Below are 144179 nucleotides of genomic sequence, written 5' to 3'. Positions count from 1 at the left end.
TTTTTATTCTTTTACATAAGACTGAATTTTTTTTCACTTTTGTAATTATTTGACATTTCTGTACATAATAAATAACACTACACATGGTTATATTGCATTTTTTAAAAAAAATATTGACTATTGAAGAATTGTTTCTCTTTCATTTGGTTTTGTGTGTATGACACATTCACAGAGTCTAGTTGGACATTTTCCGAATTTTTGACATACCAAGCCCAAAAAGTTTATCATCAATGGCTTAGCAGATGTTCTGACCGAGGCTTCCTGAGCAAACTCCTTGTCCCGACAAAAAACCTATTTTATTAATTTACTGTGAATTCTACTCATTCACATCCAGCAAAGTCTTTCAAGGGAGGATTTACAGTCACCTTATCTGGCTTGGAGAGCTGATAGGCTGAGATCTGCAAAACTTGGCAAGGAATCTCGAAGGAAAATAATTGTCTCCTGCAAACTCCTCTCCCCTTTCGCTCCTCTTTATTTCCTGTGGGAGGGGCCATTCATCATCCACTTGTGGCTTTACTCCCAAATCGGCCCTTGTTCCTTAGCTGTTCCCTTCATCTGGCAATTCTGTGCATGCACACACTGGGAACAGACTCCAGCTGTTCATCTGCCTCACTGATATCTGAAACTGAAGGCAGCTGATAACTGGCATATGGCTCTGGCCCCCTATCTGCCTCCGACACAGAGCCCTCATCATAGCCTTCCCCAGACTCCAGGACTGGCCCATGTTCCTCCCCAACCTCCTCACTGTCCGAATCTACTGCCAGCTCTGCTGGCCGCTGGTGGGCCACAACCACAGGACTTTGGACTTTATAATCATAAAGGAATCTTCAGCAAACCAAGCTATTTGTTTCTGTAGCTGAATCCAGACAAAACAAGTATGAATCTTGCATTCTGAGACAGACCACTTGGTTGGGGGGTTCAGGAGATGCATCACACTTCCATTTCACGGGACCCTGTCTGTTACAGCAAGTTGCAGCTCCAATAGCAATAATGTATTACTGTTGGCAAATCAATATAGAATGCTTCGAAGTTCATTGTATTCTTTCTTAGGACTCACGTTTTGAAACAGTGGCAAATGGGAAGATATGTTGTTGGCATTATTCGTATCCGTCTCAACCCAAATGCTATTTTATTCGGTCCCTTAATCACTGTGAAGACATCGGGGCCAGGCTAGAAGTAGTCGCTTTCCACAAGGCAAAATATCTATAATTGCTGGCACAACTGATAAGGTAATGAGGTTTTGAAAGATTACCAAACTCCTCAGTCGAGTGCCTTAATGTCCAATATAAATCAGGCCCTTGCTGAGAAGACTTAGCCATCCTTAAAGGGGAGAGAATGAACAGCCGCGGGCTTCACTGGGGATTTAAAGGAACCTGGAAAGGCTGAAGTCTTACATTGAGCTAATTGTCTCTGATCTCTTTCTTCTTCACCTGAACCCTGGAAACCTCAACTGTTTTGGCTTTCTCAATATATTTTAGATGATATTCACAACCACAATGCAGATTGTGTTCCGTATGTTGGTTGCACTTCTAAGCTATTTTTAAAAAATGTAATATGAGTTATATTATTACATTTCTGCATTTTATCTGCAGTTCCTCCCACCATGGGGTTTTCACTTACCTTCCCTACCTGTTTGCAAATGTGTGTGTGTGCGTGCACTCGCTTCACTCACGCATGCCCCATCCATGCATTTGCCTGGCCTTCCATGTGTGCGCTTTGCTCAGAAAAAATATATCCCTAAATAGGACAAAATAGAGCCAGGGCAGGTGGGTGGTGGGGGGGGGGCTCACCAACAATTTCCATTACTGGTTCAGGCAATCTGGTCCAAACCAGCTGAACACCCCCTCTGCTTCCTACGGTGTGGGATGGCATTTTGTTTCAACCTCAAGTAGTCAAGAAGAAGAGACGAGGGAGAAGAAAAAGACAACAAGGGCTGGAAGGAAGAAATAAGAATAAAGAGACATAGAAGGACAGGAGAGAGAAAGATGACAAATGGATGAGAGATAAAAGTTGGGCTCCACCCTTGACTCCATTCTTATGTAGCTTGTGGGTGACCACTCCTTAAGGAACTGAGGCTTAAGAGTCCCCTTTCCTGAAAAGATTTGTGAAAGTGATGGGATGGGTGTCCAAGGAAACTTTGAAGAGCCAAGTTCTGGGGAAGACAAAAAGGGCAAATTAGATTTTTTTTTAAGAAGAGAAAGAGGTGAGGTTGAAGCACCAAGCAAAAGACAGAATAGAATGGAACAGAATAGAATACACAATACAAAATGACAGAGTTGAAAGGGACCCCGGAAGTCTTCTATGCCAACCATCTGCCCAAGCAGAAGACTCTACCAGGGGTATCAAACTGGCGGCCTGCGGGCCAGATGCATCATTTGCAGATCACACCCACTCCAGCTCCCTGGATGAGAAAAATGTCAGGAAACATCATGTGTTGGCAACATGGCGCTGTAGTTTGGCACCTGTGCCCTATACCATTCTGGTCAAATGGCTACCCAATCTCTTCTTGGAAACCTCCACCCACAGCTTCTAAAGGCAAGCCTTTCCACTGATTCTCTGTGTTGGGAAATTTCTCCTTAACTCCATAGCCACCGCTGCTGAACTGGGAAAAAAGAAATGTAATAGCAAGAAGTATCATGTACAGAAAAAAAAATGGGAGGAATTTTATGTTTGGCTTAACTTTGTTTCATTTGAATGTCTGCAAAATGGAGATTTTTCACATTTATGTTTTCTTTCAATTAACCTAAGAGTTTGGTGAGATAAGTTGAACATTGTTCCTGTACTTAGTTCTCATCAAAATTCCCCTTTTGAAAGCTTTTCTTTGCATTTTAAAGAAACATTCACTTTTTTTCCTCTTCCCAATTTAGCCTTTGGTTCTGGGCAGTGTTTCTACACTGTGGCAACTTTAAGACGTGTGGACTTCAACTCCCAGAATTTCCCAGTCAGCTGACTGGGGAATTCTGGGAGTTGAAGTCCACACGTCTTAAAGTTGCCACAGTGTAGAAACACTGCTCTGAACCCTCAGGTGATTTCTTATCTGAATCATACCAGGCCTTTTCCCCACTTATCATTGGAGCGGACAAGGTCAACCATCTGCCAATGTGACAATCATTGAAATGGGGACAATATTTTATTCTTTCCATTAACATCGTCTGTAGCTGGACCCTTGATAAGCAATTTGAGGAAGGTCTTTGACTGAAATCTCTTCCCGTTCCCCCCTGGAAACATTCCTTTTACTCCAGGCCAATATTTCAACGTATTTTCTATTCCTAGACCTATTTTTTCTGCCAATTACACTTTATGGCTGTAATTTGGAAACAAGTCCCTTAATATTTCATGTTCTATATAGTGCGATGCTGTCCTGATGCCATAATTTGCAGAGAGGGAAAAGAATGGAGTGCTAGGGGCATCATATATATCTGCTACATTTGGATCAAATCCAGCAGCTGCTACGTGTCAGATGAAAGTTGGCTAAGCACCTGTAACAGAGGACTGCAGGTTTTGTTAAAAAAAAAAATAATCACAGCATAATACTTTTGTATTATATTTGCTGCCACTATTTGGCTTCTGCAGGTAACATGAAATCAATACAAACTATTCAAAAGGATGAAAAGGATGATTTCCAAATCTGGCAAAATGCAATGTTTATGGAAAAGAGTACTTGCCTGCTGTGGGACATCAATAGTACCTTGTAGGATTTGAACATGAGCATATTGAACGGACTCTGTTGGACTGTACAAGCATCTGCTTTGACACTGAGACAAAATGCTGAATTTATAATAGAAATTAGTCTAGTTACTCTTTCCTTGAATGCTTTAATGCTGAGGGACTGTCACCCAACTTTTTCTTTTCTTCATTCAATTGTGTCTGATTCTCAGAGACTGCTTGGACAAGTCCCTTTAGTTTTCTTGGTAAAGATTTTCAGAATGATTTGCTTCTGCCTCCTTCCTAGACACAGAGAGAGTGATTGGTGTTAGGAATATAATCTAATGGTTGGGTTAGCAATATATAAATCAATGCTGTAACTGCTTCTTTAAATCATGCTGTAAATGTGATTGGTTGCTGTTTCCTCAATGGCCATAAGATGGAGCCAGAATCACTGTTAGATGCCGATCTGATCTGAGTGTTTGGAAGCTGGCTGTTAGAAGTGCCGTAAAGTGATCAGCGTGAGCTATTGTAAGTTTTGCAACTGCTAGCAAACTTTGTGTACCAGACTGTTTGTATGATTATGGACTATGTTATTTGGATTATCCCTTAACTGAAAGACGTTGAGACTGTCTGTCTTAACCGTATGACTTGGACTGTTTGATGGACTCTGATACCTCTATTTCCACGAAAGTAAAAGCCTATTTAAACTGCAGTGGCTCTGTATGCTGGTTTGTGTGTTCTCCAACCACCACTCTCACACCACTTCTCTGAACGCAACTCATTCTCCTAATGGGGAGCTTACCTAACAATTGGCCCAAGGCAACCCAGCTGGCTTTGTGCCAAAGGCAGGATCAAAATTCATGGTCTTCTGATTTGCAGTCTGATGTCTTAACCACTACATCAAACTGGCTCTCCACCCAAACATTAAAAGTGCTGTAAAAGTGGAAGTCAGAAATGGGTAGCACTAGGATTACTTGTCCCAAAGCACTACATTCTTTCGATGAATATTGTCTCTGTGGGTCCCTAATTCATACTGAATTTATACTAAAGTGCTACTTTATTTGAAGCATACTATCATGTCTTCTAGAGCGATGCGATGGTCAGTGGCTAAGATGCTGAGCTTGTCGATCAGAAAGGTTGGCAAGTTTGGCAGTTCGAATCCCTAGGGCCGGGTAACAGAGTGAGCTCCCATTATTTGTCCCAACTTCTGCCAACTTAACAGTTCAAAAGCACATAAAATGCAAGTAGAAAAATAGGGACCACCTTGGTGGAAGGTAACAGCATTCTGTGCACCTTTGGTGTTTATTCATGCCGGCCACATAACCACGGAGACGTCTTCAGATAATGCTGGCTCTTCAGCTTTGAAACGGAGATGAGCATTGCCCCCTAGAGTTGGGAACGACTAGCACATATGTCCGAGAGGAACCTTTACCTTTATTTTTTTATCATGTCTTCCCCCAACTCTGTTATCTTTTCTGTGGACTAACTATACCTAGATACTTTTATTTTTTTCTAGGACTTGATTTTGAGATCCCTCCCCATCTTCATAGACCTTCTATGAATCTGTTCCAAATTTGCCATTATCCTATATGAACACACAGAACTTGACACAATATTCTGAATAGTGTCTGACCCAGATAGAGTAGAGAACAATTACTTCCTGTGATCTGGACTTTATATACCAATGAAAGCACCCCAACGCTTCATTTAACTTTCTAACAGCTACTGGCTTGTATTTAACTTATGAGCTAAATGTGAGTCCTTTCAGAAATAGTATCATCTAGACCAGGGATTTCCCATCCTTGATCCATGGACCTGTGGCACTGGGCCACAGCATACCAAAAATCAGTCAATGCAAACAAGTGAAGCCCCATCTGTGGGATGCAGGCAGCATGCAAAACCACATCCCTTCCAGTCTGTGGAAAAAAACTCTCTCTACATAACTGGCCCTTGGTACCCAAAGGTTCTAGACCCATATTTATATTTTATGAAACAAATATCATCACAGACTCTGCCCTGGTCAGATACTCTGCATCTTTTGACATGCTTCTGGTGTACTAAGATAGCCATTTTATCAAGTAAATATACCCTATTTTTCGGAGTATAAGACGAACCGGAGTATAAGATGCACTAAGGTTTTGAAGAGGCAATTTTTTAAAAAAAATCAGGTAGGTAGATAGAGGGATAGAGAGGAAGAGAAAGAGAGAGAAATACGGTAGGTAGGTAGATAGGTAGAGAGAGAGAGAGAAAGAGTAGTTGCATAGGTAGGTAGGTAAGTAGGTAGGTAGATAGGTAGGTAGGTAGGTAAAGATATTAGTTACATAGGTAGGTAAGTAGGTAGAGGGATAAAGAGAGAGAAAGAGAGAGAGAGAGAGAGAAAGAGAAATACAGTAGATAGGTAGGGAGAGCGAGAGCGAGTCGGTAGGTTGGTAGGTAGAGGGATAGAGAGAGACAAATAGAGAGAGAGAGAAATACAGTAGTTGGAGAGAGAGAGAGAAAGAGAGAGAGAAGGTAGGTACGTATGTAGATGCGGGGGAGAAATACAATAGATAGGTAGGGGGAGAGAGGGAGTAGGTAGGTAGGTAGATGTTTCCAGGTGTATTTATCCATGTGCTGCTCATCAATCAGTTAAAGAGCTTTCCAAAAGGAAAAAAAAAGTTTTTGCACTCTATTGTATTTCTCTCTTCCCCTTTCTATCTACATATGTACCTCCCCAAAAATGGCCCATTTTTCGTGAAAACGGGCCCATTTTTTAAAAGGCATGAATAGCCTTGGGGCTTGCAGAGTGCTTCTGGGGTGGGGTGGGGGCAAAAATGAGCAAAAATTACTCATTTTTTGTGAAAACGGGGCTGTTTTTCATCAAAAAAATTGCATGCATAGACTTATGGAGGCTTATAGAGCGCTGCTGGGGGGGGGCAAAAATGGCCCATTTTTTGCTCATTTCTGCCCTCCTCAGCCCCCAGGAGCTCTCTGAAAGCCTCCATAAGGGTATGCATGGCCATTTTGGTAAAGGGGCGGGGCTTCAAGAGGCAAAAATGCTGTATTCAGTGTATAAGATGCACCTAGATTTTCAGCCTCTTTTTTGAAGAAAAAGGTGCATCTTATAATCCAAAAAATGTGGTAATCCTTTGACATTCCTTTCAAGATATCTTCTGGTTGCATAATTTGTTCCCATATCAATCAAGAGGAAGGGATAATATTAGGGAAGGGTGATTTGAAAAGTCTCTTGTTCCATATAAAAATCTTTCTAGTTCTGCTGGCATTTAAGACAACCTTAATTTGGAGTTGCATATGCCTACCCATCTCCAAGTCATTTTCTTTCCTAAGTTGTCTTTTGTTCTTGGAGTAACAACATTTTTAGTCCTTTTCTTCAAGAACAATAGCATATTTTTTACCAGATGCAAAGATAGAAATGCACAGAACAAAGGTAAAATTACAGGTTAAAGAGATGGAACTAAATGACTTAGAATAAAACTGGAAAGGAGAGCTATAACATATTTTGTGGAAGATGTGAGTAGAGTGAAATTACTTTTCTCCCTGTTACAGCAGGAAAATAGAAATGGGGATATTCAAAACTGATGAAAACAATTACTGCTCTACACACTGAATTATTAAATGATGGAATTAGGCACCATCCCATATTAGCAGTTCACTAAATTGAGGATTATCAAATGTTTCAGTATTTATGGCTGTATGCTGTCTCATGAATCCTTCTTAAAGTTTTTTTTATTTTTCCCTTTCAAATTCATTCATAGATATACATTCTTATAATTGCTATTTAACATTTGTCTATTCATCATTAGTCTCTATACTCATTTTTACACACATATATAATATAGTTTGGGTCACTTTCTTGCCACCCCGTGCCTCCATCTTATTTTGCAACAACCTTACTCCTTCTCATGAATCATATGCAGCAAATCTTAAATCCCAACTGCTGGGAAATAGGACTATCATTTGCCTATCCTGTTTGTAACACCAGGTGAGCCACTGTAGGATCCAGAATGTTGTAATAGATAGATTTTATTTAATTTTAAGTTTTACTATTATTTAAATTGAAATGAATAAATAAAAGTTAAAATGCCCGGCAGAGCACATTGCCAATTCCTATTTTATTCCTTTTGGGTGTAATGATTTCACCTGAAAAAAAAATACTTTCTACTCCTTCCTCTTTCAGATATTCAGAGTATATTTCATTGGGATGTGGAATCTGTGAGAGTCAGTTTGGTGTAGTGGTTGAAGATATCAGGCTACAACACCAGAGACTATGACTAGTCCCACTTTAAGCATGAAGCCATATAGGTGACATTGGGCCAATCGCTCCTTCTCAGTCCTAGGAAGTTGGCAAGAGCAAATCACTTCTGAAATAGTGCCAAGAAAACTGTAGGAAGTAGGCCAATCAACTCCAGGAGTCGACTATTCCTTGCCAAAAAAAATTAAAATAAAATATGGGACAGTAGCAAGTAGGACAAATTGTACCCATTCCTATGCTAGTGTCAGAAACCATTGTGACAATGGCTGACAAATACAAAAATAAAGATACCCTCAAATTAAAAATTATAATTAAAAAAAATGTGTGGATTGCAAAATGTCCTGTCACTATTTCACTGATAGAAGTAAATTGTCCTGTCATTAATTCAGTGACAGAGGTTATTATGTCAATGGGAGGGATTAATTAGAAAGTTATTGTTATTATTATTTTAGCTAAACACAAAAAGAACATATCTGGGTGAATAGGGCATGAAATTGATTCCTTTAAATGTTCCTGATTAAATTCTTCCATCTCTTTGTTCTTTATTTTACTGCAACTTTGATTCCCACTCCCACTGCGTCAAATATTAAGAGAAAGAACATTAGTATTCATGGTTTTAGAAAACTGCATAAATCTTTAATATTTACCCTTGATATTTAATAAAGCAGATAAAAGATAATGATTCTGTTTTCTTGCATTTTGGGTGAAATAATGGGGCTGAGCTATCAATAATCAATTAGAAGCTTTATTTGTTTTGAACATTTAATACATGTGCCGTCACTTCCACTTTGAAAATCAGGTGGTGAGTTTCAGTCTGTCATTTTCATAGACATCTAAACTACTGAGCTCATCACAAATTAAAGTAGGTTGGTGCAAGGCAACTTTGCTGTGTCCCTGGTGCTCTCTGAGTTTGGTTATTTGATTGCAGACGTTTCATTACCCAACCAGGTAACATCTTCAGTCCCAGAAGGCAGTGGGGTTTACTTTCTGTTTATATACAACAGCTTTCCTGTCAGTGTTGGTTGCGGCTTTCTCCATGGCAGTTACTTGATTAGGCTGTTGTTTATTGCTTGATTAGAGTATTGTTTACCTGGTGTTAGTCCCTGCTTATTTGGATGTTGATTGCTGGAGTGAATGTGTGTGGTTTTTTTGTTCCCTTTTTAGCTTTTTTTATTGTCTCTTTTGAATGGTGTGTGAATATGGTTTATTTCCATGCACCTGTTGCCAGGCTTTCAGGAATTCTCTAGAATTTTTGGATTTAGCTTGATCTATGATACTCACAGCATCCCACTTGATTCTATGGTTAAGTATGTCCATGTGTTGTGAAATTAAGGAATTTTCATTGTATCTTCTGACTGCTAATTGGTGTATGTTTATGCGCTCTGCTAGTCTTCTATCTTACATTAGTGGCTGTTGTAGTATTTACACTGTATATTGCAGATGACATATTTGTAGGGCTTTATTTGTTTTATTGCTATATTGATGTCATATGGTTATAATAGTCAGTTTGCTGTTTCTTGTTGTTGTTTTTGATGTGTAGTAGTGTAATCCATGTGTCTGGTTGTGTTATAATGGGTTTGAATGGTCAAACACTTTTTGATAGATGCTTTTTTGTAACCATTTTGGGAGAAGTTATTGTATAGGCAGTCTGTTTCTTGACTGAAGATGTTCTGGGTTGCTGCAGTGCATTTGTGCTCATCTGAATAATATTTCAAACAGCTCTTCTAGTAGGAGATGGGGTTGTTTCTTTGGAAATGGAACACTTAGAGTGGCGTTTTTTGTTTTTTTTTAAAAGACTTGTGTTTCTATTTTGCAGCCATTTTCCTCGGCTGATGAGAATATCCAGGAAGGGTAATGTGTTATTTTCTTCTTCCCTTGTGAATTTATTCCTTTGAAAAAGTTTTTTTTTTTTCATGTGTCTTCTCTAGTTATTCTTTTTATTATGAAAAAGGTGTTGTTTATATAGCACATCTATACTTTGATTATATGTGTGAGAGTAGTTTTTAGACACTGCATTACAGTCTCTGCTAAGAGTACCTGAATGTTCCTCTGACTAGTTGTATATTGTCCATCAAACTGGAAATAGATGGTGATGCGGAGTTCAATGAGGTCCATGATTCAGATATTTCAATCTTTGACTAGGTCTGGGTGTTCTATAGTATATAGCATATGTTATATGCTATATACATATTAAAGAAGATGCCATCTTCACCCTATTGTTTATTGGTCCTCCTTAAATGATTTTTGTTAATTTTAATCTTAATATGTATCATTTTATTATTTAATGTTTTACATGTTTCATGTAGTTGTAAGCCATCCAAAGTTACTTGATAGTGAGATGGGTGGCATATAAATTAATAAATAAATATAAGCATAGCTGCTATGAATTATTTCACTAATTCTACATAAGTGGATGAAAAGAATGCTGTGATATCAAATGGCAACATAATCTCATCTTTTTCTATTATTAAGTCTTCGATTTTCTGCAGACATGATAGTGGGGAGTTGATAGAATATTCACTCTGCTCTATGAGATGTCCACACTTTGAAGATAGACTTCACTCTCCATACTTCCTTCTGATAGAACATGAATAGTTTCCCTTGACTCTAGTTTGACTAAAGCAAGTTTCTCCTGTATTTGATTTGAAATAGCGATTTAAATTCAATGTTGGCAACATAACCTGAATTGTGCTCAAGGTGGTAAGAGAGGAGATAGGATAACAGAATTTGGAAGGAAAAGGAAGGAGTTGGAAGCTGCAGAATAATGCAATATGAAGAAGTGGAGCTCTACGTTGTAATTTAATGCCTATTAGATCATTTCCTTGATAACTATTTGAGCAGATCTCCAGCTTGTCTAATTTTAGCTTTTAGATTATACAAAATTGCAACCCTCAATTCCAAAATAATAAAATCAATACAATTATACCTTGGCTAAGAGAAAAACAAGATTATCGTGAGGAGAGGTAACATCTATTTGAAACTCACCTGACCCAAAAACCTCAGTCTATGTAATTAAAATAATGCACTGCAGGATATAATAACCAAGCAAAATGTTGATTTTAGACAACCCCATGACCTGTTGGGTCATCCTTTGAGAGGAAGGTAGTGCAGGATGATGTGACCAGAATGCATATTAAATTTTAGGGAGATCGTATTTTTCTATCCCAATGCTGGATAAATTTTGTGAATAAAATTGGCTGAACATTGTGGAAATTTCATTTCTAGAGGAGTAGGTCCCAGATTTTTCATGCATTCTTTAAGCAAACCAATTTTAAAAATTGTTGTGGTATAATGCGCTGCCTGGAATAACTTGAAGATATGAACAGAAAGAATGAGAGTTTTAATAGCATATAGATACTTGCACCAAGAGACTGGCAGACAATATCAAATATTGCAGCAAAAGATCTATGATGAAAGACATCAAAAGACTCACTATTCTTCAGAAAAAAATGTGCAACACTCAATCCAATGAGTTTATGTTACTTGCAAGGTGCAATACTTCTATCTAATTCATATTGGCTAATGTAGGCAGGCTTTAGCTTAAAAATGAATCACTATGGCATTTTCTAAGCAACTTCCTTGCTGCTAGCTACACTAGATGAGTATTACATAATTAACACGTTTTATATGCATCATATTTTGAAAATTACAATGAATTTAGAAGGGATGGAATGGAGGTGATCTGACTTTCCATTCAATTTTCTGGATTGTGTTGAATGATCCTGACTTTTCATGAAAATCTTTTTTATGGATGCTGCTGAAAGCCTTTAGGAAAAGTAAGGTGTGAGATCATTATATTCTTCAAGAAATATATAGGTAGATCAGTGGTGGGACACGACCAGTACGCCCCGGTATGGGCGTACTGGTGCCTGCTGGGAGCACCAGTATGGTGCTCTGGAGGGTCCACCTGCCCATGCTCCTTACCTGTATTTGAGCTGTTCGGGGCTTCCATGCACACACACGGAGCATACAGCACCTGCGCAATGCTCTGCCGAGCAGCTGGAGCATCGTGGAGGCATTGCGGATCATCATGGGTGGTAAGTATGCATGCGTGCACTGCACATGTGTGCGTGCATGCTGCGTGCTTTCATGTGGTGGACGCCCAGCCCATCCGGAACCCACCACTGAGGTAGGCCTTAGGGAGCCCAGGGAGCCCAAAATTTCCATTGCTAGTAAGGTAGTTCTTAAGTGAGTTGTGCCTCATTTTATGACACAGTGGTCTAGTGAATCACTGCAGTTGTTAAGTGAATTCTATAGTTGTTAAGTAAATTTGTCTCTCCCCATTGACTTGGCTGGGATGGTTACAAATGGCGATCACATGAACCCAGGACAGGACAAATGTCATAAATACATGCCAGTGGCCAAGTGCCCCCGCTACCATGGGGAAGCTACAACAGCTGTAAGTGTGAAGAACCAGTCATAAGTTACCCTTTTCAGTGCTGTTGTAACTTTAAACAGCCACTAAACAAATGATTGCAGGTGAAGGACTACTTGTATAGACTTTCTTTCTATGCTTGTAAAAACAAGAGTGGATTAATGCGTATCTTCTTGAAATCAGTAATATTATGCTATTTGACTGAGAATTATAGGGCATTGAAGACTTCAACTGAAACTATGTTCTTCTGGGAAACAGAACATTTCACAGCTGCTCAAGTGAAGAGGACACCATGTCACTTCACAGCTCTTGTTAATGTGGTTTAATATTCCAAAAAGTGTTAATGGCGAAACGTTGCACTTTGGACTATTAGAATGCCACCCGCTCTGCTTGCTATCCTGCTTTCCCACTTTGGCGTGGGTGTACATGAAGTCCCAGTAAATGATCATTAGAATAGCTGGCTGCAAAAGATGAACTCAGTCAAGTGCAGCTGCATTTTAGATAAAAAGAAAAATAAATAAATAAATAAAAAGACCAGATCCACTTGATCTATTCCAGCCACAGGCAAGAAGTTGCTGATGTTACACTTCCTCACTAGAGTAAGATATACTTCTCAATCATTAGCAAGAAGTTGATCAATATCAGGACACCACATTATTATAAAGTGATTGGCTCTAAAGAAATTACGAGGTTTCTGACAATTATGGCCTGTCTGTCAACATTATTCTGGCTTGTGACAGGCAACATGGTGTAGCTTTGGGGAAGTCAGAAATCAGATTTGGGGAGTCAGAGGAATGTTAGCATAAACACCCCAGTAATTACTTTCCCAGTTTGTGTAATAAATTGCCCTGCTGAGTCTCATGGGGGAAATTCAACTTTTCTGAAAGGAACTTTTGGGAGATGATTATCACTGTGCTTGGTTTTGCTGACACAAATTTGAACTTTCATTGTTATGGTGTAACTTATCCAACAATTTACAGTTGTTCTATGCAACTAGAAAAACTAGTTCAAACTCTTGGGTTATTAAAAAGTTGAAACCTCAGAGAAACTTAGGAAGCTGTACTATCTTGGCTTCTGGTTTGGAATCAGTTCTGACAAATGTCAGCTAGTTGTTTATGTCAGAAACCTGTGATACAATAGCCTGGGAAAGTTGAGAAATCAAGTCAGCTCCCAGTCCCTCTCGAAGCAGAATGAAACTTCTCTCTTCAGGAGGGAACCGGTGTCTGCAAAGTGGCACAAACATTTCAGTCCTTTGACAGGAACTGAGGAATCTTTAAAAAATAAGATTTAGGCATGAAAAACCAAGTGCACAGATATAGAATAGATGGTTCCTGGTTTAATAGTAGTAACTGTGAGAGGTATCTTGGAGTCCTAGTGGACAAGCATTTAAATATGAACCAACAGTGTGCTGCAGTTGCCAAAAAACCCAACCCAGTCATAGGTTGCATCACATGAAGTGTTCATACCACTTTATAATGCCTTGGTAAGGCCACGCTTGAATATTGCATTCAGTTTTGATTGCCACAATATAAAAAAGATGTTAAGACAGTAGGAAGAGTGTGGAGAAGAGCAACAAAAATAATCAGGGGACTGGAGACTAAAACGTTTGAAGAACAGTTGCAGAAATTGGGTATGCCTACTTTATTGAAAAGAAGGTATGACATGATAGCAGTGTTCCAATATCCAAGGGGTTACCACAAAAAGAGCAGGTGAACCTATTCTCCAGAGCACTTGAAAACAGAACAAGAAATTAATCAAGGAGAGAATCAACCTAGAAATAAGGAGAAATTTGCTGACAGAACAATTTTGTCCATTGATGGTGCTTCAACACTGAAGGTTTTTAAGAGAAGATTGGACAATCATTTGTCTGAAATTGCATAGAATCTCCTTGAGGGGGGGGGGGGTTGGAGTAGAAGACCTCCAAAGTCCCTTCCAACTCTGTTATTCTATTAAATCTCCTGAACCCACCAAAACAGGGCATTTGTTTTCTATTTTGATGTGATTAAGGCTCAAAATGTCTGTTTAAAATCTGTCCAATGTTCAGGGAACAAGTTTGTCCTTTAAAATTCCCAGAGTAATGAAACAGATTTCTAATAATGTAATAGTGTCACCAGTCATACATTGCTTTAGCTCTCAGAAGCTAAGCAAATAAAACCTGCAGCCTTTTGGCCACTACAAGTTATTTGTTTCTATTTAAAATGTCAGTATTAGAAAATGATCAATATTTGAACTCTTCTGCCAGCAAACAAATACCTGCAGCAGGCTGGCACCATGTCCCATCTTATTTCAATCATATTGCTGTTAATCCAGCATCAGTCTGCAGATGTATTCATCCAGTACCAGCCTAAATCCCTAAAGCACAACTAATGGGGATGATGGGAGTATAGACCTATACTCCCATCATCCCCAGTAGTTGTCCCAATAGACCTAGAAACTATTGGTTGGAGAAGGATGTGAAGATATTGGGCCATCTTTATCTAAAGGAGCCCAATAGAAACCAACATCATTTCTATCACTTAAGATGCTTAAGAATAAATGTTACTTGACAATTAAGAGGAACTACACAATCTTTTAGATCTTGGGGCGAAGGGAAAGGACGCGACAAGAAGTATGAGGAAAGTGACTTTTATTCAGCTCATAGTGGAAACGATTCAACGAGGCGTATTTCGCGCCCTACATTTATACCCCCAGGTTTGAGTGAGGGACCAATGGGGCGTCGAGTAGCTCGACCAATCAGGGCGAGGATTGGACCGGCTCTGCCCGGGAACCAATCAGGAAGAGTCCTTTGTAGCTCGACCAATCAGGGCGAGGATTGAGCCGGCTCTGCCCGGGAGCCAATCAGGAAGAGTCCTTGTTCGCGCGCTTGTATTTCCCGCGCTAGTATTCAAACACCCTCCCCCCCCAGTCATAGAGTTCCTTTAGGAGGGGCAAACATAGTCTTGTAGGTAGGCGGGACGGTGGCGTTCTCGTCCCGATCTCCGTGGTTCCCCGGCTGGTCGTCGACGGGGGGGGGGCCGCTGGCGGAGGCGTGTCCGTGGTGGGGGCTTGAGCCGACGGCGCGGCCCCGCGAGAGGGCACTGGCTCCGGGTCCCGTGCCCGATGTCCGTCCGCCTGGGGTGGCGTCTCTGTGGCCAACGGGGTGTCTGGTAGGGGTGTAGGTTCAGAGTCTCGAGAAGGGCTCCGCGGAAAGGAGTAACCAGCTGGGGTGCGCCTGCCCGGAAGGTTCGCGACGGCTTGACCCCCGTTCGCCGGGTGGAAACGGTCCGTGGGGAAAGGAGTCAATGGGGGTGGCTCCTGTTGAGAGCAGATTTCTGGGAAGCTGGGGCCGTCTCTTTCCGCAGGAAGGCGACGCCTTAACTGGTCCACGTGTCGCCTCCATTGTGTCCCGTCGGCCAGGCCGACCCTGAAGGAACAGGGGCCGGTCAGAGCTATGATGGTTGCGGGAACCCACCGTGGATCCCCGGAAAAGGAACGGGCCCATACAGGATTCCCTAACTTAAACGCGTGGGACGGAAGGGCCCCCAGGTTGCTTGGCGGATCTCCTGCGTAAAGTGGATGGAGCCTGTCTAGGGGGGTTCGCAATCTCCTACCCATCAAGAGCTCCGCGGGACTTTTGTTGGTCGTTGGGCAGGGTATGGAGTGCTGGCTCAAGAGATAGGCCGCTACTCTTTCTTGCCAGTCGCCCTGGTCCATGCGGCCCAAGGCTTCTTTTGCTGAGCGAACTGCGCGCTCCGCCCGGCCGTTGCTAGCTGGGTGATAGGGGGCTGTGGCCGCGTGTCTGATCCCTGTTCGGCCAGGAATTCTTGGAACGTGGTGGAGGTAAACTGGGGCCCGTTATCGGAGACTATCACATCCGGTAACCCATGGGTAGCGAACATCTTACGGAGGGCCCTTACTGTACTCTCTGCTGTGGTGGAGGTCATGATTACTAGCTCCACCCACTTGGAGTAAGCATCGACTACTATCATGAAGTTCCGGCCGTGGAAGGGGCCGGCAAAGTCGATGTGTAAACGGGACCATGGGCCTCTAGGGATCTCCCACTCTCGAGGGGCGGCTATGGGGGGATTCGGCCTAGAGTTTTGGCAGATCCTGCATCGGCCTACGTAGTCTGCGATTTCTGTGTCTAACAAGGGCCACCATACGTAGCTACGGGCTAAGGCTTTCATTCGTGCTATGCCTGGGTGGTTTTTGTGGAGTGCGGGCAGGATTCGTGCTCGTAGGGCTGTAGGGATCACTACCCTATCCCCCCAGACAAGGCAACCCCCGTGAAGGGCGAGTTCAGCCTGTCGCACTTTGAATGGGCGGAAGTGTTCCGCTACCCTTTCCGTGGGCCACCCCTCAAAACCCATGAAGCGACCTGAGATAGGACGGGGTCAGCCTTTGTGCAGGCTGCCACGTCCGTGGCAGAAACGGGGAGGTCGGATTCGGCAATGGACAGAACAGAGAGCGCGGGCACGTGGGCTGTGTCCGTCTCTGGCAGGGGGCAGCGGCTCAGGGCGTCTGCGTGTCCTAGCTGTTTGCCCGGACGGTATAACAGCGTATACGAGTACGCCGTTAGGAACTCTGTCCAGCGTGTCATGCGGGGGGACAAGATGGGGGGAGTCGGCTTGTCACCCGCCAGTAGCCCCAGGAGGGGCTTGTGATCCGTGACTAGGGTGAACTTTCTACCATAAAGGTAGTCATGGAACCGCTTAATGCCGGACACTGCAGCCAGGGCTTCTTTATCGATTTGGCTGTAGTTCCGCTCCGTGGAGGAGAGTGTCCGGGAATAGAAGGCTATGGGGGCTTCTGAGCCGTTTGGGAGGACGTGGCTCAGCACCGCCCCTACGCCATAGGGGGAGGCATCGCAAGTCAGAATTAGAGGCATCCTATCGCTGTACTGGATTAGGACTGCCGATGAAGTTAAAATATCCTTTATAGCCGCGAACGCGTGCGCTTCACGGCTACCCCATTTCCAGGCTGCTGGACCGGTCAAGTAGACGGTGTGTAGCGGCTCAGCTAGTGACGCCTTGTGGGGGATAAAAGGGGCGTAGAAATTTAGAGCCCCAGGAATGCTTGTAACTCCGCCCTAGAGGTGGGTGCGGGTGCATTTTTGATGGCGGCAACTTTGGAAGGAGTGGGGTGGATGCCTTGGGCATCAATGAGGAACCCCAGGAATTCAACTTTGGGAACTGCAATTTCGCATTTGCTGCGCTTTAATTTCAGTCCCGCCTCCCTGAAACGTGTGAGGACCTCCCGCAGCGTTTTCAGGAGCTCCGAGTGGCTGGGGGCTGCGACCAGGACGTCGTCGAAGTAGGGAACGACGCCTGGAGCCCGTGGAGCAACCGCTCCATGAGGCTCTGGAAAATCCCAGGGGCGACCGAGACGCCGAATTGCAGACGGCGGCAACGGAAAGCTCCGCGGTGGGTGACGATAGTCTGGGCTGTAGCCGCATCGTCGTCTACGGGGAGCTGCTGGTAGGCCTGTGCCATGTCTAGCTTAGCGAAAATGCGGCCCTGTCCTAAGGAGTGGAGTAGGTGCTGTACTACGGGAACCGGATACGGGTTTGCCTGTAGGGCCAAATTGATGGTCGACTTGTAGTCGGCACATATTCTCACCGATCCGTCGGGTTTGACCGGGAGGACTATGGGGGTTTCCCAGCGGGCGTGATCTACGGGCTCGAGTACCCCTTGTTCAATTAACTTATCGAGTTCCGCATCTACCTTTGCTCTCAATGCGAAAGGGACCCTGCGTGCCTTTAGCCTAACCGGGGCGACCTGAGGATCGAGGCAGAGAGAAATGGGGGTACCCTTGTAACAACCCAATTTCCCGTCGAACACATCTGAGAACTCGTCTAGGACGCTATCTACGGGGAGGGAAACTACCCTGTGTACCCCTTCTATGGTGAGGCCCAAAGCGGAGAACCATTCTAACCCCAGGAGAGCGGGCAGGTTGTTCCTTACGACTAAAACTGGGAGTTTCCCTTTAAAATTTCCATATTCCACCCGGATGTGGTATAACCAGCTGTGGGAATCCCATTTCCCTGGTAATCTAGGAGGGAGACCCTGGCGGGGCGCAGCTTTCTCTGGGGGACCCCGGGGCAAAGGCGGGAGAACAAAGCCAAGATAGGAGAGAACGGGATGAACCGGAGTCCACCTCCATTTGGCAAAGCTGACCTTCGAGACGGACGGCGGTGCTTATTTTCCGGTGGCCGGCGGGAACGGGGGATGCCTGGTAGACCACGCAGTCGGCGCTGGGGGGCTGGTAGGTTGAGTGGCAGTCCTCCGTGCGCCTCGCGGGACGTGGCTGCTGGCGGCGTGGTGGTGCCGGGCGCTGGTCGCTGGGCTGCATAAACGACGGGGCTGGCAGGGGAGCCCGGCATACTCTGGCGAGGTGTCCTTCTCCTTGGCAACGGCGGCAGACGGCAGAACGGTACGGGCAGGCTGTGCGGCTGTGGCGGCCGCCGCATCCGCGGCAAGGTGCGTTTGAGGCCGGCTGAACGGGTGCCGGTGGTTGCTGGGGTGGCCTCCGTTTGGGCTGCAGCCTCATCTGGCCGACGATTTCCTCCTCCTCCTCCTCCTCGTTTTCGGCAGGGGAGAGGTCGTCGACGAGGTTCGTCTGGGCGAGCGGCCCCGCGACGGTTTGTGCGGGGGGGTTTAGCTGGAGGCGTTCCATGTCGGCCGTGGATTGCTCGGAGAGTTCGGCGGCTCGCGCTATTTCCACGGCTTGCATCAGGGTAATCTTGTGATTCCGGAGCAATCGGCCGCGTAAGTGTGCGTCGCGGACCCCGCACACAAATTGCTCCGCAAGGTTTTCCTCCAGGTCTGCAAAATCGCACTGGGCGGCCACAGTGCGCAAGGCCTCCAGAAATTGGCTAATGGATTCATTAGCCCTTTGTACTCGGCGGCGGAAAGCGAAACGGCGTGCAAATAAAGAGGGTGAGGGAGCGTAGTGGTTCCTCAGCCTGGACATCAGCTCGGCCCACCCAAGTTTGTATGCTGGCCTCGGGGCGGCCAGGGCTCTCGCAGAGGCGAACATGGACGGCTCACAGCAGGACAGGAAGAAGCTGCATTTCTCCTCATCGGTCTGAGCCTGGTTTTTCGAAGCGATCAGGTAACACTCGAACCGCTCCATGAATCCGTCCCATGATTCTCCGGTGGCTCCGCCGAATGGCGCGAAAGGAGGAAGCGATGACGCCATCGTGGTGTGGGGCCGGAGAGGGGAGAGGAAGGACGAAGAAAAATTCGCGTTCGCTGCCGGAGTTCTCGGTCTGACGATAGCGTTCTGGCTGGTTCAGACGCGGTGGCAGCTGGCTGTTCTTCTTCGTGGTCGCGGGAATCGGGATCCCACCCTCGTCGCCAGTTTTAGATCTTGGGGCGAAGGGAAAGGACGCGACAAGAAGTATGAGGAAAGTGACTTTTATTCAGCTCATAGTGGAAACGATTCAACGAGGCGTATTTCGCGCCCTACATTTATACCCCCAGGTTTGAGTGAGGGACCAATGGGGCGTCGAGTAGCTCGACCAATCAGGGCGAGGATTGGACCGGCTCTGCCCGGGAACCAATCAGGAAGAGTCCTTTGTAGCTCGACCAATCAGGGCGAGGATTGAGCCGGCTCTGCCCGGGAGCCAATCAGGAAGAGTCCTTGTTCGCGCGCTTGTATTTCCCGCGCTAGTATTCAACACAATCTAAGTTCAATTTCATGGTGAATTCCATGTTTTGAATACAGAAACTCCAAGTTCCTTGCATTTCCACTTGAAGGTATGATTTAAAAGTTTTCTACAATGAGCCTTTGAAATCCTATAAACATCATAGCAATGTAAATAAAAATGTGCCACATGTGAAGTATCTGATCATCTATATCAGTGATCCCCAACCCCCGGTCCGCGGACCGGTGCCGGGCCGTGGAGTACCTGGCACCGGGCCGCGCAGCGGCCGGGGGCCATGCAACGGCCGATTCTTCACTCATGCAGCGCCGTCGCCGGAGGGGGGGAGCTGCGCAGAAGCACAGGAGCAAGTGAGGCGAGGAGGAACAATCCCCCGCTACTACACCACCTCCGCCCCCTCCCCGAGTCAGCCGTCCCCTCAGTGAACGCCTCCGCCTCTTTCTCCTTTCTCGCCTCAGTCGGCTCGCCTGGAAGCGAGGCGAGGAGGGGGCGGACCATGCGCTGGAAGCGGAGCCCTTGGAGGCCCTGGCGGCTTCCCCGGCGGTCGTTGCTGGCCGCTCTCTTCTTTTTCTCGCTGTCCTCCTCGGCTCAGTCGTCTCCGAGTTGCCCAGGGAGGGGCGGCGCGCCCGGGACGGAGACGGCGCTTCCCCGCCCGGCCTTGGCTTGTGAGAAGGAACGGCGGGAGAGGTAGAGAGAGAGAGAGAGAGAGAGAACGTCGGGCAGCCGAGGGCGGGGGGGTCTTTTGAGGGGAGATGGGGGGTGCGCGATTTTGGCGCGCGGGCGCCCTCCGCGGGCGTGGGTGGGGGGCTGAGAGGAGTCCAACGGTAGCGCAGGAAAGGGGAGGGTATGAGCGCCGCCTGAGGTGGTGAGGGGCAGTCGCCAGATTCAGGCCGCCGCTGCCGCTATTGCAGCGCACGGTGGAAAAGCGGCGGTCTTGCCCACCCCTTCCCTGCCTCCTGCCCGCTCCAGTTGCCGCAGCCAGGGGTGGGGGCTCGGTGCCTGAAGTCTCTTGCCTCTCTTCCAAAATTTCGCCAACGGGCATCGGTGAAGCGCACTCTTTCTCTTCCTCACAAAACACATTTCCTTTCCCCCCACGTGTAGTTATTGGCGATATGGACTCTTGGACTCTTACCCAGCCAGATCAGTATCAAACATTTCCCTGACCTCAGCAGAAGCGAGGTTTTTTCTTCTCCTTTCTCTCCTTAATACTGTATTCTTTTTACATTGCTATCCTCTGGCTTATTTAATTTTGCCCTTGCTCTTTTTATCTTTGACCTTGATTAATTCAGCTGTTTATTCCTTAAAATCTACATACAAAATGGAAGGTGGGATATGATTCAGGTGTTGAATTGGGAAGGTGGATTTAAAACAACGCCCCCCCCCCACCCCTGCGCGCGCTCAGCGGGCCACGGTAAAATTATCAAAGGCTGACTGGTCCGCGGCGATAAAAAGGTTGGGGACCACTGATCTATATGATAGTGTAAGTGTCATGTTTAGATGGTTATTGGTAATTTGTTCCATGCTATTTTTCTCTCTCTATTAAATTCAGAAAAGGATGATAATATTCCAGATTTCTTCATTATCTCAACTCTTTGAGAATCTCAAAAGTACAGAAGAAAAATAAATTTTATCCAATGATTATTTAATCCATCATGCTTTGCCTGAATATTTCTCCTTGTCATTACTGCCTAGAAGGAAACTTCTGATGAGAGGATTTGTTTTTTCCCTCCAAAATGATATACAGGATTAGATCAGCAATGGGAGAAGACCCTAAGATAGACTATTCTGCAAAAGAGAACATAGCTACAAGGAAGAAGAAGATGCTAAGATCCACACCCGCCCTGGAGTAATGCAGAAAGTAGAAGACACAGCGGAGAATGGAGGAATAGGCTGGAGTCAACCTCTGAAGTTAAGAGAAAAATCAGGACTGCTCTGACAGAATAATTAGGCAACTAGTAAGGAAAATGCACTGTTCAATCACATTTAAAGTTATTCTCTGTTCCTCTTTGAGCTGCTTGCAATTGAAATCTTTCCAGTAACTGTGGTGAATCTCGTTATGTACCCCCAATATGAAAAGACTTTTAGACCAATTTGGGACTTTCCTCTTCTAGATTGCTCCTTGTACTCTAGAACTTTGTCAAGAATATGATGTAAATATGAATCCCAGACAACACACTGTGTAAGCAGCTTTAAATTATGAAAGCTCAGAGTCAGCCATATGGCAGCCATAATAAATTTAATTAATAAATAAACAAGAGAGAGAGAGAGAGAGAGAGAGAGAGAGAGAGAGAGAGAGAGAGGGAGGATCTTGGGCCTAATTGTAGGTCTGTCTTTGTCTATCTGTCAGAGAACTCTGTGTACTATATTAAAATCTTTGATTTATCACTATCAACTCTGTAACATCATGTGATTTCAATGGAGTTATTCAGACTTACTTGCTGATTAACAAATTGGGGCAAACTAATGAAAAAGCACTTTTCTATAGAGGTAAAGCCAACCAGGATTACTGCTGTCTCAGATATATTTCTGTAAAAGTATTTCAGCTCAGCAAATGCATTACCTGTGATAGAATAATGAGGTGATGTTCATGTTTTTCTCTGATCCTTGGATAAAACTCTGCACAGTTCCTGATGTGCCTGGGATTTTTTTTGACTGTAGTTTTTTAAATTTCTTACCCTTTACAAATTCCTGGTAAGTAGCTAGAGTCAAAACTCCCATTAATTTCAACATCATTTCCCCCAAGAACTGTGACAGATAAAAATTCTGCTTGTACAGTGATCTATCAAAAATACCAACTCCTTCAAGGGACCAAGATCAAACCCTACGTCTTGTGCAGTTCACTAATCACACAGCTACTCCAGTTAATCTTTTGGGATTTGTCAAAGCTATGCTGTTTGCATCAAATAAACTTTGATTTAGCCCCTATGACTGTTTCCTCCTAGAGTTTTTCCCTCCCTTTGGGCAGCTTAATCAAACCCTGATAATCTCAGAAGTTCTCAATAGTTGTAAACTTTCTAAAGAATCATGTGGCTATCTCAACAGCAATAGCACTTAGACTTATATATCACTTCACGGTGCTTTACAGCAGCTCTGTCTAAATGGTTTACAGAGTCAGCATATTGGCCCCAACAGTGTGGGCCCTCATTTTACTGACTTCAGAAGGATGGAAGGCTGAGTCATCTGTAGTGCTGCATTTTAACCACTGCACCACCGCAAGAAATCAACCAATAGTGTCTTTCCTTTTCAGAGCCATTTGTATAAGCTGGCTGCTTTTCTGGTTGAGTTTTAATTGCCTCCATGTTTTCTGCCTCCTCAATTCATTATTCAGTAAAAAAAAATGTAATTTCAGATCAGGAAGGAGATAAGGAAAATGTTGGTTGCATATTTGCTTTTCTGAATGCATACAGAAAAATCCTAACTTCACCCATCCCATATCTTTCCATCTTCTACACTTTCTGCTCCTAAACATTGCAAAGTTCCCTGTCACAAAACATTGTAAATCCTGATTTGGAGAGAGAAAAAGTATCTCATCCCCTTTTTAATTAATCAGTTCTTTTGATCTAACATTCTAGAATTCATAGGGTTACCATCACTTACTTGTTACATCATGTTTTTTCCCTTTGCAAAAGTATCAACAATTATAGATTGCTAAAATGTTCAATCTATGTCTCCAAATGGACATGTCTAATGTAACTTAGCTAGCTAGCATTGATTTGCGTGGTGTAGTAGTGACAAGCTTGCTACATTCGGATGAAAGAAATATAGGTTCAAATCCCATCTAAATTATGAACCAGAATGTTGAATGTGTTAGCTGGGAATTATGAGAGTTAAAGTAAATCACATTTAGAGGGTATCAAATTGGGAAATGCTGAAGCTCTTAGGCAAGTTGCTATATTGATTTTGTATGTGACTGATTGTTTGCCTGTGAGAGTGGATTAGATGTCCGTATTAGTCCAGCTTTCCTTTGTTTAACTACCTTTCCTTAAATTATTAGAAGTTCCAAGAATGCAGTGGTTATGTGGGATTGATTCCTCTGCAGGTTTGTTGGCAATTATTGCTTGTTATTATTTATTCAATCTGTATTCCACATATCTTTGCATGTATTTACAAATATGCATTTTGAGACACAGCTTAAACAGACTTTACTGATCTCATATCAGATCTCACTTGGCACCTTAGGAAGCTGACATTGGTTTCATATCTCTTTATTTATCTCTCAACAAAAGTACAATCTGTTATTCTTCTCAAAGAGCAATATTCTGCTCCCTGAAATGGCAGGAAACCCACAAGTATTGTAATATCTTCCAGCACCTATTGAGCTTCCTTAGCTCATGTACTATCGTAATTTGAAAAAAGAGCTTTCAGCTAGGTCTGCAATATAAACAGATATAAAGTAAGAGGGGGGGGGGAGGAATCAGAAATATTTCCAAAAACAAAAAAGATTCAAAGAAGTGGCTTCCAATCTCTTTTAAAGCAGTTATAAATACAATGATAAATTTACCTCTTATTCTAAGATTACAACATGAATTTCTTCTCTCTCTAATCTATTCCAGAGGTGTCGAACTCAAGGTCTGCAGGCTGGATCTGGCATGCGGGGTGCTTAGATTTGGCCCGCAGGATCGCCTGGAAATAACGAAGGACTGTCACACAGTGCCTCTGCCAGAGAAAGCAGAGCTCAGGAGAGCAGCATTCAGCTCTCCCGAGTTCCATTTCTCTTGCAGGGGGCTGTTGTGGCCAAAAACAGAGCTTGAGAACCCGTTTTCACTGGCAGAGTGCTTAGGCCACCACAGGCACCCCTGACACGAGTGATGTGAAGGTGCCCACACACACCCAGCCACGCCCCCACCCCCGAGATCAAACACAATCCTTATGTGGTCCTCAATGAAATTGAGTTTGACACCTCGGATCTATTCTGTCTAATCATCAAGACCATAAATCATGAATTCATTTTTTTCCTGCTTTGTACAAGAAGTCCATAAGAGGGGGGATTAAAGAAGTCAATTTGTCCATTTCAGTGAGTTTCATCAACTTCACTAATCATTCCTCCATTGTGGAAATGGCAAATCATTCCACCTTTGGAATGCTTTTGGCTTTATCCACAATGCAAACAATAATCTTGCTGCAGTTATCATATACAAAAACAATGCTTCCTGACTTTTCTCCTTACTCCAACTGTTTGTCCATTGATCTTAAAAGAAAAATCTCTGGTCTCAATTGTATATTAATTTTAAAAATCCTCTAACTCGGTGTATGTATTTGAATCCTAATTTTGGAGAGGGTTTTACACATCTATCAAGCATGAGAAAATGTTCCTTCTTGTTGTTGCCAAAATAAATTTGAAATGCCTTTATACATTCTAGACAATTTCTCTGGTGATATATATTAGTGATACATCATTTTATTACAATTATCTTTAAGATTACAATATAATGTCAATTTCAATTCCTTCAACTGCATATTTTCCCATTGTTTCATGTGTACATTATAACCAAAATTTTAGCCTGCTTTATCATACATTATTTCACTTTTTTAAAATATTTTTTTATTTTTAATTTAAAACAAACACAACATCCTTCTTTACATGCTGTAGAAAGTGTATCAGTTGGTTACAAAAAGACTTTCGTGCATCTCTTCCACAGTCAACAAACATAATTCATATTAAATCAAGCATTTTAACTCAAATATTTATACATGTCACCATCATCATATCTCCATTTTCATTTGACTATAATTGTTTAAGCGTCCTTCATCATAAAATATACCAAAATTTAATACATAACCATATACTGGCCTTTCAATTACTATTTCTAAAATCCTCCACTAACACTAAATCCTTATGTCCTATTCTAGCTAAACATCCATAATATTTAATAACAAAGTTTTCTAATCTTCCTTTCCAAATCACTTTAAAATTTACATCCAGTTTCTTTATGTTATACCCATATCTATATATACATTGTTATTCTTATCCCTCCTTTATTTGACTATATCCTGTATCATAACATTTCCCCCCTAATAATCAAAACTTTAACTGTATCTAACTTGGTTCTTTTTTTATTAACCTTTAAATATAATCCAAAGGGATTTCTAATCTTCCTTACAGGGGTACCATTCAATATTTGTATCCAATTATACTCATCATAACACTACACATTGTATACATTAGTAACATTATCAATTATTTATTTAAACTATATCTATTGTCACTAAATTTCACTAGATTTAGCTAGTTTTAAATTATATTTTTCCATCTATCAACCTGTATCTTTCCATAACTTCTTCTGGTTCAAATTTCAATTAAATATATATACATTTTAGCAATGACATGTTCATCATTTGTAGACAATATCTGTTTTAAACTCAGTCTTGCAAAGTTCAAAATCATAATATCTTTTGTCTATTTTAAATCTTTCTAATAATGATAACTAAGAAGAATATCGGTTATTATATTCCTCTGCCAGCAGTACTTCTCTTGATTTTATTTTGTATTCCCCTTGACAAAATTCTAGTTTCTCACATAGTGTAGGTTTATCTATTATTTCTTGCCTATAAAAATTCTTCTTTTACTAAGAGCCAAAGAATTGTTCAGGTTTATATCTATTCCATATTCTCAATAATGCAAGCCTAACATAATGATTTTTAAAATCAAATTAACCTTGACTTTATTGTACCACATACACATGCTTGCCAACCAAATCTCAGGTCATGACCTTCTAACTTCAAGAGCCTTCTATTTCTCAATAACACCCACTCTTTTTCCCAACCAAACAGCAAAGTACAAAATACAATTTCATATCAGGTAGATCCAAATCTCCACTTTCCTTTGCATCTTCTAACATTTAAGATTTAACTTGTGTTTTTCCTGCCACACAAATATAGATGTATCCTTCTGCCTCTGTTTAAATAGTACATCAGTTGTCAAAAAAGATAATGTCTGGGGGGAAAAATAATTAAAAAAAGGCCTTCATTTTTACCACAGAAATTCTCCCCAGCAATGATAATTATAGTTTCTCCTGTCTTGTGTCTTTTTTCTACTTTTATAATCAATATTTTTGCCATTTGTTTGTATTACCTCAAAATAGCCAATCTTAGTTGTCTTCCTCATAGATATTTGACAGGAAACTTATAACATATTTACAAACTATTCTTAAGATGATGTCCAAAATGGAAATATAAATGAAAATATAATTGTAGAATTATGTGATACAAGTTAATCAAAGTCCAATGGTGTTTTAAGATTAAAATGCTATTTTAAGCTTCTTAAAAGAAATGTACAGATTTATTACCATGTATGGATATTCTTTAGCTATATAAATGCATCACGATTATTTTTTCAATAGCTAAGTCAACTATTTGAGATACTTTCGCCCCCAGCACAAATAGAGAAGTAAATAAAAGCAGTTATAGTTATTATTAAGAAAAGACCTCATGCTGAAATTGCATGCAATTTTGGATTGTTTTATTTATATATTTATCATAATTGTGTGGTTGCCCATCTCCAAGATATTGATTCTAGGTGGTGTACAATAGTTTCAGTACAAGGAGAAACATGTTGAGAAATAGTCCCCTATTTCCATATATACTTCATCTTTTGAGGCACATGGAAAGATCAGAGTTCTATAAAAGGACCTTGAGAAGAGGAGCCTTAGTTTGTGGTATGAAAGAAGTGGAAAGGCTGATAAGGGAATGTTTTCCCCTCATGATGGTGAATTGTGGCATATGAAATTGGCATTAGAATAAATTGGAAGGATGTAAAAGAAGCTGCTATGTTTAAATGTCTCAAAAAATGCTGCTGTAAATATTCATTGAGCTTAAGAAGCCATGGTATTGCAAGCCAGGTTAGGGAATTTTCTAGGTAACCAACCAGGAATGGGGCTGATGGTGGAATAAGGCAGAAGAAAGAGATGAAAAGAGGAAGAAAAGTGAAAGAAGAAAGTGGCAGTGCAGAGAAAAGACTTAAGCTCCATCACTGCAGTAGTGAAAATTGGGAATGGAGTGGATTTGGTTGAATGTTGAAGAACATTCATGGAAGACTAGAAAAGAGAACCTAATGGAGAGAGTTCGAGATGAAAGTATGGGCAAGATGCTTGTGTAACTCCTCAGACATTTGACCCAAGGAGATTACTGACTATTAAAATAATGTAGTAGTCTGGCATACTAATTGCCCAATTGTCAAATTGGTCAAGGAATATACTGAGATTTGGTAGCCCTCAATCTCCTTGATGGCCATCTGAGATAGTGACATCTACCTGGGCTTGGAATTTGTTAGGAGGTAGGTGCAGTAGATGGTCAGCAGAATGGATTATGTGTCATAGGAGAGGCTGAGTAATGCAAAAGGACAAGCTTAACCACAAAACCACTTAACCACAAAAGGACAAGCTCCAAGAGGACAAATTGTAAATCCAATAGGAGCAGGTTTGGGAAGCAAGGAGCATTGATAGGTGGCACTCTTGGAGTGAGAGAACAAGGAGTGATTCACCTAGAAGTCCCACGTAAGAGTGGGGAAACAGGAAGAGAGGAGAAAGAAGAATTGTGAAAGGAATTGAAAAGCTGGATGAAAAAGATTAAGAATGAGTTGGAGACTGGCAAGAGTGGTTGCTAGATATTAGCTTCCACTCAGATTGCCTCAGAGAGAGAATAAATCAGTGGTGGGTTGCAGGCGGTACGCCCCGGTATGGATGTACCAGAGCCTGCCCAGAGCACTAGATACCATTCCGGTATGGTGCTCCACAGGGCCCACCCGCATGCCTGAGCTCATTACCGGTCTTTTAAGTCTTCGGTGCTTCTGCGCACGACGTGTACAGCGCCTGCGCGATGCTCCACTGAGCAGCTGGAGCATCGCAGAGGTTCACAGAAGCGATAAGATGCATGTGTGTGCTGCATGTGTGTGTGTGCATGTTGCACACATCCATGTGGATGAGGTCAGGCCCATTCCAACCATACTGGTTGGAACGGGATCTGGAACCCGCCACTGGAATGAATGTAGGTTGGATGGTTAGGGATTGTGGATTAGCCCTTATATTTCCCAGTTATGTGGGGAGAGTGGGCAATAAGTTCACAATGTATTGGTTCTAAAGATTCATGGGAGTTATTTGTGGGGGCACTGGCTGAGGCATTAAAGGGGAAGGAGACTATCAAAGTAAATTGATCCATACTTTCAACCTGAATGACTCACTCCCAGATCCATGGGGTTGGATTGTTGCTTAACCAGGGCTTGTACTGCTGACAATGAATGCAGATCTATTTAAAACAAGGTCACGTTCATCACAATTTGATTGTGGATGAACAATCAAGCTTGGAGTGCATTGCCAATACCTATTTGGGGAAAGGAGGTGATGAGATCCTTTCTGAGATTTACCCAGTTATGGGATTCAATTTTTTTTTACTACCAGTTTGATGGGCGTGGCATGGGTTGGTGGGCGTGGCATAGTGGCCATGGCTTAGTGGGCATGGTAGGGGAAGGATACTGTAAAATCTCCATTCCCTCCCCACTCCAGGGGAAGGTTACTGCAAAATCCCCATTCCATCCCAATCTGCTGGTCTCGGGAGGCAGAGAATAGATGGGGGGGGGGCAGTCAGAGGTGGAATTTACCAGTTCTCCAGAACAGGTCAGAACCTGCTGAATATCACCTCTGAATTTACTCCTCCAGGTTTTAATACTTCAGCATTCTTGATTGAAAAGGTGGGATAGGTAGGGATGATCTTCACCTTGCATGTTCCAGGTCCAACCTCCATGACAGATATGATTGCCTGTCTATTACTTGAGAGCCTGCTTTCAGAGCAGCTCCAATCGGCCTAGCAGAATACCTTCCTAGGTTCCTGGATCTCAATACGAAGTTGCTGGCAGAGGTCCCCAACTTATTGTGCTGACAAGACATCAATCTTCATGCCTTGGGATGATTCCAGGCAAGCTAATCCAGGACAACCATCAAGTTGTCTTAAGCAATAGCCAACCTGATTATATTTCACTTTGCTCAGCTGTGTTGGGTTAAAGGTTCTGTTGGTTCTTTTGCATTCAGAAGCAACAAACAAACTAATATGAGTACTTAAGGCTTTATTCCAAGGCAGTATTATAATAACATAATCATGTAACATGAAGCAACAATCAATGAATATTAACACCAAATAGCAATTTTAAAATATTGAAGAATACACTAAGAAAAAAGAAAGACCTTACACTTCTTTGTCCAGTCATGGAATCCCAAAGAAATAATGACAAGCAAAGTCACTGCTCCATTATATCTGCACTGAAGCTCCATCCCATAGAGGTTTATGATTAGCTTATACTGTATAAGCTTCAAAATATAAATAAGCAGACCTGATTTACAATTGTCTCATTTCTCTGGATTTTACCAAGGACACAGAGACAACTCTCTTTATCTTGGATTGCTTTGCTCTTCTGCCCAAGAGTGAGACCATCAAAGTTCAAGGTTAGGGAGTCTTGCCAAGAATGAGACCATCAAGGTTTAGGAGTCTTTGTTTATTCCAGGTGGTAGTCAGACCATCTCAAATTTCAAGTATATCTCAAGATTAATTAGATTGAAAATGAAAAAGATAATCCAACTCTACACAGGTGTCTCACCAAGGACAGGGTAAAGCAAAATATGATTCAAGAATGACCCTTTAGCGAGTTAAATAAATACTTGCTTAGTTCTGAACTTCATACTGAACCAATATATGAAAATATAAAACCATATAGAATTCTGTATACCTACACACCACAAAGGGTACACATCACTACTCAATTCCTGGTCACCAATTTTCCGGTGAAACCACTAGCATGACACCAACTCACCAACCAACTGGACATATGCTAGACCTCTTAGGTACAATGGGTAGGAAGAGATGTACAGTATCCTGGTCTCAGTGAGCTATAGGATCAATGGTTTCTGATAAAGTCACTCAGATTTGCTGTAAACTTGCTCGTTCATTGATGGTGCTTCAAGTAATATCTTACAATATTATCTGGGATTCTGTTTATCCTATGAACCTTCCTCCCTGCAGATTTTATCCATGCCCTTTCTGGCTTAAGGTAGAAATGGGGTGTGTGATGAGTTGGGCCTGGGGAACATTGGATGTTTCACTACAAAAGAGAGACCTGGATGGAAGGAATCAGGAGTGGGTTCCTGCCAGTTCTAACCTCTTCTATAGAAGAGGTTCCCACAAATCTACAGTGCCGTTTAGAACCGATTCCAGCTCCCTCCCCCCGCCTATCCGCACATAGATGAAGAATGAGAGGAGGAATTCTGGGAGTTGAAGTCCACAAGTCTTAAAGCTGTCAAGTTTGGACACCCCTGGGTTTTTTTCTAAAGGGTTAGGGGTGCAAGGGTCTTGTAACTTGACAGCTTTAAGACTTGTGTGCTTCAAATGCAAGAGTTTCTGAACCAACATTTTGGTTGCTAAGCAAGAGCGTTGTTAAATGAGTTTCACCATATTTTACAAGTTGGCCACGTCCACCCAGTCACATGGCTGGCAAGCCACTCCCACCCAGTCACATGACTGGAAGGCCACTCCCACAAACCAGGCTACCCTACAGAAGAGGTTCTAAAAAAAATTGAAACCCACCACTGGAAAGAATGCACACTTTCTGGTCTTTTTCAACCTCATTGAACATGGTACCAACTTGACTGCCTGTAAGGATTCGGAGTTAAGGGCACAGTGCTTTATTTTTCCTTCTTCTTCCTAAGCAGGTGATACCATTTGGTGGCAGTCAGAGAGGACCCAGTGGTGAGATCCTGGCAGTTTAGCAACCGGTTCGGTGATAATGCATGCACCACACGCATGCACAGTTTTAAGAATACTTATCTTCTGTGTTACTGCAAATCAGCTGAGAACATATATGTCAGTATAGCACAGGGGCAGGCAGGTGGGCCTGCCTGATCGTCAGAGCAAACTGGTTCACTCCCAGCTGATCGTTGGAGCTACTAGTTCACCCGCACTGGCCCAAACCAGTAAATCCACCCCTGCGGAAGCGGCTTTGTACTTTTCCCTGTGCTACTTCCCTCTTTATGAAACCTCTGAGAAAGGCTGTCCATTGTTTTATAGTAAGTCTGCAGCAATATATTCAGTAGTTGATTTCCATGCTGAGAAAATGAATGGCTGAAGGAAATGAAGATTCACAAACTATGGTTTGCAGTTGAGGTCCCACACCATGCAATAATGTACTTCTTGAAACTATCTCTGTTGACTTTGAATACTGAATTGTTACAGAGGGCATTTGGGAAGTGAATATTGGCACCCTGGCACTCACTTGCACTTGTGCATTTTTACCTTTTTATTTTGATTGTCTGTTGTTACAATGTTTCATATTTTGGGAATGTAAATTGCTGAGGGTCACTTTGGCATCTGATGGCATAAAAGTACAATGAACGAACAAACAAGCAATGTGCATATAAGCCCTTCATTCAGCAGAAGAAAGCCAGATGCTTCAGGTGGCACTTCTATTACCATGAGAGTAGCAAGCAGAAGACCGAAATTGGTCTCTAAAAGCAACATGTTTCCAAATATTTAACATATTGCAGTCTATGAACTGCGTACGTACAGAAACTGAAGAAGTCTTTTATCATTTCTCAGCTATATCTGGAATTGTGCCCTGCATATACCGCATTTTAGTATAAAATGTTCTATTGGCCATCTCCTCAGTCTAGGGAACACAATGTATAAATCAATCTCAAGTAACCACTGGATTTTTAAAATAGTTTTCGCAAGGTAAACTGCTGTAAATAATCAATGTGGTATTTTAGGCATAGATTAAACCTACCCTTTTATCTCAAAATTTCTTTTAAGTGAAGGTTACAAAAGGGAATGTTTCTAGAATAACATTATCTGGGGGTATTATGATGAGGAGAACTGTCATCCCTTTTGTTGTAACTATTTTAAATTCAATTTCTTTTTCACAGCCTCCTTGCAAATGTTTGTGTACATTAAAGAGAGGTCCTACCTAGAACTAAGGAGAAATTTCAATTAATCAGTGGAACGGCTTCCCTTAAATGTTATGGGTGCTCCATCACTGGAGGTTTTCAAGAAGAGACATCCATTTGTCTGGCAAAGTATAGGGCCGTGATGGCGAACCTATGGCACAGGTGCCCGAAGTGGCACATTGAGCCATGTTGCCTGGCATGCACAGTGTTGGCCATTTCTCTTTTGGGTTTCTGGCATGCATGCAGCCGTGATGCTCAGCTAGCCTTCGTGCATGCAGCCGTGTCAGAAACTGGAAGAGCTGGTCTTTCATTTTCCTGCATGAGCAAGTGCGCCGGCTAGCTGATTTCACATGTGCATGCGCGCCAGAAATCTGGAAGACTAGCTGGCCGGCACACATATGTGTACTGGAAACTGGAAGTTCATTTTTGGGGGCACGCATATACCCTGGGCAGCTACTCTTCTGGGTTGCAGCCCAGACGAGTGTGCACACTCCCTTTTCAGCACTCAGTGCTGAAAAGGTTCACCATCACTGGTATAGGGTGTCCTGCTTGAGCAAGGCATTGGACTAGAAGACCCCCAAGCTCCCTCTCAATCCTTTTATTCTATGTTCTATGACCTTGAGGGAAATAAGCAACAATGTCGTATAAGCAAAGGGGACCAAAATATTCCTTAAGATCTGGAAAGCAAGATAGCATTTGGAAACCTTCTACTTTATGTCTTAAATGGGATGCAAGAGGGAAGAAAAATAAATCCTAATTGGGTTTGTCGGTTTTTGTTATTATGGCCTATCACAATAAAGTATGGTTCAATTCTTCCAATGGAGTCTGTTTCCTGATCCAGTACACTGACCTGTTGATACCTTACAATTGTATCTGGAATTCCTTTCAACCTGGTTTGAGTTTTATCTACCATCCCTTTTATCCCTCCATGAAGAAGAAGGAGGTCAAGAGCTCATAAAATGACACAAAAATGACACGGAATGCCAGATTTTAATTGTGGCACACTTTTTTTTTAAAGTGCAAGTCTTTGAAAATGTGCAAAATTGTAATATGCTATATTAAAATTTCACATAGATATACAGAACTGTAGCGACATGGAAAGCAACATAAGTCTCAATATTTCAGTTTAAAAGCAAAGCCAATAGGTTGCCTCTGAGATAATATTATAGGAGTGTGCCCAAAACTTGGTTCTGGAAAAGCAGCTTTTGATGATCATCAAAGCCACTATTTTACATGTACCATTTATTGATATCAATGCAATACTTTAATAGCCAATGCAAAATAATTATACATTACGATAGATCTTTCAAAATGACCTTGATGATTTCCATTTCTGAAATTCTCTATAGCTTTGTTCAAAATTGCTATTCCTAAACCTGATATTAGGCTAAATACATGCTCACATGCTCTCTCTCACACACACTTTCTCTCCCTCCTTCCCTCCCTCTGTCCCTCTCTCTCCCTCTGTTTTAGAATATATTTTCTATCTCATTATTTCAACCTGCAATCGTTCACCTCTGCTCACGGCACTATTTCCACAGTCTCAAAATCCAGCCTACTTCTGCTTTAAACTTGGCAGTTGAGCAACAAAACCTAATATAAAAATACACTGCTTCTGTTAAAATGTTAGTAACTTGACCCTTTGACCCACAACATTACCATTAAATTCAATAATCTTGGGGAAAGAAAAACTGGGCCGATGAGCAAAAGATACCATGTGTTCAGTTTCATGGCCTTTTGCATCCTTTCAGCATTCAATCTGAATTTAACATTGTGTACTCTTGAAAGAAAGGGGTTGTTCACATATTAGAATAAGATTTAATAAAAGTGGATGGTACTTGCATTGGGGTGTGTGTGTGTGTGTGTGTGTGTTCGTTGAATTAAAAAAATAGACACGCAAAAAGAAAAAGAATTTAAAGGTAGGAAAAAGCAAGAAAAAAAGTGCAGAAGGAAAAATGAACGAAAAAGTAAAGAAAATAGAACAAGAATGGTTTCCAACTTTCTTTGATTCAGACATAGATTAAAAAATACATTAAACTCTTACTCTAAAATTAACAATGGTCTACATTATTTCTATAATCCCGCATAATTCTAATCATCAAATTCCAAAATCACAATTTCATTTCTTTCAGTTTCATACAAAATTCCAGGTAGAAAATAAAATTGGTCAATTTTTTTTCTTCAATCAAATCTGTCAATTTCCCTATTTCTACCAATCCTATCACTTAACCATCCATTCTGCCTAGTGATAGTCTTCATGAAAAATCACCTCCATTAATACAATTGTCCACTTAAATGGAGTACCATAGACCAGCCACAGTACGCATGTGTGAGTAGACTTGTGCATGGGTCTGTGTAGTAATAATGGGAGGAAATTTCTGTTCAATTGTGAATCTGATAAAAAATATATTCAAAAACATATCCATGTTCTAATATTAGAAACCTGCCTGGCAATAGAACTGTCCCTGCCACTTTCTTCTAATACTCCTTAACAACATTACTTGACCGAACGTAGTCCTAACTCTTTGACCATACCCAGTGGTGGGATTCAGCCAGTTTGCACCACTTTGGGATAACCAGTTGTTAACTTCTGAGCATTTTGTCAACCTAGTTGTTGGAAGAAATCATTAGGGCAGAGAAGCGGTAATTAAATTACTTGAATCCCACCACTGACCGTACCTCTAGCTTCTGCATGCTGGTCTGCTTGGACCACTGAAAGAACTAGAAAGTAAAATGCTGGATTTGAATGAAGAGATGAAGTGGGTTGAGAAATTATGTACTTATGCTCTTAACACGCACTGACATGCTTTCCTAACTAGCTTGATTATGTTTTCCTGTCCCTAGATACATCATATAGTCATGTTCAACATCCATTTAAAAAGAATACTTCTTGTGTGAATTGCATATTCCAAGCAAAAGTTCTTCTCTTGTGAGAAGAAACTATAATGCAGGAAAACACAACACTTTCTCCTTTTTGATGCTTGCAGCCCATTATTGATTCAGATTCCATTCTGCTGTAGAAACAGACTGCTTCATCTCATCTATCTAATGATCAGAAATCTCCCTGTGTGTCACAGAGCTGTCTCAGAATGGGACCTTCCTGGAGATAAACTGGGATAAATATAGACCTGCTAATCCAAGGGTTAAAAAAAACTGGAAGGTGATTTGTATTGATGTAAATACATTTTAGTGACCAAGTAATAATGGTGGCACTATCGGATTTGAAAATCAACCAGGGTCAGATTTCTGCCTGGGAGACTTCCTGGGAATCCCAGGACTAGATTGAGGCTCAAATGAGAAACTCAGAACCACTTGGGGAGAAGAGAAGACCGTGGAATAAACCACACACATATTGTTGCCCAGATAACAAGAAAAAGCTCATCTATTTACTAAGAATCAAGTTCAATTCAAAGGAGACTTCTTATAGTGTGGATTTTTTTGCTATAATATTTGCAGTCTGGCTCGATTAAATGCTACTTATTTCCATGAGAAAGAAATGCATCAACTTATCTCTAATGCACTAGCAAACATGGCCAAGAGACAAATGGTATTCAGACCTTTTCCCTACCTAATTCTGCAATACCATGATGTTTGACTTATTTATTTAGCAAATTTACACAGCAACCCATCTCACATGTGATGCTGGGTAGTGTACAGTAGGTTGCTATTAAAAACAATTAAGCATAAACATAAGTAAAATTGTAGGCGAATGGATCAACATTCGAGCCAAGTGGCACAGTGGTTAAATGCAGCACTGCAGGCTACTTCAGCTGACTGCAGTTCTGCAGTTCAGCTGTTCAAATCTCACTGGCTCAAGGTTGACTCAGCCTTCCATCCTTCCGAGGTGGGTAAAATGAGGACCCAGATTGTGGGGGGCAATATGCTGACTCTGTAAACCGCTTAGAGAGGGCTGAAAGCCCTATGAAGCGGTATATAAGTCTAACTGCTATTGCTATTGCTAACATGCTAAACCCAATATGATCCTGCAGGCACCCAGTTTCCACGGGATCAGCAAGGCTGCTGAATAAACCATATTTTAAGGGATTTGTGGAAAGCTAACAGGGTCATGGCTAAACTCATCTTTGGAGGGAATTATGTTCCTGTTTGTTTTTCTTCTGCATAAATAGCATTTTGAGAAAAATTGGGCAACTGTTCTTGTTGCTCTTCTGGGCATTTCTGAACAACCCTGCTCTTTCTATATGCCAGGATAAAATATAACTACAAAAAGAATTATTTACTTCTATTGCAAGAAAGGGAAAAAATCAACTTTGAATATACATAGTGTTATGTGTTGAATCCAATTCAAATCTTCCATAGATGAGAGGCTTTTGATTGAGGGCAGAGAACATTATTGGAGAAGGGTGGGCAAAGTGAACTTTGTTGATTTCCCACTACACTTTTCTACCTGCCCAAAAATCTCCACTGGAAGATTTCTGAATCCTTCAGCAAATGAGACAGAGAGCTCTGGACCCTGCAGAGAAAAGTTCAATCATAGAATATTGTTGGTTTTTATTTTTATTTTTCATTCATTCATTCATTCATTCATTCATTCATTCATTCATTCATTCATTCATTATTTATTTATTCCAGCCTTTAGGTGGTCCTCCTTCACTCATGCATTACTCCCACTGCTGGAATAAATCTTATATTTCATTCATGACAGCAATGAATATGAAAAAAAATCATAGTCTTTCAAAGTATATTCTTTGGAAGAAAGAAGCACATCTTCAAATTTTTGTCTTTTGAATGCTTTTAGATGTTGCAGTGGTTTTGTGGAAGTTCAATGCCCTGGAGTACTTTTTCTTATATATTTTTTTCATCTAGAGAAGAGTTGTTCTTCCAAGTTGGAATGCAAACTTTGAACAGCTGTCCTGCAGTGGTTCGCTTTCTTTTCCAACCATCGGTTCCAATTGATATTCAAAGGAGAGATCATGTGCACAGTCCTTCACTTGTAGAATGCCTCAGGGGTTAACAATCTTGTCCCTTCTTATTTTACATGGAAGTGTAGAGTAAATTCAACTGTCAAACCCCGCCCCCTGCCCCAACTCTGAATGGTTTGGGTTTTAGGCCTTCCAAATCTGAAACTGCTCGTCTTTTCTAATGAACAGAGCTGTAACTGCCCCAAACACACCTGATGCATAAGCTGGCGATCTTTTTGAATTCATGATATCTGCTCAAGGAGCAGGTGGCAGTTGTGACTAGGAGGGCCTTTGCACAACTTCATATTGTTTACCAGTTGTGCCTGTTCTTGGATCATGAAGCTCTGCTCACAATTTCTCATATCCTGGTTATCTCCTGAATGGACTATTATAATGTGCTCTATTCAGTGGTGGGATTCAATTTTTTTTTACTACTGGTTCTGTGGGCGTGGCTTGGTGGGCATGGCAGGGGAAGGATACTATAAAATCTCCATTTCCACCCCACTCCATTCTGACTTGCAAGATTTTGTTACAAAATCTTTACTATAAAATTAGTAGTAACCTGCATGGCCTTGGTTTTCTAGTCTGGCTACCTCGAAGGGGTGATAGGATCTATTCTATTCTGTCTTTGTTTGAACACCTATTACCTTTAATCAAGTAATACAGTGGTGGGATTCAAAAAAAAATTACTACTGATTCTGTGGGCGTGGTTTGGTGAGCGTGGCATGGTTTGGTGGGCATGGCAGGGGGAAGGACATTGTAAAATCTCCATTCCCATCCCACTCCAGGGAAAGGTTACTGCAAAATCCCCATTTCCTCCAAATCACATATGTTAACCCTATCACAATCTTGTTTTTACTTAGGTTAATTGTTTAGCTGTTTTTTATATTCCGTTTTAATTGTTGGATTTATTGTACGTCACCTTGTTTGAGATGGGCAGCCATAGAAATTTGATTAAATAAATACTGCAACCTGAAATAAAAGAATCCTGCACTATTATTAAATCGGTCCATATTTTCTGGTTTCGCTTAAACATACCTTCTCCCTCATCTTTTTTTCCCCATCTTATTTTGCTGATCCAATAAGCATATCGGGGTATTTTAGTTTTAAAAAATGCCTTACCCTTTCTGCAGAGCAAGCTACGGTAATATAAATAGATAGCCCTGCCCTGCACAGATCAGCTTAGTTTTGTGCAGATGTCAATCAGTTGGCGAGATGGCAGCAAAAACTACCTGGAGGGGATTATGTTATCATATTCAAAGCCCAAGATTAATAATGACAAGTGATGAGTTTACTCACTGGGCTGACATACAGTCTACTAAGCTAAGCAGGATTCAGACTGTTTAACACTTGAATGGGAAACCCCATTCTAGAATGGTAGGATGGTCTGTAAATATTTTTAAAAACCCAACATGCCTGAAGAAAGCAAAGGCAAACCTTTCTATCTTGATAAGCAGAAAACTGCATGGATGTCTCCTTGAAGTACAAGTCAAATTAACCCTCTTAACTTTTCAATGCTGTCTGAAATCAAACTCCCACACTGGTATACCTCTAGCTTCTCTATAAACAAAGCCTGACTCTATGAAGCCCTACTGAATGAAAGAAAGGTTTAGGATCGCAGCTTGATTAGTGGTTCTAATTGACAACAAGGCAGAAGGCTAGCATTTATTTGGATTTGGAATAATGGAGCAAATTTAGAGTTACCTAGCATGGGGAGTAATAGGGATAAGTGCACGGCCATTCAGGCAGGAAGGAAATGACATCATATTTATCATTATGTCACTGGCAAATCATATGACTTACAGTAAGTCATTGGTTTCATGACACCTAACAGAAATTATGTCATTTATGTAATTTGCATGTTGGTTTTTATTAGATACTATGGGTATATGAGATAGCATTATATGCTCACTGGACTGGCATTATTATATAGTCATCCGCAGTAGATGTACTGTACAACATTGGTTAAGTAGTAGTATTTAATGGTTTATCTACAAAATCTTTATTCTTACTGTTCCTATTTGTCCCACTTCTGAGTTGCACAGCTGTCAATCATCCCATCCAGGATTTCTTGTAAAGTAGCTATGATCATGCAAACCCAGATATGTATAATGCAAACCATTGTTCAGTAAGGACTGATAGATTTATACACTGAGAAAGGTTGCGCATCACAAATATTCCTGCTTCTGAGTCATTTGATGCTATTTGTCCCTACCACAAAATTAAAAAAAATAATCATGTGGACATTTTTGAAAATATGAACATATGCAAATCGGGCATATTTTTAGGTCCACATCTAAAGGTTTTGTTTTATCTCCCTCCCTCCCCGTGTGTGTAGAGAAAAGAAACTGAATAAAGGTAGATGGAAAGTAACACTGAAGTAGTGGTAGAACTCGGAAAACTGCGCAGGTTCAATTCCACTGTCGTGGAAATAACTTTGAGCTAATCTATTTTGCAGTCTGATCTACGTCGCAAAGCTCTGTTTAGGGAAAATATGAAAGGAGGGCGCGTTGTGTGTGAGTTCCCAAAGATCAGGCAAGATATGAATTATTAAAAGGCAAAACATAAATATGTGCCATTTTAGACAAAAAAAAAAGCCCTGCCGTCTGCGTCCGGGGAGTATGCCGCGGTGTGATGATTCCGCCGCTCCCCAGTGGAGCGTGCCTTTTGTCTTACACGCTCTTACACAACCAGAAGTTGAAGGAATCACTCATGCATATTCATGTAGCCTAAATGGTCCCCTTGCTCCCGTTTTATGGAGGAAGAGGAGATAAGTTCGGACTGAGGAGCGCGGGTCCCTGCCGGGACTACTTCTACCCACAGGAGGCCTCGGATTCTGCCCTAAGTCGGCGGAAGGCACTCGTCCAATCTTGCGTTTTGACCAGATAGGGGATCGCGTAACCCGCTCCGGTAGAGGCGCTTCGGAGCCCCTGGACGAATCTGCCTCTTGTGCGATCTTCACGGGGGAAGGCGCGACGCACCTTTGGATTGGATATTCAAGGGGCGCATCCGACGGGAGAGCTCCGACGGCTCCGGCACGTCGAGTCCCCGGTGGTCGTTGAATCGAAAAGGCGCGACGATCTTCGCTTCCTTCGCCCGGACTCAGCGCTGAAGAGGAAGCGAGGTGTGCTGCCTTGTGTGGCGGGTGGGGAGGGAGGGGGGAATGAGCGGGGGAGGGCGGGATCTCCAGGTGCTCAGCACCGTCCTTTGCTTGCCGCTCGTTAGACGCCGCCGAGGCGGAGGCGGAGGGGAAGGCGAGCGAAGCGCCGGCAGTTGTAAAAAGGAGAAGCGGGAAACGAAGCCGGCGCTCCGCCCGCGGACAGAAGCCTGCTTGGAGCTCCCCGATCCCCTCAGCCGCAGCGGACAGGCCAGCAGGGAAGACCCATCCTTCCTTCCCTCCCCACCCCCGGGAAGAGTGTGGGATTTTGCTCGGTGAAGAGGGCCAGGTCGCCCCCCTCCCCCTGCGGCTCGGAAGCCCCGAGGGCCCCGGAGCCATGCAAGCAGCCACCGCCTCCATCCTCGACGTGTCGAGAACGGTGGTGATCCGCGAGGAGGGAACCCAACGGCGAAACGAATCCGCGGGTGAGAAGGCGGGCGAGGGGCGGCGGGCGTGCGGGGAGTCAGCGATTGATCGAAGAGAGTCACGGTGCCGTTAGAAGGCAAAGGGCCCCTCCGGGGTTTGATATGCGGGACAGGGGCAGTTGACGCCCGGACGGGACGGGGGAGTCCGTTTTCTCCCCACGTTGCATCTGCGAGCATCCGTTGCTGCTCTTCTCTTTTCTCCCGTGGGGTGGCCAGTGGGTTTGGTTCTGCCTTCCTTGGTTTAGGCATGATCTGACGTTGGATATTGAAAGGTGGGATGGTGAGCAGGCTAACAACTGGCCGAAACATGTTTGTCCTTGGGATTGGGGTTTCGCCTGAATTAAAACCCCAGGGTGAGTTTACTTGAATCTTGCCACCACCACCCACTTCTCAGGAGCCCTGAAAACAGGTGCAGGGTGCCCCCCTTCAATTCCTACCTTCTCACCTGGAATGATCAGAGGTCTTTCAGAACTGAAAGACCTACTGCTAATTAGAGTACCCCTTAATCAGTGTCCTAATCCTGCCTGTCCTTAATAAATAGCAGAATGTTGTAGACTTTGGTTGCCCCTTGATACTCCATATGACCTATCATGTTTTGTTTTTTTAAGTAGTATATTTGGTAAGCAAACCCCTCTCTAATTGTTATTGGATTTGCTTCCGAGAGGCTCCAAGCTGAATGTCATCTGAAGATGTATGAAGTCACATTAGTAGCGAAGCTAAGGTCTTCTGGTATCACGCAATACTTAATGGGACACGGCCAAGAGAAAAGCTTGATTTTTCCAGGAGTGTAAAGAGATGGAGTAGAAATAACTAAGGAGAAGTTTTCTGAAATCCATCTTGAGCCCAAGGCTCAGGTTTGTTCAGGAATCCTACTTAGGTTTATTCCCACAGGAAGAGAGTTCCCTCACTGAAATGTATGAACTGAGCTTTTCAGCAGAGAGAAATATGGAAAGAATCTGAAATCCAACATGCAATTCAGTTAATGAGCCACTCATGTAATCTGTGAGAACAATGACAGGCCAGTGTTGAAGCAAAATTGGTACACTGAGATGGAGATCTGCTTGTGCTGTGGTTCATCTGCCTGGAATTGAAACCAGCTTCTGAATTATTGGAAGCTTCTACCAGAGCAAAAATACATATTATGTGAAAGAATGGATCGGTTCACCTAATTTTATTTTATTTCTTGTTGCCCTGTTTTTTTGTGATAGACCCTTTCCTGAGTGCAGAGATGAAAATTTTGGGAGAGTTGGTAATGGATTTTCAAATTCTTTATCTAATAAACTCAGCTCAGCTTAGGTTTGGAGACATTTCATATCCTGAGTTTATGTATCTCCGAATTGAACAGGTGCTGGCAAAAGCATGTTGCCTTGAGACGTAGTGAGAGCCTGTCTTGCATAGAAGAGTGTAAAATGGCTTGGGATAACACTGGATCTGGATTGGACCTGGATTGTACTTTGGAGCAGGCTGACCAAAATATGCCCAAACTGATTGGTACAACTTGTACTGTGGCTAGTTAGAAGCAAGTGAAAAATAAAACAAGTACTATACTTACCATTAGCAGGGAAAGCTTCATGTATTATCAGTATTGCCAAGGCTGGAGATCTAGTCTTCAGGTTTATCTTACTAACAATGAATTATGTGAACTAACAATGAATTATGGGAAAGCATTGATTAATTAAAACCGATAAGTAAAATAGAAAGATATACGTGAACAGATCTGGTGGGGACCATGGCATATTGCAAAACGTGAAATGTATGGAAATAGCAGAAAGCATGAATGAATGAAAGAAACGGGGAAAAATAGATTTCTTGTGTGCCTGTGAAATTAAGAGAAAGGGAAGGATTAACAACTGAATGAAAGTTGTTCTTTTGCACTACAGTTGATGAATATAAGCAGGAAAGTGTAAATATAAGTTTAATTATTAATTAAATAGCTAAAATTATTTCAGAAAGTGCATTTCCATCACCTAGGTTATGGGTGCATATAAAAGTATGAATTCATGGTTTGTAATATTTGCATGTGATGTTACGTTAAATTGTGATAATGAGTGAAGTACCGATGAATTATGGGGAGTCAATGTAATGCAAGAATGTGTGAAATGATATAATGGATGGAAGGGAATGAGATGAAAGAATGCAGCAAAAAAGAACTGGGCCATGGATAGGAATACAATCTTGTGTCCAATAAAAATATCATTATATGAGAATGTTGAAAAATAGTGAGGCTAAAAATAGTATAATTGGAGAAATGTTAAAATAGGGATATGGCTGGTACATAATGTGGATGTGCAATTGGGTTAAGGTAGGTGTGAAGGTTGCACTTCTCTTTGACATTTGAAGGAATGCTAGTATTGTTCCCCTGTGCGAAGGGGAAGATACAGTAAAAACAAAACTAGTTTGTTAAATGTGCCTAGGAAGTGGCTGATCAGAATTCTGATCAGATGGGTATGAGACATAACAGTGAACAATTTTGGGAAATGGAGTGTGACTTTGTGTTAAGGATGGGACCGGATCTTTTGCTCTTCAGATCATTAACTCATTTGGAAATGTGTGAATGTGAGAGAAGAAATTTCCCAGTGTTTCTTGTGTTGAAAAGCCAAATTATTTGCAGTAAATATTGTGTTGATTGTATGATGTGATTGAATGTTTTGATCTGATAATGAATGCACCAGACCAGAGTGGTTAGTTTAACAGATAAAATAGAACAAATGATTAAATGGCCAAAAAAAAACAAAAAACCCCAAAAGTCCAGCAAAGTTTCTTCATGCTTACTAAGGAATGAGGAAATGTTCAAATGCTGGTAGAAAAGTACTGAATAGTTTGTGGGTGTGGGTGTGTATATGAGCATGCTACAAGTTCCTAAAAAAAAAGTAAAAAATTGAACATAAAAAAATTTAACACTAAAGACAATGACTATATTTTAATCATATCCTATAGTGTTTCATATTTTTTCTCTTTCACTATTAATTTCATACTTTCAACTTCATTGACTTCCTATTTTTATTCCATTTCTGTGCTTTACATACTCTGACTTATGGAGAAGTAAGAAATAATGTGAATATATATATTTATTTCAGGAAACCTATATGCTCTAAGTATTCTTTGGTTTGACGGGAAAAAGTAAGGCCAAGCCTACAAAATGCAAATTTAGATTTTACATTTTAAACTACATTTTTCCCTCCCCAGTTTTCATAGGGTTCACAAATAAGATGTGGAACTGCTGTTAACCCATGGTGGGTGGGGAGAGTTTGGCTTTCTTTTTTCCCCAGATAAAATATGTTCTTCCTCTGATTTGGACTCTTGGTTTTTGAAAAAACAAAAAGAATCTTCTTCAAAGTGAAACACATTCATTTGGGCTCCAAATTGATTTTGCTGGAATAAAAAGCAGGTGTTTGTTACCTAGTATGTTTACACAAAGATGCAGAAAAATAGAAGCCTCCTTTGATTTGCTAATGTTATCGCAGAGATTAAAAAACAAAAGGAAACATGCATCCTTTTAAGTAGATTAAATTGTACCTTAACTTCCTTCTTGCTGCTGTACCAACATTTGGCTTCCTTTAGAATTTGTGCCATAAAGAGGGAAGTGATGTCAGTTGGGGTCAAGCAATAAGCTGGCTTCATGCAGGGAGAGGCAGTGTTGGTGAGGACTCTAACTGTGTTCATTAATGGAATGTGCCTGCAGACATGCCGTGCTATGGAGGCTAAGACTGTAGTATATTCTGAAAGACAGTAAAAAAAAGTTTCTTAATACTTGGGACTGAGACTGTGGTACTGCTTTCTTGAGAAATCATTTACTGAATTCCCAACACTCTCCTTTACTTCATGTTTCCTCTGCTAAGATTGTGTATCTAAAGCGCCATCTTTGCAAAGGAAGACCTGCAATTCAGTGTGAAGATGATGGAATAAGTAGTTATCCCTGCCTTAGGTTTAGAGCAGTCTAGATTTGAGGTTGCAATGCCAACTTGAGGTTGCAATGCCAGACTTCAGAGTATAATTAGAATTGCAGAAAAAGCAATTGCTACCAACCTGACTTCCATTGAGGACCTGTACACTGCATGAGTTGAAAAGAGGGCCGTGATAATATTTACAGACGCCCTCGCATTCTGGACATAAGTTGTTTCAACTTCTACCCTCAAAACGATGCTATAGAGCATCATTTAATAATTTAATCAATTAAATGATCAATTATTATTAGAGCCTTCTATACAATGAGCGAATTATTTTTGCTCATTTTATTCTCACATTGCTGAATCAGGATCACCAGAAATTCATGACAGATATTAAGAGTATTAACGGTTAGATTAAATATAGATTATTTTCTCCCACCGTTATTTGTGTAAATAATTCAAGATGGCAAACAAGCCTAATGCTTCTTCCTTTTATTTTCCTGCCACAACAACCCTGTGATCCTGGACATAAATTGTTTCAACTCCTACCCTCAAAACAACTCTTTAGAGCATTGCACACCAAGACAACTAGACACAAGAACAGTTTTTTCCCCGAACACTGCTAAACAAATAACCACCACTGTCAAACTATTCACTAAGGCTTCATTACTATTACTATTAATCTACTCATTGTTCGCTATCACCATCTCCTCCTACTTATGACTGTATGACTGTAACTTTGTTGTTTGTATCCTTACGATTTATATTGATTGTTTCCTAGTATCATTTGATTGCTTACTTGTACCCTATTAAAGTAGAATAAAATATGGATTAAAGAATATAAGAATGAAGACATAGCATAATAGCGACAGTTAGACGTTTGCTTAAAGGAAGTGTCACCATTCACTAACCACAAGATGTTCTAGCCAACGTCCCTATGTCAAAACCTATGTCAAAAGTCCAAACCACAAGGTTCAATTAAAGTTCGTTAATGACACATAATCCATACCTGTAACAAAAGGAGAAGTAAGACCCCATCTCCTTATAAGGCTTTCTCCTCAAGGTAACCACTAAGAAATGAGTTAAGTGTTTCCGTGTTACGCTGCCTTTGAGAATGTATAAGAATGTGTGCTTCGATAATGAAGGTTGTTCAGAACTGGCAATGCTAGCCATGGGCTAGCTTTCTGAACCTGGCTGCCAAATAAACTTTTCCTGTATCCTGAGAAGTCTAAAGCCTGTCATTTTCTGCAACACTATGACTATCATTAAGTGTTGTACCTTATGATTCATAACAAATGTATCTTATCTTTTTAGGTACACTGAGAGCATATGCACCAAAGACAAATCCTTGTGTGTCCAATCACACTTGGCCAATAAAGAATTCTAGTCTGTTCTAAAAAGTTTATATCATAACTTTAGCTTGGTATTGCAACTGCAATTCTAGATAGTTCTAAATCAGTGAACATAGGTTCAATTGATTGATTAAAACGAAGGTAAAAATCAAGAGACATTTAAGTATTGTATTAAAATTAATTAATTAAAATATATTAAAACATTACACTAATATAGAAATAACAAAGTTACAGCTAATACTCTAAATGGCTGTATGTACTGTAAATAGTCGGTTGTAGATTTTCCATTCTTAGGAGATCCTTTTCCGTTCTTGCATCCAAAATGAAATTAATCCTCATTTTCAGCATGTCACACAGAAGCTACAATAGACTATTTACAATAAATATAGCTTTATGGAGTACTAGCTGTGGATTTGCTGTTTTGAGGCCACTGGGTCCTCAAAAGTGAGTTTTCTACCAATTTTCACAATCAAATTCATAATGAGAAAAATAGTCTGTCAGATAACCAGGTTGTAACCCACTTAAAATGTTGCCTTGTGTCTGATAAAAATCTGATGGACAGTGCTTTATGTTTCATAAGCAAAATAATATGACTGTGGCATTTATCTGTTAACTCAGTGGGAAGAAGAGTAAAATAGAGGGTCTGGAAAAGATAGTGAGGGCAAGAAATATAGACATATACTAGACCTAACCCTAACCCTAACCATGCCCCATTGGGTTATCCTCTCAGAGATATTTTCTTACCTAAACATAGAAACAGAATGACTACGGGAGGACAAAAAAGTAGTGGGAGCAGGAGTGACTTCTGACATCCAACTGGCTTCCCCTTTGACATAGTTTGTGAGAAGCTGGTAGGATATGTCAGATATAACAATCATGTAGGCGTGGCTGACTGTGATCATTCTGCAATGGCCACAAGTTTGCAAATACAACTGGTCCGAAGATCCTTGAAATTTTAATACCACAGGAATAATGGGTCATGGGTTTTGGGGTTTTTTTAAATATACATTCTTTTAGCAATGCATGTGAGGTTCCTTGTTTAAAAATTATTGTCCTATGATGCACTGTTCCACTGAAGGCAATTAAGACAGGTAAGACATGTGTTGATAAAACGGTAAAGAATTCCATTCCAGTGACTTAATAGATCTTGTTTGTGGAATAGATTAAAAAGCATTTTAAATGTTCTCCAAAAAACCCACAACTTCTTCATAACGACTGGGCATGTTCACTGGTCCTAGAATGCTAGTAGATGGGGACAAGAAGAAACTGAATCATGGTAGAATGGAGGATAAATGGTTAGCAAAAAATAGCTTTTTACAATGCGACATTTTATGAACATATCCCAACAGTTTTGGTTTTGTTGTGTTTGTTTTTACGTATGGCTTTTGTAGCTGGTGACTGAAAAAGTTTAATTCTGTCAATACAATTGTATTTGGAATGGTTATTTTAGGCCATGGGAATTGGGGAGGTTGGAGGACTTTTTAAAGGTACAAATGGTGATAGTTTGATTTCTAGAATGTTGTTGCTCCCATTCTTATATTTATCAGTCATGCCCAATGTAATGGAATGCACGGATAACCTTAAGGAAAGGGGTTAGGAGAGGTTGCTTAGGAAGCTGTCAGACAAGAGAGGCAGAAGCCCTCAGTAGATTAACAGTTAAAGAAAGAAACTGAAGAAGGATCCACCCGAATGGATATAGCACTTAAAAGTGGTGGGCAGGAAGTTTGCACTTCCACATTTGCAAGGTTCTGTTAGCATAGCTTTACAAGAAAGCTATGCTCATCTGGTCTTGTTTCCTGATTTGTTCTGGTGGACTAACCCCTGATTAGCCTTGCCTCTCTTGCTTATACCATCATTTTGGCAATTTTACCTATAGCCCTGCTGCAAATGATCAAGAAAGTGAACTGTAGGTTCAAGCTCCACAAAAGTTGCTGTAAATGATTTAGGCAGAAAATGAGAATTGTAAAATAGTCTGCTTTATGCCTTGATATGTAGGGGGCAAAGAAAATGGCCTGAAGGAAAGGAGGAATACCCACATCTAAGACACCAATCACAACAGAACATGAATCCTGGCCAAGAATTTGACACAGAATAACAGAGTTAAAAGAGACCTTGGAGGGCTTCTAGTCCAACCCTGTGCTCAGATGTCTTAGCAAACCCCTCCTTAGTTCACAGAAGGATAGAAGGGTGAATACATTCTGACTTGCAAGATTTTGTTACTAAACCCTTGATATAAAATTAGTAGTAACCTGCATGGCCTTGGTTTTCTAGTCTGGACTACCTTGAAGGGCTGATAGGATCTATTCTGTTCTGTCTTTGAACAACTATTACCTTTAATCAAGTAATACAATGGTGGGATTCAATTTTTTTTACTGCTGGTTCTGTGGGCGTGGTTTAGTGAGCGTGGCATGGCTTGGTGGGCGTGGCTTGGTGGGTGTGGCAGGGGAAGGATACTGCAAAATCCCCATTCCCTCCCGATCAGCTGGGACTCAGGAGGCAGAGAATAGATGGGGGCAGGGCCGGACAGAGTTGGTATTTATCAGTTCTCCTAACTACTCAAAATGTCTGCTACTGGTTCTCTAGAACTGGACAGAACCTGCTGAATATCACCTCTGAAGTAATACCATTTGTCTTATATCTGTCAAGGTAATTAGAGAGTTGAAACTTTCTTTAAAGATGGCTACATTATATGTCAGTGTATTATAAAGCTTCCATTGGCTCAGTTCTTACCTAAATTTGATTTGCTTCAAAACGAATGTACATTAGTGTGTATGAGGCTTTTGGTCATTTTCATATAACTTGGTTTTTAGTTATACAACATGAAGAACATCTTGAGATGCCAATAAACAAATGCACTGCCCCATATCAAACTTCCCGAAGAAGCAAACATCATTTGCAAATGTTATTCTCTTACAATATCCATTCAAACATTTAGCATTTCTTGTTTGAAATCAATCAAAAATAGAGATCGTTGCAATCTTTGCTGTCTTCCAGAAATATAAAATGAAGAAAGATGAGATCTCCATCCCCAGTTGGAATACAAAATGTACCAGAATTCTCCTAAATTAAGAAGCAATAATTTAGCAACTATTAACTATCATTAAGACATATCTAAATAATAACCTGTTAATACTCCTTTGTCAACTGTTTTAAGGCACTCGTCAAATATTGTTCCAGATCAGGGGACAGCAAACTTGGCAACTTTAAGGTGTGGATCAACTCCCAGAATTCATCCTGGCAGCGGAATTCTGGGAATTGAAGTCCACAAGTCTTAAAGTTGCCAAGTTTGGAGACTCCTCACCTAGGGCCTGGATGGGCTAACTTTGGGGGACTAAAGACTACATAGGATTTTGATGGTCATTTGCCTCTTGTCCCCATTAGAAATTGGAAATATATGGCCAGGAAATCATTAGCCTCTTTGTGGCGCCTATAATTTTCTAAGATTATGCGTGTAAAAAAAATCCTACAGGTAAAATAAAATAAAGCATATTGAACATCCCTAAAATTATAAATACCACCCAAGCAAAGCAAAATATACTGGTGATATTATACTGAATCCATTACGGCTATTGTTGGGCAAAACCCGCTTTTTTTGCAGAACCACTGGCTTTTTCATGCTTAGTTTAAGAGAGAAAAATTTGCCCAGAGCAATTCAGAAGTGGCTCTCATATAAATCTGTCACTAGAGCAATGAATAAGGGATACTGCAAACAGATCAAGAGTGCCAGAACAAAAAAAAAAGTTCCCTGTGCTTGCCTGAGAAAGGAATTAAGGCAATGGGCACTTGTGGCTTTATTGACAGAAATTTTAGAGGAAGCCCTATACAAATAATTTATGTTGAGAATCTGAAAAACCCTTTAGAGATGGGATCAGCCTGGGCTCTTAGCCTTCTCTTCCCAAAGGCAACCACACTATCGCACGCTGCAAGAAGACTGAATAAACACAGTACCATTTGGTGACAGTTTAATGGCTTCCAAGAAGAAAATATGCTCTGTTTATTGGTCATAAAGCAATAGAAGTGGAATTTTGGTATGCCTTTCCTCAAGAGTTGATGAATAGATAGATTTTCCAGGAGTTTTGTGATTGTTTGAAAGGGTGGCAATTGCTAAAAAAGCATATTTGTGCATGACAGGTACACATAAAGGTACCTTTGAAGTGACTGCCTCTCGTCTTGTCAAGAAAGCAACCCGTCCATGTAATCTTCAGGAGTCAAGTTCAATTCTGGGGAACCTGCTTAATTTAAGGCAGGGGTGCCCAAACTTGGCAACTTTAAGACTTGTGAACTTCAACTCCCAGAATTCTCCAGCCAGCTATGCTGGGAGTTGAAGTCCACAAGTCTTAAAATTGCCAAGTTTGGGCACCCCTGATTTAAGGTCATACAGTAATAGTAATACATTTTCCCCACTTGGCTTTCTTGTTTTTATTGTTCTGGTTTTATTATTGATGTGAGCCACCCAAAATCGTGTTTTACAAGATGGGTAAATTATAAGGTGTAAGCCTTATCAATAAACCAATAATGACCCAAATAGGCAAGCCTCCATGTGTATGTAATATTGGACTACATCTCCCAGATTTTCTGACCAATATTGCAGGGATGCCTAATATGCACAGATGCATGTATTCTTTTATTTCAATATGTCCACATTTTTTTTCATATTTAATGGGGTGAATCATAGAAAATCCAAACTTCATTTTGCTGAATGCGAAGAAGGCTCTATGGACCCTTATGACAAGAACGCCACTCATGGGAGCTAATAGAAAATCCCTATAGATAAATCTTCTCAGCTTGAGATGGGTAAGGACATTTCAATTTCTTGTTTTAATAAGAAAGTGCCCTTTTGCGGTGCCTGGAGACTGTGGGGCCCTGGATGAGAGAAAAACTGAACCCTGGTAAGACAGAGTGGCTGTGGGAACCTCAGGATCTGCAGGCTTCTCGACTTTAGTTCTGGATGTGGGTGGCACTACCCCAGACAGACCCAGCACACAGCTTAGGAGTTCTAGATTTGTGACTCCTGCTTGAAGAGCAGGTGGCAGTTTTAGCTAGGAGAGCCTTTGTACAATATCATGTGGTGTACCAGTTGTGTCCTTTCCTGGATTGTGAGACCCTGTGCTCCATCACTCATACCTGGGACATCTCCCGCTTGAATTATTGCAATGCAATGCTGCTATTGGTCTAGAATGCAGCAGCACAATTGGTTTTGGAGACACCCCCCCCAATAGGATGGCACATGTAACACCACTGTTCTACAAGCTGAATTGGCTGCCAATCTGCTTTCAGGTACAATTCAAGGTCTTGGTTATTATCTTTAAAGCCCTTTACTGCAGGGGTGCAGGATGTCCACATAATCATATTTCCCCAATAGGGTTGGCCTGCCCCACTCGCATGTGCTGGCAGAAGGGGCCTTTTGCAGATCCCATCTGCCAAGGAATTGTGGCTGGTAGAATCCAGGAGAAGAACCTTTTCCACCACAGCTCCCACCCTTTGGAATATTTTGCCGCAGGAGATAAGATCCCCCCTTTTTAGCCTGCAGCAAAGCCCTTAAAACCTGTTTGTGATGGCTGGCAAGGGGTCCTGAAGGAGAAGCTGCTGACTGGAGATGGTTGATATGCTAATGATGGAGACGCCCCACCTCTCCCCTCCAAACTCCTGTTTTTTTTACTTTGTCTTAATTTTTCCAATTTTGATTCACTTTTACATTTGTAATTGTTGTTATAGGTCATTTATCCTGATGTAAGCTGCTCAGAAGGGACGTGGTGGCTCAGTGGATAAGACACTAAGCTTGTTGATCAGAAAGGTCAGCAGTTCAGCGGTTTGAATCTCTAGTGCCATGTAACTGAGTGAGCTCCTGTTACGTGTCCCAGTTCTGCCAACCTAGCAGTTCGAAAGCACTTAAAAAATGCAAGTAGAAAAATAGGGACCACCTTTGGTGGGAAGGTAACTGTTCTGTGTGCCTTTGGCATTTAGTCATGCCTGCCACATGACCACAGAGACGTCTTTGGACAGCGCTGGCTCTCCAGCTTTGAAACGGACATGAGCACCACCCCCTAGAGTCAGGAACGTCTAGCACATATGTGCGAGGGGAACCTTTACCTTTAAGCTCCCCATTGTTGCCTGAACCAAGGGATGGGAAGCAATACATTTGATTGATAAATAAAATAAAAATAAATTATCAAATGTCTTCATAACTGGGGATGGAAAGAACATCAGACCTGGGTGACTTCTGGCCAATTCCTCTGTCATGGCCTGACCTGCAATGCAGAATGCTGTTGAGAGGATCAGATAAGGGGAGATAAGCAGCCTAGAGTGTTCAGAAAACAAGCAGGATACAAAGTAAATGAGTGCAAAATACATTTTGCAGCCACTATGGTCCTCTTACCTATTAAACCCGGTGTGGTTGTTCCTGTCAGCAAATTCACAATGCTCAAGCATAAAGCAGCCACATCCTTTGGAAGGCTTGACCTGGTTGATTCAAAGCTGCTCTTGACTGATATATAAACACTGCTATTTTGCTTTGATGATGGTTACAGTGGAAATATTATCTGAGCATGCAAAAATGTTCAGAGAAGAGCCTCGAAGCAACTCTGTGCACCTTCTAAAAGTGCAGCTGCTTTAATGATTTGAGATGCTTTCTTTGTACGTCAATTTAATGCTTTGCCCATCTTATGTGTATCTCAATCTCTTTCTTTAGGTACGGAAATCAACTCGCTTGCAGCTTTCCAATAGGTTCACCTTTGCTTTAATAATGTATCTCTTAAGGCTTTTGATTGTTTAGATCAAGGGTCAGCAACCTTCAACACTCAAAGAGCCACAAAGCAGAGGTGATATTCTGCCAGTTTGCACCGATTTGGGTGAACTGGTAGAGGCAGTGGTGTAAGGCTCTGCCCACCCACGCCGGCATCATCACAGATCACCTGCGCATATGCAGAAAGTTTTGCGCATGCCCAGATGTGCTGCCTGCAAGTGAAATGAGCATGTGGGCGCACACACTACAGCTTCCAAACCAGTAGCAAAGATAAGAGTACTTCATGCCTGCCAGAAAGGTCCTAACCAGAAGCCCTCCGTTCAAATTTGGAGCTGACCAGAAATCCGGTTTCCCCACCATAGTGTCCTCCTAGCATGGCTTCCTTTTTCCTCTACCTGTCCTAACCGAAAGCCCTATCAATTATGGAGCTAACTGGAAAACACACCCCTTGCCATAGAGTCTCCTCCTGCCATGCCCTGCTTCCCAGCCCCCCACAACCGGAGGTTCCTCTCAAAATTGTGGTGCTGACCTGTGATGGAGCTGCAGCAGAGGGATGAAAGAGCCACATGCGGCTCTAGAACTGCAGGTTGCTGGTTTAGATAATGCCAGAATGTAGAACATAGTGGAAATATTGATTATGCCAGAAAACTGGAAAAAGAGAGTGAATAAAGGAGTGAGACCAGGATGAATATTGTATCTGTATCTTTTTAATTTGTACAGTGAATATAAGTGTTGGAAGGATTGGAAGAGTTGGTAGCCAGAATCAAACATTAAGCACTTGAAAAATGCAGGTGATGCCATTTTATTAGCTGCAGCTAAAGAAGATGTTGAATATCTCATTACAGAAGGAGGCACAGAAAATGCAAAATCAAGGTTAACATTAAATATTGGGAAGACAAATTTCTAGTGTTGCACTGCAATGAAGTTTTCCTTGTTGTTAAGGAAAAAAGGGTAATATTTATAGCTGATGTTGAAGAAGTGATAGTTTTGTTTAGAAAATTTATGGATTCAGGGTTCAAAGAGGGATGGAAAAGAAGAATGAAATTCATACTTCTATTTTTTCTTTCTTTTTCCACTTTCTTTTTTTCTTATTTTTCTTTTAACTTTTTTTCTCTTGCATTGAAAATTTTAGATTAATTCTAAGAAAGAAGGCAATGACAGTCATATATAAGATCTGGATCTGTTTGAAAATCCATTCCAAAAAATAAATGACGTAAACAAACTTATGTCCCCCAACACAACACTGGCTGTTACTTATTAGCTAATAGGTTCTCTAAAGATGAAATTTCTTCTTCTACAGAAGAGAAACACCTAGAGAACTTCTGAAACTTTAATATTCCATACACATAAGTCCCGATCTAATGAAAGATTCACTGTGAAAAGCTTTTTCCTATTGAGATTTGATTCAAGATGTTACAGGATAACATTAGAATTTTTATGAGAAAGTTAGATGCCTTGCAAGTGGGAAAAAATTATTTATTTATTTTAGGGTGATACTTTTCATAGATCTCTTTTATGGTTGTCAGACATGGTGAACGTTATCCAAAGATAATATGCCAGCTTGAGTGTGGGCCCACGAGAAATAACTTTTTACAGGTGGTGTTCCTTCCAGCAAAAAATATGGCTTTTAGTGAATGACTCTATGTGCTATTTGGCTGTCTGTAGCTGTGCCATGATTGGCTGCACATATTTAACAAAAGAGAGGTTATTTGTGCATCTGGTGGAGAATAATGATTAGGACTGAACCATAGGTTCTCCTGGTTTGCTTTTTCCTTCATGAGTATTGGGTTCTTGGCCCACCTATTTTTCTTCATGATTGCTTAGAGCAACTAATTCCATTCCAAGCTGCCCAGAGTTACTATTAGTGAGTGGGCGGCCATATAAATCTCCTAAATAAATAAATAAATTCTCCTCTTGTTTCAGTTACCTTTACTTTGTGTCTCCAATTCCACTCAATCAGGAACCACTTCCTGGCTAGCATATGAGACTAAAGTATGATATGAGATTACAAACCCGGTCAGGTTTGCTAATGTGCAAAGACTGTAAAAATATATGAATCTTATTCAGAGCAAGGGAAGTATTTTTTATAGCAATTACCAATGGAATCCTATCCAGCAAGGCGTCACAATACCAATACAGCAATCCAGTAATTATGTTCCAAAGAGGGAGGACTCTCTTTAGGTATATATCGGGACCTTCAGAGAGTTAGAAACAGACTATTTTATATCTTTACTTTACGCATCTTTGGATCCAGCTGGTACAGGGATGGGTTCCTGTACTGGTTGCTATTGGTTTGCTGGGTGCGTGCGCCCGCAGCATATTGCTCGCTCATGCATAGTTTACTGTAAAGTGTTCTTTGCATGTGCAGAAACATGCCGGCAATGGCAGAAGAGACCGTGGAACTGGTTCAGAGGCATGGCTAGCCTGGGTCGCTGCTGGTTCTACGACCCAGGCCAAATCACCACTACCGGTTCAGCCGAACCAGGCCAAACCAGGAGCAACACACCTCTGAGCTGGTAGCAGATTTCCAGAACCTCTGGCAGCCTTTCATAACACCTCCAGATGATCCTTTCAACGTGCAATGTTGTTCCTGAACCAAAATCTGTGAAGCAGGACCCAAGGCACCAAGCTACCTTCTCTTCCTTTTGGACTAGTGCTTATCATTAAATGATTAATATTAAATCTCCAGACAGAAAGTTGCAGCAAGGGGCTAAGAAGTGCGAGTGTGCCTTTCAGGAAGTGTTGACTTCTTGGAACTGCACGGACTACCATAGTCCTAGCATTGATAATGTTACCTAGTTTGGGTAATGAAACATCTGCAAAAGTTTGAGTTTGAGTTTTATTTCATTTATATGCCACCCTTTTCCCTAAGGGGACTCAGGGCAGCTCACAACTCAAAAAGGGAAGGGCGGATACAAACAGTTTAACAAGAACACAAAACTATACATAGTTAAAAAGCACAACAATCATACCATTCGAGATAGGGGCAGCGGATCTTTAGCCCCAGGCCTGTCGGAACAGCCAGGTTTTAAGGGCTATGCGGAAGGCCTGGAGGGTGGTGAGGGTACGAATCTCCACGGGGAGTTCGTTCCAGAGGGTCGGAGCAGCCACAGAGAAGGCTCTCCTCCGGGTAGTCGCCAGTCGACATTGGCCGGCGGATGGAATTCGGAGGAGGCCTAGTCTGTGGGATCTAATTGGTCTAGTGGAGGTAATTGGCAGTAGGCGGTCTCTCAAGTACCCAGGTCCAAAACAACCAAGCTCAGAAAGCACCAAAGATCCCTCTTTTCAACCCTGAGCTCCCAATATTCTCCTTTATTGGTGCATTGACTAGTCCCTGCAGTTTTCTTGGCTAGATTTCCAAAGTAATTTGCCTTGCCTTCTTCCTAGGCTGAAAGAGCATGACTGGCCCAAGTCACCCAGTTGACTTCATGTCTTTCACTTTCTAGCCTCATGTCTTAACCACTACACCAATTTGACACTCTCAATGAGTACTTTGGGCTAAGGTTTTTCAATCTCAAGACTATAGCAGCAGTGACAGTCTCACTCTCCTTCTGAATTTGAGTTCTTTTTGAAGACTGCCTTAAGATTTGCTTAAAATAAGAGGCAGTTTGTAGATGAGTTAAATAAAACTGAATAAAAAGATTGGCTGCTGCATGGAGCAAGGACTACTGTAAAGGAAGACAAAAGGCCGTGCCAAAAAGGAAAACATGCTGCTGAGATGGTACAGAATTTGCATGTCCTTTTGGTTACTGATTTCTCAAAGGGCCCATTCCTTTTGCTCACTAATTTCTCATTCTGTTACTTATTCGATGCTGGGACAATCATAAAAGCCAAAAACAAAGAGAAACCTTGCAAAAGAAATCCCTCCTTCCTTTTGTCCCCATTCAAGGCAAGACCTTTGGCACTGAGAAAGAGTTCTGTGGCGCAGTATTTGCCTACCTTACATATTTAGTAGTTATTGAGCAAAATCCAGGAGAATTGGACTAATTCTCTAGCATTCCTAGGCCTGATTTAATAGTGCTATTTGGTGAACAAAAAACCTTTCCCAGGCAATGCTGCTTTTGGCCAGCATTGCCTGTTCACACAGTCAGCCATTTGCTAGTTCTTTAATGTTAATAGACTGTTCATCATTTTTCCACCTTTGAAAGAAACTTTGGCCATTGTTCCTGTTTGTTTTTCAAAGGAGGACAAGAATATTAGGTGAAATTCTTAGGACGGGGATGAGAATTTCTTGCATGAATGTGGTTAGCTTATCTTTTTTTAAAAATATATTTTTTATTATTTTTACATTTAAAACAATGCAGTACCGCGAAGTCGAAGTGACCATACATTCACATTATATACAGCTAGTCTCAACCATTAACAATTAGCCTACTTAATACATTGTCTATCCTTCTCTCCAATCACAATATATACAGTTTGTTCCAGTCTTGTCACCTTGTCTTATACCAATCATAAAATCTGTTCCAGACTTCAAAATATTCTGATTCCCCTTTATTTTTAAGTTCAAGAGTGAGCCCATCTGCTTCCGCACAGGCCAACACTTTTCTGATTATATTTAGCTCTGATGGTGTATTTTCTTTTTTCCAATATTGTGCATAAGTTATGCGCGCCACAGTTAGTACATGTATAATTAGATAAAGTGTATCTTTCTTAAACCCCTCCGGTATTATACCTAGGAGAAAAAATTCTGGTTTAAACAAGATTTGGTTTCTCACCTTTTGTTCTAACCATGATTGAATCATTTTCCAATATTTTTTTTGCCTCATTGCACTTCCACCACATATGATAAAAAGTGCCTGGTGTTTTTTTTACACTTCCAACAATTTTGGGGCCAGATTTTTAAACATTTTGGAGAGCCGTGTTGGGGGGAAATGCCATCTGTAGAACATCTTATAAAGATTTTCTTTATACGCCGTAGCCATTGTTAGTTTTTGATTAAGTATCCAAAGTTTTTCCCACTCAGCCAATTCCACATTATAACCGAAATTTTTCACCCAAGCAACCATAGTTTCTTTGACATGTTCCTCCTCTAGCTTATATTCCAACAAAAATCTATACAACACTTTGATCAGCCTGTTTTCTGTCTGTATCAAAAGTTTATCTAATATTGTGTAATCTTTGGCAATACCTTCCTTCTTCCTATCCTGTACAAACCTTGATTATATCTGTAAGTAAGACCACCATTCTACTTGTATCAGTGGTGGGTTTCAAAAAATTTTGGAACTTCTATAGGTGTGGCCGGCTTTCCGGTCCACTGGTGGAACCTCTTCTAACCTTTTCGGTAGATTTGATGAACCGGTTTTACTGAATAGGTGCGAACTGGTAGGAACCCACCTCTGACTTGTGATACCAATTCTAATCTAGTTTTGCTCTCCCCCTGTCTGTTCAATAACTCTTTATATGTAACTATATTTTCCATATTAATTAAATTTGGATGTATGTATGCTTCCATCGTAGATAGCCAAATGGGTATTTTGGTATAGTGGTCGTGTTTAATTTTGTTCCATATTAATAACAGGGACTGTCTGATGTAATGTCTGTTGAAATATTTGTGTGCAGATCCTTTTTCATACCAAAGGAAGGCATGTCATCCTACTTGGAGGTCATGACCTTCCAATTTGAGTAATCTTTTATTTCTTAACATTATCCATTCTTTTAACCATGTTAGAGTGGCCTCAGTATAATAAAGCTCCCAATCTGGTATGCCAAATCCTCCTTTTTCCTTAGTACCTTGCATAGTCTTGAGTTTCATTCTTGGTTTTCTTCCCTGCCAAATAAATTTCGATTCAAAGCCTTAAAAAAACCTTTTTTCTAATTTAATGGGAATATTCTGAAATAGGAAAAGAAATTTTGGTAATACATTCATTTTTATGACTGTAATCCTACCTATCAGGGATAATTGTAGGTTTTTCCACCTTTCTAAGTCTTTCTTAGTTTTATTGATCAAATTAGTATAGTTACCTTCTTTGATGGTTACACACCTCACAGAGGTGTATACCTAGATATTTGACTTTTTTGACAGTTTGGATACCCAATTTCTTCGTTAACTCCTCTCTGGATTTTGATGCCATATTTTTAACCAGCATTTTAATCTTTGTCATATTTATCTTTAAACCCACTACTTTCCCATACTCTGTCAATTCCTCAATAAGTTTCATACCAGACTTTAGATCATCTGCAAAAGTCTATAACTTAAATTGTTCCTTTTTAATTTCTAGCCCCTTTATCTGTTCTTCTTTATGTACATTTCTGGCTAAAACTTCTAAGGTTAATATAAACAGCAGCAGGGATAGGGGACAACCTTGTCTTGTACCTTTCTGGATTGCTGTACTTTGCGTTAATTCACCATTAATTATTACTTTGGCTTTTTGATTTGTATATGTTGCTCTAATCGTGTTTATAAATTTATCCCCAAATTCCATGGGTTCCAATTGTTGATGCAAAAATTCCCAGTTCACTAAATGCCTTTTGGGCATAAATGTGGTTAGCTTATCTTTCATGACACACTTTCCCTGCCTGAGTGGGATGCCAGATCCCGACAACATGAAGACAAACTTCTCATGTTTTATTTATATAACATTCAATTTCCATCAAACAGTGACCTGGGTACAGTTATTTTTAAACAATCATAATCCACATATTTGTTGTAGGATTCATCACAATCATATTGATAATATAATATTATAATAACAATAATATTTAACATCTTCTTTAACAACTCTCCACATATTTCATCTGTTTATGTCTCTCCTTTCTGACTTCTGTTTCTGTTTTCTAGCCAGACAAACTTCTTAAGGTGTTTTTTTTCCTGGGGCAGGAAGTGGAAAAGATTGCAGAGCAGGGGGATGATGTTATCAGCAGACTTTTAAAAAGCCACTCCTCTCTTTGTTTGTTTTTAATTTTCAGAATCAGGCTACTGCAATTCTTGTGATAAATTTCTGGAAGTTGGTGGTGCAATTGGTTTTTGGTTTCTAGTGGGAAAATAAATAAAGTATGCTTAAAATGGCAAGAAATTGAAATCTTGAAAATTGGGAGGTAGGGTTGGAAATCATGCCCCATTATGTTGTATCATGGTAACATTATTCTGTTCCATAGTGGTTCTTGTTCTTGGTCTTAATGAACTTAATGAAGTAGGAAAAATAAAATGTTACCTGTCGTGGAAAAAGACTTCCTTGCTATGCAATAGAGTGATTGCTATAGATAAGGAGTACAAAGAAATAGCCAGCACTTGAAGTTTTAAAACAGTGCAAAAGCTTTACCGAAATTCTACATTAACCTTAACTCATCTTGAGGAAAAAGGTCCCAAAGGTAACCTTCTTCAGCTCATGCAAAAAGCACCTTTGATACAACCATGACCTGATTGAGAATCTCCATAGACATTGAGGATAAAGGAGAAAAATAAACACCTAAACTGCAGATGAACATTTCTGGAGAATCAGAGAAAGGTTATAGAGCAGTCTTGCTGACTACATTAGACTGGCATCTCTCTCCCTCTCCCTCTTCCTCTCTCCTCTGAGGAAGCTGCTTGAACTCTACTTGATAGTTAGTAGCTGCACTGAAACCTTCAATTCCTAGGAAGATAACATTGTCAGCCTGCTTAGTACACGGAGCTGATTTTTTAAAATTTACCACCTTATATTATTGCCGAAAAGTTCTGGAAACTTTTGTTTCCATTCATTTTTCTTTATCAATTACATTAAAACTAGAGACTGTTCAGAAGATTTTCAATATAATCAATATGCTTGCCATCAGGTTGCAACAGAGGCAACAGTTCATGGCACCGAGTGGCCCTCCTGTTATTTTCCCCCTACTTAGCATGGAACTGTGGCCTGCCTAGGTGAGGATACAGAAGGTTTCCAGAGTTTCTGAACTGAAGCCACATATTTCTTAGGGGTTCTTTATTATCCATGTTACTAGCTAAGCAGCAACATGTGGAGGTGAATCTTAAAATCTAGAAAGCAAAGCAGGCAGCTGCTTGATTTCCAGATGTTGGAAATAAATGACAAGAATAACAATCACCATGATTCTTTGCCAATGAATGTTGCAGAAACCTCTAGATAATTGAAGAAAAAGTTGGAATGTTTTATAGCCCAAGACAGCAGAATGTGTTTAGCAGAAAGACTGTGCCTCATCAGTCAAATTTTAAGATCTGGAGTATCTGTTCCAGCAATAGTAACTATTCTTTGTAACCATCTGCAGATATCTATATGTGGTAGATAAGTAAATAAACTAAAATTTGCATAAACAGTCTGCAGAGAATGGGAGAAAATTAGTTTCTGCCTGCAGCTCCTGCTGATTTTATATCACTCCATTCTGATCCATGCCATTTTTTGTGCATTGACACAGACATTCTGTGAGCTCAGCTTGTATGAATGGATGACAAGTTATAACTAATTTAGAAGTAATGAGATCAATTACCATCATTTCAGCCCCTATTTTTTACTCTTATCCAAGGTATTTCCTCAAAGATGCATACAGTTTTTATAGCAACTGAAACTTAGTGAATTAATGTGGAGAAAATATCTCAGTTCCCAAATTAGGTCTACATTTTTAAAGCAAGAAAGCGATATCTTTGTTTGTTACAAATTTACTTTCAGCCCTATTATCGTTTAGACTTCCTGTTTGAAGTACAGACATTTCAGACTTCAATAAATACTTCATTTTCTTTTGATTTACTTTTTCATAGAATGTGAGACAGGATATGGCATTATAAAATTATCCTTGGTGGCAATGGGACAAAAATCAGAGAGAACAACATGCTGATCTATGTTAATTACAAAATAAAATAAAGAGAACAGTTTACACCTTTTCCATTAGTAATTCACATTTGCAAATGCTGTGCTTATTCTGGCAATTTCCATTACTGCCTACTTTTAAATAGAAAATAACAGTCAAAGTGGAACGATACAACACCTTTAGTTTCTTTTAATTAGATTGCCTCTTTATTTATCTGAGGCGTTAGGAATCACTGTTTGCAGGGCTGGTGCTGAATAAGGCTTTCGTTGCTATCTTTGAAGAAGCTGTATTTTTTTTTAACCTGGCAAATTCTCAAAATATTGAGAGGACTCAATAACTTACAGATCTATGAGGGAGAGCAATAATTTATTTAATCAAATCTGACATTGAAATAAATGAGAAAATGTAGCCACTGGAACAAATCTCCTATGTTAGAAAGTAACATAAAGGTACAATAAAAAGTGTTTGCAAAAATTTTCTGTACTTTGATTCTAAGGCAGAGTGCAAACCTCTCCTGGAGTCAGACCATGGAGCTCAGGAACTTTCTTAAGCACTTAAGACGTTGCAAGTGTGCAAAGCCAGATGCTTCCCCCTCCTTCCCTCCCTTCATGATGGGCTTAAGTTACAGGGGGAATATCTTTGCCCTGATTTTTAGGACGATCTTCTTAGTGGTTAAGTGCCTTGTGGAAATGATACAGATTGTTCATGGTCTTGCCAAATGTAGGCCACAGAGAGCAGAACCTGTGACAAAACGTGAATGCTGGAAATGCTTTCAAATTGAATCATTTGAGGAAACATTTGAGCCTAGCGTGAGAACCGTACAGCCCTGCTCTGCTGTCTATTTCAAATACTGTATATACTCAAGTATAAGCCTAGTTTTTCAGCCCACTTTTTGGGCTGAAAAAAGCCGCCTCGGCTTATACTCGAGTCAGTGAAAAATTTGCCCGAAATGGAGGAGAAAAAGGGGTGGGGCCATGCCGCTGGGTGACACTCGTGAATGGCCCGGTGCCCCTGTGAGTTTCCCCTCCTTCTGTGTCAGTTTGCCGCGCAGCGCGCACCGCACCATCCCCCCTCCTCACGTTCTAATGTAATGCAGGGCTGTCTTACGATTCCCCTTCCTCCCCCTCCTGCCGCTCTGCAACAATGTCCCACCTCCTCCTTGTTATGGCAAGCAGCCACATAGCGATGTCCCACCTCCTCTGGTACAGTGATCCAATGATAGGAATCACTGTGCCGTGTGTCATAGGAGGCGGGACATCGCTCCCGCGCCTGCACGGGACATCATCATCACAGCGGGACATCAGCATCATGAGGTGAGTGAAGTATTTCATTGAATACACCGCTAGTTTACTGTTTTTCTTTGAAATAAATATTCAAAAACATTATTGGTATCTATTTTTATTTTTGAAATTTACCGGTAGCTGCTGCATTTCCCACCCTAGGCTTATACTCGAGTCAATAACTTTTCCAGTTTTTTGTGGTAAAATTAGGTGCCTCGGCTTATATTCGGGTCGGCCTATACTCGAGTATATACGGTAGGCCAATTTCTTTAAAATAGCCTCAAAAAGATTGTGATTAGGAGTCACATTATCTTTCATTAGTTGACTTCTTCTAGAAACCACAACTCTCTTCAGACTCCCAGGCTGTAAGTTGTAAATAAGTGCCAGAGCATGCTTTCAGTTCCTTTTATTTTACAGAATGACAGAATCATAAACTTGGAAGAGAATTTGTAGGTCACTGAATCAACATGCCTGCTAAGTTCAGAAAACCAAATTAAAGTCAACATATCAGCTCTTCCTAAATGCATCCATTGAAAGGAGATCACCACCTCATTGGATAATAAATCCCATTGTTGAATTGCTTTTACAGTTGGAAATGTATTATTCTATATCCTGCACTGTTCAGTGAGCGAGTACAGATTTTGACTTGGTTTTGTGTGATACACTTTTAGGAATTTAAAGAGGGTTATCACTACTCCTCCCCCCACAATTTTTTTAGGTGAACATTCTCAGTTACTTCTTGTTTTAATGCCTAACTTGTTTTAATGCCTAACTTGTTTTAAGGCCTAACTATCTCCTCATCATCACATGCTTCTCTGAATCTCCCCTAGCTTGTCCAAATCTTTCATAAATTTGTTATCCTAGGCAAAACATAATATACAAATGGGGTAGTATGTTTAATACAATGCAGATCAATACAGATAGTTAATTAAAACAATATCTTTTTAAACAAAGCAGAGTCATGCACCAAAGTTTGGTACATGACAAGTGAAATGAAACACCCTGTTGCCTATCCCTTGTATGAATTCCTTGTGGTTATTTGGGAGTCAGGCTCTGTGGCAAGTAATGCTCTTTATTCAACTAACAAAGCTGTGAATGCTACTGAATGAAAAATAACTCTACAACAACATAGTAAGATTGACATGCAGGGCCGGTGCGACGTACAATAAATTCACATGGTGCAATAGGACTGGGTGCTTGTTAGTAGGATTCACTGGGCTAGGGATTTTTTTGTCTTTCACTATGAGTTGTATTGTGTTGGGGGAGGGTGCACGAAGGGAGGCTCAGCCAATCTCATTGTATACATGTTGTAATCTGACAATAAAGGTTTGAACTGAGTTGATTTGAATCAGGCTGGACATTTGATCAGATTATTGTAAAACTGAATTATCTTCTCTCAGCTTCTAGGCCTAATGTAAAGTTCTGTTTTAAGCAATGAAGTGCTTCAGACCTCAAAGCCATTGTCTCTGAAGCAGGACTTCTTTCCATGCATCCCTTGTTAGTTAATTACAAACGACTGCGCTTTTTCAAGGGTATTCCACTATGGATTAATCTCCCTGGGGAAACCCCTTAAGCCTATCTTGTTATTTTGGTGGTATCAGTTGAGGCTTCATATTCTCTTGGGCCTCTTACGTTTCCCTGTTCTGCTGTCCTGTTAGTTTTTTAAGTTGTTCCAATCCCCAAGGTATGCTTTTGCCTCCCCTGGGCACTTGTTTCTGGAGTTTGCTGCTTTCAAATTTAATTGCTGTTTCCATCCATTGTTTAATTATTTTGTTTTATTTACACTGTATATGTACCGTATCAGGGGTGGGCTGTTGGGGATTCGCAGAGGTTCGGGAGAACCTGTAGCTAGGATTTTATGCAGTTTGGAGAACCCCTAAATGACTGGCCCCACCCATCCAGCCCTGCCCCTCCCAGGAGTCCCCATAGGGGCCATTTTGGTTGCAGGTGGATGCACATGCGGAGACTCGGGGAAAGCAAAAAGCGGGCCTACCTGAGGTTCAGGAAGGCCAGAAATGGACCTGTTTCTAGTCACCAGAGGGCCTCTGGAGCCTGAGGAGGCTCAAGGAAAGCCTCCGGAGCCCAGGGAGGGCAAAAATGCCTCCCCCCCATGGTGCAGAAGGCCAATTAGACCACAGCCACCATAGCCACAGCCACCCAGCAACCAGGTACAGAATCCCTTGCTAAAATTTTTGAAGCCCACCCATGGACAGTATACTGTCTTTATACTTATACATGGTTGTATTTCTAGCGACAAGATGGTTCATACCCTGTAGTCGAAGTGCAAAGTGATAATAAGAAATATAGCTTCTTTCAATATGCATTGCTTTTTTTTTCCCCTTGAGGGAAATAGAGCCATAAGGAGAGGTAGACTTGCCTAGAACCTCAAATGGTAGCTTCTGGCGGTTCACCTGTCCCCGCTCCCTTTATCTTGCTCTAATCCTCAAGGAGCAAACAAGTTAGGAAAGTGAGAGATTTTTTCCATTGGTTAAATCACCAGGCTGGAAAATGGGAGAATGTGATTTCAGATCCCACCTTATCTGTGAAAGACAGTGCAGTGATTTTGGGTAACTCTCTGCCAGACCAACTCACAGGGTTGCTGTTGTGGAGAAAATAGGAGGGAGGGAGGTGTGCTGGATATGTTTATCGCCTTCAGTTTTTGTAAAATAATATATGTGGCATACAAATAAAACAAACAGATAAACCAGCATGGGGAGAAATATTAACATATTTTTTGTTTGGCCCCTACCAAACTAGTTCCCATGCTGACCCCTGTGTACCTTTCAATTTCAGTAATACCATAACAATTTAATGTGGCTTGAAACAGGGCATTTTTTTTCAGAGGCTGAAAGACAAGATGATGGGGATGACCATATGATCAAAGCCATGCCATTTCTATCACACCCACAGATGACACTGACTCTAAATCTCCAAAGTATGAGGTTTTTTGTGTTCAGCATTTAATAACAGAAAACAAAACACCTTTCCGATTCCCTTCCTAAGAAATGTTTCACGCTGCTTCTGTTATTTCTTCTGCCTCCTCACTCCTCAACACTCATCCCCATCTCCTCTATGGTAAAATCACAACCCATCCTCCATTAGTCTGAATGAAGCAGCCTCTCGGATGGCAGTTTTGAAAGGTGGGAGTGTGCCACATTAATTCCTCTCCCATTAGAAGGCAAAGCTATGTGTGCCAGCCTCTGAAATAGCTGTGGGAATGCCAGTCCATAAGCTTGCGTGTCACCTTAAGTGTCAGGAAATGCTTGGCCTGTCCTTAGTCTTGAAGTAGAAGTCAGAAGATGCTCAGTTTTTGTACACAGAATTAGGAGCAGTTGTGACATTTTGTCCTGCATCTCAAGCAGAAAATGTCTTCAGCCAGCCTTGTGTGGATTATGTATGCATCCGCATTTAAGAAATGATTGAGAAACAGAATTTTCTACATTCACCACCTTAAAAACAGATCATAGCGGTTGCATGTGCTTGTTTATTCAAGTCGTGCCTTGCCTTACCTTGCATTTACATATGTCATCCCAGTAGTGAAATTCAATTTTTTTTTAGTACCGGTTCTGTGGGTGTGGCTTGGTGGGTGTGGCTTGGTAAGCGTGGCAGGGGAAGGATATTCCCACCCCACTCTGAGGCCAGCCAGAGGTGGCATTTGCCGGTTCTCCGAACTACTCAAAATTTCCACTACTGGTTCTCCAGAACCTGTCAGAATCTGCTGAATTTCACCCCTGTGTCATCCTCATTCTATTCAGTTGCATTTAGAACTTTCTAATTTTGCTTCAGACTTTAGCTCTAGCTTTAGTTTTCAGTAGCTTCACTTTTAAAAAGTGAAACTTATTCCTTTTATGGTGTTGGTTTTGTTTCTTCGTCCTAAGTGGGAAAGTGGTTAGAATATTGTTTTATGGAAAGGGAAGAAATTCCTTCCCAGGAAGCCTGCCTGAGAGCCCTCTGTTCTAGGACTTGGAGGCAGAAGAAGGAAACCAAATCCAGTTGAAATACAGATTGCTTCACTGGGTCTCATGGGCTAGACAGGATCCGTGTTTCAGGCTTCAGAATGGAGTCTTTTCCTCTGATCTGTTAAATTGTTCTCAATATGGAGAGAGCTCAGTATCTCTCTTTGATTGAGAAAAATAATTCTTAAAGAATATACCCCGCATTTTTCTATAGTTTTAAAAGAAACCTCCTTATAGTATTTCTCAGCATTATTTCTGAATCCTTCCTTTCTTTAACTCCAATGAGCAGCTAATCAGATAGATCATATCTGAGGGTTTTATTTTTTGCTGTTAGAGTCTAGAACATGTGCCACAGGCTCCCTCTGTGGGCATGCGCGCTGTCGCCAATTGTTCTTCTGGGTCCCCTCACACGCATGCATACTGGGTAGTTGGTCCAGCGGCATGCACGCGATGGGCAGCTGGTCTTCCAGGTTCCAGTGCATGCACGCACCGGAACCTGGAAGAGAGCAGCTGGCCAGTGCACAGGGATACTGGACTAGCTGTCCGGCGCACATGAGCTTGACAGAACCCAGAAGAGCAGCTCCCCACTGCATGCATGTGCACTGGCCAGCTGCTTTTTTCTGGGTTCTGGCATTCCGGCCCATACATGCATGCATGTGCATGCTCCACTTTCGGCACTTGGTGCCAAAAAGGTTAGATATCAGTGATCTAGGACAATTACATTCCATCAGAAAGTGAGTCCTGCTCAGCTGAGTAATTTAATCATTTGGATGGGGAAATTGCAGAAAATGAGGTTGGGCTTTGGAAAGGGAAAGGACCAAGGGGGAAGTAGGTATGGATGAAATCTGCTGAGAAAGTTGAAGCTTTGAGAAGGTTGGAGCCATGTGTGATCTAATAGCAGTTCTGTTCTTGAAAGCCATGGCTCTTTGCAGCTCATCTGCCTGAACAATTTGTAATAGCCTGGCTGTGACAATTCTGTCTACCTTTTCTTTCTATCCTACCCCCTGCCATTCTTTATTTTGCTTTGAGCAGTGCTGGCACTCTTGCTTCTTATCATATCCCTGGCTAATAATCTGTACCCAAGAACATGCTCATCAATAACTGAAGAAGGAAACCATCCGAGCAAATTTGCAAAAGCAAACTTTTATTTTCCCCTAATTATTGTATGCTATGATCTTCATTGATTATAGAATCTGATTGCATCAAAGTATATGCAAGTTTGTCTCACAGAAATTAGTTGGTTGTGTTGTTTATAGCACAGTCATACAAACTGCCCTTTTCTGTTACAGGAGAGACAATAATTTGGTGGACAACATCCTGCAGGCCTCCAATTAAACTAATTGCTGCCACTTTTGCCAACAGTGCAGTCATTGTCGATAGCACAGAGCAAGTTATATGTCTGCGATCTTTTTTCCTACCGGGGTTGAATAACTTTTCTGGTAGGAAAGAGGCCATGGAAGGACATTTTTAATTGTATCTTGACTTTAGGTGCCCTGTCCTAAAGGCCAGGGTGGTGGTGTGCATTCTCTCAACTCTCATCAATGTTAGTGATGATAAGCATTATTTTCAAATTAAAATAAAAAGAAGAATATGGTGACTTCTTTCAGCTGCAAAATAAGTCAGGCATAATGGAGCACTTGTTACATCTCCATCTACCAGTGAAATGAGTTTCCCACAACCGTCTTTCATTTTTTATGATTCTGGTGGGGAAGGTATTATTGCCTCAATTGGAAACCTGAACACCACTAAGACGGAAGAGCAGTGGTGGGCTATTGCCAGTTCGGACCGGTTTGGGTAAACCAGTAGTTAGACCTATGGGTGGCACCCGCCCTGGCACTATGCTGTCCTATTTCGCCATGTGCACAAGACATGAGTGAAGCGCATGCGCAGAAGGCCGGGCACATGCACGGATGGCGTACATGCACATTTTGGTTGTTAATTCATGTACCGCCCACCTCTGCCAAAGAGGGTTGAGCCACAGACATTAAAACTTGATCTAGATGGAAAAATACTATTCAAATAAATACTAAACCAAAGAGTAATGCCATAGTGCTAGGAAGACTTTAAACTCCAGGGTTTTGCAACTATATGGTAAGCATGTTTTCTCTTGATGGTATGACTTGTCATGGGATCTAATATTTGGTCTTTCTCCTTTCAGTTGCCATGCTTGACTTCCAATGTCCTGGCAGGACAATGGACAGTGAAGTCACTTGTAATATTTTTTTTTAATGAAAGAGAAGCCATACTTAAACTAAATTACAACAAGCCGTACTTAAACTAAATTCAGCTCTGACTGAATGATGGGGATTGGAAATATTCTACCATCCAGTCAGAGCTGAAGAGGGAACTAAGGGAACTGTCCAGAGGTGGTATTCTACCAGTTCGGACCGGTTCGCCTGAACCAGTAGTGAAAATCACAGATGGCGCCGCCCACTCACCCCGGCTCAAAAGCGCATGCAAGGAAGGCTGTGCATGCGCACTCACATTTGCGAACCGGTAGGGAAGGTAAGTGAATACCACCCCTGGAACTATCTGAGTAGCTATTAGATACTCTCTAGAACTCTAAGAATTGCTAGAGAGGGCTCGCTCTCACCTACCTACCAGGCATTCCATTTCCACTTCCTTTTTGCCCCCAGAAAACAACCCTTCCCGCCCATAATTTCAGGCTACATCCTATCTAAAAAACTGCAGGAGTTGGTGAAATAGCAGCGGAAACTCTAAGTCACCCACCATATTTGTGTCTTTTAATGAGTAGCAGACCAACTTTGGTATTCTATTCTTTCACCTTTAATATGCAATTCCTTAATTTTTTTTCTCCCTTCTAGCCATTATAGTGAGTAATTAACATCTCTGAGATTATTGGTGCTTTTCCCAGAAACATTTCTATTTCTGCAAATTCAGCTTTTCTCACAATATGTTCTGCATATTGTGCACATAAGTGTGTGTATATTGTGTGATTCAGCAGGCACCCTTACAGCTTTCAAAAGACCATCAAGACTTTGCTTTTTACTGAGGGTACTAGGGTAGACTGATGATTTCTGGAGCGGGATGATTAAATTACTGGGTTTTATTTTGGTTTTATGTTTTAAAAATAAATGTACTCTGGGAATTCCCCTTCTTTTGCACAATTCAACTTATTTCGTTATTTAAAACATTTATATAGCCACCCGTATTTCAGCAAAGTCTGGGCAGTTGCCAGGGAGGTACTGGTAATCCAAGGTGCCTCTACCTCTTCTGAATTCAGCTTGTACACTTGGAAATTCTCTCTGGGTATGGTTCAGGGGTGGGTTTCTCGCCCCGTTCCAACCGGTTCGGTTGGAACCGGGCCGGCGGCGTCCTCGTGCATGCGCGCAGTGCACGCATGCGTACTAGCGCCTGTGCGATGCTCCAGCTGCTCCTGGAGGATCGCGCAGGCGCTGTATGCGTTCTGCGCATGCGTGGAAGCGCAGAACTCGTCAAAACCGGGTAAGAAACGCGGGCGGGCGGGCGGATCCTTCGGCGTTCCCGGAAGTTACTTACTTCCGGGTTCGCCGACCAACCGGTTCGCGGGGACTGCCGCGGTATGCCTGGTATGGTTGAAAGTTGAATTGCAAAGTCTTGAGCATTCTCTTGCAAGGATGCAAGATAAACATACCGTAGTTGTTCAGTAGTATTAGCATTATTTACCAGTGTTATCTTTTTTGGTAAATTACAGTATCAATTGATATTTTCTAGTCTGTTGGCTACTGTTGGGTTTTTCATATCTGCTCACAAAACACATAATAGCACTTTAATTGCATTATTTCGGAAGACTTAAAGGTTCCACTGCTATTCCATTACCTCCTGCAGCTTCTAGGGTCCTTTAACTTAATGTCTGGCTCTAGTTCTATGGTTAAACGTTTATGTATATACAGGTAATCCTTGACTTAACACCATTTGTTTAATGACCGTTCATAATTACAACCGCACTTGAAAAAGTGACTTACAACTATTTTTCACACTTATGACTGTTGTCCCCATGGTGACATGATCAAAATTGGACCCTTGGCAACTGGCCTGTATGGTTGCAGTGTCCCAAGGTCATGTGATCACCTTTTGTGACTTTGCACCATATGGAAGCCACACTCAGTTAACAACCATGTTACTAACCTAACAACTGCAGTGATTCACTTAACAACTGTGGCAAGAAAGGTTGTAAAATGGGGCAAAATGCATTTAACAACTGTCTTGCTTGGCAATGGAAATTTTGGCCTCAGTTGTGATCATAAGGCAAGGAATACCTGAAAAGGATTTGGATTCTTGTTGCTTTATACAGTTCTCACCATCTCAATTCTGATTATATTTTCTTTCATCAGTACAGGTTTGATTCTTTTGCCTTTTATTATACTCATCTTATTTTCTTATATTTCTGTAATTAAAAAAATACATCTACTTATATCTCCCATCTAATTGTTATCCTCCAATTCTTTACTTATTTAGACATACACTGAGTGATTTCTTGTTTCCTTTTGCTTATCTCTAGATATCAGCATTTTGTTGGGTAAATGTTCTTCTATCTGTGCTGCCTTTTATTTTGCACCCTTCTCCAACTATTTTCACTATCAGCAAACAGCCATTTTGCCTTCTTTTGCTTTTTTGCATTTCTGGATATATATTTTTGTTTCATCTTTAAGAATGTCTCAAATTCAGAGTGCTTTCGGTGCACAATTTATCATTAAGTCCATTCTTTTAAGTTCTTAGCATAACTCTTTCCCACAGTTCTATACCAGATGCTTACTCATTTCATCGCAATTGTTTTTAATCTCATGATGATATTCAGATGCATTCATGCTAAATACGTTTCTGTCCAAAATACATGGTGATAAAAATAAAACCACTGCTTTTATTCTTCCCTTTTGAATTCCTAGGACAGTGCAGCCAGATATTTCCCCCTCATTTTGGCTCATCACAGATAATCTACGGAAATGGTACCACTATTGGCTCTGTAATTACATTTCATTGTTCTGAAGAGCATCAGCTGATTGGTCACGGAGTTGTGACATGCATTTGGAAAGAAAATGCTACACAATGGACAGCTGACACTCCTTCATGTATGCGTAAGTAGTTTTTTTTCCCCATTTCCCTCTCCCTGCTAAATGATTTATATAATCTTCAGAGTCTCTCTCTAACATGTAGGTGATCTATACTACTGTAAAAATGGATGACAACAGTTGCGAGACAGAAGAGCAGATTTTAGACTTTGCAATTCTATTCATTTTCAGAGATTGCTGATTATTATCACAGAAAGACTTGATGCTGATTAGAAATGCCACAGGCTTTTTTTTAAAGATGAAATTTAATTTAAAATAATGTTACTCTTTCATTTATTTCATTTCTGTTTCTTTAAGTCTTGCTTGATATTTAACTAATTAATTAATATCTGAGATAGATATATTTGCTCAAAACATTCCAGCTCAGATAAATGTTCAGTTTTAAAGTCTAAATGTGTTGATGAAAAGGAGTACAGGTATTTTTGTGCGTGTGTACACACACATACACTACACACACATACATACACACACACAGTTAGGCTATTGTTTTATAATTGCAAAACAGAAAAGCGGTTATAGATTCACGCTAGCAAAGTAAGTCAGACCACAGCATTTCTAAAATTGCATGTAAACCTGTGTTCTTGTATGTTTCCTGGAAAGTGGGTGTCAGCATCATAAAAACCACAAAAATCCCACAACAATTTAAAAACTACTCCTACGTTTCTCATTGGTTTTGGTGGATTGTAGGCCATTCAGTCAGTGGACTGCACCTAACTCTATGAAAGTTAATGTCTTAAGAAGTATGTTAGGAAGAAGGCGGCGCTTAGCAGTGAGAAGATGGAGTTTCAGGCTATTCCTGAAATTCCTCTATACCGAAGGATTTTTGGACGGGTGTTTGAACCCTAGCTGTCCCGGAGACGACAGTGAAAGGTGAGGGGAGACCCAGTGACCTCAGAGACGTTCGCAAAGTCTCTGGGGGGGTGGTATTAACCCCTCGTGCCAATTCCTTTCTGGATTAGCTGCGTGCTAACTGAAACTGCAGGTTGCCCCTAAGAATGGCAGAAGTGATGTCATCTGGTAAGCTGATTTTATTATTCAAGAGAGACTGTCCGCACTAAAAGCTTAAGCTAATTGAAACCAAAGAATAGAAGAATTTAGCGGCGAATTGGTTTTTTTTAATGGATTTATGGCTGGTGGCTACTTTACTTCTTAAACGCTTCAAGAAACTCTTCGACATCCTCCCCCCTCTGACTCTCCCTAAGTGGATTGTAAAGTTTATTTTCTACTAATTAGCCCATCACGATCTGACATTTTTATTACTTGGCTCTGTTTACGATCAGATAAGATTGCACAGCTTGCAATTTTTAACTGCGACACATCATGGCGTCTCAAAATACCTCTAAGATTTCACTCCAGATTCTTTTTTCCGCATGTCGAGAGCTTTTTGACTCTTACCAGAGACTGGAAAGAAAATTGGATCATCTGATTTTAAAATATGAAGTAAAAACTGAGATCGTTGAATGTTTAAATGTTCCTGAAATACAAATGGAAAATGTGAGAAATGGCGTCTGGTCTATCTCAGAGGAAGAAAGGAGGGGGGGAGCTATAAAGAAGACTCATTTAAAGAGACAGAGTGCAGGAGGAATGGAAAATCCACCCTTGAGAATTAAAGTCAATTTGAAAAATTTTACAAGCCCGGGACAACATTATTATTTCATCACTGACACTCAGAGTCAAAAGGTGCGAAGATATCTTTGTCTGGATTTGCTTATAAAAACATTTGGTAAATTTATCCAACGAATGGCTATTGGACTGAGAAAATCTCGCTGTTGGAGGGACACAGGCTGACAGATGGGAGAATACAACTTAAAATTAGCTAAATCTGATTACTTTAATTTGTAATAGATATAGCTGAATAATAATTGACATTGATGGTAATGTATATAATATGGAATTGGCTAATAGACTGAAGAATACAATTGAAATCTAGCTAAACCTAATTGCTCTCTTTGTAACAGATATAGCTGAATAATAACTGATATTGATAGCAATGTATATAATGTGGAGTTGATATGATATATAACAATTGGATATGAGAAAACATTTTTGAATTATACATAAAGAGTATTAACTACAACAATTATTACTATTATAAAAACTAAATAAAATACATACAATCAAATGTTAATCAATACTGGGAAAATGTTATGATATATGATATAATTAAATATTATGGATGTTCAGCTAAAATAGGATATGAGGATTTGATGCTAATAGAGGATTTTACAAGCAAGTAAATGAAAGGTCAGCATGTGTTATGGATTAATTCTTTGGCATAGTTAAGGATGAAGGATGTTTAAATAACTATAGGTAATTAAAACTGAAGGTATAATGATGTTAATATGGTAAACATTTGAGTCAAGATATTTGAATTAATATGAGTTAATGGAAGAGAAGCACCAAAGCATGTTGTAACCAGCTGATATACTTCTTTTTTTTAATAATAGATACCTGTGTTTTGTTTTCCTTTCCTGCCTTGTCCTTTGTAGTTTTTGTCCTTTTTTGTTTTTTTTTTTTTTTTGCCTTTTCTTTTTGTTTTGTTTTTTTTTCCCACTGGTGTGGGCAGGTATTGTTCAAGATTATTACTTGTATTAATATTTTTAAATAATAATTACAGTCAAATGAAAATGGTGGAAAAAAAAAAAAGAAGTATGTTAGTCTTCCAAATGCTACTACAGTTTTTTCTGCTTTTCCTCTAACATAACCCAGTTAATCCCAGTTAATCAAGTGCATTAAAATAAATTCTTCAACTATGCCATTTTTTGTGTGATTTTAATAGGATGATAAACAACCATTTTGAAATTTTCTTCTGCCTTTTTTATCTGTGGTTTCCACTTCATTTGACTATTCTAGAGAGAAAAGGTTGTGTTAAAAATATATATTAAATATGTTTAGAATATTTCTAGGCTATCCTAAAGGACCAGAGCCTTCTCAAGGCAGCTTATAATAATAAAATCAAAATGCTATAAAGAGCATAATAAAAAATATTAATAACGCCCACAAACATTCTGCCATAGTATCAAAATTGAACCTTGTGTGGAGTTGAAACCAGAACAGAACAATAGAATCCCATTTAGGAAAAGTCTTGGTAAAAAACAAATGGAAGTTTAGAGCTTTTACAGAAAACCTGGGAATGAATGGGTGGAGTGTGGTCCTACTTGCATTAATTGGCTTAACTGCTGTCAAAGAAAAGAAGGTAAGAAGGATTTCCATTCCTGAAAATGGAAGCAGATCAACAGGAATGAAGGTGAACTTGACCCCAATCAGTTTTAAGGCTTTAAATAGTAAAACCAGCATTTGCGGTTGAGTTCAGGACCTCACTCATAAAACTGGCACACTAGTGATGTTGGATATTCTGACTGCTTTGCTCCCACCAAAGCTATGTTCTACGCTAGCTGGAGTTTCAGTACCATCTTCTGTAGCAATCCTCTGAAGAGAAAGCAAAGTATCTGAGGTTCCTTCCTCCTTCCATTCCTCTCTTACCACTGAAGGCAAATCAGCAATGGAAGCATGGAGAAAAACCACCTGACCAAGTGACTTGAGATATTGGCAGTGGACTCTCTACTGGTACATTGGGCCTTAATAGTAGGGCTCAGTCATACCATACCTTACCTCTAGCCCTATAGTACTGATTATGCAGTCCAATGTTACTGTATCTATGCATTTGATTTCTATCCTACCGATTGCTTCATCATTACCATTCCAACCATTGTTTATCCACTGCAGGAAGAAGGCCTCTTCTGCATGTTTCCAAGCAATAAGGTTTCCTTTGCCAGTTGGGCCTGCAATACTAGCTGATGTCGTCACTCCACCTTGTTTTAGGTCTCTTTTGTGGATGCTTTTTATCAAGCGGGATCCATTCTGTGACTGCCATATAGTCCATTTCCCATCAGTTCTTCTTGCTATGTGACTAGCCCATTTCCATTTCAATTATTTTACTCGTCTGATGGCATCGTATATTTTTGTTTGTTCTCTTATCCATGTGCAGGTTTTTCTGTCTTGTCTTGTGATGCTGAGGTTGTATCTTTCCACGGCTCTTTGTGCTACTTGTAGCTTTTGTATTGATTATGAGGTTAGTGTACATGTTTTGCTGGTGTGTGTTAGAACAGGTTGCAATGGCTTACAAATACAATAAAAATACAGTGCAAAAAAGACAAAACTTCAACAGCGACCACATAAAAAAGCCAATATTCTAGGCAGCATAAGCCAAAATCTCTCTAGAAGAGTTTAAGTTTCTTCCACAAAGCGGTGAGGCTTGGAACTAGTTTAACTTCAAGTTTTAGGTGTTGCTACTGAGAAACAGCTAGATAAGCATTTGTCTGAAATGGTATTGGGTTTCCTGCCAAAGCAGCCAATTGGACTAGAAGACCTCCAAGGTCCCTTCCAACTCTGTTATTCTATACAGTGTCATCGGGGATCAGCTTCCATGACCTGTAAATGGGAAATCAGCTGCTTCTCTTGACACAAACACAATGTTAAGGCTGATTTCAGGGAGAGGGGGGAGCACCAAGGCTTTGTAGATTAAAACCAGCACTTTAAATTGCACGCCAAACTAAATACAGTGATGACTGCTGGCGAACATCCAGGCCACAACATTTGATACCAGCTGAAGTTTCCAGACAAGCAGCCCCATATAACGCATGCTACAATAGTTTAAATAGTGGTGACAAGGGCAGCAATCATAGTTACAAGGTCCTCTTGTCCCAGGGATATCCTGAAGTGGTGCTTTGAAGTTACTACTCCCCCTTTTGTTTTTGTCTGAGTTGTGTTGGAGTACGGTAATTGCTGTGCAAAGTTCCTCGTGAGGATTTCATTGCTTACTTATAAATAAGAGGCTTTTAAATAGTTGGCTTTGAAATGTTTCCAGATAGGAGCTAAGTCAGAACATTCCTACTGTTGGTGCATTTAATTGCAGGGGTATGAAGGTTATATCAAGATGCAGGTGTCCGCCTCTAACTGTGTTTGCTTTATTCCAGCCATCTCCAAGTATGATACCTTTGGATTTAAAGTTGCTGTGATTTCTTCCATTGTGAGCTGTGCCATTATTCTCCTGATGTCGATGGCTTTTGTCACCTGTTGTCTTATCAACTGTATTAAGAAAAGTGAAAGAAGAAGGGCTCAAAGGTGAATCTGGGTTGAGGCTGTTAACCAAAGTGGCTGTAAGATAGAGCTGTTGCTCTACTTCTGCTTTTCTCTTAGTAAATGCTCATTTCCTGCTCCTGGCTGCAAATACAAACAGGAAGGTTCTCATCAGTGTGCATGTTCCATATGACCGATTCTGCAATTTTTAAATAGAATTTATAGGAATACTTTTTGGTGTTACTTTACTCTTAGTTTAACTTCACACTAGTAAGTCTATGAGGTAGAGTCTTGGCTGAGAGCAAGGACCAGCCTGAATAATCTAATAAGGTCTGTTCAAGCAAGGGCTTAAATCTAGATTTCTCAGCCCCAGTCCAACACTTAAGCATTGGCATTAAGCCATTAAAGTGGCATTAGGGTAGAAGAGTCACCATTCATGCATTTCCACCTTCAAATCTAGAGAATGAAATTATCTTCCTTTTGGGCAACTATCTTGATAATGTAACTTTTCTCCCATTTTTAATTTGTCAGCCACTCAGAATTGTTCTGGAATTGGGCAACCCTAGAATGTGCCCATTACATTACATTACATACACACACACACACATACATACATATGAATATGTTCTCCAACTATGATAAGGTCCTATCATCACCCATGTTTACTGACCTTTTGGCAGAAATACAGGTTTTTTTTTCTAATTTTGTTAATCTGATTCAAGATTAAGCTGTTTCAGGAGAGTTCTGGGCCAGTTTAATTTGAGAGACCAAGTTCACAATAACTTTTTGTTCTACCGACTGCCAGGATGGCAGCTTTTACAAGTCAATTAATTTGTCAGGATCTGTGAGGTGCTTGGCTGTCTCTGTGGAATTTCCTAAAATGGCTTCCTCAGATTTCTTGCAAGGCAAAGAAACAAATCTTTAGCCGTAGGGGCTCACAATAATATGCCAAGGGAGATGGAGGTTTACTTAATTGTTAATTTAAGTACATATGCATGCCTCTTGAATCAGTGGTGAGATTCAAACATTTTTGCTACCAGTTCGGTGGGCATGGCTAGGTGGGGGAGAGCTGTGACTGAATGGCCGTGGCCAACATGACATCACTCATGCTCATGCCCACTCAGTCACATACCCCCCCCCCACCTAGCCATGCCCACAGGAAAAGGTAGGAAATTTTTTAGGATTTTTCCCTATCTACCCCTGCCCTCCCTTTGCTAGTTGCCCCCACTTCCTCTCCCACCACTGCCTCTTTGGTTGGTTATCTTCCATGGTGGTTGGTCCAGTCTGAAAAGCAAGCTGACCAGAGTTTTCAGTGACCCTCAGCTAGCTGCCGCTGCTGGGAAGCAGCTGGCTGGTAAAGAAGTCTCCCAGCCACTGCCTCATTGCATACCAGCTCTCAAAGAGGTTGGCAGCTGGCCGCAGGCCACTGAAAAATCCTCTGCTCAGTGAAAAAGCGGCTGTCATCTTCTTTGCACATGCGCATCCCATTGCCTTGTAAGTCCAAGCGGGCTGAGCAACTGGCAAGAGGGGGACCGATTCGGGGGTGTGGCCAGCCAGCCATCACTACTGGTTCGCCGAACTGGAAAAATTTCTGCCACTGGTTTGGGTGAACCAGTGCGAACTAGCCAAATACCTTCTCTGTCTTGAATCTTTTAGTCCCTTAAATCCAATCGGTCTCACAATTCCCATTCATACATAAATCCCAGTCCTTTGGTTCAACTTCCACAACAGAATAAAGGTACCATATTGTTTTATTGCCATCGTCCTTTAATGGCCATCATATTTATCTACATTACCTCCTCACTGTTATTGCTCCAGTTGAAGATCAAATTGGCACTAGTGCCAATTGGTCAACCAGCTCCTGTTCTCTGTTTAATTTTCCATTTTTTTCCTTACCATACCCATTGGTCATTTGCATTCATTTGCAGTCCAAAATTCTCCTCGATCTTCCTGATTCACTCTCACCTTTGCTTTAAGTTCATTTCCCTTCAACATTCATCCTGTATATTCATTTCAAACCCAAAGATTCTTCCAACCAAGCACTCCAACTTGATACCATCTTGATACCTTATCCACATATTTGGAGAAATTGATTTTTCAGGATTCTTTCCTGTGTGGAGAGAATCCACATATATATATAATTCACACATATTGTACTGTCATTATTCAGAATTTCAGATGATTTTATAGAAAGATGGAATCAGGAGCAACAGGCACAATTTTGCATTTGCAATAAAGATGAAAAGGGACCCTTCCACTAAATGGGAGAAAAGCATTGCCAGTATTGCCATCACAATTTTAGCTTATTTAAGTTATATTGCATAAGGCCAACATCGTATAAAAGAGAGACGATAATGGCGGAGGGATTCATGATAGGCATGTGAATTTCAGAGATTGTCAGCTGTCTCAACCTGGTCAGTTAGAAAAGAAAGACTCTCGAATCCATTGTTAAAGAAAATACACTTTACTAAAGCCAAGTGGTTACAGAGTAGCAAAGCCGGATCTGAAATTACGTGCTCAAAGCATTTGGTTAACTCTTCTTTCATCCCCACCCCCACCCCATTGGTTATCTTAAACTATCCAATTACATTCAAACAAATTGTTTTGGCAACTGTCCCTAGCTTGGCGGGATGGATGATCTCACTTTTCCATGACCTTGGAATGGGTAGTGACTCCCATTGGACCACATGAAGAATAGTTCTGATTCCCTTCATCCCAACTTCCCCTTTTACCTCCCTGCGTGTCCCTCCCCTCATTGCTTATGGCAGACTGGCATCTGGTGAAGTATGGCTGGTGTAGTAGGATGACAGTCCTGACGGAGACTTGATGTGATCTGCTATTGCAGATGTTTGACATTAGTCACATTTGCACAGTACACATCTGTTGTGATCTTCTACGGATGATAACAGTGCTTCTTTTTAACAGGGATATGCAGTTCTGGTACCAGCTGAGAAGTGAAGAGCTAGAAAACATGCAAACAGCATACTTTGGTTTGAAAGGCAGGAATAACAACAACAACAACAAAAATATTAAAATCCAGGCAGAGTCTGATGATGGTAGTAATGTGGTGTATGACAACCAAGGCTTCTGCAGGTAAGGAAGAGACCAATTGGTATTGTGCTGCATTTCCTGAGCAGTTTTTACACATGACTGGACAATCTACTTACCACACACCTCTCAGTACTCTTTGTCATTTTTGTGAACAGCTCCATCTTGCAGAGTGCCTAAAATGACTCTGTCATTCAAAGCTCTGTTGAATGTTCTGTTTTCCACACAGAAACCATATTGTAAAATAAACCTCTAGATCATTTTCAGAGTTGATCCTCGAGGCCTTCACTGCATTCCTTCCTCTAATTTAAAATGCACCACTGTAGTTATACTGTGCAGTTTTATTTATGATAATGCTACATGAGCTATAAAAGTTAAACTGCAGCTCCAGTCATTCCGCAGATCTAGAATCAAGCTGCATATTATGCTCAGTGCATGGCATGCTAGTTTATCTCCCACATTTAATTTCATCCTTCCAGGAATGGAAGAAATGGAGAACAACTGACAGTAGAAAAATCTTCAGCCTCTTTATTTGTCTGTGTAACAGCCAGTTTGATGGTTAGTTCTGCAGGACTTGTAATTGTGGACCAAGAAGTTGTTCCATGCATACCAAAGGTGAACCGTTGTGGCATCAAACAAGAATAGGGACCATATTCATCAGATTTATTTGGGTGATAGGGGGAAAGTAGTCCAATTTGACATTATCAGCTTTAGTGTTTTTACTAACACTCCCAAGAGTGTGTATCTCCTCCCATCATACTGTAATAGTATAGAAAACCTATATCTCCTTTATCTTTAATTATACTTTTAAAATGATGTGAAGCTTCAAGTTGTGCATTAAATATAATGCATATGTTTAACCCTAAATGAACCCATATGATGATTTACCTTTGAAAGTAATCATAGACTGTTTTGTAGTATTTGTTACTTAGCTAAATAAAAGTTCTCACAATTAGTAAAAAGATTCCATTTTTTAAAATAAAAAATGCTAAATATAAATAAAGGAATTGCTTCACTGCCGCAATTATGCTGGGAAATTAAAACCTACTTTCACTATTTCACCAAGATTGTTCCCTTTTAGAGAATCCAAAATCTAACACAGGTGCAAACCCACCCACCCCCACACACACTCATATAGGAATGAAAATGTACGTAACAGGACAAAATTTGCGAGAATTTTGTCTGTTAACTACTTAATGCCATTTCGTCTCTTTGGAAGACAAATCTGTTTAAAACTGAGCTTCATTAGCTGCTCCATCTTGTTTCTGATAATGGGAAAAGTTCTTACTGCGGCATCTTCCACACTTAATTTGTGAAAGTATCACTGCTGTTGTCGCTGCTAGTGATAGAAAGAAAGCTAAGTGTAAAATGGCTGCTGTGCCTTGCAGTAACTTGCAAAGGTCAGAGCAGATAATATAATAGCCTGCTGCTCCCGCTGTATGGCTATCCGAGTCTCCCTAAAAAGCCAGTCCTATGCACCCCATTAGTTAGTGCTGCCTTGTACTGGATCAGTTGGAGGACTTCCAGCATTCAATTATTCCTGCTGCAGTTTCCAGTCTACCAACCACTGGGCCAGAAATTGCCCTTGTAGAAGGACAAAGGAATCTCCTTATGGCCTCATTAATACCACTTTAGCTCCATAGGAAACCTTTTTTATACCATATCAAGCCCTTTGTCCATCTAACCCAGCCTTGTCTCTGCTGACCAGCAACACCAGTCTTTCTTATTCCTATCTGGCCTATCAATTCAGGGTGCCAGGGATTGAATTTATGACCTTCCCAAAGGGGCAAAGAAACTATTGTTCTAACTTACCTTTATTATTTGGGTTACAATGTACATTTCTAGTATAGTATATACCAGTGGTGGGATTCAATTTTTTTACTACCAGGCGTGGCATTGTGGGTGTGGTGTGGTGTGGCTTTGTGGGCATGGCAGGGGAAGGATAATGCAAAATCCCCATTCCCTCCCCACCCCACTTATCTGCTTTCCAGCTCCGTTTTCCTGTTCAGGGAAACAAAAGAAGATCGGCTGGGAGGCAGCAGGGCGGGGCCAGCCTATTTGCCAGTTCTCCAAACTACTCAAAATTTCCACTACCGGTTCTCCAGAATCTGTCAGAACTGGCTGAATACCACCCCTGGCATATACACTTTAGTAATAATCGATATCTTTATTTTTCTCCATTTTTGCCTGGTAGTGGTTCCTTGCAAAATTATTATTACCAGTAACTCAAGGCAGTTCTTCCTAGAAGTTCTGAGATACTGACATTTTTTAATCTTCCAAATACAGGTTGCCCTTGACTTACAACCGCAATAAAGCCCAGAATTTTGATCCTAAGTCCTAATGGTTGTTAAGTGGGTTACGGTTGTGGGTTGACTCGATTTTCTGACTGTTTTTATGTTAACCATTAAGTGAATCACAAGTCATTAAGCAAACCCTGTGGTCATTAAGCATGTATGCAATAGGTGGGGTGGGGTGGATTGCCATTTCCTGTTGGAAAATAGTTAAAAAGTCACAAATCATAGCCACATGACCGCAAGGTACTGCAACTAGTCATAAGAGATTAAGAGCAAGCTGGGTGAGTGGGTGAGGGTCCATCACTTACCACTTTGCTTGGCATATGATTGCTACTGTCTCCAATGAATGACTGGCATACGATAGCAACAGTAACAAAGTGTATCACCTCAAAGGAGCAGCATATGTCCATTCCTCTGGGCTAGCTGCTTCCTGCTTACTTTAATGATTAATCCCAAAGTTTTAGTGATGGTGTCATACTCCCACGACCATGGGGGCTGATTTTTTGAGCCAACTTGAGCCATTTAACCAATTAAAAACTAAGAGGGGGAGTCAGTAGAATTCCCAAGCTATGATGGGCCTAAGAATGTGACTAAACACAAAAGAATAACAAAGGAAATGGAACTGGAATTAAGGTAGAATCTTCCATCTTAACTTTAGGTTTAGTTTGATTTGTTTTATTGATTAGTCTCATGAGCTGCCCTAAGGATACCTTTGTCCCATGAACCAAAGCAAATAACATGCGATATTTTTTTACTACATCTATTTCAGTAACACTGAAGATCTGTATATGGCACTCTCTCTATATCAAATGATATATTGCCATTGGTCCACTGGATTGTGTGGAAAATGAACCTTGAAGCTGACAGATGAGATGCCAGTTTTGTGTGTCACTTAAGGGATATTGTATAATGAATTAGATAGAGTCAAATGATTCGAACACATAAATTGCTGTTAACAGCGTGGCAGTAAAGAGGAATGATTGGAGTAAGAGCAATCTCAAAAAGGGCCATCATGTCTAATGTTAGAAATCCAATTGGAAGACAATAAATTATATGTCATTTTTGCACCCTATTTCCTAGATTCTTGTCCTCACATAACAATTGCTATTTTTTTTAACATTGTTATGCCTCTCTAAGCTAAGACAATGAGCCAAATAGCTAAATGCTCTGGAAACCTATGCCAAGCTTTTATCCACCAAGGGCAATTCCTTTCTTTATTATCCTGAAAGCTTTATTATCCTGAAGCTGTCAACTTTGAACATTAGACAGTCCTCACATTTATCTTAATTTATTTTAACAAACGGCTGAAAGTTTCTTTTCCGTTACTTGGATGTTATTACAGCATCCTGCAAAGCAATGCCTTTTTTTCCCAACATGGGGGCAAATATATCAATAGTTTAAATGGTTTGCCATTGAAATCCTGGATGGTCAGAACAGAAATTTGTTATTCAGAACCAAATAAACTTACTGCATGGGCTCATTCTCCCATATGCTCCTTCTTCTTTAAGTATTGCTGCAAGAAATGAATTTAAAGTACTTGCCCTCCCTTTTGTTACTATGTGATTTGGCCACCTTTAGATGTCAACATGTTAAGGAATGTTTAGATTTTGGCAAAAAAAAATGTTTAATGAACAGGGGATCCCTGGAGGCTAGAAACAAACAGAAGTGTTCAAAAATCCAAGAATAAAGTTATAATGAATAATAAAGCAATGCACTTTATTTTTTTAAAAACAAAGGAGGCTAATCACTGAACATTAATTCATTCCAATCAGCAGTGTAAAAGCTAACCCAGAGATCCAAGTAGTTAATACTAAGCTATGAAGAATGCAGTACATTCAATTAAAGGAGAGAGAGGGACAAAGAGTGAGTTCAGAGAAGGGCAGGGAAGAGATGATTTCTAGAAGCAATTGATTCTAATGGAGCTCACACAGAGTTCAACTATATAGGCAGAAAAAACAGAAAAATCAAAGTAGAAACTAAACACACCAGAAGACTTTGTGCCAAGGCAGTTGAGCAGTTCAATGTAATGCCAAAAGAGTCTGAGGCATGCCAGCAAGCAAATAAGTCAGTAGCTTTTGAATTCAGCATTAATGGCTCTTGCCATAGTAGAAAGGGCAGGAGACTTAAAGGTGTGATGTTAAAACTTTATCCAGAGCAAAGACAAAAAGTGTAAAGGGCAGGGATGGGTTGCTGCCGGCATTACTGCCAGTTTAGCGTGCAAAAAATTGTGTGCGTGCACACTCGCTTCACTCATGTGCACACCAAACACGCACTTTGAGCTCATGCAAATTTGCACCTAAAAAGGTCTGCGCATGCGCACAACCTTAGAAAATGCAAAAAATAAATAAATTGCTGCAATGAAGATTGTTCTGTGCATGCGCAGAACCAAAAATCAAGATGGCGGTTCAGGCAATAGAACCGGTTTGGGGGCGTGGCAGGCCGAGTTCCTACCTACTTGGCTGAACTGGTCTGAACCGGTAGGAACCCACCTCTGGTAAGGAGACAGCATTCATAATGTCCACTTGTTTGTACGGGCATCACTTGTTCAGGGAAAGGTGGTACAAAAGGATATTTCTTCAGAGAAAGGAAGATTAGCGTTTTGGGGCAGAAGAGTAAGTCGAGTCAATCTTTCCTGGAGATGCTGCGCTGGATGAGGTTTCTTGCTGGGGTAAGGAGTTATCCAAGAACACGGATAGCACACATAGTAATACAATGGACAATACAAAGTGTGCTGTCTTCTCTGAACACCTGTTCAGGAATAGCATAAAGAGGGGACTGTAACAAAAAGATCATTAGTTTAGGGATTACTATCTTCATAATGGGTGGTAAGGAAGAGTGATAGGAACTATTGTTAACAAAGAGAATCAAAATGCAATTGTTTGGTTGTGGTATTGGGTTTGGTTAATCCTTCTTACTGTATATACTCAAGTATAAGCCGAGTTTTTCAGCCCACTTTTTGGGCTGAAAAAAGCCGCCTCGGCTTATACTCGAGTCAGTGAAAAATTTGCCCGAAATGGAGGAGAAAAAGGGGCGGGGCCATGCCGCTGGGTGACGCTCGTGAATGGCCCGGCGCCCCTGTGAGTTTCCCCTCCCTCTGTGTCAGTTTGCCGCGCAGCGCGCACCGCACCATCCCCCCTCCTCACGTTCTAATGTAATGCAGGGCTGTCTTACGATTCCCCTTCCTCCCCCTCCTGCCGCTCTGCAACGATGTCCCACCTCCTCCTTGTTATGGCAAGCAGCCACATAACGATGTCCCAGAGCTAGTTTACTGTTTTTCTTTGAAATAAATATTCAAAAATATTATTGGTATCTATTTTTATTTTTGAAATTTACCGGTAGCTGCTGCATTTCCCACCCTAGGCTTATACTCGAGTCAATAACTTTTCCAGTTTTTTGTGGTAAAATTAGGTGCCTCGGCTTATATTCGGGCCGGCCTATACTCGAGTATATACGGTATTTTCAGGATTGACATAGAGGAAGATAGTCTAACAGACTTCTTGCAGGATTATCTGGAATGAGTTTGAGCCTGCCCATTTTAAGGATTGATGTGCAGTCACTTGTGGTTTAGACCTTGGTTCTTATTAAGTGTTGGGAGATGTTGGGAGCTTAACCAGGATGATTGTGTACGCATCTTCAGGATGGAGGTAGTATTATTGACCTGAAAGGAGATGATGATGCATCCCCTCTTCAAGAAATCATTGGTCCAACTAGCATATCTAGATAAGTGACAAATGGTCTCCAACCTTCCCTTTTTTCCTGGAACTCCTGAAATGATGATTTGTCAATGGAATTGAAGCAAGCAATGATTGAGAGTCCAGGGCATGAAGGGTTGAAGACACCAATTTTTATTCCCCAACACAGACTTCTTTCCTCATACAGATAACCTATTTTGTCATCACCAAATAGCACCTGGCAAAGAAGGGTGAGACAAATCTTACCAAAGATCTAAACTGACCTCCTGAAGGAGGACTTTGAACTTAGACCAAGGGTCGTCTGTGGCTGCAGGACTGCAGGATCATCATCCTGATAATTTCTTATGAAACATCATTATATATAGTAGATGCATCCACCAAACTATGCAGTCGGTGAGCTACAGGTGGGTTTCTGGTATGTAGATTTGCAAAATAAATGTTTGATTTTTCTAAAAACTCTATTCATTTTTTTAAAAAAGCTAAAGAATTTTGATAAAAGTTATTGCTAGTTTATCTAGCTGAAATTGTAAAAGGAAAATGTCACTGGTTAGGTAATCTAATTGCTGGTTGAACAGCAAAAAAGCCAATGGGCTTCATTAAGTAGGAGAGACTGTCTTCTGAGGATTGGTTGCACAGCTGCTACGTACCAATAACAAAGACAAATATTTTGGTTGGTTGGTTGGTAAGAGCTACTGTTTGCACTGTTCCAGCCTAAGTATTTGCAGGTTATTTTTAGATGTTGATTTCTCTCTGAAAGACTTATATTATGGGAGTCTTTAAAAGGTTAAATCAGGATGCTTTTAGCTGAGAGTTGTAGTGCAGGATTTAATGAAAAGAAACACATTGAGCCTCCAGGAAAATTGCCATTGGGAAAAAAAAAGAATAAACATTTGAAATGAAATGGATTATTGCCTGTGGGAGCTTACAAATAAAAAAAAGCAATCCAAGGTTCAAATCTTGACTAGTTCACTTGGAAATAAAACTACTAAATTCAAAGGGTTTTCTATTTGAGTAGACAAGGGCTTTAATCACCTGTTAAGATGCTACCATATATATTTTTTCTGCCACAAACTGACTTAACAATATACCTGGAAAAGGAAGCGCTACATCAAAATGAGTGAAATTGCTGTAATATGTTTATTTTGCTGTAAAGATCTAAAACATACAAGAAAGTAGAGCTTATACCTAATTATCAGGCTCCAGTAAACAAAAATTTCAGTTACAATAGATGTTTTATTGTTAAAAGCAGCCGCAAAATCTAATAACACTGCATATTTGAATAAGTGGCATTTGATGTCACAAAACTAGCTGTTCTATTCCCAGAAATAATAACTACTTCTGTTATCTCACTTTGTCAATGAGATATCCATGCCATTTTTCTAAACTAGTGTTTCTCAATCATGACAACTTTAAGCTGTAGGGACTTCAACTTCCAGACTTCAACTCCCTAAGTGTGCTGGCTGGGAAACGGTGGGAGTTGAAGTCCCTATATCTTAAAATTGTCAAGGTTAAGCAAGACTGATCTAACTTATGTCTCAGATCATTGGAACGTTCTACATTCAAGGCAAATAAAAGGCACAGGGTTCTGCTAATTGTAAAATCCTGCTTGTATAATCATCACAGTCCTACAGCTGGTTTCCAAAACAGTCTTTCTTTCCTGCTGTTCATCCCACCCTGGAATCGGTTTATTGTCTCTATATTTGAAAGCTTTATTGTGTCCTAATGACTAAGAGAAATTCTATAACTATCTGCTGAGCAGTCCTTTTAGGCATAATGTTGTTTCAGAATTAGCATATAGAATTGCAACCATTGACACATTTTTGCTGATTTTTCTGATCTTTCAAAACACTGTTAAATTACTATTCATCACCACATCTCAAGGCATCAAATACCACAATTTTCCCCTCCCATCCCATCCCATCCCATCGTCCCTTCCTTTTCCACATCTTCAGTCTTTCATTTATTTAACTTACACACAATTTTTGAAGGAACGCAAGTAATACAGTTTTTAAAACAATTAAAGAAAAACCAGCAATAGTAACTAATTAACAGCAATAGGTTGCAACTAATTAGGCCGAGTATAAAAGAGATATGACTAACAAATCAGCCTCTCCCAGGCCTCCTGGAAAACCAGGAATTGTGGAGTTCAAAAAGAATGTTGATCTAGATAGAAGGGCTGATACACAAGAATCTATAAGCAGTTTCACTAATGGGCTTTGGAGCTGGATGGCTGCCAGATATTATTGGATTTATAGATTTAATCTGTCTGTCCCCAATCTGGTGACCTCCAGACTTTTTAAGCATGACTTTCATCATTCCCCCTCAATGTGACTATCACTAATAATAAGTGGTATCTAGGATGCATATTATTGGGGCTACTTAGATTTATTACATGGCGATCCTTTAAGATAGGATAAAGTTTTCATATTAAATATGTAGGATTTTTTTTTCAGATGCTGAAGTCTACATGGGAAATAACCAGGCATAGAAACATTTGTACCTTTTTGCATTTTTATGGGTTGTTGGGAAACTGGGCTGGGAAATAATCTCACGTGTAAATTACATATTTATGCTGTATTTTTATGAGACTAAAAGTACAAAAATCACTTGCTTTGTTGGTTTTGTCACCCAATTTCAGTGGCAAAATTAGGAAATAATCTGATGGTTACAGAGGTTAGACAGGAGGGACCAACCCTGCTTTATGAGCTCTATATAGTTTTCATATATATAGGAACGGAAGACCCATTAAAATCATCTTAATGAAACATTCCCCAATATTATATTCAAGTAGTTGGAATTCTAATCAAAAACATGAATGAGAAAGGTAGACAATAAGATATACTACTCTGGTGTAGCCTCTGTTTTCTAATATAAAGTAATTCTTTCTTTTCCCTTCTGTTTTCTGTGCTCTGGCATTTGTTAAGCCTCAATCTTACTTTTACTAACTTGTTTTTTTTTCTAAATCCTCAATCAACACTTTTTTAAAGGTTGTAGGACAAATTTCTGTCATTTATCTATTTAAAGCTTCTTTCAGCACCTATTCCTGTGGATAGGAATAGTCTTTGAGGCCATAGAGAGCTCAGGGCAGTGAGAAAAATATTTGTTTGAAAGACCAGAAAGTATTAACAGTACTTGATTAGTTGGAGCAGCAGAATGGATCGATATAATGGAGTTCCCTGTGTTTGTATGACTTCAGTATCCAAGTAAATAGATAGGACAGTGGCCCACATCCTTTTGGGCACCAGGGATTGGTTCTGTGGAGACGTTTTTATACGGACTGGAGGGAACATGGGTTCACATCTTGCCTGCATCCTGCAGATAGGGCTTCCTTGTTTGTGCGGCTCGGTTTCTGGCATGCCTTGGGATGGTGCTGGTCCATGGACCGAGGGAGGGGGGGACCCTTGAGATAGGAGACTTAGATAAATCACAGAATTGATATATGGCATTTTTATCCCTTTAGTGATTTGTCGATGTTGTTATTGTTGTTGCTTGTTGTTGTTGCTGCTGCTGCTACTACTACAACGACAACGACTACTACTACTGTACTATTTTTATTAAGCGGGGCTGTCCAACTCCAATATGCCTCTGGACAATGTAAAGGAAAAAAATAAAATAGACTGTGAAGCACCCGTGCAATTACTTCACAGTTTTGCATCGCAACAATTATTAGTGAGGGGAATGTAGGATTCAAAACACCAGGAGAATGAGGTTCATGTATAACCAGTATGGAATATGACAGTTGAAAGTAAATAGCAAAGCTCTATGCCTGTTTCTTAAATAAGCAGAAATGATATACAGGCAGAAGGATTATATAACATGGACACCACTTTATTACGACTTGTTTTGATTACACTTTGTATACCCCCTTGATTTTGGGGGGATATAGAGTAGCATAAAACTATTTTGAATTAAAAGATAGATAAATCAGTGATTTTCAGATTGTTGTGCAGTTTTGAGTCTAAATAATTTCCTTTTGGTGAAGACAACGAAATCAAACAATATTTAAAGTAATGTAATTCTGCTTTCTTTATATAGTATTATGCTGTTGCAAACATTATGCTGTTCCCTTGTGCCTGATTTTCTCATAAAGAATCTATTACTGCCACTAAAATGGATATTTTGGAACAAGAATTTTTGTTCCACTCCCTTTTGGAAGAAATTTATTTACAAAGCCATTTTTAACATCTGTCAGGAAATATATGACCACACTTATAATGTCTTAACTGTGCGGGCATCTTTTTATTGCTTGTGCTATTAACATAATTATCCCTTCTGGCAAGAAGCAATAATAACAAAGGAAAATTAAGGGAATTTTTCTGAATGCCATTGATGCTTACTGTACTTTTTTCTTTTTTAAAAAGAGCAATGCAAAATAAGACCAAAACTACAGACACCAATCAAACTGTCAAAAGATACTGCTGATTCTACAAGTGAAATCTACATGTAAATACAGTTATTCATATGCATTTGTAGGAATAAAAATGCATATTTATGCACATGCCCATCCTGTTGTCATATTATGTACACCTTTGATGCATTTCTTATAAACTAAACTACTACAGAATTTAAAAGTACAAAGAAGTCATCCCTCTGTTGAAATGATAGCACTTACAATATCTACTGTAGTTTCAAATTTACAGATGCTGCTAGACCCCATAGTCATTGCTTGATTGCTGTAAGCTAAATGAAAGGTGAAAATTTAATTAACTGCTAGCTTATTACAGGAACTAATGCATCTCAATGTATTCTTCCATACAGTGAATGTGGTATAATCGAATGAGCAGCGTTGGTGACTCCACTTTCTCTAATTTTTGCAGTTAAGAATTAGGTTTAACTATATTTCTCAACACTGTCGATTCATGCACCCATTTCTCTACTAAGATTAAATTATCCAGGTTATAATTATTTTCCCACTTCTGTCGAATTCCTACCAACATCAGGGTCACTCCTTCCAGTTTCACACAATCTGTGACTGAGTTGCCATCTGCAAGAGAATAATGAAGTTTTAAGGAAAATAAAGCCAAAGTGAGTTGAAATATTCATAAAATGCACCCCCACCACCCCAAAAAATCTGCTGTATGATCAAATTCCTATTAGAGTTGTCTTCACAAGTCGTCTATTCCAGGTAACATAGACAGCTAGTTTGGTCTAGGAGTTAAGCCACCAGTTAGAAACCGGGTGAGTTCCCGTCCCACCTTAGGCATAAAGACCAGCTAAGTGACTTTAGGCCAGTCAGTCTCTCTCAACACAGAAAATAGAATAAGAATAAGAATAGAATAGAGCAGGGGTGATCAAACTTGGGAACTTTAAGACTTGTGGACTTCAACTCCCAGAGTTTCCCAGCATGCTGGCTGGGAATTCTTGGAGTTGAAGTCCACAAGTCTTAAAGTTCCAAGTTTGGATACCCCTGGAATAGAGAATAGAATAGAATAGAATAGAATGGAATAGAATAGAATTCTTTATTGGCCAAGTGTGATTGGACACACAAGGGATATGTCTTTGGTGCATATGCTCTCAGTGTACCTAAAAAGACAAAATACATTCATCAAGAATCATAAGGTACAGCACTTAATGATAGTCATAGGGTACAAATAAGCAACCAGGAAACATTCAATATCAATATCAATATAATAATATCAATAATATAATATAATATAATATCAATATAAATTGTAAGGATACAAGTAACACAGTTACAGTCATACAGTCATAAGTAGGAGGAGATGGGTGAGAGGAACGATGAGAAGACTAATAGTAATGCAGCCTTAGTGAATAGTTTGACAGTGGTGAGGGAATTATTTGTTTAGCAGAGTTGATGGCGTTTGAGGAAAAAACTGTTCTTGTGTCTAGTTGTCTTGGTGTGCCGTGCTCTATAGAGTTGTTTTGACAGTAGGAGTTGAAACAATTTATGTCTAGGTGCACAGGGTTGTTGTGACGGGAAAATAAAAGGAAGGAGCATTAGGTTTGTTTGCCATCTTGAATAATTTACACAAATAACGGTGGGAGAAAATAATCTATATTTAATCAAATCGTTAATACTCTTAATATCTGTCATGAGTTTCTGGTGATCCCGAATCAGCAATGTGAGAATAAAATGAGCAAAAATAATTCGCTCGGAGTATATAGGGCTCTAATAGTAATAATTGATAATTTAATTGATTAAATTATTAGTGATAAGTATTCTGATAGAAATGATTTGTTCAGGAGATTTCTTAGGAATTCTATAAACGTGGGATGTGAGAAATCTCCAGTAATTGTTGCTGTTAAAAACATTGTGATTGATGTTTTAATATAATTCCTAAAGATAATTGATTTTCCCAGTCCCCACTCTGTTCACAATTATGTTTTATTCTTATAAAAATCAAACTTGAGTCAAGATAATTTGATTTAGACAAATTGAGTTTTATTGAGTTTTTAAGGTACAGATTTTAATGACGTTTATTCAATATCTACTGGTGTTTTAAGCCTAATGTAATTATTTCAATGATTTCTTTTGTTTTACCCTGGCAAAAATATTCTACCTGCTGTTTCTTTGACTTAAAACTTCAAAGAATATTCTAGAGAAGTGTCTTTCAGACTTGGCAACTTAATGCTGCCTAAGGCGTTATGGGAATTGAAGTCCATACATCTGAAAGTTGCCAAGTTCGAAAAACAACTCTACACAGTCAGTTACAGAAACATAGGTTTGGTGGCTGGAAATACCAAAGATTTTTTAAATAATTTGTGTCTGAAGGAACTTTCTATTTGAATCACTATTGCCTTCTGCCACACCTTAAAATTGAAAATGATATTCTATGGCTTCCAGAAGCTAGAATCAGAGACAGACATAGCTGACAATCTCACCTTTCCCTTCAAATTATATTGTACATCCTTTCTTCCCTTGTTGGCCTTTCAGTTTCATTTCTGACTTTTATTATTTTGGGAAAATCCAATGCTGTATCCAATGTCATTAATCCATTAATACAATGTCAGAAGCACAAAGTGTGGTATTCGGTGAATTATTTCCTGTAACTTGCATAGCTTCAACTCTCCCTAAGGCCATTGCAAAAGTGGTGTTTGAATGTCAGAAACAATAAATTAATAGAATTCCAAGGAATCCAAGTGAAGAATGTGCCATAAAGATGGCTGTGTGGATGTGGATTATGCAAAAGCTTCTTTCCAGTAAAGGTCAGTATGAAGACTGCAAAACTGGTGCAGTTGAGAATAGACTTCCTAGTTTTTGATTCTTGGGTCATTGAATGGAAAAGTAGCAGAATTCCCTCATGGAAATATCAAGGCGCTACGGGAGGGATGAGGGTGCTGCAGAGAGATGCAGGAGGCTGTGGGAAGGCCACACCGCAAGCTGTGTGCGAGTCCAGACTAGACTTTGGATCAGTAGTGGGTTTCAAATTTTTTAAGAACTTCTTCTGTAGGTGTGACCTGCTTTGTGGGAGTGGCTTGCTGGCCATGTGATTGGGTGGGAGTGGCTTGCCAGCCATGTGACTGGGTGGGAGTGGCCAACTTGTAAAATGTGGTGAAACTCACTTAACAACGCTCTTGTTTAGCAACCAAAATGTTGGCTCAGAAACTGGCATTTGAAGCATGCAAGTCTTAAAGCTGTCAAGTTACAAGACCCTTGCACCCCTAACCCTTTAGAAAAAAAAAACCAGGGGTGTTCAAACTTAACAGCTTTAAGACTTGTGGACTTCGACTCCCAGAATTCCTCCTCTCGCTCTTCATCTTGATGATATGTGGGCGGGCGGGGGGGGAGGGAGCTGGAACCAGTTCTAAATGGCACTATAGATTTGTGGAACCTCTTCTATAGAAGAGGTTAGAACTGGCAGGAACCCGCCGCTGTTTTGGATGCCCAGCACAGGCTGGGTGCAAATCAGAGGGAGAGTTGGGCAGGCCCAGGAAGGCCATGCATGAATCTAGAGAAGTTAAGGAAGAGCTTGGAAGGCCCAGGGCAGTCTGCATGTGAGCTGAAAGACCCTGAGCCAGTGGAGGTTGCACACAGATGAGAGGTGGGAATGACTTATGAGAGCAACTTCTGATCTTTCCTGCTGGCTTCCCCATTGACTTTGCTTGTAACAAGCTAGTAGGGAAGATCACAAATGGTGATCACATGACCATAGCTCTCTGAGATGTTGTACTCACAAGTTAGGCATCAAAGGACCCAAATTGCGATCATGTGACCCTGGGGATGCTGCAATGGCCAGAATTTTAGGGTCACACATTCATTTTTTCAGCACTGCCATAACTTTGAACAGTCATCGAACTAATAGACATAAGTCAAGAGCTATCTGAAGTTCTTTCCAGAAACATGAGTGTTGATTGACATGAACTATTCTGCTTTGATAATCCATGCTAACTTTCCAAACTTCCTAGAATTTCCTCTGTCCCCAGACCAGTGGTGGGTTGCTGCCACTTCAGCCCGGATTGGCTGAACCAGTAGTAGCACCCAGATGCTTCTGCACATGTACAGAAGCGTTGCATGCGCAGGAGCGCACCCAAACCGGAGGTAAAAAAAATTAGCAACCCACTTCTGCCCCAGACCCATAGAGCAGAAATCAAATCAAATCAAACCTTTATTGTCAATGTACAACATGTGTACAATGAAATTGAATGACTCTCCCTTGGTGCACCCCACCCCACCCCGAAACACAAAATAAATAAAAGAAAAAGAAATCACTAAACCCAAATAAGTAATAACTAGCACACATTCCCATATACATATATGTATATAACATTTATGTATATAACATATAGAACATTTGACTCCCTTGTTTATTCGGCAGGGAAATTTTTCCTCACCATTTTCAAGACCCAAATTATCTCAGTGAAAAAATGAACAATTATGTCTTCTAGCTTCATCCAGTTGTTATACAGTTAACAAAATTTTATATATACATTTATTTTGTGTTACATTTTTACTGATAAAGAAATAAAGGAAAACTAGTATAGAGCTCTTTCAAGCTATTTAGCTCTCATCAGCTAGCCATACTCTTCTAGGATCCGAACTTGGGCATATTAGGCAGTTGTAGTAACCTCTAAGCCACAAGTTATCCTCACTTTATTAGCTGAACCAGGGGGGAAATTAAGTGTTTTTTCTTCTGTCAGATTATCTGGTCTACCCAAATATGGGAGGGAGCTCTGTGTGTGTGTGTGTGTGTGTAATATTTTATAATATATATGTATTATATAATTGATTTCTCTACAAAAATCTTTATTTGCACAAATCAAAACATGTTTCATTATTAAACTGGTTAATATTTTAAAATTGTCAAACATGTCTTGCCTTTATGCCTTTTCAGGGAATAAAGTTTATGATTTTAAGTACTTCTACATGCACATAACCACAATTGATTGTATTTCTCTATATTCTTTTATTGTTTTTTTATCAAACAGTACACATCTGGCATTTAGACTGGTTTTAAATGAATGTTAACTATTGTTGAATAGATTTATAACTGTTCAAGTTACAAAAGTATTAACTATGCATTTCACATTCTTATTTGTTGTGCTTTTAATTTCAAATGCCAGGCAAAATTGCAATACTGTAACTAAATTAAACCAAAGCTATTGTTTTTTCTCTCTTCTAAATAAATAAAAAGAATGTGTCTTCTTTGTTTTCCAGCTTCAAAGAGGATTGGATTAGAGACATGGCACAAACACGCTGTTCTGGAGAATACGACTTACAAAATAAATCAGCTAGAACTAGTAATGCACTTGGTAAACATTTGGTCCCTGGACATAATGGTGGTGTACAGAGGATCCATACAGTACATGCAGTAGCCGTCTACGGGCAGGATAAAGATATACTTGGAAAACTGCATACTCACTTACCTGGATAAACAGCCTCAACTGTTAAAAGGACCAAAGGAAATTGTGAATACACATGCTTACTGAATGTGCCTTAAAAACAACATTAAAATAAATGTCTGTCTCTTATATATCGGTTGCGGTAAATGTCTGACTATAGCTATAATTTAGCAAATTGCCCAAAATATGGAAAACTAAATTCAGTTTCACAAAAAAAGCAAAATAAAATGCATTTTTGACATTTACCAGGGCAGCACATGCTTAAAAAACAATTAGGAAGAAATTACTTGGATTTGCACAAGCACAGCACCCCCTTTCATTAAAGAAGCACAATTTTATTCCATGTGAGCTTCAGTAAAAGGTGCTGGTGCTTTAATGAATGTGACAGAGGCTGTACTCTGTTCCAAGGCACTTTGGAATTATTTTTAATGTTTGTCCATACCTGCGATTTCATATCAAGCTACCATTTCGACACTTTGCTTAAAAAATTAAAAAGGGATGACATCAAGAAATGAATTGTATGTTGTTTTAATATGTGCTTCAATGTTGGATCTTAACAGTTTGTATCTTTTCTGCATGTGACCATCCTGATGATAGTGAGGATGAATTCTAACTGCAAATTTAGTTTACCTTCTCTTTATATATATATATATCAAAAAAGAAAAATGTATTTTTTCACAAGAAGATGAAATTAAAATAAATAAATATATATTTTAATGAGAAATTGGTCAAGCAAACATGTTGGTTCAGTGTCCAGGTTGCATTATAATCTTCTATTTCAAGTCCTTTATCATGTGTCCTATTTGAGCTGTGGTGGCACAATTGTTAGAATGCAGCATTTCAGGCTAATTCTGCCGACTGGCAGCAGTTCGATCCCGAGTGGCTGAAGGTTGACTCAGCTTTCCATCCTTCTGAGGTCCCAGATTGTTGGGGACAATATGCTGACTCTGTAAACCACTTAGAGAGGTCTGTAAAACACTGTGAAGAGGTATATAAATCTAAGTGCTATTGCTATTATTATTGTTAGGAGAACTTAGATACCACTTTTCCATTTACTGAATGTCACAACAGCTAATGTAAAAATAAAGCAAAACTCTTTTGAAAACAAAAAAACAAGTTCAAGTGCAGCAACCTAATTTCAAAGCAAATAAGTGAAAAAGCTGCCATATCAATCAATTGAAACTGAAATTACCCACTGGTGGCTTTAATAAAAAAAAATCATAGGGTGCCTAAAAGGGATAAAATCAAGGTTATATGAAAAAGAGAGAACAGCTTATTTTTTAATAGCCATGCAATTATCCTTTGAAGCACAGCTTCTGGTGATTATCTTAATAGAGGAGTTGGTTTGTTCTTACAGGTAGAAGAATAAAGATTGTGAGAGAATAGCAATTCTGAGATACCACCCTTTGATTTTTAAAAGTATTCAGTGATAATGAATTCTAACAAGTCAACAATAAAAAAATAAAAAATGCAATAATGGGCAATACGAAGAAAAAAATAAGGCAAGGATGACAAAAAAGGATAGGGAAGGTATAGAAAATCCACACAATGGGGGGGATTCACTACTTATTTATTAGATTTTTATCCTGTTCATATTATTTTATAAGTAACTCAAGGTAGCGAAAATACCTAATACTCCTCCTTCTCCCACAGCAAGTCTGTGAGATGATTTTGGCTGAGAGAGAAGGACTGGTCTAAAATCACCCAGCCAGCTTCATGCCTAAGGCGGGACTAGAACTCACAGTCTCCTGATTTCTAGGCCAGCACCTTAACCGCTATATGAAACCAACTCTCACATCCTAGTGCTAACTCATCCTCATGAAAGCCGTGGATCAAAGGTTCTAGCAGAGGAGTCGTTCAAAGTCTCAATGTCATATGGAGCAGGGTTTTTAGGTTGCTCCATGGAACCCTAAGATTCTTCAAAAACTTGATGAGTTTCATGAGAGTCTAATGACAAAATGAAGAAATTCATTTAGAATCATAGCATCATAGGACTGAAAGAACTTGGGGTGTCTTTTAGTCCACCACCACCACCCCACCCAAGGCTGGAATCCTTAATACCATCCAGGACAAATCATGATTTAGCCTCAATCTCTTCTCTGCATTCTTTCTATGGCCTCGCATTTTTTCTGTATTGTGTGTTACTTTACATATGATTTTGCAAATATTTTGGCAGCCTAATCATAAGAAACACTATACCCTAAATGTAGTAATAGAAGGAACAATCATAAGCATCAAAGATCAAATATCTAGTAATAAATGTTCACCAAAGATGTATAATGGACAAAGAGATTCACATATGATGCAATAAGGCAAACCAAGAATGGGCAGCTTGCTCCACTCCTATAACATAAGGCAGTACCAATCAGCACAAAGAAGCATCTCTTATAAGGCCTACTCATCCCCACCCTATGTTACCAGGGCCAAACATGGACATTTACAACAAAACATAAACAATAGTTAGTCACCACAGAAATGAGATGTTTGAGGAAAGTTGCTGGAGCGACCAGAAGAGATAAAATCAGAAATGAGACCATAAGAGAAAGAATTGGCATATCTTAAAACTACACACAAAACAGTAAATAAAGTGGTTTGCTCACTTGGAGAGCATGTCGTGGGAGTCTTATGCCAAACAATGCATATACAAAAAGAGGAGAAGGTCAAAGAACACAAGGCAGACCCAGAAGACAGAGAGACAACATCAAAACTACACTACAACAGCATCAAAAGTTGTAGTAGTTTGTAGTTTTATTGAACTTGTATGCCGTGCTATTCCCCAAGGGGACTCAGGGCGGCTAACACACTAAATAGGGGAAAGGGGAAATACAAAAAACGAAAAGACAGACAAATACAAACAGATTAAAAACTTGTCAACAGCCGGAATCATTCGAGTGGGGCTGGGAACTCATCAGCCCCAGGCCTGCCGGAACAGCCAGGTTTTAACGGCTTTGCGGAAAGCCTGAAGGGTGGTGAGGGTCCGGATCTCCACGGGGAGATCGTTCCAGAGGGCCGGAGCAGCCACAGAGAAGGCCCTCCCCCGGGGGGTCGACAAATGACCCCCCGGGGGAGGGGTCTAGTTGATGGAATCCGGAGGAGGCCTAATCTGTGGGATCTAATCGGTCGTGAGGAGATAATTGGCAGAAGGCGGTCTCTCAAGTACAAAAACAATGGTTGAGGCTGCCAGAAGAGCAAGAGCCAAAATTTTGTTTCTCCCCTGATATCTGAAATGGTAAAAGAGGAAGAAAATAACTCATAACTAGTAATTTCTTTTTTTTAAAAAAAAAAGTCTTACTGAATTTGAACACATCAATTTTCTGCACTAAAGTGTTGCAGTTATTATAACCATCTTGCAGATGTTGTGTCTCCAAGTCAGGATTGATTCCTGATGACTGCCTGGCCCTGGACATGTCCCTATAATTTTCTTAGCAAGAATTCAAAAGCAGTTTTCCTAAAATGGGACTAGAGCTCATGGTCTCCTAGTTTCTAGCCTGGTATCTTAACCATTACACCAAACATATTGTTGCTAGGGAATAATATAAATGAAGAAAAACTAAAACAAAAAACGATATCCATGTTTATCAGAAAATTTGAACCTTGAAACTCCTTGTTGCTTAGCTACTACTACAGTACATGCATCTTTTACATATAACAGAGAAAACAGGAAGAGTAAGCATGTAAAAACTAGCAATAGAGTGAAGACAGATAATGCTTAAGGAAGTGGCTGCTGGGGCTTCGTAGTGGGTTTTGTTGTTCAGCTTGTGGTCCCAAAAAGAGCAATAAACACAAAAGCATTTTCAGCTAGAGAACAGTCTCTATCCTCATCAGAGACAGATAGGCACAAAAATAAGTAATACAGCACATTCCTTTTTTAAAAATCCAAAATAGAAATAATAACACCAACAATAATCAGAAACAGCACAAAGATACCAAGCCTTGGGAAAGCAGTAGACTTACAGAAGGAATATTATTAAAACACTAAGATTTATTTAAGCAATTTTGATTCTGCAAACTACAAGGTGCTTTATAAAGAAATTGCACTCAGACAATTTGGTGATGATTATCTTCTGTTTCTCCTGTAAATATCTTTTGTTTATGATAATGATGTCCCTGGAGCTTTAATTATTGCCCATGTAAGAAATTATGTATCATTTAAAATATGTATAAGAAAAATGAAAGGAATGAGTAAACCCAGCAAACATATAAACTAACACATTTAGAGAATTATAGCCTTCCCATTCTTATCAGTTAATGAATTGGAGCAGGCTGTCTTGCAGATTGCTTTAATGTGCAAAATAGCATGCAGTTCTAGAATTGTATGGTTCTTCCAGTTCTACCTCTAATTGTCTAGTGGTAACAACAGTCAATAATGCTATGTGCATCTTGAATACTTCTACTGCCACAGCTTCTATTCAACCTGTTTTAATGGGCATATCTTGTTTGCATGACATAACAGTATCACAAGAGAGACAGGAAATGATCACAAGTAACAGTATTGTTAGGAGCCTCCTGTTTTTATCAGGCTCACCTAGACAGTTTTAGGACCAAAGCTAAACAACATATTATATAGCAAACTCTGAAGGTGATACTGATTGCAAACTCCAGCTTCAGATATTCAATACTCCCTATGCCACCAATAAGAATTCATTGAGGAAGAAGGCAGGGCTTAGCAGTGAGAAAACGGAGTTTCAGGCTATTCCTGAAATTCCCCTATTCCGAAGGAATTTTGGACGGGTCGTCGGACCCTAGCTGTCCCGTAGAGACAGTGAAAGGTGAAGGGAGATCCAGTGACCTCAGAGACGTTCACAAAGTCTCTGGGGGGCTTGGAATTAACCCCTCCTGCCAACTCCTTTCTGGATTAGCTGTATGCTAACCGAAACTGCAGGTTGCCCCTAAGAATGGTGAAAGTGGATTCAACTGGTAAGCTGATTTTATTACTCAAAGAGAGACGGTCCGCACTAAAATTTAAGCTAATTGAAACCAAAGAACAGAAGAATCTAGTGGCGTATTGGTTTTTTTAAAATGGATTTATGGCCGGTGGTTATCCTATTTCTTAAACACTTCAAGGAATTCTTCAACATTCCCCCCTGACTCTTTCTAAGTGGGTACTACAAATTGGCTTTCTACGATCTGACACTTTTATTGCTTGGTTGTGTTGGTCTAAGATCAGATAAGATCGCACAGCTCCCAGCGTGTCTTTACTTGCAAATATCTTAGAGCCTCTAACTGCGTCATAACATGGCGTTGATTTATATTCCCAAGGGCTCGTTCCAAATACTTTTTTCTGCATTTCAAAAGTTGTTTGATTCATATCAAAGATTTGAAAAAAAAATTGGATTATTTGACATTAAAATATGAAGAAAAAGGTGAGAACGTTGAATGTTCGAATGCTCCTGAAATACAAATGAAAAATGTGAGAAATGACGTCTGGTCTATCTCGGAGGAAGAAAGGAATGCAATGCTGGAAAGGGGGGCAGCTATACGGAAGATTCATTTTAAGAGACAAAGCGCAGGAGGATTGAGAAGTATTAAAGAATCTACACTTTATGAAACATCATTAGCAGATTTCTTAATCCCACCCTTGAGAATTAAAGTCAATTTGAAAAGTTTAACAATCCTGGGACAACATTATTATCTCATCAGAGACATCCTGAGCAAAAAGGTGCGAAGATATCCCTGTTTGGACTTGCTTATAAAAACATTTGGTAAATCTATTCAACGAATGACAATAGGACTGAGAAGGTTTTGTTATTGGAGAGACATAGGCTGATAGATGGAAGAATACAATTTAAAATTAGCTAAATCTAATTACTCTTATTTGTAATAGATATAGCTGAATAACAATTGATATTGATAGTAATGTATATAATGTGGAGTTGATATGATAAATAATAATTGGATATGAGAAAGGAAGGTTGGAAATACTTTTGGACTATATACAAAGGTTATTAATCACAATAATTATCACTATTAAAAAATAAAATAAAATATATACAGTTAAATGTTAATTAATATGGGGAAAATGTTATGATATACGATATAACTACATAAAGAAGGGAGAATGATAATAAACTATACTGCATGGAAGATGGAGTTTTTGGTATTAAATATTATGGATGTTCAGCTAAAATAGGATATGAGGATTTGATGTTAATAGAGGATTTTACAAACAAGTAAATGAAATGTCAGCATGTGGTTATGGATTAATTCTTTGGCACAGTTAAGGTTGAAGGATGTTTAAATAACTGTAGTTAACTAAAAGTGGAATTAATGGAAGAGATGCACCAAAATATGTTGTAACCAGCTGATATACTTTTTTTAATAATATATACCTGTGTTCTTTTTTTTTTTTTTTTGTTTTCTTCCCTGCCTTGTCTTTTTTTTTTTTTTTTTGGCTTTTTTTTATTTTTTCTTTTCCCACTGGTGTGGGCATGTATTGTTTAAGATTATTATTATTATCAATATTTTTAAAGAATAATTACAGTCAAATGAAAATGGATATATGATGATGGTGATATGTATGAATATTTGAGTTAAAATGCTTGAGTTAACATGAGTTATGTTTGTTGACTGTGGAGGAGATGTACGAAAGTTTATTTGTGACCGACTGATACACTTTCTATAGCATGTAAAGAAAGATGTTGTACTTGTTTTAAATTAGAAATTTAAAAAAAAAAATTTTTAATTAAAAAAAAAGAATTCATTGAACATAGCTCAAAAAATCCACAAGTCTTACGATTGTCATTTAATCCCACACTCTGAAGGTAGCAAGCTGAGTTCCCAAAGTTTGGAATAGCACTGACAATTATTTCCATATTCTGAAGATAGCGAGCTGAATTCTCAAATGGCACTAACTCGGTATTTTCCTTCTAGGCTAATCTTAGCAATTTAGCTCATTGAATAATGGATTGTGTGGTCCCTGTTCTGCCTCTACCTTCACTGTCTGAAACATTAGTATGTCTTCAGTGGTGCCTCTTGTCTCTTGACCTGGAAGATCAGGTGGGTTTAAAGGATCCTCTTCCCAGATAAGTGAAAGTTGTTTTTACTTACCTCACCGATAGAATACCTGTCCAGAGATTCTTTGGGGGAATCATCTTTAAATTCCAGGCATCTGAAGGGGGCCATTAATCCAGTCCTATGCTTGAGTCCATTCATGGGTTGTTTACAGGTACCCAATTTTTCAGAGTATTTCCAGGATTTAAGAACATTTTGCTCATGAAGCAGATCTAACCATTTTATTTAATGGCTTTTAAGTTTGTAGAATGATCTACCTACAAATTTTAGTTGGTTATTATTGTCATTATATTTCTATGCAATTGAGAACAGAAGGATACCCTTTATTTTGAGGGTGCATCATAGTGGGCATGTTCACTCTTCTTTTTTAATCTTAATGTCTAATTTGGAGTGTTCAATATAAATATTGCTACTCGGTTATTAATTGAAACTTTCTTTTTAGTCGATTAAGTGCTTTTAACTGGGTAATATAAGTTAATAATTAATTAATGGAAGGGATTGTACTATAGAAGGATTACTTTCAAAAATTAATGTAGGACAGCATATTTAAAAACATTATTCCAGGAAAGAGAAGGTTTGCTGTGGGTATATCATTGTTTTGTCAACAGTATGCCAGTAAACCTTCAGTTAATCTCATTTTAAGCATATAAGGATGATTGAGGATGAAAGAAAAACAGTGTACAGTCAGGCTGGACAACTTTCAATAAAAATAACTATACGTAGGATTTTTAAAACCTGAATGAAACCCAAGGGCAAAGGAATATCACTGGATTACACACCCCCTCCCTTCCCTGTATGTATTTTTCCAAGGGCGAAAAAAGGACCCCTGGTGGCCAAAACTTTAATAAGGTGACACTCAAATTTTACTTTCACTTTTCCATAAACTCGTCATTAAACTTCCGTTGCTGGCAGCAATTGAAGGAGACAATTCTTCAGCTTGCCAAATTTAATGGGCTTCTTTCAGTCATAGCGGGAAAAACTGTCAAACTCATAGACAATGATCTTCAGAAAATGTAAGTGATAAGATTCCCCCTCCCCCTCCCCCACGAGGATGCCTTTTCCAACCAGGCTGCTGAGAGAAATGTGTTCTTGTTTTTTCAAGACAATGGAAGTTTTGCTGAAGGGATAAGAGAATTTATGGACAGCTTTAGGGGAAAAGGGAGTGCCTGCTTAATCTCAACTTCCTTTTTTGTGTGGATCTAATCTGCTTATTTTTTGCTGAGATATTTCAGACTTTATATTTATAACTTTTAACCATGTAAAAATCTATTGCATGCAAGAATATTCAGGGAAAATGCTGTATAATTTTTCAGCCCAAGCAATTGCAAGTAATCTTATTTTGGACTGAATTTATTCTTCTGTGGGAAATATTTCTGATATTATTTCTGGGCAGGTCAAGATAGCAGTTTATTATATAAACAATTATATGCACTAAAATGATATATTTGACTGTTAGGTTTTAGATCTGCTAACCAAAAATGGGTCTATTTTTAGAAGTACGATTGTGACTTGTAAAGGATAGGGATATGGGGAGAAGGAACTCCAAGAATCTTTTTGAATGCTTTCTCTTGCTGCCAGGTTTAGAACTTAAATCAAGAGTTTAAGGAGGGAGAGGTTTGTCTCAACCAACATCAGCGCTAATATTTCTGAAGGTTAAGTGTGAGGACTTTTCAAAAGCAGCTTTCCATATATAGGCAGCAACTGGAAACCTTTTTCTATAACCTTGGTTATAAAAATCTTCTTCAGAGGTTATTAAGTTACAACTGTGATTTCAATTGACCAGTCTCATATGTTGGTTCTACCACAAAACCGCGGACGACAAAATCGCGGACAACGGAAGCGCGTCTGTGACGTCATCACAGTGCGACGAAAAAGATCGAAAAATTTAAAAATAAAGCGAAAACCTTACCCTAAACCCCCCAAACCTAACCCTAATCCTAACCCTAAACCTAACCCTTAACCTAACCCTAAACCTAACCCTAAACCTAACCCTTAATGTAACGAAAAACCTAACGCTAACACTTAACCTAACGCTAAACATAATACTAACGCTCTAACCCTAACCCTAACCCTTAACCTAACCCTAACCCTAACCCTTAACCTAACCCTTACCTTTATGTGAATCGGCTTGCTGTAATTTAATTTTTATTGCAATTTTTCGATCTTTTTCGTCGCGTTGTGATGACGTCACATATGCGATTTCGTCGACCGCGCTTTTGTGGAACGCGGTTTTGACAGGTCACGCATATGTTTCCAGAACTTGGAATGATTTTCAGTACTTCCTAGTGACTGGGAAAGTTGTCTGCAGCATCAGGTGTATTAACCACACCCCTAGGCAAAGCACAGCAAAGAGCCATGAACAGATGAATCACACACTTCTCCTTATTTTTTTGTTAGCACATCTGTGACATTAAGAAGCGAGTGTGCACATTTCGCAAGGTCCTAACATGTTGATTAGTGGATTACTGAACCAGAGAGCCATTTCTTCTCAGAACTTTGGCTTTACCGTATCCTGCCTTGATTTTCAACTGTAAAGTCCAATCAGTTCTGCCCACAGTTCTAAATTTGGCAATGTTTACACAATCAACTAATCTAAGCTGATCTACAATGTGAAAAACAAACTTCTGAATTGTTACCTAGTTACACTTCGATTGAAAATTCTGGAACTTGGAAGTGTTGTGGCCCACCAGCAGCCAGCGGAGCTGATGGCAGACTCCGACAGTGAGGAGATCGGGGAGGAATATGGGCCAGTCCTGGAGTCTGGGGAAGGCTCTGATGAGGGCTCTGCTTCAGAGGAACAGATGGGGACAGGGCCATTTGACAGTTGTCAGCTGCATTTGGAGTTGCAGATCAATGGGGCAGAAGAACAGCTGGAGCCTGTTCCCAATGTGCGCATGCGCATAGTTGCCAGGAGAATGAAACAGTTAAGGAAGAAGGGCCGACTCGGGAATAAAGGCACAGGTGGACAGTGAATGGCCCCTCCCATAGGGAATAAAGAGGAGCAAAAGGGGAGTGGAGTTTGCAGAAGACAATTACTTTGCTTAATTAGTGTGAATATTTGTTCGTGACTCTCAGAGGCTCCTTGCCAAGTATTTTCTTGTACAGCATTGCGTTTGGAAGATATTGGCCTGGCAGCTCTCCAAACCTGATAAGGTCTGTGGATATAAGTTCACCCTTGAAAGACTGTTGGCCGGGACTTTGCTGGATGTGAATGAGGAATCCATATTAGCTTAATAAAAAGGGGTTTTGTTGGGACAAGAAGTCTGCTTCATGCTTTTGTGATGCCTAGATCAGAACAGGAAATTTCTTCTAAAACAGGAGTCCCCGACCCCTGGGCTGTGGCCCAGTATTGGGCCGTGACCTATTTAGAACCAGGCAATGCAAGCAGTACGTGAGTGCACCCGCCTCCCTGGTTCCACTTGCACGAGAGGTGGGTGCTCTGTCTCACACCTCCATTTGTGCAACAGGCGCATGCACTTGCACAAAAGGAACTGTAAGTACATGCGCCTACTGCTCACACTGAACTACCCCTCTCCCCCCCTATCAGTCTGCTAAGCCAAAAAGGTTGGACATCATTGTTCTAGAGCAGTGTTTTTCAACCACTGTGCTGTGGCACACTAGTGTGCCGTGACATAGTGTAAGGTGTGCCGTGGGAAAATTACTTTATATATGGTCAATATAGGCACAGAGTTAAATTTTTTAAACATTTTCTAATGGTGGTGTGCCTCGCGATTTTTTTCATGAAAAAAGTGTGCCTTTGCACAAAAAAGGTTGAAAAACACTGTTCTAGAGTACCCAGGTTATAGAAACTAGTTCTGCATGTTAACATGCATACCCAAGCCCAAAACACTCTCTCTAGATGCTCGTACACAGAACAGCAAAGAAATCAAAATAGTAATGTTTGATAACTCATCCTCCTAACCTTCTGAAGGGCAAAGATAGCTGTTAATTAATGCTTTCATGTCACTGGAAGGGGTTGATTTAATGAAGCAGCCATGCAGCTTAGTCAGTCAATGTTCTGGTTATTATATGCTCTTAATTTCCAAAATTCAATTGTATTCTAGTATGGTCAAGAAATTGAACCCAAGGTCAAACTGTGATCTTGTTTGAAAAGATTTCCACTGAATTCTATGGGATTGCCCTGGCAGGAAGACAATATTACAGTATTTCATGTCAGGGAATAATCTATACAAATTCAATTTGGATGAATGAGCCAGATTTGCAAACACAAATCTGATCCACCTTAATCCTCATTGTATCTTCAGGCAAAGGTTTTTATGACTATTGGTCATAAAAGTTTGGAGGAAAAAAGAAAGGAAAAACCTGGGAGAAAGTTACTATAAATCAGATTTAAATATCCTGCAGAGAAGAACTTGTCCAAATTAAAATCCCTATGTTTTTCTTCAATGTTTATTTGAACAGCCCAGCCGCCTATTATATTTTAGAAACATTTAATTAAACAATGTTGTAATCTGTCCAGAAACCTTCCATTTCAGGCATTATCATCACCTCATGTGAAGAGAAGAGCAGGAGCCCTTTAATAAGAGTGCTCTTCTCAATGGATTCCTTTACCATTGTTTCATTACATGTTGGTCAAAGTTAAAGCATCCACAATAATGAAATGGTGATGTTAATTCAACATTAGCCCTGAAGCCACTTTAATGTAGTGCATCTACATTACATCAGGCTAGAAATTGAGATGGTGACGTTTAGTCTTGCCTTGGGCACAATGTCAGGTGGGTGGCCTTAAGGCCAGTCACTTTCTCTCAGCCCTACAATGAAACAATGGCAAACCACTTCTGACAAGCCTTGCCCAAAAACTGTAAAGTCTTGTCCAAGTAGTGTCCAAGAATTGGATACAACTGAATGGAAGGAAGGGGGAAAAAAGAATCCATACAATTGCAATTAGAGGCTCCAAATTTGATCAGATTCAAGAGCTCCCAACATACACATGCAGAGCAACATCTGTATCATTCCAACCACTGGGCATAACTCAGCAAGTGCCCCATTGAACTCAAACAGTCCTCTGATTCAAGGGGACCCCAATCTAATCCTTGGCATATCCCTGGACTTGGATAAATGCTTCTCAGACAGCAAAGGCAGAATGGTCGGTGCACGGCAGTTTTTACATTCCATGCACATTGTGAGGCTCATTCTATGGGCTCCTGCTTCGTTCTTGCAAATTCATTGTACATTTGAAAAAAAAAACACAGATGTATCACTTATTGCTTGTATGTACACTGTGAGGACAAACTCCTTGTGTGTCTAATCACACTTGGCCAATAAAGAATTCTATTCTAAAAAGGCCTAAGAACTGCTGGTTTTGTATTCAGACACAGATGCCTTTCTAATGGCTTTTTAGAGGGGGGGGTGCACTTCTTAAAAAGTAGGTTCTAAGAGCGACACCCCCCCAATCCAGCCGCAGTTGCCCGCTGACAGGCCGAGAGTTATCTTAATCGCCTGCCATTTTCATGGATCCTGCTACATACGGAGACTTAAACAAGCTCCGGCCAAGGAGCAGAATACCGTTTCTGTTTGTGTGTCCGTTTCTGTTTCTGTGTGTGTGTGTGTGTGTGTGTGTCTGTGTCTGTGTGTGTAGATCCAAGCAGCAGCGCTTTAGAACCAGCCGCGAGGCGGAATGCGAGAGTTTCGACTCGGCTTTTCCAATCCCCTGGCCAAGTCTTCAGAGGACAAGCGGGGAGGAAAGAAACTTGCTGGCCGGGCGGCGGCTCCTATCCCACTTCCTCCTCCGCAGCTTCTGACAGACTTGCAGGAAAGGCACGGGGACGAGGCCGGCCTATAATCAGAGCCGCGCAGCTGGAGGGCCTCCTAGCCTCTCGGGAAGGCTCGAGACGCCCCCGGGGCAGCTCGGAAGGGAGGGCTCGCCAGCCGCGGGACAAAGACGCTTCCTGCCTCGCCACACCGGCTCGCCTTGCCGCCATAATGCCAGGTCAGTAGCTCCTTTCCCAGCCAGCCGAGCGGAGGGAAGACAGACGCCCGTCAGCGCCGTCGACTCTCGGCTGCAGGGGGCGCAGAAGGACAGGACCCGCCTGAGTCGGGGAAACCCACTTGCGAGACCGCGAAGTTCGGTCTCTTAACGCCTTTGTGGGTGTCGCGCGGCGCGGTAGCGTTCCGAACATCTCCCAAGTTCGCACCGATTCCAGGCAGGAAAAGCGTTTAGCGGAATTCCGCAGAGTTTACTCCGAGGTACTTCGGAGCGTTCAGCACAGGCAGGGGCGTCCTCGGTGCAGGTTTTAAATGGGTGTGAAGCAAGAGTAAGTTTGTATAAAACTGCCGATCCGAGACTCGTAGGTTTCAAGCTTGTGTTTTGTATGATTTGCAGTCTCTGTATATTCCCAGTTTAATACGGTACTTTAAATCGATTTAACCTAAATGTTGTCGTTGCATAGGCATACCTTAACAATAAATATTACATGGGTGGTAATGAAATACAGTATAGTATGTGGCTTTGCGTCGAGTGAGTCATGCATGTATGACTCACTGAGATGGTAGCAGAGTCACTACATCTATAGTTTTGCCAATACCCCTCACAGAAACTTTTACTATAGCAGTCATAGTTAACCCTATTATACCAAACATCACTTAACATGCAGAGGATTCAAAGGTAGTCCAGCCATTGGCCTTTTACTATCGGTAGCTAGAACTACAGTTTCAGCGAAGGCTCTGAATTTCTTCGAGGGTGATTCTTAAACGTTGTTAAGACTGGAAAATAGAGTTGCTACAATTCTAATGAAACATTCTTTCCGTAATTCTGAAGAGTTGCCCATTTGAAAAGGCTGCTCTGGGTTCCTTATAGTTTCCATTGAATCATTCCTTCCTTTCCTTGTCTCCCGCCACATAGAAATAGCACTTAGACTTATATACCACTTCATAGTGCTTTTACAGCCTTCTCTAAGTGGTTTACACAGTCAGCCTATTGCCCCCAACTATCTGGGTCCTCATTTTACCCACCTCGGAAGGATGGAAGGCTGAGTCAATCTTGAGTTGGTGAGATTCGATCTGCTGAACTGCAGCTAGCAGTCAGCTCAAGTAGCCTGCAGAATATTACATACTGTGATATTCATTCTGCATAAGCATTCATGCGGAATCATCTTGTTCTCCCGTTCTTTTCTATCTTAGTGTTTCTCATCCTTAGCAAGATTAAGATGTGTGGACTTCAACTTCTAGAATTGCATGCTGGGAATTGAAGTCCAGACACCTTAAAGTTGCTAAGGTTGAGAAAAACTACTCCGGAACATTTGCTTCCTTCTTGTCTGCTTCTTAGATGTTATTCCACCTTTTTCTGATCATCTGAGTATCTCTTTGAACTTGAGCACCATCTCTCTTATTATCATCAGGCAGGTCTCACTTATCCTGTCAAATTCTCCACCTTGTCCAGCAGGTATTTGTAAGTAGAATGGTGAATACCATTTTATTTTTGCTGTTTCTTCAGCAGCAAATTGGTTGCTAACTTGGTCAAGGAACAGAAGTAGGCGAAGTAAGATGGTGCCACTTTCAATTACTTCTAAAGAGAATGTGATAAATTTAACTAGGATAGGATCAGGGGTAAAATTCAGCAGGTTCTGACAGGTTCTGGAAAACTGGTAGCACCCCAGAGTGATGTGGGAATGGATATTTTGCAGTATCCTTCCCCTGCCATGCCCACCAAGCGATGCCACGAACCAGTAGTAAAACAAATTGAATCCCACCACTGGATAGGATATATAGACTAGCTGGAAGGGGTGGCTTTTATTGATTGATTGATTCAATTTATATATTTATTTAAAGAACTATCTCAGAGTGATCCTACAATAGCCAATAAAAAGAGAATAAAACCAGAACAATCCTTCCCACCTGGGGCCATGCTAACCGCTATCAGTCTCCTGGCTCAGCCCCCATCCTAGTTCAATGCTTGGTGGGAAGAGTCACATTTCATGGTCTTCTAGAAGGTTGAAGTGGCTTATTATGCATTGTAACCATGGAAGCTACTTCAATGGGACTCCTTTTAGAGAAAGAATTCAGAGAAAATGTTGTGTTCTTTCTCCTAACTCTTGTCAGAAACCCGTTTTCTAGAAACTAGGGCAATGATGGTATGGTAAGAGAATTGAGGCCTTGTTTGCAGTGCTTGGCTGTCCTATGGCACTGAGTATAAACTACGCCTTTGACTCAGTAAAACAACTATGTGCTCCTGGAAAGAGAAAGGGCTGCTTTGATGAGTTGTCTGCAGCGCAGGGGCTTTCAAAACATTCAGGCTACAGAACTTGCTAGCCTAAAAACCAACACTCCTCTTGAACCCCTGGTCAAGAGGCAAAGCTCTAGTGATAAAAAAAATTGGTTGCATTTAACTGCATGTGAAGTTTCTTCATTTTGGCTCTTAATCTCTCTTGAGACCCCATCTGAACAGATTTAGAAAAGTATGCTCCAATGCATTTTGAAACACCCAGTTCAGGATCAAATTGGAAAAGTTGCACAATTCTAATAGCTACTGTAATGTTAAAATAGGATAGAGTTTGTACATTTTTAACACAGTCCTTGATTTACAACTATTCATTTAATAAAAGTTCAGAATTACAATGGCATTGAAAAAAGTGGCCTATGACCATTTTTCACACAACCATTGCAGCATTCCCATGGTCACATGATCAAAATTTAGATTGGCAACAGGCTGGTATTTATGACGGTTGCACTGCCTTGGAGTCATAGCAATAGCATTTAGACTTAGATACAGCTTCCTAGTGCTTTACAGCCCTCTCTAAGCAGTTTACAGAGTCAACCTATTGCCCCCAACAATCTGGGTCCTCATTTTACTCACCTGAGAAGGATGGAAGGCTGAGTAAACCTTGAACCTGGTGAGATTCGATCTGCCAAACTGGAGACAGCAGATGATCAGCAGAAGTAGCCTGTAGTACTGCTCTCTAACCACTGTGCCACTGCAGCTCATGTGATCACTTTCTGGGACCTTCTAATAAGCAAAGTCAATAGGAGAGCCTGGTTCACTTAACAACAGTGTTATTAACTTAACAATTGCAGTGAGTCACTAAATTTCATAAAATGGGGCAAAACTCACTGTCTTGCTTAGCAATGAAAATTTTGGGCTTAATCATGTTTGTAAGTTGAGGGCTACCTGTAGTAGTACGCACAGGGGGTTGTGAATCCATAGATGTATGGGTCTTTCTGAGCTGTTGTGTAGAAAGCTCAATTAGGACATGGGTGTGACTTGGGTTCAGATCTGCTTGCAACCAAATCACATGGAATAACTTCGGACCCATCAGACTACATCCTGTGGCTGATCCTAGGTGGGAAAAGGAAGTATGAAATGCTTGTACTACTTCAAGTGTAAGAAGGGCAGAATGAACTTGGCAAGAAAAGCTGCTCTTGCCAGATTCATGTCCTGTGGGACTTTAAAAGGAGAGCTGAAGCAGGATGTACTGTTGAGTGCCTGGGATGCACGTTGTCATTTGATTGATGGCAAACAATAATCCTTTTAGATGTTCTAAGATGAGAGACACTGAAGGAAATCACATGATGCACTTATTAGCTTTTTATGTGGTCCTTTGAAAGCCAAAATTATACGTATGTCCTGACCTGAAGTATCTATAATAAGCAGCACCAAATAGCTTTCCTATCACATGGTTTAACAGTATTCCAAAAATAGGCATAACAATTCAGTCACCCACGAGGGGACATTTCAGATAGTGATTTTAACACTTTTATGAAGGCTTGATTTTATTCTGAGGTGAATGGCTGTTTTTTAACATGTCCACAAATTGCCCATTTAGAATTTTAATTTTTTTAAACTTCTCACTGCTGTCCTTCAGAACTACCTTTAGATCAATTTATCTGTGCCTAGCATTCATAATAATCTGAAGGTGTTTCTTAATCAGAATTGACTTTGGTGTTGTATTGTTGTATTTCTGAGAGCACATGCTTGTTTTTTTTAAAGTCATTAAGGAAAAAGGCAATGAAATTTGGGGAGCAGTTCTGAGTTGTTATATATTCCCTCAATTCTCTCAGTCTTAGACTTTTATCTGTGATGTGGTAAAACAGAAAAGTAGAGTGAAAATTATTTGTTTATTTATTGGATTTATTGGAATATCTGTAGGTAGCTGTAGACTCCAGTTTCAGGGAGCACAATCCAAAAATTGCTAGTTCTATGATTAAGTAGGGGCATGCATAAGCGCACCAACATGCCTAACGTCCCTGTCTTACTATCCCCATTTATTTCTGGTTCCATCACAAAACCGCGGTAGACTAAAGCGCGCTCGACGAAAGTGCGTACGTGACGTCATCACAGCGCGACGAAAACCACGCTGTGAACGGTAAACTTAAAATTAACGCGTAAATCTAAACCTAACCCCCCCAAACCTAACCCTAAGCCTAAGCCTAAGCCTAACCCTTAACCTAACCCTAAACCTAACCCTATACCTAACCCTTAACCTAACGCTAAACCTAACCCTTAACCTAACCCTAAACCTAACCCTAACGCTTAACGTAACCCTAAACCTAACCCTAACCCTTAACCTAACCCTAACCCTAAACCTAACCCTTACCTTTATGTGAATCGGCTTGCTTTAAAAGCGCTTTTTAAAGCGCCCTTTTTTCTCCGCAGTCGTATTTGTCGCGCTGCTGATGACGTCAGGTACGCGCTTTAATCGGGCGCGCTTTAGTGGACCACGGTTTTGACGGGTCACGTTATTTCTACCCATTTCCTATGTTTTTATTCATGTTTATTTTTATTCTTATTATCTTGTACATGAGTGACAAACTAAATAAAAAATAAACAAACAAACTGCAATGAACAATAGCCCCCCCCTTTTTTTTTGTACAACACAAAGCTGGTAAAAAGCCAGGGTTCCTTCCTTATAATTTTTTTTTTCAGATTTGCCATCCATTGTTCATACACTTTTTATGTCTAATCCAAACAATCTTCTGGTCAAATCAAAACATTTCCATAAGGTATTATGGATTCACCTTGCTCCCTAGCCAAAGAAATTTGGCTACCCAAATCCAGTGGGCTTGTGGACTTTACTTTTACATTTTTCTTTTCCTTTACTAATAAATTCCTAGTCTCTGTAAAATAAGAGTTGCTCATACTAGATAACAGCATGTTCCAATTTAATATAGTAGCCCAGTTCCAACTTTGCCAAACTGAGGACCTTGCAAAAGGCAAGGAAACTGCTTTTCCTTGTTGCTTGCTTCCCCTGTGATGATCAGAAACTGCAGAAACCTCAACAATCAGAAATTGGGAGCCTTTCTTGCTTCCCAATCTGGGTATGAAAAGTTGCCTAAGTTTTAACAGTTTCATAACTGCTTTCTTTCAAATAATGATGCCTTATATAATAATACCTTATAATTTTGGTGCCAGCAGCAATCAAATCCTCCATTTGTATGGATTTGTCTGATTCTTTCAAAGAAATAAGGAAAGGAGGAGGTGGATTGGGCCTTAAACACCTGCAGTTATCATAATGACCTGGCAATTCAGTAGTCATTCTGAGTTTCATAATTGCCTGCTTTGTGCAAAAGAGCACTTTATCATCTCTGGCAAAGCCAAAATAAAGAGCATTTTCCTTTGTCAGCTTTCGTCTTGTCCATAAACAAAAATAGCTGAATTATTCATTTCTTTGGGTTACTTACTGACATGGTATTTAGTGATACACTGTGTTTACTTGAAAAGATACTAGTTCTTTTCTCCAATTTATTTTCTGTTAACATGGAATAGTTATCTTAGATTGAGGCTCTCTGAGCATGGTTATTTGCTTGCAGACATCTCATTACCAAATCAGTGCTAGTGATTTGAGGGTTTGCTTCCTGTTTATATACAGTAGTTTGCCTTTCCAGTATTGGAATAGTTTCTTCTTGGTATTTCCTTGATTAGGATATTGGTTTGGACTTGTTTGTCTAGTATTAGGCCCTGCTTATCTGGATATAGGGTGTTTGAGAGGATGTGTTTTATATATTTTGTTTCTTACTTAACATTTTTATTGTCTCTCTGAATAGTATATACATTAAATGTGGTTTTATTTTTGAAGTGTTTTAGTTGTTTCTGTGCTCATGATGTCATGTGGTTGTAATAGTCTGGGGTTGTTTCTGAGTTTTTTTTTAATCCATGGTACGGTTTTCCTTTTCATAGCTTGTGCTGTGCTGTAGTGGGTGAAGTCAGGCACTTTTTGACAAAGTTGTGTGGGTATACGTTTTGTTAAAAGAAGTTGTGTAGACAGTCTGTTTCCTTTTTCTGGTGTTCTGAGTTACTGAAATGCATATGTGCTTGTATGAACAATGTTCTTACATAGCTCCTCTTGTAGGAGGTAGTGGAACACTTGATTAGTGTGGGTGGTGGTATGTTGATTCCTCCTTTGTGAATTTTATTTCTTTGAAGATGTGTTTGTTTCATGTGCCTTGTCTAGTTGTTCCTTCTTTTATTATGACAAAGGTGTCATCTACATACCAGAACCATGCTTTTAGTTGTATGTGTGGGAGTGCAATAGTTTCTAGACACTACATTGTAGCACAAATCTGTCAAACTCTGATGGGCCATTCTCCCACAATGCATTCATTGTAACTATAATTCATTTAAATGTCAGATGATATTATTATTTCATTGTTACTAATAGTTTTAAACAGAGTGGATAAAAATTGAAGATTTTTTTAAAAAAATAAAAAAAGTTATATTTTTTACATTTAAATTGATTTTTTAAATTTAAATTGGATTTTTTATTTTATTTTATCAAATTTATTTTAATAAAATGCTTTTGGGGTAAAATCTATCTAAAGATAGATTTCTATTTAAGATACATTAATAATTTAGTTTATTCAGTGTGAAATGGAGCTTAGCTATATAGCATGAGGCTGTATATTCTGCAATATTGGTTCTGTCGGTGGGTCATCAACGGGTCAGAGGAGGAGCCACTGTGGGACAGAGATGACACTTGCTCTTTACAAATTATGATTTAAATCAAGTGGATTTAAATCAAGCCATTTTACTAGTGATTTAAATCACGATTTAAATCAAATCCACCCTTGTTTTAAATACTATTATTTTATTGTAATGTAGGTGTTATGTAGCAAGTTCCCCAACCTTTCTGGTTGTGTGCAGACCAGCAGGCAGGGGGAGGGGATAGTTCAGTCCCTCTGCACGCTAATAGAGTGCATGTGCCCATGATCCCCCACTGCTTGCACAAGTGGGGGTGCACACTCTTGCCTGCTGCTTCTGCAGCCTGGTTCCAAATAGCTCTGGCCCAAGAGTGGTCTATGGCCCAGGGATTGGGGACTCCTATTACATACAATATTCTTTGATTTTTATGAGCTCTTTATTTCTTAGACTTTATGAGATATCTTAGATTTTACAAGAATACAATAAAGAGGTAAATTAGTTGTTTCTTCTCTTGATGTAAAATGACATTTTTACTGTGTTTGTCTTCCTTTTGTGAAAATATGGTTGATTATTTGGATTTAGTCTTTTGATGAAATGTTGGTTGTGTCTTTTACATGTGGCTTTTAAAACCATTTTAAGCAATATATTTACACATTTTATTGCTTGTTAATATCAATCAAATATGTGATTGTATGAACAAGATGTGTGTATTTTGGCGTAACTAGGGATAACCTCCTGACACTAAACAAAATCAGACTATTGAGCACATTATATTATTGTTGTTGTTGTTAGTTGCAAAGTCGTGTCCGAGCCATCGTGACCCCATGGACAGCGTTCCCCCAGGCCTTCCTGTCCTCTACCATCCTCTGGAGGCCATTTAAGCTCACCCTACTATTTCGGTGACTCCATCCAGCCACCTGATTCTCTGTCGTCCCTTTCTTCTTTTGCCCTTAATCTTTCCCAGCATTAGGCTCTTCTCCAGGGAGTCCTTCCTTCTCATTGGGTGGCCAAAGTATTTGAGTTTCATCTTCAGGATCTGGCCTTCTAAAGAGCAGTCAGGGTTGATTTCCTCTAGGACTGACCGGTTTGATCGCCTTGCAGTCCATGGGACTGCACATTATATTGAGTATAATACATTATATTGGGTATAATATTAAACCATACTTTCCAATTACCCAATCTCAGTATAGTAGTGATTATTTTCTTGCCTTTTGTTGAACTAATGGGAAGCATAAGTAAATAAATAAAAAGCAGAATATTGAGGCAAATGATACATTTAATACATCAAATTGCAGACATTAAATCTGGTTTGTTGGAAATGTTGTATTTGACAACAATCTGTATATATGCAAGAAACTAGAGCCGAGGTGGCGCAGTGGTTAAATGCAGCACTGCAGGCTACTTCAGCTGACTGAAGTTCTGCAGTTCGGCTGTTCAAATCTCACCAGCTCAGGGTTGACTCAGCCTTCCATCCTTCCGAGGTGGGTAAAATGAGAACCTGGATTGTTGTTGGGGGCAATATGCTGACTCTGTAAACCGCTTAGAGAGGGCTGAAAGCCATATGAAGCGGTATATAAGTCTAACTGCTATTGCTATTGCTATTACATGAAACTTGTAAGCTTCATGCATTTTTCAGTTCTATGAAAACCTTCAGATTCTCTTAGAATTAATCTACTTTTGTAGATTAATTTTGTTTTAATTAAGCTAATATGTTTGATAACGAATCATTGCTTTTAAAAACATGTCCTTCTCTTTCAGAGAAATAACTGTGGTTCACCCTCGGTTTCTATAATGGAATCTAATAGAAGATTTAATTCATTTAAGCATCTATAATTTCAGACTTTGTGATATCCTGTAGATACTACTTGCTGAGAGAACAGACCTAGGGCTGTAGAAGAGTAGTAGAATAGTAGAGTAGAGTAACAACAACAGTTATTAAGTGAGTCACGTCTAATTTTAAAATCATTTTGTTTGTTTGTTTGCTACAGTTATGGTAAATTACAGCAGTTGTTAAGTAAACCATGTGGTTTTAAGTGAATTTGGCTTCCTCCTATTGACTTTCCTCATCAGCTAGAAAGGTTGCAAAGGGCAATTCCATGACCTTAGGATATTGCAACCATCATAAATACATGCTGATTTTCAGGCACTAAGGTTTTGATCACATGGCCCTGGAGATCTGCTATGGTCATAACTGCAAGGAAAAGCCATAAGTCACTTTTTTCAATGCTGTTGAATTTTGAATGATCACTAAATGGTTATAACATGGACTACTTGTAACTAGAACAGATTAAGCCAGGGGTCCCCAGCCTTACTGGCAGCGGTGAGGGCAGTAGCGAGGGAATGATTAGGCATGTGTGTCTGCTACTTCCACAGACTGGTTCCCAATAGGCCATAGACTGGGGTTTGGGACCCCTGGATTAAGCCATCTGTCAAATGTATAAATTGATTTTATCAGTTTACGTATTATGTAGGGCGATGTTATTAATTTGTGAAATGCATTTTATTTCATTAAGGAAAGATGAGGAAACACTGCTTCTTTCCAGACAATTGATAGGCAAGAAAATTTCTTTTGTTAATTATGTCAATTATTCAACCTACAGTAGCCTGAACCTGTATATGTTTACAAAAATGGATTTAAAAGAAGAAACCCATTTCCTATGACTTCCTCACTTATAATGGTCCTAATGTTTGCAATACAAACACAATAGAGATAACACAGCATTGCTTATCCTGTGTCGAATTGAGTAGCAATTATACTTCTAGAGAGGCTCATATACACAACTGACTCCGGCAAAGGGTCATTCTTAAGTTTGATGGGGTAAGTAGCTTAAGTGGAGCCTCCAGGAAGGGTCAACCAAGGCAATATGGCATCCGTGGCATTGCAATCCAAGGCCTGCCCCTTTAAATGTTGCACATATCTAAGAAGGGATGTAGCTTCATGACATGAAATACTTTCGAGGTATCTCTGAAATTTGTTAGCATTGTAAGGACATGGTCAGAATGAAGTATGCATCATTTCCATTTCAGCTATGCTTAAGAGAAATCATCTGGGTTTTATTGTTTCTGTTTCTGTTTTATAGATCAGACTTATTGTGATCGTTTGCGACAGGACACGGCTTTTCTAACCAGCAATGGCAGACTGAGTGAACAGCTGGTTGATAAAATCATTCTTCAGCTAAATCGAGTTTATCCCCAAATTCTCACCATTAAAGAAGCTGAAAAGGTAATCAAGAGAAAATGGTGTCTGCAGATACATATTAATTTTTCTGTGCTCATTTTATGCAGCTACAGTTGCATTCTTGAATTCTTTTTTTTAAATTCTAAATCAATAATATCCCTGGATGTGGCTGAGAAAGGGTTAAGATCCAGAAAGCAATAATTGCTAGTGGTCCAAGAATAAGAAACCAAAATGAAAACCTTCCAGTGTACAAATGTGGTTCTCATATCACATTTGTAGTATATGTTTAAAAAACTGAACAATTCATATACTTCTAGAAGACATTGATTTTATAGATGAAGATTCTGAAAGCTGAGACTTGTTTCTATGTAACTAATGAAGCCACAGCATAGAATCTTAAAATACCCAACTGCCATTCTTTTATCATTTATGTAGCTTAATTCCATTCAAGTTTGTTAAATAAAAGTGCACAAGATTTCAGTATTGGCATCTCTTTATACCAGTTATAAGTCTGATAGTTATCATGAAGGTAATTCCAAGAACAGATATGAACACTCTTAATATATACACTGTTAATGGATATTTCTATTCATATCTGCATCATTGACTCATGAGTAAGTGGTGTTTGTCAAAGGTGCAGTACACACAGCATAATTGATTAGAAGAATAGCTCAGCTATTTTAGTCACAGCTGCAGGATTTCTTTTTTAAAAAAGGACATAGATGCAATGAATGAGAATAGTTCAGCCCACGTTTTTACATGTGGGCTAGAATATTATTTCGTTTCTGCTGTTAAGAAAAATCAGGACCCGGAGATTAACCTGACACTCCTTCTCTTAGTGAATGAGGCACTTCAGTACATGAGATTTTGGTTCTCTGTATGCATTATCTCCCCCCCCCCCGGGCATGCTCACAAGTCCTTGACTCTGAAGCTTGTCCTGAATAACATAAATTCTTTTTAAAAAATAATAATAATTGCATTAAAAGTTTAAAGACAAAGGTAAAAATGAGTGCAAAGTATATAAATAAGAAAAAAAATCAGTGAGAAAGCTAAAAGTGCAAGGGAGAAAGAAAAAGATGTATAGAAAAGAAAAAGGGTTCACCAACAAATGTGCACTCGACAAAAGCTCACGGACAAAACCGCAGCGAGAAAACCGCGAGTTCTAAATAGCGCCGACGAATCAGTGCAGAAGCGTGCCAACAACAGCACGTTGACAGAAGCGTGCTCTAAACCTAACCCTAAACCTAACCCTGAACCTAACCCTAACCCTTACCATAACCCTTACCTTAAACCTAATCGCACTTCTGTCGGCACGCCTTTGTGGGCGCGCTGTCAACGTCGCGGTTTTATCACCGCGGTTTTGATGGCGCGCTGTTGTCGGGCGCGCATTTGTTGGGTCATGAAGAAAAAGATACAAAGAAGTGGCTTCTTTAAAGCTGTTACAAGTACACTTATAAATTTCTCTAAAGTTATACAGTGACACTCTGCTTTCTATAATCTGATTCAGATTCAGATTCAGATTGTTTATTTGTATGCCGCCCTTTTCCCTGGGGGGACTCAGGGCGGCTCACAATCCAAGGGGGGGGGGAGACAAACTTTTACATATAAGACAGTACATGATTAAAATGCAACATTCATACCATTCGGGCGGGTTACAATCTTTAGCCCCAGGCCTGACGGGATAGCCAGATTCTAAGGGCTGTGCGGAAGGTCTGAAGGGTGGTGAGGGTACGAATCTCCATGGGGAGATCGTTCCATTGGGTCGGGGCTACCACCGAGAAGGCTCTCCTCCGCGTGATGGCCAGTCGGCATTGGCCAGCAGATGGAACTCGGAGGAGGCCTAAACGATGAGATCTGATGGGTCGTGTGGAGGTGATCGGCAGTAGGCGGTCTCTCAAGTACCCAGACCCACTACCATGGAGGGCTTTATAGGTGGCAAGTAGCACCTTGAAGCGTATCCGGAGATCAACAGGTAGCCAGTGCAGCTCACGGAGGATAGGTGTTACGTGGGTGAAACGAGGTGCACCCACAATCGCTCGCGCGGCTGCATTCTGGACTAGCTGAAGTCGCCGAATACTCCTCAAGGGCAGCCCCATGTAGAGCACATTGCAGTACTCCAGCCCCGCCTAATCTTCAAAACCATACATAAATTGATTTTTTCTGTACTAGACAAAAAGTCCATGAAGGGTTTTCAATCAGCAATAAAAAGTAGATATCATTTCTCTGATCAGAGAAGTCAGTTTGGCCATCTGAGTGAGTTTCCTTATCTTCACTAACTGTTCCTCCATTTTGAATAGAACAAAATGGATCCTTAAACCAAGGTTCCAGAGTGGTGTCACCAGAAAAAAATGCAAGGTAAACTAGTTGTGAACAGAAGATCATCATGTCTGATCCCTGTTACAAAGAATAAGTAGTTTCTTGCATATATACAGATTGGGGAAAATCTCACTCCTTCCTTCCTCTGCTAATGATCCCTGCTAAGGCAAGGATGGTTTATCCAGGAAATTAGGATTCCCCCAAGACCTGTTATGCTGCTTGTGTAAAATTAGTCCCTACCTGGCTTGGATAAAAATCTAAAAGAGGGGTTTCTGTATTGCATTGTACATGTCACTGCCCCTTCATTTAATAACCAAGAAAGAAACCACTCAACTCCATATTTCAGAATTAAGTGTACTTTTACTGGCTACAAACGATTAGAGACTTCTTCAAAAATCATCATCAGGATGGAATGCTGGACAGTTGGCCTCGGCGGGAAACTCCCTTCCTTTCACATGCGCAAAGAGATGGTGAGAATAACTCCCTAATAAACAGTTCTCCAGTCCAGAATGCTTCCCCTCCCAAATACCATGCCCCCCCCTCCCCATTTCAATGGCAGCCGAAAAGCAGCAGCGAAGCAGAGGCTGACATCACATTTCTTTTAGAAGAACATGTGAGAGCTGCTATCATTTTTACTCCAAGCCAAAAAGTGTCAATACTCAATGACACATCAGAAAAACATCTGGAAGGTAAGAAAATATTTTTAATTCGTAGGTTGTTGCATAGCTCCTTCAAGTAAAGCTCTTTTAATCAGAAAGTATTTATCTAAATGGCATCAAACTTCCAAATGCTATGAACATATGCCCATACTATTTGGATTCTTATTCTGTAGCTGCAGGAGACGTATCCATGTGTTTGTTAATATTCATGTAGACCTCTGAGTGGGATTGCCCTCTGTTTGCAGCCAGAACATCCAATCTGAAACAAAATCTTCCATAATGCACTCGTAGTGTAATTGTCTCTTGTTTGCACCTGTACACATACATCTTCTCCAGCAAAGGAAATTACAATTGCATTACTGTGTAAAATAGGAATGAGCTGATTTACATGTAGATGCACTTCCAAGCCTGAATGCTTCCAACCGATGCATAGGTTATGGCTTTTCAGTTCAATCCACAGAAAGTATCAAAATGTGAATATAGGCTTATAGACATATAGATAATTAAGTTGGACTATATCAAGTGCGGTATGATGTTTTGAATTTGCCCTTTAAGATGTAACTCATAAATAAATAAACAGGCAATCAAGCAATTTTGAAAATATAGAATCCAACTATTCTCTGGAACTGCCAATTATTATCTGGAACTGAAGAATGAGCCTTTGAGTCTATGAGAATTGCCATAAAGTTCTGGAATCAAGGATTGACCTTTTGTTCCCATAAACTCCATAGTGGACAGACATTACTTGCTTACTCAACTCATGATGGATATCACTGGGTAAGCAAGCCCAATCACAAAGGTCTATGTGGCTTCCTCATGGTAGGTGACCTTCAGAGCTCTTGACTCTTGGTGGTGGAGAGAATATACTTTAGACATGAAGAGTCCCTCTGCTATTTTGTGTATGTGTTAACAAAAACTTATCTGTTGATAAGTTTGAACAGATCCTGAAGATGAAACTCAAGTACTTTGGCCACCTAATGAGAAAGAAGGATTCACTGGAGAAGAGCCTAATGCTGGGAAAGATCAAGGGCAAAAGAAGAAGGGGACGACAGAGAATAAGGTGGTTGAATGCAGTCACCAAAGCAGTAGGCATGAGCGTGAGCTTAAATCATGTAGTCCATTTAAGCTCACACCTAGGATGGCAGAGGACAGGAAGGCCTGAAGGAACATTGTCCATGGGGTCGCAATAGGTCAGACAGGACTTCGCAACTAACAACAACAACACATTTGAAGAAGCTACAAATCTACTGTTGTACTCTTTTGTGTGCTGCAGAAATGAGATGGGGAACTGTTTTAACATTCTACGGTAGTTGTGGCAGTGAAATCTAGTTCTTGCAATCTAAATAGTACTTTTTCTCTACAGTTTCGGAATCCCAAAGCTCCTCTTCATACTCGGCTATCAAACCTTATAACTCACTTGAAAAAGAAAGGAGACAAACCCTGTCAAGAATTTTACCGAGCTTTACAGATCAATGCTGAGCATCTCTATAACAACTTGCCAAGCAGGAAAATTATAAGTAAGTTGGATGCTAGCAGCTTTCTTCAGTCAATGTGTTTTAATTCTTCCAAATTCTTGTGCTCCGATTTGTCTATTTTCAGAAACTTCAGTGAAACTTCTGCTGTTCTGTTTCTTATAAATACTCAGAGCTGCTCAAGTGATCTGACAATTAAAAGTTTGTTCTCAATTCCTTCTTGATATTTTTTTGTGATTAAATCTGATATCTGTTTACAATCACTAGGCGTCACTGGCCATGCCCAAATATATATTTAAATACATACTTCTGCATAATGTTGAGTTCTCAAGCTGCTTGTTAAAAACACAGAAAACTGATATTGCTTCTGGATAAAGAGGTTAAAGGCTACAGGACTCCATTGTGCTTTGATTAGACGGTAATCATCTATGTTTGCAAAGTTGTCTCTTGGCCTAGAAGGTTAAGGTCATTTTCAGAGTCAATTGTATGCATTTTGTTAGGAGAAATTCCACAATTATGACCTTTATTGCACAAGAGCTACCTAAGTTGAAATGATTGCTTCTGCTATGTGGCTGTAACATAGGCTAACATACAGAGAGACTGGATTCAGATTTACCGTATTTTTCAGAGTATAAGACATACTTTCCCCCCTAAAAAAATGGGTGTGTCTTCTACTCCAATGGTAGCTTTTTTGAAGCTTTTTTCAGCCCTAATGAGGTGCTACCGAATGAAACGATCTTCCATGCTTTGCCTGCTTTTCTCATTGCTTCTCCCTCCAACGATCAGCTGGGCTTTAGAAGCTGTTTTTCAGACCTAATGAAGCACTAACGAGTGAAGTGATCTTCCATACTTTGCCTGCTTTTCTCATTGCTTCTCTCTCCGACAATCAGCTGTGCGTTAGAAACTGTTTTTATCCCCAGCCAGGGGGTAAAAACCAGCAAACTTATGTGTTGAAGCTGACCAGATTAAGGACGCTAACCAGATGAATACCTGGTAGGCAGAATTTATTTTTCCTATTTTCCTCCCCAAAAACTAAGGTGTGTCTTATACTCCAGTGCATCCTATACTCCCAAAAATATGGTAATTTAATCAAGAGAATGGATGATGCCAAATGTGTAGCTATATCTAGATTATGTGCAGATTGTATAGAACAGATTCCAGATCAAGCCTAACTTCGTTTCCGTTATTTAAATTCTTTTTTTGCAATTCATCCGAAAATTGATTATGAATTAGTTTATACCTCTATTCCTATTCTCTGTGTTACTAAACATCCAAACTCTTCCATTTTTGTGTTTGTAGTTCTTTGGTGAGAACTAATTTAGTGTAGTAGTTAAAGATGCTTGGTAGAAACTGAAAGACTAAAAATTTTAGTCCTGCATTGGGCACCAAGTCAGCTGGGTAAAATAGGACCAGTCAGTTTCTCTCAGCCCTAGGAAAAAGAAAATGGAAAACCACTTCCCAAAAGGTTGCCCCCCAAAATTGCATGTTCTGCTTTTACCTGATTCTTTTTCTATGCCAATATACATCATTACTATTTATTTATTTGTTTATAAAATTTATATGGCTGCCTGTCTTACAAGAAGTGACTTAGGGCAGCCTACAATAATCAGTATTTACCATTGTAAAAAATTATATGCATATACTAATCAGGGACAAAAATATGAGTTATTCTATATTGAAAAATGCAACAAACCATGTTCTGGTCTCTACGACAAATGTGTTAAAATATGAAAACATTAGAAAAATTTGAAACAGATAATGTTCAACCAGATATGTATGTAGGTTTCTAATTGGCAAGAAAATTGCAAATCATGGCAAGAACTGATCATCCATCACTATCAACTCAAGTTCTGATATCCTCACAGTTGTTATTTTCATAAAAGTGTGCACATAATTCAATGTAGTTCATAAAGCAAAATTCAGCATGGTAAATATTAGTTAAAGGAGGGAAAACTTGAGATATGTGCTTAGGCTTAGCTTCAGTCTCAATTATAGCAGGACCTGAAAACCAAGAAATCATAACCCTGGGTCCAACCCAAATTTTTACCCAGACTGTAAATATTTCATCTCTGTTTAATTATGTGCCATTATCACTTATGTGCCATCAGAGCAATGTTGACTCTTTATCAACCTTGCTGTGCCCCCAACTTAGCCCTTCAGATCTTCCTATAGTATATCCATTGCCACTGTAATTGAATCCACCCACCTTGTTGCTGGTTGTCTTTTTCCTTCCATCTTTCCCAACCTTATGGACTCCTCAAGAGAACTGACACTTCACATATTGTGTCCAAAATAAGATGATTAAGCCTGATCATTTGAGTTTCCAAGTAAGAACTCTAGATGATTGATTTGTTTATTTTCTTGGCTATCTATGATAGTCTTCTCCAACACCAGAGTTTAAAAGAATCAATATCCTCCCTATCCTTCTTCTTCTTCCATAGAGTGCCACAGGGAAAACCATCAACCTACACAATGCTGATCTTTGTAGGTATAGACAGCTACAAACTGACTATCTTTCTAGGACTTTATAGCTATTCTACCAAGTCTCAACAACATTTTTGACTATTGGTTCTTTTCCTGTCAATAGTTGATTTTAAAAAAGTAAACCCAACTGCTGTACAATATCTTCACTGCCAGTTCAGAGGCTGGTTTTTGTACCTATTGTCATGACTTTGACTTTCATTGTACTTCATCTTAATTCCAGTTTTTCCCTGTGTTCATTGACTTTTGTTCCTTGATTTCATTTTCATACTATTTGCATTTTCAGATATCAGAGTATTGCCATAAGCATAGGGTAGGCTATCAGGATTTCTTCATCCACTTTTAAAGCCACACTAATCATCTTCTAGTCCAGTTTCCCTCTGTATATTTAGCTGTTTCTGTCTTTTGAGTCAGTATTGATTCCTGAGGTCTGTCTGGAGCAGCTCCTATAGATTTTTGACAAAATTTCAGAAGCCTTTGCCTTCTTCCTAGGGCTGAGAGTGAGACTGGCTTTGGGCCTGGTGCCTTAACTATTATACCAAACTGACTCTCATATTCAGCATATAGGTTTAATAAACAAGGCAACAGTATATACCAGTGATGGCTAATCCCATTGCATGCCAAAAATGGGGGGAGCACGTGGGGGGCGTGCTAGGTCTATCCACCTCCTGCACACATGCGTGTGACCCATGCGTATGCGCACACGACCCCCACCCTCTCCCTTCTTTTGGCGTGCGATGGACCCATTTTTTTGCCCTCCTCAGGCTCCAGAGGCTTTCTAGGAGCCTGGGGAGGGTGAAAACAGGCTCCCCCACCTCCCGGAGGCTCTCCTGAAGCCTCCAAAGGGCGAAAAATGGCCCTACGGGTAACCCAGAAGTTCAGGAACCTGCCATAGGTTCGCCATCAAGGATATATACCTTTGTCTCATTCTTTTGCCAACCTGCTGGTAGTCGATTTAATCATGTTATTTTTTATTTGGTTATGGAATTTCTTCATTTCTCAACACATAGACAAGCCACAATTTGAAATGGGAAGCTGTTGATATCCTAGACCAGTGTTTCTCAACCTTGGCAACTTTAAGTCCTGTGGACTTCAACTTCGAGAATCCCCCAGCCAGCACAGCTGGCTGGGGAATTCTGAGAGTTGAAGTCCACAGGACTTAAAGTCGCCAAGGTTGAGAAACACTGCGCTAGACCAATCCAAATCCAGAAATACTAAGGAAATTCTGGAACCATAAACAAAGAAGCCATATCCCAACCAAGACTAGCAGACCAGTGTATTGTACAGGTAGTCCTCAACATAACAGTTCCTTTAGTGACTGTTCAAAGTTATAATGGCACTGAAAAAGCCTACTTATAACCATTTTTCACACTATGACTGTTGCAGCATCTCCATGGCCATGTGATTTACATTCAGATTCTTGACAACTGGTTCACATTTATGATGGTTGCAGTGTCCCGGAGTCATGTGATCACTTTTTGTGACCTTCTGACAGGCAAAGTCAACGGGAAAGCCAGATTCACTTAACAACGTTGTTACTAACTTAACTGCAGTGATTTGCTTAACAAATGTGCCAAGAAAAGTTGTAAATTGGGCGAAATTCACTTAACAAATTTTTCACCTAGCAACATACATTTTGGGATCGGTTGTGGTCATAAGTTGAGGACTACCTGTATATAATCTGAATAATTGACAGCAAATCCCATTTTCCATGCACTAGTAATGTTACCCAGTCTGGTAATGAAACATTTGCAGGAAAGCAAACAAGCTCACAGATTACCAAGAGCACAATATCCAGCACTATGTCATCTGTCCTTTGGGTTTGTTGGCAAATTTACAGGAGTGAAATAATGAGTTCAAATAAATAGATTGCAGGTAGCAAAGAGGAATAATAGATGTACTATACTCTCCTTAACAATTCGCGGGTGTTCAGTTGAGAAAGCATATTTGCATTAACATATTATGATGTCCGTCCAATCGATTTGGTATACAAGCTTCTCTTTTGTGGTTGCTGTAATAAACTTGCATTGCATTGTTTCTGACATTCCAATTTGTCTAAAACAGTGTCAAGAACTGCAGTTCCTGATAACGTTTTATGAAGAGAAGGAAAAATTTCCCCATTATCAAATTCCTTTCAAATGTTATTTTTATGATTTTCTCTAACAACCTGGAATCAGAATGATATTGTTTAGTTTGACTGTGGTTAATGTGCTGATTTAAACTTTGAGCCAGGATTATTTTTCAGCACTGTACATCATTTGTTAAATTTCTTGCTTCATAACAAACTATTTGTACAATGGACAAGAAAAGCTTCAATGAGAACCAGATGTGTCATTGTGGTTGTCTGCTCCTATGCATAATAATACCAAAGTAATGAAGCTTGCGCCGGGACGCGGTGGCTTAGTGGCTAAGATGCTGAGCTTGTCGATCAGAAAAGTCGGCAGTTCGGTGGTTTGAATCCCTAGCACCACGTAATGGAGTGAGCTCCCGTTACTTGCCCCAGCTTCTGCCAACCTAGCAGTTCGAAAGCATGTAAAAATGCAAGTAGAAAAAATAGGGACCACCTTTGGTAGGAAGGTAACAGTGTTCCGTGCACCTTTGGTGTTTAGTCATGCCAGCCACATGACCACATAGACGTCTTCGGACAGTGCTGGCTCTTTGGCTTTGTAATGGAGATGAGCACCGCCCCCTAGAGTCAGGAATGACTAGCACATATGTGCGAGGGAAATCTTTACCTTTTAATGAAGTTTGCATTATGACATGACGTGACTCTACTCTTTTGCACTTGTATGAGTATATGGCATGCAAGTACATAAATGTCTTTAGAATTTGCAAGGCAAACGCATGTTTCATCCTTGCTTCCCCTAGACACCATTGATTTTTCTTTATAATTTGTGTATTAATTGTCTAGATTTGGTTGTTAGGATTGATCTCCTAGCTAAAATAATGTCAAGAACTGTGATATCTGATCCCTCTGAACTGTCATAGAAGTGCTAGAACAAAAGACATCAGTGGTTGATTTATGATCCCTTAAATAGTTCTTTTTGCAGCAATCACATGAGACTTGGGCAATAGACTAGTAAAGAGCACTTCTGATCTGTTTGCAATATGATTGAATGTTTTGATGAACAGCTTTAGTAATCCTACTTGTATCTTGTATTTTCCCATGGAATTGACACCACCACTACTCTGAGAGAAACAAGGTGAGAGCTGACTGAGTTTTATAGGCAACAGATTACAAATACAGCTGTGGAACTAAGTATAAGCTGAGTAGTAAATTGTAACCTGTCCCATTTAACTCTATGCAATTTACTCCTAGGAACATTATACAATACTATTGTTTGCAAAAATCACTATTAGCTTGTATAGGGATAACAATAAAATAACCCAATTGCCATTATTTGTGTCGCAGCAATGATGGGAATTGGGAACATGCTTCATTTTAAAGACCTTTATTAGAAATATAGATTGTCTGGTGTCAAGTGATTTGAATATTTCACTCAATACATCATTATTCTATTTTGCAATGCTAAGGCTATAACCAATGGGGCATATTGCTTCCCTAGTTTGTTTTACAATTTATCTGTTCCTGAAAGAGCCAAATATAAGGGTATATATTTTCAAAAGCTTTCCAGACTTATTTCATTGTTAAGAAGACAAGAAAAGTGCCTGCTCTTTAGCCTTTTGTGAAAGTGCAAAAGTTAATCAGCTCCTTTGGTAACTTTAGTTCAACATGTTACAAGAACAAAGTAAGGGGATCAGTCAACCACATTTATTTTTGTCTTACGATTTTAGACTTGAGCTTCTCCTTTTTTCCTTTTTCTTTTTTTTTACAATAAAGAGCTAGGAATTTGCATGGATTTCTAGTGCAAATTACATGTTGCATTGCAGCTGTGTATAATGATACCCCGAGGCCTTGCTGTCAATTGTACAAGTCCCGTGGGTTTGCAATGTACATGAGAAAAGAGACTGGAAGCCTAGGCTTTCTACCACTTCTGTCAACTTTTCCGTACTAAAGTGCTGGCGTTTGAGACCCATTCTTAGTGTTCAAACATCGATTTTTGAATACCCCCTGATAGAAAAAGCATTGAGCTTGGTCTGTGAGAAAGAGCACTTTCAGATAGAAAACAGCTGGCTTTTAAACAAATGTCTGGGAATTGCACCAGCTATATGCAAACCAATATTATAAGAAATTGTGACAATATTGTAGTTGAAATTAGATATTGGAGAATATCCAGATTTAGTCCAAATTCTCAAGATGGCTTTTCTTATTATACTGGTTCAAAGTTTGATGCATGTATTCCAGAGTGCAAATACTGTGTGGAAGATTTTGGAAAGTAGAATTAAAATTGTTCTAGCTACTGCTAATAGTGATTAAACACAATAGTTCAGTAGTGACTCAAAATTACCAACACCTAGAGGTCTTGCAAGTAATCCTTGATTTACAACACAATTGAGACTGGAATTTTGGTCTTAAGTTGTGGCGATTACAAGTCAAGGCACCATTGTGACTGGACTCAATTTTAGAACCGTTTTTATGGTGGTTGCTAAACAAGTCACCATGATCATTAAGTAAACCATATGGTTGTTAAAAGAACCACAGAGTCATAAAATTGAGCCCATTTTATCCAAAGGGTTTTTTTTCCCTGGTTTTTGCTAAAAATGCCACAAAATGCAATCTGACTATTCCAACCAAGTACAGCAGTCGTAACTTCAAGGGTAGATTGTAAGTAATTTTTTCAAGTCCATTGTAACTTCAAAATGTCATTAAATGAATGGTCGGTCATAAGTCAAGGACTTCCTGTAATTAGTTCCAGGGAGAGAGAAATAAATCACAACACATCTGGAAAACAGGTTGAGGGGAGGCTGTTCCCTTCAAGTTATGGATGATTGTCAATAGCTTAGCTCCATGATGGCAAACCTAGGACACATGTGCCAGAGGTGGCATGCAGAGCCCTCTCTGTGGGCACATGTGCTGTTGCCAGCTGCTCTTCCGGGTTCTGTCGCATGCATGCATGCTGATCAGCTGGTCTTCACACATGCATGTGCCGGAACCCAGAAAAGACCAGCTGGCCATGTGCGTATGCATACCAGACCAGATGTCTGGTGCGCATGCATGCACCGGAACCCAGAAGTGGAGCTGGATGCCATGCACATGTGCACCAGCCAGCTGCTCTCTTCTGGGTTTTTGTATTCCAGTGGATGCACTCCAGTGTCAGCACTTAGTGCCAAAAACGTTAACCATCACTGGCTTAGCTTATTTCTGCTGCTGCAGTTGGGGATAAAAAAAAGGTATAAATATCAGAGAAAAATATGTGACTACAGGAAGCAATATCTGTCATTGAAAATATCTTCCACAATTAAACCCTTTGGAGTAGGAAGGAAAATAGATTTATAGTTTAAGTTTGTCTTGCTCTGAAATAACTTCTTTAAAAAAATCTATGTAGGAACAAGGCTTTTCAAGCCAGGTGAAGGAGGAGGAGGAAGGATTTTTTGTGGGGGGTTGGACATGGCTTCAACACCAATTGAGCATTGAAACACCTAATGTCATTTATACCAGAAAGCCTTTATGACAGAACCTTCTCTTTATATGCAGCAGCAAAACACAAGAACGAAATAGGCTAAACATAGAAAATAATGAGGGTTTGAGGCCATATTGTTTTGATTATATTATTTTGAAAATTAATTTAATTTTTTATGATTTGTTTCCTAAACTTGTTGGACTGTGTATAGCACTAACTCAGTGTATTGCTTTTGTTTCTAGAAACCTCAGATTCCACAGGGATAAACCCTGAGAAGGAGAAATATATTCTAAATGACAGGGGTAAATAACGTGTAAAATATTGTTGGCTGCATATGAATAATGAGGTTAACAAAAGTACTACGTTAATGTGATTGATTTTGATAACGTTAATCTTCAAAAAAAATTCATGCTGCAAGCATATGCATCAGTGTGAAAAGATTACGGTTATATATGTAAAATCTAAAAGGGGGTTAGTAATAATTAGAACTGGGTTGTATCTACCAATCAGCTTAATGTATTTGCTGCCTTAAAATTCTGCATCTTCTAAGGATTGGGAAGGGATCACCTAGGAATGCACCTGTGCCTGCCTCACACAAGGTATTTGGCAAAGAATTTCAGTATGCTTTTCCCAGTAGAGCATCCCAAGGAATTGTGCCTGTGATCTCCACAATAATAAGCAGCGAGGTTCAGCTTCAGCATCTATTCTTGCCACATAATTTTTGCTCTCATTTTTGAAGATTTTATAGGGTTTCATAGGCAAGGGACTGTGGGGCTCTACTCAATATTTTAAACAATGACATTTTGATTTAAACTTAAATTTACCTGCTGGCTGGGTCTCCTGGCAGGCTCCTGAGTGTTCAAATATGTGTCTTACTTCCTCTTTTGATATCTCTGCATACAATTTTTTAAAAGGAACGCTCCCTTTAGCTGCCCTCTGGCCCCTGACTCCTTTTCTCTTTTCTTAACGTTCTTCCTTTGAAGCCAGAAGGCAGGGAAGCAACTCGGCAGGTAGAGGTTATTAATGCTGTACCAAACCCAGCACATTGTTAAGGAGCCTATTATAATGTGAAAACTGCACACCAGGCTCCTTTTCTTTCCCCAGTCAAAGCCCTTCTGTCTCTTTCTGTCTGTCTCTCCCTCCCTCCCTCCCTCCCTCCCTCCCTCCCTCCCTCCCTCCCTCCCTCTTCCTCTCTCTCTCCCCTCCCTCCCTCCCTCCCTCCCTCTCACCCCCCTCTCTGTGTCTCTTTTAAAAAACATTAAACCCTATACCTTTAGGGCTGCACCAGCTGACCTCGTTCTAACAGCTCCATGTTTTTGGGTGGTACTTATCTCCCAAATGGTTGAGGCACAGCCCATTTGCAGTTAAGTAAGATGTGAACTGGTCTAGTCCAAGAAAGACTCAAATCTGTAGCCTTCACAAGGTGGGCACCTATTGGGTGAGGGGGAAAATGTATATTTGGCTTTAGGGTCCTGTAAGCAAGGATCCAGTCTGGGTCAGGCACTGGGACCAGAACTTTCCCCGAGGATGGGCTCCAGCATGAGTCCGAAAGCTAGAAAGACTAAACCTCTGGTCCCGGGGGGACCGATCCAGATTGGATCCTGCAACATTACTCTGGGAAGATGTGTATTTGCTTTCATTTCTGTAAGCAAGTTTAACTGAACCTGAGCAGCTCTGGTAATGCAAGCTTCTAAATTTCTGAAGCGCTGAATAAATAAATATTTTTTGCACATTTAAACCAATTTATCAATTGTATTTGGACTGCATGACCCTTGGGAGATTTTTACACTTAACATGTGTAGATGGGAAAAGCGTCCAGTTGGCAGGGATATTGTGGGGGGGGAGAGAGTCATCATTAGTCCTATCACATCCTCCCGTATTTTATTCAGCTCTGAGTCTGGGAAGGTGAACATGGATAGCCAATAGGAAAAATGAGGATTCATAAGTTCAGCCATTGCCAAAAAGCCATCTATAATTACATAGCCTCTATAGTACAGTATCATTTTACATTATTTTACAATAATACACAGTATTATTTAATTTGACAAAACTTATTACTATAGAATTTAAATCCCTGAAGAAAATTTCTTTTTGCAAGCTTTCAAAAAGGCTGATGATAAATGAAAAAAAAGGACTTACAAAAGTTACAATAAAGGCATCCATGATTCTAATTGCATTTGAAAAAAGCGTGATATATTATGAAATATGAAGGAGAAAACAAAGTTGCTGCTTTTATTTCCTTCCTTTTCTAGGTCCTACGTTCTTTCTTGCCTGTTTCAGTATTGCTGCAGGATTAGCATTCTTCATGTATTGCTGCAATTCAGGTAATAAAAGTTTGATATTTTTCCCAAGACTTGAGCCAGTTTAAAAGGGTGCTTTATTTGGCTTCTTTAGCTTTCTATCAGACACACTTTAGCAGAGCTTAGTGGATGTGGGCTGAGCAAAAAGAGGAATGCATACAATTAAGGGAGAAAACTAGTCCCAGTAAAATCCATCATTTTCTTAAATTCCATTTGTTTTTGTCATAGGTTGATATCTTTCTCTCCCTTTCTCTCTCTCTCTCTCTCTCTCTCTCTCTCTCTCTCTCTCTCTCTCTCTCTCTCTCTCTCTCTCTCTCTCTCTCTCTCTCTCTCTCTCTCTCTCCCTCTCTCATATTTTATATTGACATTCCTTGTCATCATAATTCAGAGTTTTATTTTGGTAATTCAGTTGTTAATTGAGTATATTATTGTAGACATTAGCACTTTGGGGTATTACCTTTCTTCTCAGTTTTGGTAAATCAAAATGTTTTTTCTGTCCAAAACTGGAAAGATAAGTTTATTGGGATAGGTATAAACACATGAGAGTGTCTTGCATATCTTTAGACAGAGTTGTTAAAGTCATAACTTGATTTGCAGGTTTGTTTGTTTAAGATGAAATACTCCATCACTCAGAACAGGCTTAAATATTCTTTGGTAGAAGCCAATTTTCATAATATTTTTAATTGGTTCTCCCTGCGTAAAACTTTAGCAAGATATTTTTGTGAAATATTTGTTGAAGGAAAAGTCCAGTATGCTTACACACCTGATTCCCTTCCCCCACCACCACCACCTTTCCATCTCATCCCATATTATCATTTCATTTTAGACTCCAGAATTCTGGGAAAAGCCAAGAAGGTGCTGGGATTTTCCCCAATTATCATAGGAAGACATGTTAGCAACATCTGTTTGTTATACATGGAAGATTCATCAGGAAAACAGTAAGAATAAATGGGACAGCATCAGATTTCCCTGCCAATAGCATGGATGCTTTGCAAGCAATTGCTTTTTCATATACCAAAGATATAACTCAGATGCTTTAGCAGTCTTTGCTGCTTCAAAGGGCTTTCAGAAGATCACTTGTATTTGCCTTTTACTTGTGGAGCATATTTTTTTATTTTTGTACAAGCTTATTTTAAAAAATTATTTATCACCTTGATAAAATATATTTTAAGGCAAATAAGCATTTTAACATGTCCTAATTCATTGCAAAGTCTTGAGAGTCAAGTCATGTATGTATGTGTATAAAGTAAATATATATATATATATTGCATTCTGCCATTTTCTGTTACAAGATGAGCTGAAAGCTCCTGCTTAGGCTACTACTGAATGATGGAGCCTTGGTATGTCTCATTATTAAGAGGATAATGAACTCTACATGGAAGCTGTTCTGAGTGCCCTGCTTCATTGAGAACAAATGGAAGTTTTCCACCTAATATGAGTGACAATCTTGAGTGCTGATGATAGAACCCATCGAGTTTTGTATATCAGCTAATCCATTATCAATTGTTCTCTTTTTTGTATTAATTGTATTAGACAAGAAATAATATTTGAAATAATGTATAAGCAATTATAAACAAATGCTATAGGTGCAAATGAACCGAAAGCCTTAATGAAAAATGGAGTGTATAGTTTTATTTTTAAATGTTAAAAGAACGCTGCATTCTTTGTTTTTAACAGACTCCAGGAGTTCACTGATACGAATAACCTAGGCAAAAATAAGCATTTGTTAGCATTTGCTTCTTAGTCCAACTGTATAAGATTTCATGCTATGTTCCAAACAGAAACTTAAGTTTGTGGCCAAGAATTTAGCCTTTATAATATCATGTGCTTTTGAGGACCATAAACTGCCTCACACATCTGAAGGGTTCTGTTCCATGAAAAATTTCACTTCTCAGAAGCTCATTTTACATGCTCATTCTGCATAGCAATTTCATGAAGCATCAAGACTGTGTGTCATCATCCTTTAGCTCTTCTGCCTTGCCTTTTTTCACCTCTCTTAACAAGGGTAATCTGTGTAGCTGGAAAGACTTAAGCACACAAAGCTTCAAAGCTATAATGGTATAATATAGGAGACTACAGATATCTTTAAAAGCATGAAGTGCAACACTAGTGATAATGATCTTTGCTTTCCCTCTCCTTATTTCCATGAATCCCTGAGCTGTGAGAATGCATATTGCATTTGTATGTGCATCATTTTTTTTTCTTACATTGGAATTCGGAATGTCAATACATTACACCCTTAAAATTAATGCTACAATCCTGCCTTTCTCTAATGTTCATCTTTGATACTCTGAATAAGTGGAATCTTTTCTTAGGTGTACGTAGAAGTGGCCATCCTTCAATTTCATAAGGGATTTTTCCAAATCATTGTTAAGTTAATCTTCCTTGGTCGTCTATGAAATCATGTTGTTTAAAGCACTGCAATTCTTTGGGGGATTGAATGGAAGGTGCTGACCTACTTTAAGTATTTTAAAATGCCTCAAATCCACTTTTTTAAAGGAGGAAAAAGCACTACACAATTGTACAAAACACTTACGTGCCTGATCATAATTGCTACTTTCTTTGGAGTTGTGAAGAAGAAAGGTGAAAAAGAGGGTTGAAATGAACAGCAGAAGCAGACAGCAATTGGAGTATATTCCAGTAACCATTCGTTGGAAATGAATTGAACAGGAACTGGGTTGTAGTTTTTCAAGCAACAGCAGCAATATTGAAAAGCAACAATATGCAAAAGATTCATGTCTAAACACAACCTTAGTCTTTATTTGACCAAAAGACTTTTCATTGTTTTGGTGATTGAGCAGAGTCCTGGTTCAGATGAAACGTTGAACTATCACTTACTATATAATCCAAATCCTGAGGTCTCATACACCTCTCCTCCTAGCTGGGTAGATTCAAAATAACATTGTGTATTACAGTTTAATTAAAAATGCCAGTGAATGCATACATTCATTGGACAGCCATAGCCAAAGAGCAGAGGACTGATGCTACTTTTTCTTGGGCTTGAAATGGATTCTGCTTCCCTGCCAAAACAATAGAAACTGTGGTTGGTTCCACCACAAAACTGCGTTTGACTAAAGGGCGCTCGACGAAACCGCGTAGCTGACGTCATCACAGCGCGACAACAGCGCGGAGAAAAAAGCACGCTGTAAACGCTAAACCTAAAATTAACCCCTAAACCTAAACCTAACCCCCCTAAACCTAATCCTAAACCTAACCCTTAACCTAACCCTAAACCTAACCCTTAACCTAACGCTAAACCTAATCCTAACCCTTAACCTAACCCTAACCCTAAACCTTAACCTAACCCTAAATCTAACCCTAACCCTTAACCTAACCCTAAACCTAAACCTAACCCTTACCTTAACTTGAATCGGCTTGCTTTCAAAGCGCTATTTAAAGCACCCTTCTTTCTCCGCGCTCGCTGTTGTCGGCCTGTTGATGACGTCAGCGACGCGGTTTAATCGGGCACGCTTTAGTCGAGCGCGGTTTTGTCGTGCCACGACTGTGGTTTAACCATGGAATTTGGCTTTTCATACATTTACAGCAGGGGTGTCAAACTCATGTCACGACAGTGTCACATGATGTATTGGGACTATTCCTCCCTTCACTAAACCGGGCATGGGCGTGGCCAGGGCGTGACGCATCCAGCCCACGGGCTGGGAGTTTGACAGCCCTGATTTAGAGGCATTTAGAGAAAATAAAGTAATGCAAGCAGAGGGTGGGGGGTGCTGTAGTGGTGATTGAAGATGTATCTGCCAATTTTTAGGGACATTCTGGGTGAATTGTTTAGCCCTTAAAATGGACTTTTGTTCCTACCTTCCTAGCTAAAAGATTTGTACCTGGCAGAAACCACATCATGTATTTCCTTGAGTCACCACAGGATGGGGGGAGAGCACTGTAAGAGACGCATGACTAACTTTGCATTCATGTGCAGGATTCTTAAAAACTGAAATGTCAGCTATTATTTTCTGCATAACAGGAGAAAGAATGCTTTAGCACTGCCCAGCATTAATCAATTTTTAAAGGATTCATCAATTTCAGAATGCTTTATTTCTGGTGCAATGATCTCTGGCCAATTGCCATTTTAAAATATGGGATTGATTTAAAGAAGAAATAGAGCTTGTTTTCGTTTCAATGTTGATAGTAGTATAAGACATGAATTATACACCTGAAAATGTATGGAACTCTTTGTAGCATCAAAGCTCAAAGTGAAATTCAGCTTTGAAATTTAAGCTATTCCTCCAGTCAAATTTAAAATATTTTTATATGTAATTTTTATTAAAAACTTTTAAACCAGAAGGTAACATCTAACACAAACTAATAGAAAAAAGGAACAAAAGAAAGAAAGAAATCAAAGAAAAAAATGTAAGAAAAGGAAAAAAATGAAGAAAAAAAAGAAAGAAAAAATACATAAGGAAGTGGCTTCCAATATTCTTCATAACAGTTATGAGTACGGATGTATTTTAACTTCTCTAAAGTTACATTGTATTATTTTTCTTTCTTTTCTATTTAATCATTAACACCATAAGTCCAAGTTGTTTTTTCATTTTTATGAAAAAATGCAATAAGAGGTTTCAAGTCAGTGAGTATAAAAGTATTTTTGAACTTGTAGGCTAGTTATATGACAAGCTCTATAAAAAGGAACCCTAATGTGTACATACCATCATTCAAGAAGCCTTTGAAAAGAAAACATATCTTTCCCCCTTTCTTTAGCCAATATTCAAAAAAGCTATAGTCCAGTTCTCTCATGGGTAAAGAAAAAAAAATCCCACGAGAGTGTTCTCTGAGTTGTTTGCTTGAAGACATTTCATTACCCAAACAAGGTAATTTCAACAGAGAGTCTAGCATTATGAAAGATATTCCAAGAAAACAATCAAGTTCAGAGAATGTTCATCTCAACCCTGAGCTAGAAATATTCTCCTCTATTGTGAAAAAAGAATCTAGAATATTCTGATGTTCAGATATATACAATCTGCATACAAATGACATTAAAGTTTACTTAATGTATTATTTCTATTTATACCCTTTTCTGTGGATGTTGCCTTAATCAGATCCTGATAGCATCTGCACCACAAAGATATTCCTAATATTACATTTGACGATAGAAGAGTCAGGTTTTATTCTAACCTGACCTGGCATCATTAAACCCCTGGCTTCCAAAAATGTGATTAAAATTCCTCAAAGGAAGCAAATGCCACATTCATTAGCACTGATGATGTTGCTTAACTGGGTAATGAATGTTATAGTGTTGATGGTCCAACATGAAATGAGAGGCTAAAACTTCATAAAGATGCCCAGACATTTTCCATTACCCTTACAAAAAGTCTTAGGAAGTAATAACATTAATTATTAGGTAATAACATTAGACCAAAGAGATCCAGAATTTTTTTCTTTGCGTGATTAGATGAAATATTTATTTTATTACCTTGTTTCCCTGAAAATAAGACCTCCCCGGATAATAATCGGGCTTTTGAGCGCATGCGCTAAAATAAGCCCTGTCTTTGAAAATAAGCCCATCCTGAAAATATTGCAACACAGTAGCAACCATGGGGTGACCACGCTTGCCATCTCCTGCATCTCAGAAATAATAAGACATCCCTGAAAATAAGGCCAAGCGTTTATTTTGGAGGTCAAAAGAAAATAAGACCCTGTTTTATTTTTGGGGAAAAATGGTATATTTAACAATAAGATTGGTAGTTCCCTATTTTCCAGGAATAATTCACATGCCTATAGCCATCACTCTCCACACTGACAATACCCCTAGAGCCCCCTATTTCACCTTATGATTTTTTTAGATTGTTTAAATTAAATAATAAACAGGAAGCTGGCATGTGGTTGGAAGCTGCTCAATTAAAAGTTAGAAGTTGAAAGCTGTCATCTTTAAAGTGTATTATAAACATTTTACAAAGTAAAACATTGTGGTTGGTGCTGAAAGCAAAACATGAGATTGTTTTATTTAAAGTGTGTTCATCTGCCCAAAAAGAGCAAAAAGAGGTTTAAGCGATAAAAAGCATTTTGGACAGTAGAAGAAAACATAGTTGTATCAACTGTGCAATATTTTGGTTCTGACTTGGAAGAGCTGCTTCAGAATGTGCAGGAATGGGAACACAGTGATTTGTGAATGCAGCTGTGTGTGCTTTAATGAATCATGGGTTAGAACTGTGTTTGTATTGCTGTCCTTTCCAATATTTTTTCTTCCAATTCAGTCTGGACCATTGCACAGCCCCAATACACTGACCATTTCTTTATTGAATAAAGTTTATTTGAATGCACTATTTCAATATTATCTCTAATTTGGCTTAGGCATAGAAGACACTTAGAAGTGATCCATCTGTTTTCAAAAACAGAAATAATACCTTTCAGGTGGCTTCAGATCATGACGCTAGCAAACCAGACCTCCTTGTATATTAAAGAAAACAAAATGGCATGTGGTAGTAGCTTTATCTGCTGGATGATGCCAGCAATATTCTCTATACTGCATCAAGACTGCTTGTAAAAGTAAATAAAATGGCTGCATAATATATGTGGAAATTGCTATATATTTAGCTTAAATATTCAAATAATGAGGGATGCAGTGGCTCAGTGGCTAAGACGCTGAGCTTGTCAATCAGAAAGTTGGCAGGTAGGCGGTTTGAATCCCTAGTGCCCTGTAACAGAGTGAGCGCCCGTTACTTGTCCCAGCTTCTACCAACCTAGCAGTTCGAAAGCATGTAAAAATTCAAGAAGAAAATTAGGAACCATCTTTGGTGGGAAGGTAACAGCATTCCATGCACCTTTGGCATTTAGTCATACCGGCCGCATGACCACAGAGATGTCTTCGGACAACGCTGGCTCTTTGGTTTTGAAACAGAGATGAGCACTGCCCCCTAGAGTCGGGAATGACTAGCGCATATATGCGAGGGGAACCTTTACCTTTTATTCAAATAATCCAATGATGGTCTTAAATATTTTTTGACCAATTCTAATTTGGGCAGGTCCATTCAGCCCACATAAATACAATGTACTGTACATGGTATCTTGAAACCCATCAATTCCATTTGTTTAACCAGATTTCAGGTGATATTCATGTAGCATTTATGTGGCAACCTTAGAAGTTTTTTATCATTTTGTTTAAATGCCTTTTAAATGTGGTTTTAAGGATACAGTCTCGAGGGAAAGAAGAAAAGCTGCTGCCCATAGGGACTGACCTGATGACCCAATGTGGCTTTCAAAGATGACAATATATTCATTTGCATTAAAAAAAAATGTTGGGCATGGCTGCTCTAGATTTTAAAAAATGTTAGAGATAAGCTAAAGGAGATGGCAATTCTGACATGAAAACAGTTTTCCAATTGCTCTACAAGGATGGTTTTGCAATAAAAGAATAGATCTCTAATAGGGCTCTATGGTGGTCAGGATTTGAAAGGAAAAACTGATGTTAGCCATTCGAAGTCCCGTGGCAGGTGAGTGACCTTGCAAACTGAAAAAAAGAAAAGAAACACGATTCCAGTGTGTGTGAGCAGATACATCACATCGGTCTTTTGTGTCAATCTAAGAAAACAACATGATTCCACAGGAGCCAGCCAATCAATATCTTAGTAGTCTTTGAAATTTGCAAAATAACTTTTTCCCCTTCAGAGTCTCCATCTCAGTGAATCAGGTAAAATGTTAAAGGGTATAATGAGGGAGTTTGCAGGAGAGATTCATTTTTAAAATGACTTGATAGGAATATGTTGCATTAAAGGCAGTATTTTACTTTTTGTTATGCCCAGATTCCCAGAATTTTATAACAAGGAAGCCATATTGAGAAGTACCAGTGTCTATGTGTCAATAAGCATTAGATTTGGGAAATTTGTTTTTTGTTATATTACTATGTTATTTTATTTTACTTTTAATCTATAAATAGAAGGGGGAAAGACCAAATGAAGTATAATAAAAAGAATAAAAATTAAAAAGAAATGTGCCTGTTAAAATAAATGTATGTACAAGGTTCTTCTCAATAAATATACAGTATGAATGCAGGTTCCCAGGCTGTATGTAACATGTGCATAAAATTCTTGCATTCTTATTTATAATGAGTGTTTAATGTACCTGGTTTTATGTCATGAAAAACCTATGTATGTATAAAATTAAAATTTTAAAACCAAATTAAATATAATCTTGTGACAGTTTAACAGAAAAACCATTAATTCATGTTTTGTGTTTTATTGGAGAACCGAAATAACAGAAGATCTGTTGGGAGGCCACCTATACTAGAACTCCCAGAAGGATCTGGAAATAAAAGTTTTTAAATGGAAAGGCAACACAAATGCAATCCTACAATGAACACTGTCCTTCAGATAATTTTTGACTACAGTGTATCTCAAGAATAGTGCTTATACAGCAGGTCAACACAACTAACAGTGGAAAGAGGGGCAACACTGATTAATTAAAAATGATACTGGCCATTAAGAATATCAATCAGCTGTTTGGCAAGTAGTCAAGTGTTGAGGTTCTGGTGGTGAGGCCTGATGGCCATCACAGTATATCTTTTGGGATGGTGGTGGCAGCAAAACATACCAGGCAGTGGGGATGGATTTGCTGAGGTGATGCCAATGGGTTGCACAAGATTGCTTGGCAGTTCTCATGTGTTGTATGGGCCTGACGTACACCGTTGTTTAATTGCCAGCATCTTGACTATTGAGTTACATCAGTCCTTCATGCAATCTGTTTCAGTATTGTCCAAGGAATAAGAGCTAAGTGCAGCCAGCAAATTTCAGAGGCATTCCAATATTATTCTGATGAAAATATCTATGTATCATCTACCTATTGCCTTTCATCTATCAGTCTGTCTTGTCTGTCTCCACCTATCTACATCTCCCCCTCCCCCCTCTCTCTCATCTATCTATCATCTATGTACCTACCATGGATATACAAAGTCCTCACACTGCCCTCCGCCTTTCTTTTAGTTTGATACTGTCAAGTGAGCACAAGAGCAAGATGACAATTGCTTTCTGGGCTTTAATGCTTGCAAAGGTATGTAAGAGGCCATCCATTGTGGAAAGGAGCACTACTCTCATATTAGATGCAACTGCCTCTTAATAGGATTTCCTCCTGAAATTTTCACCATTGGTAGCTGCCTGTCAAAATCAGGTTTGCTGGGAAGTTACCTTCTTTGAAAAATATGGACCTTTAATAGATGGCTTTGGAAGAATGCTTTGGGAACATGGTGGCATTTTTTAAAAAAAGTTTTTTATTTTTAGTCTCATGCACACATTTACAAGAATACCTTCTCTGTTGTTATTCTTATCACATTTTAACACTTTTAAACATTCATTTTTCCATATAAAAATTAAAATATATGATAGGAATCGCTTTGCTTACCATCCCATACACCTATTTTGTTTTACCTCCACCCTACTTTCCTTTCCTTTTCTCCCTCCCTTCTCTACTTTCTTCTCCTCCTCTCCTTTCCCTTTCCTTCTTCCTCTTCCTCTCCCCTACTCCTCTCTACCTCTTCCCCTTCATACCCTTTCTCCTCCTCTTCCTACCCCTCCCAATCTTCCTCTCCTTTTCTCTTTTTTCTTCTCCTATCCTTCCCTCTCTTCTCCAACATGCTGGCTTTTTGAAGATGTGAACATGTCACTGTGGTTTGCGGCTTATTCTCTAGAAAAATATGTATGAAGGGAGATAATCCAGTGGGTTCTTTGGTAGAGACAGCTACTGCTTTTTAGACTTCATTTCTCCCTTTTTTTCCCTGATAAGCACAAAACAGGAAGTATATGTTGACATCACTGTACACAATGACTTCACAAAAATTTATAGCTAAGCATGACTCCGTTAAGTGTCCTTGATCTGAACCTTAGGAACCGAAACTGCTCTGCAACCGAGAGATACCCCTAAATTTATGTCACTTTTTTTTTAGAAAGAACATAACGGGACACCGAAGCTTAGGTGATAAAAGCTCCTGTTGGAGAAACCTTGACTGAATGCAATTCATTGATTAAAAAAGTGAGGTTTTGCACTTTGGTAAGAAAAACTAAATGCACAGGTATAGAATAGGTGGTATGTGGCTCAACAGCAGTAACTGCGAGAAAGATCTAGGAGTGCTAGGGGATAACCACTTATATA

The 144179-nt window shown here is 39.9% G+C and overlaps 2 protein-coding genes and 1 non-coding gene across 5 annotated transcripts; 2 read left to right on the top strand and 1 right to left on the bottom strand.

The window, feature by feature from the left end:
* The first annotated feature begins 41002 nt into the window (after positions 1 to 41002).
* SUSD3 (sushi domain containing 3) lies at positions 41003 to 96959 on the top strand. The gene is made up of 5 exons (XM_032208830.1): positions 41003 to 41341; positions 72184 to 72372; positions 77343 to 77490; positions 80371 to 80538; positions 96096 to 96959. Exons 1-5 carry the CDS (start codon positions 41254 to 41256, stop codon positions 96310 to 96312), a joined length of 810 nt encoding a protein of 269 aa, XP_032064721.1. The 5' UTR covers positions 41003 to 41253; the 3' UTR covers positions 96313 to 96959.
* Positions 55889 to 56017, bottom strand: LOC116505125. The gene has a single exon (XR_004254907.1). It is a non-coding gene; the product is annotated as a small nucleolar RNA SNORA5 (small nucleolar RNA).
* Positions 96960 to 104183: 7224 nt separating the features above from the next.
* CARD19 (caspase recruitment domain family member 19) lies at positions 104184 to 135355 on the top strand. 3 transcript variants are annotated; one of them, XM_032210674.1, is made up of 6 exons: positions 104184 to 104304; positions 119243 to 119385; positions 123679 to 123832; positions 132033 to 132092; positions 134043 to 134114; positions 134917 to 135355. In XM_032210674.1, the coding sequence occupies exons 1-6, from the start codon at positions 104289 to 104291 to the stop codon at positions 135030 to 135032; spliced, it is 561 nt and encodes a 186-aa protein (XP_032066565.1). In that variant the 5' UTR covers positions 104184 to 104288; the 3' UTR covers positions 135033 to 135355. The 3 variants fall into 3 exon arrangements, with proteins under 3 accessions (XP_032066565.1, XP_032066567.1, XP_032066566.1); XM_032210675.1 differs by lacking the exon at positions 104184 to 104304 and adding an exon at positions 108861 to 109241; XM_032210676.1 differs by lacking the exon at positions 132033 to 132092.
* Positions 135356 to 144179: the final 8824 nt, after the last annotated feature.

The sequence above is a fragment of the Thamnophis elegans genome, chromosome 2 (genome assembly GCF_009769535.1).
Source record: "Thamnophis elegans isolate rThaEle1 chromosome 2, rThaEle1.pri, whole genome shotgun sequence".
Classification (NCBI taxonomy): domain Eukaryota; kingdom Metazoa; phylum Chordata; class Lepidosauria; order Squamata; family Colubridae; genus Thamnophis; species Thamnophis elegans.
The sequence above is the reverse complement of the archived record's forward strand: the minus strand, read 5'-3'. Positions and strand labels throughout refer to the sequence as shown.

What these genes read in the sequence shown, in the direction of transcription:
- CARD19 (XM_032210674.1), top strand. An exon ending in GCCAAGCAGGAAAATTATAA is followed by an intron (nt 123,833 to 132,032) that starts GTAAGTTGGATG and finishes TTTTGTTTCTAG; the next exon opens with AAACCTCAGATTCCACAGGG. An exon ending in ATATATTCTAAATGACAGGG is followed by an intron (nt 132,093 to 134,042) that starts GTAAATAACGTG and finishes TTCCTTTTCTAG; the next exon opens with GTCCTACGTTCTTTCTTGCC.
- SUSD3 (XM_032208830.1), top strand. Translation starts at nt 41,254, where the DNA reads ATGCAAGCAGCCACCGCCTCCATCCTCGACGTGTCGAGAACGGTGGTG. An exon ending in ACGGCGAAACGAATCCGCGG is followed by an intron (nt 41,342 to 72,183) that starts GTGAGAAGGCGG and finishes TTGAATTCCTAG; the next exon opens with GACAGTGCAGCCAGATATTT. An exon ending in TGACACTCCTTCATGTATGC is followed by an intron (nt 72,373 to 77,342) that starts GTAAGTAGTTTT and finishes GCTTTATTCCAG; the next exon opens with CCATCTCCAAGTATGATACC.